Below are 144,179 nucleotides of genomic sequence, written 5' to 3'. Positions count from 1 at the left end.
AAGTCCCATGGTCTTAGCAAGAAACCAAGAAAGTCCCAAAAGTTGATTCTCTAGAGGCAAAGGTAGTGACTAGGGCCAGGCACATTCCTCATCCTGAGATTTTATCTTTTGAGTGTAGGTTTTTCCTGAATTCCTCATTATTTACTGTACTGACCTAAGGGTCCAAATATCCCTTTGAGATTGCCATGCTGCACAGAGAGTGTAAGACTCCTCATAAAATACTTCCAGTCAACAAGGACCTAGTATACCAGATACTAGATGGGTCACAATTCAGCAGGTCATTGCTGAACTTGCCAGATTTCGATTCCTCTATGGCTGGCTTCACTGAGGCTAAGAGGTATGTTGCTGTTTTTTATAATGGTGGATAATGTATTTCCTATTTGTAGATGGGAGGAGACTTCTCTCAATACTGTCCTGACAGGTTTCTAGTAAAGAAGTTACCAGGCACTTAACTGATTTTTCTTTTCCATATTGAAAATCTATCTTTGTATCATTTGCATCTCAAGTATGCTTATAGGCTTTATATCCCAAAAAGCTTAAGAACGCTGTGCTTATGCCTGCAAGATATTTGCTCTTGGAATGATTAATTTACAACAATGCTGGGAATATTTGCTTCTGGGTGAATCTCTCTCAGAAATGTAATGAACTATAGGAACAATATGGCGGAAGACCTTTTCACACAAGATTGATGTAGTTGTAAGCATCCAGAACAATCAGTGTTGTCACTCCAATCAGTCTTCCTAATGTTTAATAGGCTACCCTGTCATCCAAGTAAATACTGGTTTCTGGAAAGAGATAAAATATTAATTGTTGACCAACTGACGTGCTTCAGAAACAGAAAGAGATGACTTTTCTGGAAAGTATGATCAGTCTTTAGAAAACAATCAGAATGCTAGTCTCATTTCTGCAAAATAGTGAACTGGTAAAAAGCAGAGTTTAGATTCTTAAATAAATGCTAGACAACTATGCATGGACTTACAGCTGCAGATGTGTAAGAGCTAGGTACCAGTGCCTGAAGGCTAAGCACCTCGGAAAAATTGCTTTATGCATTGTATTACACTGTTATTTGTGGATCTTTTTCTATCTGCTTTGCTCACAGCCAGTAAAAAAGTAAAGTACATTTTTACACAGGTTTCGCAGCTGCTATCTAGGGATCGCTGGAGAGCTTGTCACATCCACAGAGAGCATGCAATATAGAACTTACAACAGCTGCTATGCATAGGCACTGTTAGATGGAGTAGCATCAAAAAAGACAGGGGTCACATTAATGTGCCTTCTTCTTTTTTTATTTTAATACATACCTGCATATTTTTTTTTTTAGGGTTGGTTCACACTAGGAATCATACAGGAATGCTCCGTGTATTCACATGCAGTTAAGTGTGGTGTGATTTAAGCCTATTTATTTTGAATGGGTTCAACCTGCACCGAACCGCACAAAAAATAGTGAACTCTCACAGCAACTGGATTGCATGGTATTTCTGTACCATGCAGTGCAGTGAAAGCACATGCATTGCAATTGCGAACTTCATTTGGTGTGTCATTAACATTGACGCCGGATGCAGATCACAACTGCATTGCATTTTGGACGTGGTGTGGGAAACATTCACGGTGTTCTGGTGTGAACTGGCCTTTTTTTTTTTTTTTTTTTTTAATCCTGTGGTGTGAACACACTCCAAAAACTCCACCGGTGCCAAAAAAAGTGCACACATAAATGTGAAACGCAAAACATGCAATGGGTGTACATATGATCCTCCAAAGAAGAATGACCTTAACCCTGATCCCCCGGGGGAATTAGGCTCCAGACGGGGACTGAGGTACTTCCAAAGAACAAATCCTGATCTTTGAAAGGTCTGCTGAAACAGACCCACCCAAGTACTAGGTATGGCTCCCCTAAAGGGAGACCCCATGAGAGAGGGCGAACTAAGCCAGAAGGCTATGTCCACCCCCTCCCAAGATGTTCAGGGCAGGCCCGAGGACCTACACCCTGCCAGTCAAATGTGAACAACATGTACAACAAAAAAAGACAAAAAGTGACAAACGGGCTATAACTAAATAAATATAGTGGGGGAAGGAAGTGGAGATAGGAAGTGAAAGATGCCATTGTGCAATCAAATGGCCGGCCCTTTGTATAGGAATAAAAAATTTCTCCTGGTCCTAGCCAAAAGGCTCTGCCCTAGAGGTAGGTGCAGGAAAAAAGCATGCAAAGTGCAATGACCTTGGTGCCATAACTCAATGTGACCACAGTAAGACTACAGCACCCCTGGACTGTCTTTTTTGATTGAAAATGTATACTTTATTTTGCATAAAAATATACAAAAAACAAATACTATGATGGGGTACATTCCACCCTGTACTGCAACACAGCGCATAAATACACTACATAACAATACAGTTCCAAGCATACAAAAAAAATTACATTCATCCTGCGGTATGATGCCTAACGTGTTGTGCAGGGTACTGATACTCTGAAACCTCACGTCATGCATGACGCCACATTACCCAAAAGCATTGATTAAAAAAGTATGTTACTAGATAGCAAGTCCTATAACATTTTAGTCAAATTGCATTTTAACAGGCAACGGGTGTGATAGGGGTAAGAAGGGGACCTAGAGGAGGGGGAAAAAGAGTTCACAGGTCCGAAGCTTAATTGAACTGCCAAGGATACACGGGGGGGGGGGGGGGGCGGCGAAGTCTTCAGACTTCCTCTTCCTGCTTAAAGTCCATCAAGTTATAGTCTCTGAGCAGACTAGTGTTGACCAGTCTGCGGCAGTCCTTAATAGACATCCTCTCCTGCTGGTGGATGAGGCGTTTTCTGGCACACCATAAAGCATCCTTAAAGCAACACAGCACCCGCCAGGTGCTGTCAATATCCTTCTGTGAATGAGTTCCACAAAAGACTCCATTCAGCACACCGAAGTGTGTGTTGGCAGTCTGTGGCACAAAGTCTTTAAGTTCGGGTTCCAAGGCCCTCAACAGGTCCTGTGCAAAGGGGACCACCCAGAAAACATCCAAAGCAGTTTCCTCCTGGGTGATACGAAAAGGGCAGTGCCTGTATCTGCACAGGTTTCTGGCATGCATGAATGTCCTGAGCGGAAACCACCCTTGGATTGCCATCCGTGCCAGATGTTTGTTATTGTTGGTGAGTCTCCGAAGGCACATTTCTCCAGATCACTTTGCAAGTGGCTGAAGGGAGGCCTGGAACAGTCTCCACAATGTCCGATGCTGAAGTAGCATAGGATTACTGCAGAGGAGCCCAGGGAGAAGCATGGCTGCAGGTGCTGGAGGTCCCCTGAAGGGTCTCTCATTAGCCTGCATAACACAGACCACTTACCTATCCAGAAGCTGTTGGCATCAAGGATTTGGACCAGGTCCTTTGTCACGATGCAGAACCTCTGGAGGTAGGTGTCCTTTCCTTGGGTATGGGGGTTCCTTATGGCCACCGTCACTCGCCTTTCATCCCGTTGTATGGGACAGTTCGCAACAAAGTGATAGAAAGGGGATTCTGGGCCTCAAGTCTTCACCATTTCCCTGTTTTGTCTGCAGACCTGAAAAGATACAGAAGTGATAAAGAATATACCTTTTGTGAAGGTCTGCACAGACCGTGTCTCCGCTTTGCTGAACCCCTGCTCCAAGATCATCTTCTTTCCAAAGATCTCCAGGGTCATGTCAGGTACTCTTCCATCCACCTCTTTAAGCTGCAGTATGACCGTCTGCTTCATCTAATGCTCCAGGATTGTCTCCAGGAGCCCGTCTGCAGGCAGGTACGGCTTGGCTGGTCTCCCGAAGGTTGACGCCAGCTGGGCAGAGGTGGTGGTTGAGGCAGCGACTTGATCGGGGGCTTCGGACGAAGTGGCTGGAGCAGGGTTCTTCTTCATCTTGATGCTCTTCCCCATCATTGAGGAGTTAGATTTTGTTTAAGGCTTTCTTCTAGTTCCTCAACGTCTTTACTCTTTCGCAGTCTTTACAAAGGCTGTCGTGCGTCTACTGCCCGAAAGTAGTAATGCAGAGTGGGGGGGGGGGGGATCGCAAACTCGTTCCCTGTGCGCGATAAGCCTCTGCCTAATAGCAGCAAGTAGGTGAAGCTGAATTGAATCAACGATTCCACAAGGACCAAATGGCTTGGATAGATACCAGTGGTTCTCAGCATCCTAGCTGTGAAGCAGAGACACCCCTAAAGGCTATAGTCAATACTACACTTGATCTTAGCCAAAAGGCCGAGAAACGGGGCACATACACCACAGGTTTCTTTCAACCTCAGCCAGACCAGTGCAGCCCCATCCCTACCAGGAAGGCATATAACTTAGAGAGCTTAGGGAGAGCCCAGGAGGAAAGACTCACCCACCACTCCCACCATTTCCACCTTATTACATTCAGGAAGTACTAACCCCCCCCCCCCCCCGGGGAAAGGGGGGCCAGTGTTCTTTCCTGAAAGACTGACAAGGACAGGAACCACACCAAATCTTGGAGAAAAGGCCAGGGACCTGACCCTTTGGCCAGACCTATCTGGCTTTTTTTTTTATCCCCCCCCCCCCCGCCTCCTCCTCTGTGGCGAGTGGCCTTCCATGAGGTACTTATGCAGGCTCATTTCCATTCTGCGCTGCCTTTGTCCATAGACAAAGACATCGTGGCGTGGGTCACTCCCTTCTCCCATGTCCCTTGTCAGATGATTTGATTGACAGCAGCAGGAGCCAATGGCACCCAACACTGCCTCTCTGTCCTGGGAGAGGAGAGATAAAGGAGACAGCCAGAGTTCTGGGCACAGTGCTGGCTCGAGGTCAGGCTCAGGTAAGTATAAGTGGGGGCTGGGAGGTTCCTAATAACGGAAGCAATTTTCTGCATTAAAGTAAAAAAACGTTTTACCTTTAGAAACACTTTAATCCTTTTCTCCATAGTTCATAAACCAGGACCTTTTTATCAGTCTTTCTTTACCAGTGTTTACTTGCATTTAGATAACGAAGAATCATTTTGCAACTAGAATAAATGCATAATCCCAAGGCTGTAGTGTGACACAGGTTTGCAATCCATGAAAAGATGGAGCCAAACAAGAATTTGCTCATGTTTTCTTGTTAAAGACAGGCTGAAAGAGTTTTTGTTCAGTGATCTCCAGGATGCTGCTGTTCTTGGGATGGAATGCAAAAGTTGAATTCAACACAATGGGAGTTTCAATCAGCTACCACAGTGATTCTGAGCAACAATTGCTGTGAAAAAGATAGTCTCCTCCTGTCTTGAAGTCAGGGAAAAGATCAAACAGTAAGAAACAGAATTAGAGAAGATGTGCTCCTCTGTTGCGCAACATGTACTAATATTGCATTTCCCTGGCTGACCATATAAGTGCATGGATGGTGGGGTATGATGGAATAATTACTGAATAATTCTGACCATTAAAACCTGACTTAGTTGTTGTGGAACTGCAAGTTCCACAACAACTAAGTCAGGTTTTAATGGTCAGAATTATTCAGTAATGCAGTAAATAGAGTGGGCAGCGGTGGGTTGATCTGCTACCAAGTGTCTTCTGTCAGTAGGAGCCTGCTGCTGAGTGAAAAAGCTGCCTGCTGACAGAAAACTAAAAACGTACACTTACTGCCTGTTTTTTTTTTTTTTTTTGGGGGGGGGGGGCCCATTAGTGTTGGATTGTTATTAAGTGTCCATGTTTTGTACATGTTTAGTAAGAGAGTCAGACTCGACTATTATTGGCTGTGGTAAAGAATGCACAAGACAGGGATACCCAGATTTGTTTTGCAGTTCTATCCAGCTATGCAGTAAACCGTTTTAGTGCATGAGGACTTTGTACAAGAAGGTCCATTGTATAACACAAACAAAACATCTGGTTGTCTGAGCTACTAACTTAAAGGGTAACTTCACTTTCGTGGGGAAAAAATAAATAAATAAATATATATATATATATATATATATATATATATATATATACCGTATTTATCGGCGTATAACATGCAATTTTTCCCCCTTAAAATCAGGGGAAAATTGGGGGTGCGTGTTATACGCCGATCCTCCGCAATTTCTGCGCGATTTTTTTCTGGCTCTGGGCGGCTTTAAGCCGCCTTCGGCCCTTCTCGCGTCTTTCGGACGCCTTCGGTCGAGAGCGACCGAAAGCCGGCGTGTACGGCCGAGGAGGCCAAAAGCCACCGAGTACCATTTTTAAAAACAAAAGCTGGCATCACTGAGGGGACAACGATGCACAAGGCTGCAATGACGGACAAGCTGCATGACGGACAGGCTGCAATGACAAGGCTGCACTGATGGAAATGCTGCATGACAAGGCTGCAATGATGGACAGGCTGCATGACAAGGTTGCAAATGACACTGATAAGGCTTCAGATGGACACTGATAAGGCTGCATTGATGGGCATTTAAATGTAAATTTGTTTTCGTTGATTTCCCTCCTAAAAGTTTTTTTCCTTAAAGCGGGATTCCACCCTAAAGTGGAACCTCCGCTGATCGGATCCCTCCCCCCCTCCGGTGTCACAATTGACACCTTTCAGGGGGGAGGGTGGTGGAGATACCTGTCAAAGACAGGTATTTTCACCCACTTCCGGGCATAGACTCCCGTGGGAGTCTACGCCATTTCCTGCCCTGCCGCGCTGTCTGCTGGGACACACACGGGTCCCAGTGACAGCGCGGAGATTTCCTATTGCGCGGCGCGGCTCGCACATGCGCAGTAGGGAACCGGGAAGTGAAGCCGATTCGCTTCACTTCCTGATTCCCTCACCTAGAATGGTGACTGCAGCAGCCGAGCGATCGATCTGCCTCGGCTGCCGGCATCGCTGGAACCCGGGACAGGTGAGTGTCCATTTATTAAAAGTCAGCAGCTGTAGTATTTATAGCTGCTGGCTTTTAATATTATTTTTTTTGGTGGAATCCCTCTTTAAAATTCCCTCCTAAACTTGGGGTGCGTGTTATACGCCGATAAATACGGTATGTGTATATATATATATATATATATATATATATATATATATATATATATATATAATTTTTTTTTTTTTTTTTTTTTTTTTTTTTTGGGGGGGGGGGGGGGGGGTTTTGTTTGTTTTAATTGAGAATTTATGAAAAAAAAAGTCCATCTCGTGCCAATCAGTTACATGTGGCCTAAGCTCTCTGTACACATATGCTGTCTTCTATAGTGATACTGTCTGTAGATCTTACTCTGTGTTACACCAGCTACATCTGAGGAGTGCATTCATGAAGTTCAATACACACTCATTGTTTTTGTCACTGCGGATATATGCAATATAACCTTTTTGTAGTGCGATGGGAATTTGGAAGATATTGAAGTATTCAATGCATTTGTGTATCCCATCTAACAAATGTAGGATAGTGGAAGTATCCATCCATAAATGAAGTGCATTTGTAATGACCGCCTTTTAGCCTTGAATACTGGAAGTGAAAAATTCTCATTTAAACAGTTATCACCAGGTGCCCCCATTGGAAGATTCCCCCTCCAGCTCTTCTTCTAGTGAGAACAGTACATTTTGTATTTTTCATCACTTTCTGACCCATAATTATGGTTTCCATGAGAAATATTTTTAATCTCACAAACCGCAAAATGATCTGAGAATCGAGCTGTCCCTTACTGCTCTATCCAAAACCTAAAAAAAAAAAAAATAATAAATGAGTTACAGATACACGTTAATATTACTTATATTAATAATATTTTTTAAAACCCTACAATAAAGCTTGCTTTATGAGTGAGAAAAAAAAAATCGGCACTTCCCAGCAGTGACCAACTTTTTTTTTCATGCGCTTTCCAGTTTCTTTTTACCTACTGTTGTAAAAAAGCCTGTTTGGAGCTCAGTATCTCAAATTGACTGGGACATCAGGGAGGCGTGTGATTGTAGCTAATGAACTGTCTTTGGCATAAAGAAGAACAAGGAGTCCTGTAAGTGATGGTTTGGCCACCACAGAGCCCTGATCTCAACATCTAGTCTGTCTAGGGTTACAGAAGAGAGAAGGATTTGAGCAAGTGCAGCCCTTCCATTAAGGGCACATGGGTGCCACCCCCCCCCAGTCCATGGCTGCCCCCCTATCCATGCGTCTAGCCCCTTTCAGGATGCCAGATGCATGGATTCCAATGTGGGATGGGTGTTTTTTTGAAGCACCTGATTACAGCCAGAGGCTCTAGTAGGCTTCAAAATAGGGTTGGCTTGGGGTGCAGAGAATGCGAAAGGAGCCCACTCAGGTGTGTTACGATAGCGAATGAATATTCGCTATTATAACACAGATCCTCCTCCAATCAGGAAGCGGATCTTGAGACCTATCACCCGATTGGCTGAAAGGACAGGCGATCCTAATGGACACCTAGGAGGAGGGGAGGAGGCGTATAGCCGCCGTGATGGGGAAAAGGACACACAAGCCACTGTCCGATGCTGATACCCGCTGCCAATGCCCACAACCTGACAGCTAGATGGGGTAAGTGCCAGATTGGCAGACGAGCAGGGGGGGGTTTTGCCACCCCCCCAAAAAAAAACACCAGCAGCCACTGGATTTGAGGCAGCCTACATCCACAGAAAATTTGTGGTTAGTTCTCCAAGATGTTTGGAACAACCTACCTGCCAAGTCCCTTCAACAACTGTGTGCGTAAGCACCGTGTGTACCTAGAAGATTTGATACTAAATATTGATTTGATTTTGATTTCTCGTCTGTTCACTCACTTTGCATTTTGTAAATTGGTAAAATGTAAACAATTAAAATATATATTTTTGAAAATATTCTTACTTTACAGCATTTCTTCACACCTGCCTAAAACTTTTGCACAGTATTGTGTGTTTGTATATGTATTTATACACACAGACTCAAAAGCATTATAGTTACCTTTAATGTTAATTAACACAAGTGTCATTTGGAGACGTGTTTCACTCTAAATAAAATTTGGTCTTAATTGGTAAAGAAAAAATGCTTTAGCTTATCTCCTATTTTTTCTCCTACTTGTGATATCTTCCAGGCGACAGTTCTGGTGTGGTATGCAAAATCTACATGCAGCAGTAGTTTCATATTCACATTTCTAGGCTGCCTGTGGTCATGGTTCATGGGTTTGTGGTTGTAGTTTCAGCTTTACTTCTTCTGGTTACATAAACAAAGGTGGAAACAGATTGTAAAGGTTTTATAAAATGTAACACATTCTCCTATGTTTGCATGACCAGCAACCAGCTGATTTGTTACCATAAACACATTGCTGGTTTGTACTTTGTTTGCACGTTTGTATTCTTAAAGTGTATTTTGAATACTTTTGCATGCTTTTTGTTGCCTTTTGATGCATTACTAATTGCTGAGAAAAAAAAAAAAAACACATGAAACAATGCAAAACCCATAATCTGATATAATGTGCCAAACACTTATGTTTTTGCAATACGAAAGTGAGAAACATGCTTCATGTTATACCCGTGAGCAACTGTCATGTCAAAGTTCCATTTCTTGGTCTACCTCATGTGAGCATAGAATGAGTTAGCTTTGTGCCCTGATGCCACAGGGCCACCCTAAGGCTGAACATATAATCTACAATGTGATTGCACAATCTCCTTTAGACCTACAATCAGCTATGTAGCCTAAGGACCTGTCTGATTTAATGCTAATAGAAAAGATTTTTTAGGTTTGTCCTCTTATTAAGTTTTAGTAAGTCTTAGCCCACGTACACACGGACGGAGATTTTGCCAACCAAATCCGTCGGATTTTGCCCGTCGGATTTAGTCCGACGGATTGTTTCCGAAACTGTTGCCTACACGCGGTTGGGCCAAGTTGGCGAAAAATCCGATCTTTCAGAACGTGATGACGTAATTTCGTTACGATGGGACTACATTCAGGCTAGTAGCCAATAGCTTTGATGTAGGAATTTGATCTGAGCATGCGTGGCACTTGGTCCGATCAAAATGCTCTACACATGATCGGATTAGGTCCGTCCGGCCCAGTTGGTCGGGAAATATTTCCAACATGTTGGAAAATTGGGTCGGACTGAGATTCGGACGGAATCAGTCCGATGCATACCACACACAGTCGGATTATCTGACGACACGGTCCGATAAGACTCATTCCGACAGATTCTCCGATCGTGTGTACAAGGGCTTAGCCTAGGTTCACACTTGTGCGATGCGGGAACCAGTGTGATTTCAGTGCCAGTTCCCACATCTCTCCCGCAGGCAGTGTGAGAGATGCGATTTCAGTGTGGGGGGGGGGGAAGCCCATGCACTTTTTTTGTTGCGAATCTAATGCAAGTTCAGCCATACAACTGTATGGCTGAACTCACATCGCACAGATATCGCATGTGATTGGCACCTGCGGTGCGAGTGCGAATCACATGCAATATCTGAGATCGCATATGTGTGAACCTACACTTAAAGTGTTACTAAACCCACAACAGTAAAATCAGTCTGTATATGCAGTAAAGTATGCTTGTTATACTCACTGTGGAACCTAATGGGTTAATCCTCTAAATTGTGTAAAAAGGCTGTTTGATCCTGTCTTCTCTGATTCTCCCCTTCTCCCAAAATCCCCAAACCATCTCTTGATAGAACAGAGACTTGGGGCACTCTGCACATGCTCAGTTTGGTGTGTATTACTAGAGAGTTTTTTTTTTCTTGGAAAGGTGCATGTGATCGGCACAGGGCCAATCAGCACTATCCAGACAAAGGGTCAGGGGTCCTGCAGCCTCATAGAGCAACCAGGGGAGAATGAAAACTCCTCCTACAAGCTTTAACCAGACACTGATATAAGTCACAATATTGCTGTATACGGCTGATGGGGAAAAGTATTTAGCGTTCTTTTTTTACTAAAACTATTGCATTTCCATGTTCTGTGTACTGTGGGAGACCAGATATAGTGAATGCAGGGTTCTGGGTTTAGCACTTTAAGAAAATTGTATTGAGATTGTAGCAGCATATTGAATATTGCATAGTCAATAAAAGTTGAATAATCAAGTCCATCAGTGCCCTTTTTTTGGCCATTGCTCCAGGACACCATATAGAAGATCCTCCTTATGTTAATGCCAATCTTTTGAGGTAAGGCCTATGGATGCGGTAAATCCTAGGTGTACTTGTAACGCTAGGCAAGACCTGCTACTGTGCAGGCTAAATGCTGATAGCGAACCCTAATGCTTTGTACCATAGGATGGACATTCCTGGACTGGTGTTCATACTATACTTATTGTGTTTTTTTACCTCCTTTCTGCTTCCCCTTCCATCTTCCCAGTGATGTGAGCTGGGTTGATACCACTCCCATATACGTGTGTCTCAGGTGGTTGCTGGACAACAGCATCTTTCCAGTGTGGACCCATCAATCCACATGAAGTCACGCATTTTGTCCCATGTGGCTGGTCTGTGATTGTCTGTGAGTTTGCTAGGTAGCAATATGCCAGTGGAGAGGTGGGGAGATTATACATCAGGAACCCTCAATCCTCATTAAATTAGTAGGTACGATGCCAGGTGGGTGTGGAGATGCGACTTGGTGTACATCTTGTGGCATGTATGCCTTCCTTGATCATCTGATCGAAGGCAAATATTGCTGTGCAAAATGTAAGCACATTGTTTCCCTGGAAGCCCAGGTTCTGAATCTGAGGAAGCAACTGTTAGCACTGAGAAGACCCTCCATACTAAAGGAGAGACGGGAACGTACCCAGCAGGTGCCGGCAGGGGCCAGCACAGAGGCAAGTAGAGACAAAGAAGTGCAGGCACTAGAAAAGAGTAGATGGGTGAGAGTCAGGAAGGGTAGAGGGGGAAGTGCCAGCGAGGCCGACCTGGGGCATCCCAATAAGTACGCTCCATTGAGTGACATTGGTAAAACCAGTCAGGGACCAGCACTGCTGGAGCTGAGGGACTCTCCTAGTTGGCGGAAGAACTCCTGCAGTGAGAGCAGGGGCGGATCCAGGGGGGGGGCAACGGGTCAATTGCCCCCTCCGAGAATACCGCCAGCTGATGACAGCACGGCTGGTTCCGCGGGTCCAATCGCGGCCGGTTCCGCGGGTACCCGCGGGCCGGTTCCGTGAGTCCAATCGCGGCTGGTTCCGCGGGTACCCGCGGCCGGTTCCGCGGGTCCAATCGCGGCCGGTTCCGCGGGTACCCGCGGGCCGGTTCCGCGGGTCCAATCGCGGCCGGTTCCGCGGGTACCCGCGGCCGGTTCCGCGGGTCCAATCGCGGTCGGTTTCGCGGGTACCCGCGCTGAGTGGACGGGTGAGGGGGGGGGGCAGCTGGTCGGCTTAGGAGGGTCTGCTGGCCAATCAGGAAGCCAGCAGGCAGGGGAGCAGGGAGATGACATCATCTCTCACTGCCCTGCATCCCTCCAGTTCCGCCTTCACTGTGTAGGAAGCTGTGTGCAGCAGAGAGATTGCATCATCTCTCTGCTGCCTATCTTCACTCTGGGACCCAACAAAAGACCACCAGTAGGTGACAATCCGCAATGTGTGGCAGGCTACGTGGCAAGTGGCAATCCGCAATGTGTGGCAGACTACGTGGCAAGTGGCAATCCACAATGTGTGGCAGGTGACGTGGCAAGTGACAATCCGCAATGTGTAGCAGGTGACGTGGCAAGTGACAATCTGCAATGTGTGGCAGGTGACGTGGCAAGTGACAATCCGCAATGTGTGGCAGGCTACGTGGCAAGTGGCAATCCGCAATGTGTGGCAGGTGACGTGGCAAGTGACAATCCGCAATGTGTGGCAGGTGACGTGGCAAGTAACAATCCACAATGTGTGGCAGACTACGTGGCAAGTGGCAATCCACAATGTGTGGCAGACTACGTGGCAAGTGGCAATCCACAATGTGTGGCAGGTGACGTGGCAAGTGACAATCCGCAATGTGTGGCAGGTGACGTGGCAAGTGACAATCCGCAATGTGTGGCAGGCTACGTGGCAAGTGACAATCCGCAATGTGTGGCAGGTGACGTGGCAAGTGGCAATCCGCAATGTGTGGCAGGCAACGTGGCAAGTGACAATCCGCAATATGTGGCAGGTGACGTGGCAAGTGACAATCCGCAATGTGTGGCAGGCTACGTGGCAAGTGACAATCCGCAATGTGTGGCAGGCAACGTGGCAAGTGACAATCCGCAATGTGTGGCAGGTGACGTGGCAAGTGGCAATCCGCAATGTGTGGCAGGCTACGTGGCAATCCGCATCTGGTGGCAGGCGACGTGGCAAGTGACAATCCGCAATGTGTGGCAGGTGACGTGGCAAGTCACAATCCGCAATGTGTGGCAGGTGACGTGGCAAGTGGCAATCTGCAATGTGTGGCAGGCTACGTGGCAAGTGACAATCCGCAATGTGTGGCAGGTGACGTGGCAAGTAACAATCCGCATTTGGTGACAAGTGACAATCCACATTTGGTGGCAGGCGACATGGCAAGTGACATCCTCAGGGCTCCCACTGATTCTGCAATATGGTGAGTTGAACCATTTAATTTTATATTACAATGTATTAATAGAAATAATGCGCTTCAATCATCCTGACACCATAACAACCATGGTGCCGTAATGATTGAAGCGCCAATACCAGCCATTTCCCATATAAATTGCCCCCCAAAAACATATTTTATAGCAGTGCCCCTCCCGAGATTAGACTCTGGATCCGCCCCTGAGTGAGAGTGGGGGGGGGGGGAGCAAAGGGAAAGGAAAGACAGATTCTGCCGGTAGGGGACTCAATTCTTAGAATGAAATAGAGGGCAATCTGTAACAAATGCCTGAAGCGCCAAATGTATGTTGTCTACCAGGCGCTTGGGTTCGGCACATCATGGATCTGGTGGACAGATTACTGGGAGGGGCTGGGGAAGACCCGGCTGTCATGGTGCACGTTGGCCACCAATGACAAAGTCAGAGGCAGATGGAGTGTCCTAAAGAACGATTTTAGAGCCTTGGCGCTAAATTCAGGAAAAGGACCTCCAAGGTAGTATTCTCAGGAATACTACCGGTGCCCCGAGCCACACCAGAAAGGAAGAGGGAGATTAGGGAAGTAAACAAGTGGCTGAGGAGCTGGTGTAGTAAGGAGGGGTTTGGGTTCCTGAAGGGACGGACTGTACCTAAATGAGGAAGGTGCAGATTGGCTGGGAGTGAAGCTGGCCAAAAAGTTAGAGGGGTTTTTAAACTAGGCAACGGGGGGGGGGGGGGGGGTCCAGAGGTAGAGATAGTCAGTGCGGAACATATTCCAGAGAGTAGTATTGGGGGCATTAGTGGTAGGTTGACTAAAGCACATAAACCCAAGGTAAGTATAATAACAAGTCTTAGTTGCAATCTCAGAACACCCAATAAGAGGATAGTATGCGACCAGTCTAAACTGCGTGGCATGTTCACCAATGCCAGGAGCCTGGTGGACAAGATAGGTGAACTAGAGATACTGTTGTACGAGGAGGATTTGGATTTTGTGGGAATTTCAGAGACCTGGTTCAACGGCTCTCATGATTGGCTGGCAATTGGGTTTTGACCTGGACAGTCAGGGTTCTGTGCCCGGGTTTCCACCTGCCAGAATTACATACCACCGTCCTGTGGCCAGTGGCAGCGGATCTCTGGCCGCAACAACTAGAGAGGCGCCGTGCATCCCGTGCCCACTATCACTGTCACACAGTGCTGAAACATCAGTGCGTCTGAGCCCAGTTGATGCCCTGTGATTGGCCGAACTGATCATGGGCGGGGCGGCAGACATGAGGGTCTGTGATTGACCCGGCGGAGCCGGTCACATGTGGAGGCAGTGCTGTATTGTGGATAATCGCGCCTGCTTGCTCCCGGAGTCCTGCTTCATGCTGTGTGTCACTCTCATCTGCTCTGTCAGCCCCCTTCCTGTCAATCACCCCCTTTGTCAGCCCCCCTCCTCTCTGTCAGCCCCCTCCTCTCTGTCAGCCACCCCTTCATCTGTCAGCCATCCCCTCCTCTGTCAGCCGCCCCCTCCTCTGTCAGACCCCTTCTTCCCTGTCAGCCACCCTCCCCTCATCTGTCAGCCATCCCCTCCTCTGTCAGCCACCCCCTCCTCTCATGGATTCATGAAGAATCATTCTTGCCAAACCAATCTATTAACCTTCTATGAGGAGGTGAGTTGCCATCTAGATAAAGGAAGGCCCGTAGACGTGGTGTATCTGGATTTTGCAAAAGCATTTGACACAATTCCCCATAAAACTTTACTGAACAAAATAAGGCCTGTTGGCATGAGCCATAGGTGAGTACATTAATTGAAACCTGGATACAAAGGTGAGTTCTGAGGGTGGTGATAAAGGGGAAGTACTAGGAATGGTCAGGGGTGGGTAGTGGGGTCCCCCAGGGTTCTGTGCTGGGACCAATCCTATTTCATTTATTCATAAACGACCTGGAGGATGGGGTAAACAGTTCAATCTCTGTATTTGGGGACAATACTAAGCTAAGCAGGGCAATAACTTATCCGCAGGATGTGGAAACCTTGCAAAAAGATCTGAACAAATGAATGGGGTGGGCAAAATGTAAAATAATGCATTTGGGTGGCATAAATATGAATGCAAACTATACACTAGTGATAATTCTCGCACTCTACAAGACTCTGGTCTGGCCGTCCAGTTCTGGGCACCGGTCCTCAGGAAGGATGTAGTGGAAATAGAGCGAGTACAAAGAAGGGCAACAAAGCTAATAAAGGGTCTGGAGGATATTAGTTATGAGGAAAGGTTGCGAGCACTGAACTTATTCTTTCTGGAGAAGAGACGCTTGAGAGCGGATATGATTTCAATATACAGATACCATACTGGTCACCCCACAATAGAGATAAAAAAAAATTGCATAAGGGAGTTTAACAAGTCAGGTGGCCACTCATTAAAATTAGAAGAAAAGAGGTTTAACCTTAAACTACATAGAGGATTTTTTACTGTTCGAGCGGCAAGGATGTGGAATTCCCTTCCACAGGTGGTGGTCTCAGCAGGGAGCATCGATAGTTTAAAAAAAAAACTATTAGATAAGCACCTGAGCGACCACAACATACAGGGATATACAGTGTAATACTGACATATAATCACACACATAGGTTGGACTTGATGGACTTCTAGCTTTTTTCAACCTCACCTACTATGTAACTATGTAACCCCTTGGTAGCTATTCCTACAGTGCCTTGAAAAAGTATTCATACCCCTTGCAATTTTCCACATTTTGTCATGTTACAACCAAAAATTTAAAAAAATAAAGTAGCACATAATTGTGAAGTGGAAGGAAAATGAAAAAATGGTTTTCAAAATATTTTTTGCTAAAAAAATATCTGAAAAGTGTGGCGTGCATTTGCATTCAGCCGCCCTGAGTCAAACTTTGTAGAACCACCTTTCTCTGCAATTACAGCTGCAAGACTTTTTGGGTATGTCTCTACCAGCTTTGCACATCTAGAGAGCCATTCTAATAGCTCAAGCTCTGTCAGATTGGATGGAGAGCGTCTGTAAACAGCAATTTTTAAGTCTTGCCACAGATTCTCAATTGGATTTAGGTTTAGACTTTAACTGGGCCATTCTAACACATGAATATGATTTGATCTAAGCATTTTATCTTTGGCTGTATGTTTAGGGTCGTTGTCCTGCTGGAAGGTGAACCTCCACCCAGTCTCACATCTTTTGCAGACTAACAGTTTTTCTTCTAAGATTTCCCTGTTTTTGGTTCCATTCGTCTTCCATCAACTCTGACCAGCCTCCCTGTCCCTGCTGAAGAAAAGCACACCATGATGCTGCCACCACCATGTTTCACGGTAGGGATGGTGTGTTCAGGGTGATGTGCAGTGTCAGTTTTCCACCACACATAGCGTTTTGCTTTTAGGCCAAAAAGTAAAATTTTGGTCTCATCTGACCAGAGCTCCATCTTCTACATTTTTGCTGTGTCCCCCACATGGCTTCTCGCAAACTGTTTTCTTTCAACAATGGCTTTCTTATTGCCACTCTTCCACTCTTCCATAAAGGCCAGATTTGTTGAGTGCACGACTAATAGTTGGACATATTCTCCCACCTGAAATGTGGACCTCTGCAGCCCCTCCAGAGTTACCATGAGCCTCTTGGCTGCTTCTCTGATGAATGCTCTCCTTGCCTGGCCTGTCAGTTTAGGTGGACGGCCATGTCTTGGTAGTTTTGCAGTTATGCCATACTCTTTTCATTTTCGGATGATGGATTGAACAGTGCTCCTTGAGATGCTCAAAGCTTGGGATTTTTTTTAAATAACCTAACCCTGCATAAACTTCTCCACAACTTTATCCCTGACCAGCCTTGGCCTTCATGATGCTGTTTGTTCACTAAGGTTCTCAATAACAAACCTCTGAGAGCTTAACAGAAAAGCTGTATTTATACTGAGATTAAATTAAACACAGATGGACTCTATTTACTAATTAGGTGACTTCTGAAGGAAATTGGTTCCACTAGATTTTAGTTAGGGGTATCGGGGTAAAGGGGGCTGAATACAAATGCACGCCCTAATTTTCAGATATTTGTAAAAAAAAATTGAAAAGCGTTTATCATTTTCCTTCGACTCCACAATTGTGTGCCAATTTGTGTGGTCTATCACATAAATTCCCCAAAATATTTTTTACGTTTTTTTGGTGGAACATGACAACATGGAGAAAATTTCAAGTAGTATCAATACTTTTCCAAGGCACTGTATATGTGCACCTTGCCAGGTAAGATCAATTATTCTATCCTCTGCTCTGTGATTTCGCTTTTAAAAGCTGCTCTGTGGGGTAATTCTACTTTTTTATGTTATCTGCTCTGTGGAGAACTATGCCCTGAACTTGCCCAATTCTTCTGTCCTTAACTCCGAGGTTCTCTGTGCTCACTGTCTTTTTTGTCTTATGTCCTGCCCTGTACTCTTGCAACCCTCCTGACTTATAAACATGTTTTTGCAGCAGCACCATGAGCTTTCAAATACAGACCCATACACCAAGGAAAGGTAGGGGGGCTGTTGTTCAGGTTCCTGAGGCTCGGTTCACACAGTGGGCGGCACGACTTGCAGCGCCGCGACCTGCACACGATCAGCGGCGACTTGCAAAACGACTTCTGTTAGAAGTCAATGCAAGTCGCCCGAAGTCGCCGCAAAAGTAGTACAGGAACCTTTTTTCTAAGTCGGAGCGACTTGAGTCGCTCCTATTAGAACGGTTCCATAGTACAGAACGGAGCGCGACTTGTCAGGCGGCGAAGTCGCCTGGACAAGTCGCCCCTGTGTGAACCGAGCCTAAGAAGGATTATTTTTAAAACTGTGAAACCTACTCTTTATTTTTGTTGAGGGAGGAGGTCAAAGGAAGCATTCTGCTCTACGGGCATCATTCACATCATTCTAAGCTAAGCAAGCTGAAGGACACTCATCATACTAGTCCTTAGAGGGAGAGTTATGCTTCAGAATGCCTGTCAGGCGGTTTTCATCTGGGAAATAGAATTTGTTGATCACGTGTAGTTGTGTTGTTACTATTGTCAAGTGAGATGAAATGCACTGATTGTTTAAAAGAAGTATCAAGGGATAAACAAAGAGACTTCAATGAAGATAAAGCATACATTTGGCAGAAAATCAATGAAGGTATGGCATGTTTTATCCAGTATTTCTTAGCAAAACACACTGTTTGATCCAGTCATTTGGGAAGATGCTAGGCCTTCCATTTCCATACAAGATCTGAGTCAGTCTTCTGAAGAGGAAGATCCTGAACCATGTATGTTCAGTTTTGTTATGGCTGCGACTTTTATCCCAGTGGTCAAGTTGGATGTAGTATGGGATGAGGATATGGCCTCTTCAAAGAAATCACAATTTATTACCCCAGCCTTGAAATACAAGGTCTATCATTACCCTTAATGGCTGAAATTAAAGCCATATACAGTAGATATATAATACATAATGTCATAAATGATAAATTGCATAATCCATTCTGTAGGTTCACTTTGATCTGGCTTCTACCAAGTCCATCCCATTGGGGTGGCAGATGCCACACTTTGAGGTTCTCCACCAGCAGTTAACACCTCACTGCAGCATTTGGCTCACTTTGTTACTTAGCATTTGGTTAATTCCATGATTTCCAAGGGTTCAATGAATAGAAAGATCCACGCTGATCTGAAGAAATATGGTACAATTGGGTTGGCTTGTCTTTCTGCGGTGATGCTAACATCAGTGGCAAGAGTCGCTATGGCCTCATCTAGACGAGTTAAAGCAGTCAGTAGGCTTAGTAGTGGAGTCACCTTCAGATTAATCCCACCTGTCCGTCAAATTGATGATTCCTTCTATCACAACAAAGTGAGTGTTTGTTTATGGTTTGAGACCCTAAGCAGATTTGGCCTCTAAACCTAGATTCTTCAACATTCCTTATTATCGAATTTTTTTTATTTGCCACCAGGATTTTATTTTGATCCTAACTGAATCTATTCAGAGAGTGGGGGGAAATCAGGAGAGATTTCACAAGAAAAGTCAACAGCTTTTTTATTGTTACAGGGATTCGAGAGTTTACAGGCCATGTTAACAATACCTCATGCACCAGTGGAGAATGTTCGTTCCTCAGAAATATCAGGGCTAAGGGTGCCCAAGCTTTAAAATGACAGAAAAATCTTTTTGAAGAATCTCCCTCCCAGGACCCTGTGGGTGCAAGACTGTCTCTATTCCACAAGGTTTGGGTGGAAAATATCCAAAAAGAATGGAATGCTGACTGTCCTAGGAAGAAAATATTGACTGGAATTTGCATCTCATCCTCTGGCAGATTGCTTTCTAAAGATGACTTTCCTGCCTCGTCTGAAAAGAGGATGAAGCTGCAGTCATATATTCAAGAATTCCTTAGTTCAGTCCTTCAGGATCAGTGAATTACAGGATTTTATTCTCTAATTTTCTTTGTAAGAAAATCAAATGCTGAATTTTATCCAGTCCTCGACCTAAAAGCACTGATTGTCTACAAACCACAATGTGTAAAATCTACATAAAACAGAATGCAATTATTTGCAAATCTCATAAACCCATATGTTATTCACAATGGAAAAAGAGAAAACATAGCAAATGTTTAAACTGAAAAAGTGTGCTATTTTAAGAAGAAAAAAAAAAGTAAATTTGAAATCAATGGCAGCAAAGCATTTCAAAAAAAGTTGGGACAGGGAAATAAAAAGCTGGCAAAGCGATATTAACAAGGAAGAACTGAAAGAACAGTTTACAACAAATTGAGTTAAATTGGCAACAGGTCAGCAACATGATTGGGTATAAAAAGGGCATCTTAAAGAGTCAGAGTGTCTCAGAAGTAAAGATAAGTAGACGTTCACCAATCTGTGAAAAGCTGAATTTAAAAATTGCTGAACAATTTCAGAATAATGTTCCTCAATGTGAACATGCAAAGACTATAAATATATCATCTACAGTACATAATATCAAAAGATTCAGAGAATCTGGAGAAATCAGTGTGTGCAAGAGACCAGGCTGAAAAACTATATTGAATGACCGTGATCTTTGGGGCCCTCAAACGCAGGGCCGGCTATACCATAGGACCCAGCGGGCCCATGGTCACAGGTAGCATTTTAAGAGGGGTGTGACAAATTGTACCCCGTACCCATGGGCATAGCATGAAGGGGTGCAGCCGCAGAGTCGCCATAGTGATCTGGCCCCTGCTCCAGGGGGGCCGGTGCGGCCTCCCTCTCACATTAGATCCAATGTCAATGTGTCTGTGTGGGCAGCGGGGATCACCAGGATACCAGTATGTGACAGGACAGACCACTCCCCTTTACACAAGGGAGACAGGGACGCTGAGTGGAGGAGGCGGGTCATGTACTGCATGAATGATAGGCAGTACTGCGGTAAACATTCTTCCTTTCTGGTGCACAGACCCGCTTTCTCCCCACTGCCTCCAAACTCCGTGTCCTCCCTGTTTCTGCTCCTCTGTCTCCTCCCCTCACCTCTCCCCTACTATGAACATCCTATATGTGGGTGGAGTGACATGCTGGGTCTTGTAGTGTACAGGCAGTAGGGGGACCCCTGTGTTCATTCAGAGAAGGGGGTTGAGGGCACAATCTCCTATTTCTGTCTCATAAGTGAGACATCCGGGGTCTGTTTAGACTTCAAACCAAAGACCCCCAACAGGGCTAATAAAAAAAAAAGATAAAAAAATAAATAAACTACTGACGCCGTCCCCTGCTCTACTGACGCCGTCCCCTGCTCTACTGACGCCGTCCCCTGCTCTACTGACGCCGTCCCCTGCTCTACTGACGCCGTCCCCTGCTCTACTGACGCCGTCCCCTGCTCTACTGACGCCGTCTTCTGCTCTACTGATGCCGTCTTCTGCTCTACTGATGCCGTCTTCTGCTCTACTGACGCCGTCCTCTGCCCTACTGATGCCGTCCTCTGCCATACTGGCGCTGTTCTCTGCTCTACTGACGTGGCCCTTTGCCCTACTGATACTGTCCTCTGCCCTGACTGACACTGTACACTGTTCAGATAGGCAAAGTTTATATTTTTGCAGTATCATTTGTTTTATTATATTTTTCCCAGGTTTTCCTTACTACTTAGTTAGCTTTGCTAGTTAATTTCTTTGAAAAAAGGTGCAGAACCTCGGTGATCTTTGATCTCTTTCATATTGTTCAGGTAGATTTCCACCTCTCAAAGGGTGCCTACCCCTGTTTCAGGGTATTCAAAAGAACTGGAGAGGTATGACAAAATGTGGACAATTTCCTTAAAATCTTTTGAATGCTTTCTCAGCATGTAAATAAAGATCTGAAAAAATTCTTTAGCCACTTAGAATATCTTGCCAAGTGTTGGGAGTTACTCAATGCGCAGTGGAAGCGGTGGGTGGTAGTAGAGGGGCTTAAGAGGAAATTTTACACCAGGGCCTACAAGCTTCAAGTTACACCTCTGCCCATACCTTAGTAGCCACCAGGCCGTACCCTACCTGTTAGGAGGGGGTCAGATCAGTCAGCAGGAGCAGGGCCGATCCTGGTCAGCTGTGCGCTGCACTGGTTGCTAGAATGGCCTGCCACACGGCGTCTAGCAACCAGCTCCGCCTCCACCCACCCACCTATTCCATCCTCTTCAGTGTGGCTCAGAGCCTGAGGGAAGGAAGCTGCTTGTGCCTGAGTGTGAGCTGAGCAGCAGTCCACCTGCACAGCACCTGCCGATGCCTGAGATGTTGCAGCCTGCCTGTTGCTGTGTCCATGTCCTGGAGGCTCCGCATTGACCCTCACCCTGTCCATTCTGCCACCAGTGAGTTCCCCATAGCAGCATTGACTTGACAATTTTTGTGCTATAAACAAAGAAAGAGGGACAATTTTGAAAAGAAAACAGTATTTTTTAATTTTGCTATAATAAATATCCCCCAAAAAAAGTCTTCAGCAGTTTAGGCCAATATGTATTCTGCTATATATTCTTGGTTAAAAAAATTGCAATAAGCGTATATTGATTGGTTTGCACAAAAGTTATAGCATATACAAAATAGGGAATAGATTTATGGCATTTTTAATCAGATTTTCTGATAAATGTAATTTTAGTTATCATGATATAAAATAATGAATGTGGGGGGCCTTTTAGTGGTCGTGATTTTTTTTTTTTGGGGGGGGGGGGGGGCATGAATTCTTGGGCCCAGGCAGCACAATTTCTTGGGCCAGCCCTGCTCAGATGGCACTGTATTAAAATCAGGCATGATGTGGCAGTGATGGACATCACTGCATGGGCTCAGAAATACTGTAAAAAAAAAAAAATGAAAATATTTGTAAAGCACACAATGTGAACTGAATTGCCTCATTTTGCTATGTCAAAAGTCACTGTCTGTGAACACAGTTCACTGTGCCATCCAAAAATGCAAGGTAAATATTTGTAATGCTAAGAAGCCACATCTGAACATCTTCTAGAAACACTGCTGCCTTCTCTGGGCCAAGCTCATTTAAAATGGTCTGTTGCAAAATGGAAAACTGTTCTGTGGTCAGATAAATCTAAATTTGACATTCTTTTTGGCAATCATGGGTGCTATGTCCTCCAGACAAAAGAGGAGAGGGATCTTGTGCCTTGTTATCAGTGCTCAGTTCAAAAGCCTGCATCTCTGTTGTTATGGGGATACATTAGTGTATATGGAATGGGCAGCTTGCAAATCTGGAAAGCCACCATCAATGCGGAAAGAAATATACAGGTTTTAGAGCAGAATATGCTCCCATTCAGGGAAGGCCTTGCATATTTCCTCAGGACAGTGCTAAACCACATACTGCATCTATGATAACAGCATGGCTTCATAATAAAGGAGTCTGGGTGCTTAAATGGCCTGCCTGCCATCCAGACCTTTCACAAATTAAAAATTTCTTAAAATGGTACATTTTCTTAGTTTAACCACATAAGGACCAGAAGGATTAGCCCTCTTAATGACCAGGCCATTTTTTGTTGTACAGCATCGCATCGCTTTAACTGCGGTGCTGTACCCAATCAAAATTTGTGTCCTTTTTTCCCCACAAATAGTTCTTTCTTTTGGTTGTATTTGATCACCTCTGTGGTTTTTATTTTTTGCGCTATAAACAATAAGTGACAATTTTGAAAAAAATCTAAATATTTTAACTTTTTGCTATAATACATATCCAAAAAATATATAAAAAAACACATTAAGGGCCGGTTCACACTGCAGGCGATGCGAGGCGACACCGACTTGCCTCGCCGCGACCTCAGCGGCAACTTGCAGATGACTTCTGTATAGAAGTCAATGCAAGTCGCCCTGGGGTCGCCCAGAAGTAGTACAGGAACCTTTTTTCTGAGTCGGAGCGACTCGAGTCGCTCCTCTCAGAACGGGGGCGACTTGTCACACTGCGGCGAGGCGAGTCGTGTCGCCTCGCATCGCCCGCAGTGTGAACCGGCCCTTATTCAATAATTTAGACCGACATATATTCCTCTACATATTTTTGGTACAAAAAAAAAACAGGCGTATATTGATCGGTTTGCGCAAAAGTTATTGTGTCTACAAACTATGGGATAGATTTATGGACTTTTATTTACTTTTTATTGTTTTTACTAGTAAATGCGGCAATCTGCGATTTTTATCAGGACTGCAACATTGCAAGGGGTTAAGTGTGTTCCCTAGGTGTGTTCTAACTGTAGAAGGGATGGGCTTACTGGGATATGACAGAGATCACTGGGAACAGAAGATCTCCGACATGTCCCCTGTCAGAACAGGGATCGGCTTGTTTACACTGGCAGATCCCTGTTCTGCCTCTGTGCTAGGCGATCGCGGGTCATCGGTGGGCATCGAGTCCGCCCCCATCCCGCGGGAACGCTCCCGCAGCGTGGAGTGAGAGCACAATGCCTGCAGCTGCACCTGCGTGGGCCACCGTACAGGTAGGGCGATTCACGCAGTGCTGCCAGCCTGCAGCAGTAAATGTACGTGAACTGGTCGGCAAGTGGTTAAACATTTGACATGTGAATAAAATATGAGATTTGCAAAGCATTGCATTCTGTATTTATGTAGATTTTAACAGTGTCCCAACTTTTTTGGGATTGGGGTTTGAAAGCAGTTTTTTCAACTGGAATCTCTGCAGACTATGTCAGTGGTCCCCTGGATCAATTGAATGCTTTCCATTAATCTTACAAATGCTTAGCTTTGTCTTACAAATGCTCCAGTACATCATAAGTTTCTTCGGTTTTCAGTGAAGGGGAGACACTTTTTCAGTTTTGTTTTCCCTATTTAGTACAGCCCCATTAATGTTTTCCAAAATCTTATTAGCCTTGGTAGTGTTCTACGTTTGCAAAACATGCTGTTGGGAGAACAATTTTAATCTCAATTTTACAATTTCAAAGTCCTTTGTATTTTGGCATGATTGAGTTACTTGGTGAACCTTGGTGAAAAGTCAACTGATTCTACTCCAGAGAATGGAATCTCTGGAGGTTTGTTTGATTCTGTGATAGAAAGAATGTTCCTCAGAAGTCATCTCTGGCATACAGAGCATCATTTAGATGCAGGCAATGAGTGTGAATCATTTTATAGTCTTTCTCAGTCTTCTAACATTTCAGTGCTGACCAAAATAGGCACTTATTTCAGTAGTTGAATGGACACTATGGCACATGCTCTTTTCCTGGTGTGCTTTCTTTAGCAATGGCAAGAAATCAATTTGAACCAGTCCATATTAATTTCAACAACAGCTGGTGAAGCTCTACAATGGTGTGTGCCATCTATCAGTCTGGCTACGGGTTGGTTTATCAGTGGTGGAGACTGGATAATAGTTCCAGTGCCAGTCTTCAGGGGGGCCCACTGTCAGAAGAGGCACATTCAGGGTTGGTGGCAATGTCCCATTCCTTACTTTTCCAGTTTCCTAGAACTGACAACAGCATTCAATGTCTTGAAAACCTACTGTGGTCAGCAATGGAATAAAAGACAGCTGTGCTGGGAGGTAAGAGAAGTTTGCCTTTGCTAGAGATTGTTTCCAAAATTTTCCAGTGGGCAGAGATATATGTTTGAGAACTTACCGTGGCATATCTTTCTGGGTTGGAGAATCTATTGGCAGATAACTTGAGCAACAGTTTCTCCTGATATTACGCAGGAGATCTTTAGATCATTGGTGACTCCAGTAATTGACCTGATGGCAACCCCAGCCATAACACTGTCTTCTCCTCTTTCCAAGGTTCAAATGTCCACAGGCCCTTGCTCAAGATTCTATATCTTCACCATGGAAGTTTCCAGTTTTTATGTATTTACTCCAATACCCTTAAATCTGAAGGTGCTTCTGTAAATCCAGTGACAATTGATAATGGCCATTGTGATTCATCCCCATTGGAAAAGAAGACTATTGTTCAACCTCCTGTTCCCTACAACCTCTCTGCTGTTGAATTAATCTTCTTATTCAAGATCAGCTGCTTCATCCTAAACCAGCTCATCTACATTTGATAGCCTGGCTATTGAGAGATGGAGGTTACAATCCATAGGACCATCGTTGGAAGGCATATTTCCAGGCAAGGAAATGTTATACTAACAGAACTTGCCACAGAATCTGTAAAAAAAAATCTGGCAATTTTCGAATGAAATAGAACAGTCTATTTCAAACCATACAGGGGTGAGATGGGCCAACATTCCTTTATAAAGAATTTCCTGCAGCTACTGTTAAAGCTGAAGCCTCCAAAAAATGACTCTGTTTACTGTCTGAAACCTATCTATAGTGATGTGTGCTCTTCTTTGTCCACTGTTTCATCCTCTGGATACATGCTTTCAGTGGCATCTCACTACCAAGACTCCAACCGTTGCAAGCCTTGTTTTTTAAAATGCCATGATGAACAGTCTTTTCAGACATATAATCCTTCACCCATCTTTGCATTTTCTTCTAAAAGTGACATCTTCTTTTCAGGTCAATTGGGAATCCTGATTTCCAGTGTTACTTTCATCCAATGTGAAGATTTCAGCTCTATGGACATGGTAAAGGTAATTTCAACTTGGCTATGTGGTACAACAAATTTCTTCTGTATCTAAGACGGTCTCTTTGTGCATCCATCAGGCCCTAGGAAGGGAAAGGCCACTATGCCATGGGTGATCGCTTCCTAGATACTGAAAGTGCCCCAGGCCACATATGTTTCCAGGGTCTTTCTCCTCCATCAGAGATCAAAGCTTATTCAGAGAGGTATCTTCGTCTTGGACTTCCTATGCCCAGGTGCCAGCAGAAGTGATCAATAATGCTGCCAGTTGACGTTCAGCAAACACCTTTATCTGAAATAATAGGTGTGATTTCCACACTCATCATTAAAAAAGTAGTGATGCAAAGTAGAAAATCACCAGACCAAGAATTTGATTTAGTGATTTATTATGAGCGCATAATGTCACATAGGTCAATCATTTTTATGGGGGTTGCAGGGTCCCTTTTTTCAGGGCCACTTGGTGGAAAACCACATGCAAACATACCCTCCAACTTTCTAGCAATGGGAAAGAGAGACACCTTTGGACTGAGATTTGCATAGTAGAGCATCCTGGTTTACAGGGCTTCTGGGGTGCTCTTAGTGATGCTCTAGGAGAAAGGCACATAAAAACAATATACACACCATACATAAAAAGGATCAGCACAGGAAAAAAACAGCAACTGGTTTGCAGAAGTATGGTCAGTAATTTTCAGATACAAAAGACACGTCTAATACAGGCTGATTGTACAGTGTTAGAACAGTGTGAATACTTTAATACTTAAAATAATATTAATGTAACATTTTTCAAACGCATACAAATAAGTAAATTCCTCTACTGAAAATGTCTCAACTTGCATGACCACATAAAGCAGAGCTGTGTCCTATACGTCTTTGAATCATACCAATCTAACTTCAGTTAGGAGGCTGATGATAATACTGCTGGAATAAATATCTCAACACAAAAGACGACCACCTACACTGTGCCAGTTCTATGTGACCAGCTGAAGGAAGGAGAGTAAAGGTTATAAAAACCATAAAAGGAGAGAATTAATGGAACCCATTGTTGCACAAAGACAAAGATATTAAAAGAATCATTGTTAGGAGCTGTAGACCAGCGTTGTGTAGTTAAAGCTCTGACGTAACTGTTTCCATTGCAAAGCACTGCTCACTGGATACAGTACAGCTGGCCCCATTTATGAATGCTATTTCAGATGAAAAAAGGTCAATGCCATGGCAGTTAGTATTATTTCAGCTATTATTTTTCAGTGTGGGACATATTTATGAAGCAGTGGATGTGACATTCACCAAACATTCACTGGTGGTGAATCAAACACTGTCAACAACTATCATTTAAACCACACGCACCTGCAGTAAATGTCTCAAGTATTCAGTTATTATGGACAACATCTATGTTTTTGTTTTGCTTACATTCTTACTGATAGGAGTTGGGCTATCACAATGTATACACTCATAGTGTATAGGAAAACTCAAGATATAGGGGGTTATTTACGAAAGGCAAATCAACTTTGCACTGCAAGTGCACTTGGAAGTGCAGTCGCTCTAAATCTAAGGGGTAGATCTGAAATGAGGGGAAGCTCTGCTGATTTTATCATCCAATCATGTGCAAGCTAAAATGCTGTTTTTTATTTTCCTTGCATGTCCCCCTCGAATCTACAGCGACTTTACTTCCAAGTGCACTTGCAGTGCAAAATGGCTTTTCCTTTAGTAAATAACCCCCATAGTTTTCTTTTCCAGGAGCACAGATATGCTTGGGCTGTGTACTCCAAGGCAGTCTTTTGCCTCCTGTATGGAGGCTGAAAAATGCTAGTATGCGCTTCAAGGTTGTAACCAACTTCAGCAAGAGGGGATGACATACCAGTTCCATGCTGGTAATATGGACAGTAATGCCACATACACACGAACTGACTTTCCGAACGAACGGACTTGGCCACACACAAGCACACCAAAGTCCGACGGATTTGAAAGTGATGACGTATGACCGGACTAGAATAAGGAAGTTCATAGCCAGTAGCCAATAGCTGCCCTAACGTCGGTTTTTGCCCGTCAGACTATCATACAGACGAACTGATTTTTCGACCAGACTCAAGTCTGTAGGAAAGATTTGAAACATGTTCTATATCTAAAGTCCGTCTGATTTTTAGACAGAAAAGGTCCAATGAAGCGATCAGACTTTTCGATCGTGTGTACACGGCATAAGTCTAAAACATTCATCATAGCCTGACTCTAAACTATCATATGTCCAACTTTTGTAGAAGTCAGCCTTGCTTTAAATCACTGGACAGGATGGAGCACTGTTAGCCCTTGTACACACGGTCAGACGTTCCGATGGAAAATGTCCGATCGGACCGTGTTGTTGGATAATCCGACCATGTGTGGGCTTCATCTGATTTTTTCCGCCGGAATGTCCGACCAACAAAGTTTGAGAGCTGGATATAAAAATTATCCGACAACATGATCCGATCGGACTTTGTCCGATCGCTTGTAGAGAATTCCGATCGGACAAAGTGCCACGCATGCTCAGATCAAATTCCTAGACCAAAGCTATTGGCTACTAGCCTAAACGTAATCCCGTCGTAACTAAATAACGTCATCACGTTACGAACGATCGGATTTTCCGACAACTTTGTCTGACCGTGTGTATGCAACACCAGTTTCGGACAAAATCCGTTGGAAAAAATCAGACGGATTTTGTTGTCGGAATGTGCGACCATGTGTACAAGGGCTAAGAGTACAGAATGCACTGGTTGTTTTGCACTTTTGCAATAAATGACTAGTTCTTTTTAGTAAAACATTGCAAAGACATAGCTCTACTGCAGTCACATAAAAAGTTATTTAAAACACTTTTGAAAGACCTATTCTTATTTTCAACCAAATTGCGACACTGGTGACTGTGACTGCGCTTTGGTCATTTGTGAGTTGGTGAATTTGCTAGGCATTAACATATGTTGTAAATCTGCAAATATAGTATGAGTTTCAACTGCAGTTTGCTAGATTTTATGGAAGCTGTGCAGGAGCAGGTCCTGCTGTGCTCCATTTTCAGGTCACGCGAATCTCAGTAACTCTGCAATGTGAGTGCCGTGATCATTAGAAGAATCTTCGTTCTTTCTGTCTGAAGGCTCTGGCAATGTTAGTGCCCCAAGACATTGCCCCTGTGACTTTAAGTACAGAACCAGAAAACACAGGGACATGTTTTCAATAAACGGAAAGGTAATTCTTAATACTTGAATCATTAAGCACAGAACAAACTGTTGATATTATATAAAACCTGTACAATAATAACTAATGAAAGAGGGTCTACATTTTAGAATTTGGGAAATGGTGACATAGGTTACCATTATACAAATTCTGAAAAACAAATTAAAAGCTGAGAGCATGTTAAATTGTTTCACTAAAGTTGGGCCCTTTTTCATTAACTGTTAGCGCTAGGAATTACCGGTCAGCTAAAGGATGCAGGTCTCTTTTTGGATTTGTGTGTTTTCTGTTTTTAAAAAACAGAAATCAGGTCCTTGTGTTCTCCGGTACAGTACTTTAAACCACAGTGCAATGCATTGGAGCAGGACTCTGTGCAGGACAGTCAAGTTCCTCCATCCTAAACTCGCTCATCCATGTCTTTATGGACCTTGCTTTGTGCACTGGTGTGCAGTCATGTTGGAACAGGAACATTCCCAAACTGTTCCCACAAAGTTGGGAGATTAAAATTGTCCAAAATATCTTGGTATGCTGACGCCTTAAGAGTTCCTTTCACTGGAATTAAGGGGTCAAGTCCAGCTACTAAAAAAACAACCCCACACCATAATACCCCCTCCACCAAATGATTTGGGCCAGTACACAAGCAAGGTCCATAAAGACATGGATGAGCGAGTTTTGGGTGGAGGAACTTGACTGGCCTTCACAGAGTCCAACTTCAACCCTGATAGAACACCTTTGGGATAAATTAGAGCGGAGACTGCAAGCCAGGCCTTCTCTTCCAACATCCATGCTTGACCTCACAAATGCGCTTTGGAAGAATGGTCAAACATTCCCATAGACACACTCCTAAACCTTGTGGACAGTCTTCCCAGAAGAGTTGAAGCCGTTATAGCTGCAAAAGGTGGACCGACTCAATATTAAACCCTACAGACTAAGACTGGGATGCCATTAAAGTTCATGTGCATGTAAAGGCAGGCGACACAATACTTTTGACAATATAGCATATATTAATGACTAGCAAATTAATCAGCTGCTATTTCGCATAAAGAAGCATTCATGTGCAGCACAAATATAGTAAACATTAACTCTGCACTACTGAGTTATAATTTATGTAAAGGACTTTTCCAGCTTAACTATGAGATTCTGTTATAATCCTGGGTATATCTACATGGCCCCAGATGTATGAAATGTGTCTACTGTAAAGCATTAATGAAAACTGCTTTCTCAAAAATGATGGCCCATATAACTAGAGGTATGGTAGGGACTAGGGATGAGCCGAACACCCCCCGGTTCGGTTCGCACCAGAACTTGCGAACGACCCCCGCGTTCGGTACGAACGTTAGAACCCCATTGAAGTCTATGGGACTCGAACGTTCATATTGGAAAGTGCTAATTTTAACGGCTAATATGCAAGATAGTGTCCTAAAAAGGGTTTGGCGACCTGCCTCCTGCCTCAGGGGACATGGGTCACTGCAAAAAAAAGTTTTAAAAACTACCGTTTTGGTGGGAGTACTGATTTTAATGACGATTAAAGTGAAAAAAAAAAAGTGAAATATTCCTTTAAATATGGTGCCTGGGGGGTGTCTGTAGTATGCCTGTGAAGTGCCACGCGTTTCCCGTGTTTAGAACAGTCCCTGCACAAAATGACATTAAGCGGAAATAACACCATTTAAAACTGCTTGCGGTTTTAATGTTATATCTGGTTCCTGCAATATGGTTGAAAATCATTCAGAAAAATGGCATGGGTAGCCCTCCCTGCCCATTACCAGCCTATTTGGGTCTTGTACGCATATTAAGGGGAACCCTGTACCCATATTAAAAAAAGGAAATGCGTGTGGCCCCCAGGCCCTATATACTCAGAACAGCAGTATACAGGCGGTGCAAACAAGACTGGGACTGTGTAGGTTTGTTGTGTTAAGTTGAATCTGTTTGTAATTTTCAACTGGTACATTTTTAAAGTGTAGCTCCAGTCAAAAAAAATATTTTTAAGCTTTTTGGAAAACATAGGGAAGGGTTATCACCCCTGTATAATTTGTTTTGTCGTCCATCTTTTTTCATCTCACTTGCTGTTGTCTCCTTCCGTTTGCAAGTAGGAGATGTTTGTAAGTTGGATGTTTGAAAGTAGGGGCCTGCCCTATATGCTCTGCAGAAATGGCGGAACAAGGTGTTGGTTTTGCAACAACATTGTAAGCCCTCAAAGTGACTCTTGGTGGGCGCTGGAGCGCCCTGCTGTGAACGATTATATCAAGAATTGTAATTACATGCCATTGTTGAACAGTGGTAGAAAAATTGACCTTTGGTGGTTGTGGTGCTGGTGCCACAACACTATAAGTCCTCACAGTTACTCTGGGTGGGCACAGGAAGGGGCCCTCCTGTGAAATATTATATCAAGAATTGTAATTACATGTCCCTGTTAAACAGGGGCAGAAAAATTGGGCCTTAGGCACTGGTGCCATCACACTGCAACCTCTGCCATACACTATAGTTTTATTGCAGGAATTAGCCCTGCTGCAAAGCATTGCATCAAAAATTGTACTTAAACGCCCCTGTTAAACAGGGGCAGAAAAATTGGGCCTTAGGCACTGGTGCCATCACACTGCAACCTCTGCCATACACTCTAGTTTTTTTGCAGGAATTAGCCCTGCTGCAAAGCATTGCATCAAAAATTGTACTTAAACGCCCCTGTTAAACAGGGGCAGAAAAATTGGGCTGCTGGCATCACCCAGAACCAAAAATGTTCTTCCAACATATCAGCGGAGGAGGAAGAGGATAGACAATCAACATAACAGGACAGTCACTCAGCATCAGCATAGGCAGTCTTGACGGGATGTGGTATTTCAAAAAAAATTATTCGGTTACATCAGCTTCAGGTGCTTGGTAGCTGTGGGTGATCCAAGACTGATTCATCTTGATGAAGGTCAGTCGATCAACTGATTCGGTGGACAGGCGCACCCTGTGATCGGTAACAAAGCCACCAGCAGCACTGAAGGTGCGTTCCGAAAGAACGCTGGATGCAGGACAGGCCAGTAGCTCAATTGCATACTGTGCAAGCTCTGGCCAGTGATCCATCCTCAAGACCCAGTAAGCCAGAGGATTTTCAGTGGGAAAGGTGTCCAAGTCTGACCTTGCCCCTAGGTATTCCTGCACCATGTAAATTAGACGCTGGCGATGGGTGCTGGAACCAATCATACCTTGGGGCTGCGGACTAAAAAATTGTCTGAAAGCATCAGTCAGACGGCCACCTTCTCCACCGCTCCTTCTGACTGATGCCTCAGCAACACGTTGTCCAGGACCAGGAGTTTGTGACCTCCCAGTCTCTGGGAACGCATTGCACAGAGCTTTCTGCAAGGCCTCCCGGAGATGTCTCATCCTCTGCTCCCTCTGCGATGGCAAGATAAGGTCGGCAACCTTACCCTTGTACCGTGGATCAAGGAGAGTGGCCAGCCAGTAATGGTCCCTCTCCTTGATCCGAAGAATACGAGGATCCTTCCGCAGGCTTTGCAGGATCAGGGAGGCCATGCAGCGTAGGTTAGCTGAGGCATTCGGTCCGGAGTCCTCTGGGTCACTAAGGACCACATGATCCGCAGCTACCTCCTCCCAGCCACGTACAAGTCCACGTGTTTCTTGGGACTGTAAATCATCCCTATAAGACTGCTGCTGCTGATGCTGAGTGCCAGCCTCCACCTCCATGCTGACACAATCATCCTCCTCCTCCTCTTCCTCCTCCTCACCCTCTTCCTGTGTGATGGGTGGCACAGCAGGAACACTGTCTGGATAAAGGGGGCCTTGAGAGGCAAGGAAGTCCTCCTCTTCCTGCCTCTGTTCTGCCTCAAGTGCCCTGTCCATTATTCCACGCAGCGTATGCTCCAAGAGGTGGACAAGAGGTATAGTGTCACTGATGCATGCACTGTCACTGCTCACCATCCTTGTGGCCTCCTCAAACGGTGACAGGACAGTGCATGCATCCCTGATCATGCCCCACTGGCGTGGTGAGAAAAAACCAAGCTCTCCTGACCCTGTCCTGGTGCCGTAGTCGCACAGGTACTCATTGATGGCCCTCTGCTGCGTGTGCAGCCGCTGCAGCATGGCCAATGTTGAGTTCCATCTGGTGGGCATGTCACATATAAGGCGGTTCTTGGGCAGGTTCAACTCCTTTTGGAGCTCAGCCAGCCGAGCACAGGCATTAAATGATCGGCGGAAATGCACACAGACTCTCCTGGCCTGTTTCAGGACATCCTGTAAGCCGGGGTACCTGCCCAAGAACCGCTGCACCACCAGGTTAAGGACGTGAGCTACACAGGGCACATGGGTCAGTTGTCCCTGTCGGAGGGCGGAGAGGAGGTTGGTGCCATTGTCGCAAACCACCATTCCTGGCTTAAGCTGGCGTGGCGTCAACCACCTCTCGGCCTGCCCCTGCAGAGCTGACAAAACATCCGCCCCAGTGTGGCTCCTGTCCCCCAAACAAACCAGCGCAAGCACGGCATGGCATCGTTTTGCCTGCGTACTTGCGTAGCCCCTGCAACGCCTACGGAGCACCGCTGGTTCTGAGGACAGAGCACTGGAAGAGGCCATGGAGGAAGAAGAAGAGGAGGGGGTGGAGGAGAGAGGTGTGTCACAACCAATAGTAGCATTTTGGAGGCGTGGTGGCGGAACAACCTCCAATACTACTGCACCTTGTCCTGCATCCTTCCCAGCAGCCAGAAGAGTGACCCAATGGGCCGTGAAAGACAGGTAACGTCCCTGTCCATGCCTGCTGGACCATGAGTCAGCGGTAATATGCACCTTACCGCTGACCGCCCTGTCCAGCGAGGCAAGGACATTGCCTTCCACATGCCGGTAGAGAGCCGGAATTGCCTTCCGTGAGAAAAAGTGGCGTTTGGGGACCTGCCACTGAGGAACCGCACATTGTACAAACTCACGGAAGGGGGCCGAGTCTACCAACTGAAAAGGCAGCAGTTGAAGTGCTAGCAATTTAGCCAAGCTAGCATTCAACCGCTGGGCATGTGGATGGCTGGGAGTAAATTTCTTCCGCCGGTCCAGCAGCTGGGGCAGGGACATTTGTCTGCTATAATCGGACGTGGATGTACCACTAGCAGAGTTCCCGGAAGCACTTGGCTGTGACACACCTAATTCTACACCTTCATTCCTCTCAGAGCAGGTTTCAGAGAGGACTGAAGGTCTAGTGGGGTTGGAGATGCCAGCTGATGAGGAGCAAGGAGAGGTCCGCTTTGTTCTTTGGTGTGGGTCTTTGAGGTATGCTTGCCAACGAGCTGCATGGCAGGTCAACATATGTCTGGTCAAGCATGTGGTGCCCAAGCGGCTGATGTTTTGGCCACGTGAGATACGCTTGAGACATATGTTGCAAATAGCAGCGGTGCGATCTGATGCACTCGTCTCAAAAAAGGCCCACACCAAAGAACTTTTAGAATAACGCGCAGAGGAAGCGCTCTGCGCAGAGGAAGCGCTCTGCGCAGGCGGAGCTCTGCGGTGTGATTCAGTCGGTGTGCTGCCCCTAAGCTGGCCCCCGGAGGGCATCCTGCCTCGTTGGACATGTGCCTCCTCCTCCTCCTCCTCCTCCTCCTCCTCCTCCTCCTCCTCCCTCCTTCCAGGCACCCACGTGGAGTCAGTGCCCTCATCATCCCCTCCCTCTTCATCGCTGTAGCAAACCTGGCAGTATGCTGCAGCTTGTGGAACATGACTGCCAGATTGCTGTCCTTCTTGAGCATCCCCTCTCTCTGTGCTCACGCTACTGCCTTCCTCTAGCTGAGTGTCATCATCAGAGCCCACCAAACACTGGGCATCCTCCTGGAGCATGTACCCAACACTGTGCTCAAAGAGTTCAGGAGACTCCTCAGGAGGACGTGGTGGGTCTAGGGAAGGAGTCACTGATGATGACATTGAGAGGAGGGACGACGATGTGTTGGCAGCTGCTTTTCTACTACCCTGAGACTGGGTGAGAGAGGATGAGGAGGATGAAGAGGGCTTGGTCATCCACTCTACCAAGTCGTTGGCATGTTGCGGTTCAACATGTCCAGCTGCAGAAAAGAAGGACAAGCATGTCCCATGGCCACGTGCTGATGACAATGCACCGCGTCCACGACCAGCACTGTTGTCTCTAGACACAGAGCCTGCTTGCCCTCTTTTATCGGCTCGCGCCTGTCTGCCTCTCCTTGCTGGCCTTCCAGACATGGTAATGGCCTGAAGGGAGTTGGGTAAAACAGTAGTTGGGTAGTTTATATTGTGCTGGAGGCACACAACACCCACTAACTCCTGCAGATGCCTTTTTTTATAGAACAGCAGAGTTAAAGGGGTATATACAGATGTATACTGTGCTGTGCTGGAAGCACACACAACTTCCAATAATTCCAGCAGATGCCAATCGGGCCCAAATAGAGAACAGCTATGTAGGTGGATAATAGCGGTATGTACTGGGTACAGAGCAGGCACACAGCACGCACTATCTCCTGAGTGACACTACTGACTGCAAGCTCTATTGTTAAAGATGGACCACTAGCTATATAGGTGAGGTGAATATCACGGTGTATACTGCGGTCAGGGCACGCAGACAATAACAAGAAAACAGCAGAGTTAAAGGGGTATATACAGATGTATACTGTGCTGTGCTGGAAGCACACACAACTTCCAATAACTCCAGCAGATGTCAATCGGGCCCAAATAGAGAACAGCTATGTAGGTGGATAATAGCGGTATGTACTGGGTACAGAGCAGGCACACAGCACGCACTATCTCCTGAGTGACACTGCTGACTGCAAGCTCTATTGTTAAAGATGGACCACTAGCTATATAGGTGAGGTGAATATCACGGTGTATACTGCGGTCAGGGCACGCAGACAATAACAAGAAAACAGCAGAGTTAAAGGGGTATATACAGATGTATACTGTGCTGTGCTGGAGGCACACACAACTTCCAATAACTCCAGCAAATGACAATCGGGCTCAAATAGAGAACAGCTTTGTAGGTGTATATAGTGGTATGTACTGGGTACAGAGCACGCAGACAGCACACACTAACACTACTGACTGCAAGCTCTATTATTAAAGCTAGATCACTAGCTATATAGGTGAGGTGAATATAGTGGTGTATACTGCGGTCAGGGCACAGACAGTAACCACTACACAAGAGCAAAATAGTAAATCAGCCAAAAACGATTGGTGTGTAACTGTGTTGAAGGTACACAGAACACCCACTGCTTCAGATGCTAACAAACACTACACGAGGCCGCCTGAAAGGCAGCTTTATATAGTGTGGGGCGTGCACTACACAGTCTGAGCTATGATTGGCCACAGGCAGGATGCCTGTGGCCAACCATTGCTCTCCTCGCTACTGGCGCTGCGATTGGCCAAGCATGCGGGGTCACAGTGCATGCTTGGCCAATCGTGAGACAGCAATGCATTGCGCCATCGCAGTGCATTGTGGGCCACACGAATTTTGCCGCGAACGGCCCAAACGTTCGGAATTCGGCGAACGCACGAACGACCGATGTTGGAGTCGAACATGCGTTCGACTCGAACACGAAGCTCATCCCTAGTAGGGACAGTTCTTTTGCCTAAATACACTGGTTCTTAACCTCCTTAGCGGTAATCCCGAGTCTGGCTCGGGTTGGGAATTTCATTACAATAGCGGTAACCCCGAGCCAGACTCGGGCTTGCACCGCTCGATGCAGGGGAGGACACAGGGATCGTTACTTACCTTGTCCCCTGGATCCAGCGATGTCCGCCGCGCTGTGTGATCGAGTTGTCCTCCGCTCGATTCACAGTGCCGAATGCCGCCGAGCTCCGTTCCCTGCGACGTTACGGCGTACGGGAGCGGAGAACGGCGGCAAATTCAAAAAAGTAAAAGTACACAAAACACACACAGCACTGTAATCTTACAGATTACAGTGCTGTAGTAAAAAATACACACCCCCTTTGTCCCTAGTGGTTTGTGCAATGCCCTGCATGCACTTTTATATTATAAATACAGTTTTTTACTGCTTGGAATTTGGAGATTGTCCATAGCAACCAAAACATGTCCCTTTTTCAGTTTTTTTTGGATTTGATTACATTATTGAATAATTTTTATTATTCTTTATTATATTATAAACTTTATCATACCCGGGATGTCCGCTAGACTCTGGTTTGAAGAGATTTCAGAGCGTTATTCCTAAGAATTACAGGACTACAAAATAAAAGCCAGATTTCCATGCAAAATAATTGTACCGCTTTCAGCACCTTATTCCAGACTGAATCATACCGCCAGGGAGGTTAATGATGTCCCTACATCCCACTTTAGAAAGGTGAGGGTATACAATGCATGAATCAATGTGTTTTTCTTTTCCTGTAAGGTCAAGCTGAAGAACAATTTATGTCAAAAGTGGCATTTGTTGGTTTCTGATAAAAAATGGTAGTAAAAAAAATTCTCCTGCAAGGCAATGTTATAATGTGCTAGTATGCATCGCATACTAGCACATTATGTGAAACTTACCTTAAAACGAAGCCCTTCAGTGGAGCGTTGTCACTACTGACAGGGCTTCCATCTTCATTGGGTCTTCCTTCCATGTTCGCGGGGGGTTTCGGTCCTTTGAATGGACAAGCCACAATGACGTCACTCCTGCACATGGAGTCACTGTTCACGGCACAGGGCTCTGAAGGACAGACATGGGTATACTGTTCCTTCAGAGCGCATGCGCAGGTGACATCACTGGCGGCTTCACAAGTAAATATCTGGTAATCAGTGCACACTTAGGAGATATTTACTGTACCCATAGGAAAGCCTTATTATAGGCTTACCTATAGGTAAAAATCAACCAAGGATGTTCACTTTAATGACAGATTTTCTTTGCAATGTAAATTTTTTCAGTGAAATATAGACCTGAGAACTACTCTTGCACAAGCAAGTATCCCCTGTGCAAGTCCTACATGACACTACTGCACGTACTTCATTTCTCCATTCCACCTTTTACTTTTTAACAAAAGTGTGATGAGACTGGACTGAAGATAGAGCATCTGTGTTCATAAGATGCCAGGCAGCATGTAAGGGTAGTGGTCAGTGGGGTGTGGTTATTTGTTATGTCCTCCATATATCCCACCCCGTTGTGCACCAAACAAAGGTCACAAGAGGCCCACTCTGCAATGGGTTCTTCTGAGCTACACTAGACAATTTGGTTAAAGTCACTGTCTTTCACAGGGGAGTACCTTTACTGGAACACGTGACTGATCTCTAATAAATGATCTCTATGTTACTGTACATCACCACAGTCACTTTAGCACTTTGAAAGGACACGCAGAGCCCTTGCCCTCTCCACTTGTCCAGCCTATCACTGCTACCTTACTCCCAGTAGTGGTATAGGGTCTCGCTGTGCACCTAGTGCAAACGCCATGCATGCACTTCACTTTACTCCTCCTCTTCTGTACCAGGGCTCGAGTCCTGCAGGAACACATGGGAACGGCGTTCCTGTACTTTTTCCGTAGCAGGAATGCCATTCCTATTAGCAGCCGCGTCCTGCGGGAGGATGCAATCAGTGGGGTGCCACAGATTGCAGGGTGTCAGGCCGGTGCCACTCAGAGGTACCTGCCAAGCTACACGTCCATATGGGGAAAGGAGCTTGGCTGCTCCTTCAGCCCCTGCTGCTCACCCCACCTATTCGGTTCAGCAGGCGGAATGGGGGACAGAAACTACCCAGCTACCCTTTGACCATGAAGATGGAAGGAGCTGCGATGGATCCCGATCCCTTCGCCTGATGCCGCCTGCCAGACCGGGAAAAAAGTGAGTGCTTGCCCATGCAGCCTCTCTGTGGGCCTGGATAGGAGGAGTGGCGGGAGCAGCGGCATATAGAGGAATTGGTCTTTCCATATTCCTCCTGCAACCGCTGAATGCCCATGTCTCCTACTCTCCCTCTTGCAGGCATTCAGCGATTGCAGGAGGAATATGGAAAGATCAATTCCACTTTATACTGCTGCCTCCTCCTATCCAATGGGAAAAATGAGACTCCCGATTCTTTTGCTTGGAATAAAGATCACGATTCTCAAACATTTATTTATTTATCTGTGAAGGTAGATGTCAAGTCAATGTGTTTTTTGTACATATTTTTTTTACCATATGTCACATTATAGGATGGTTTATGCCTTTTAAGCACTTTAGCCTAATCAGTGGAGTTTAGCATCTGTTGATTGTTGAACTTTACACCTATCCACCGTTATATACAAAGGGCCTGAGCAATCACCCCTTAGTCTAAGCTAGCGCCGCCACACCCCATATTCCTTAAAATATGTCATTGCTAAGTTCGTATTACCTAAAGCTTGCTTCTGTGAAGTGTCTCTATCACACGGTGTGCACACTGCGCAGTCACTGCAGTGTTTCCCGGCTCTCCCATTAAGTGACAGCGTGGTTCTGCCCACGCACAGGCATCCACCGCAGCGCATTGCTCTCTGCTCTGCTGACGACTGACATCAGTTCCTGTTGCTGACGTCAGTTCCAATATCGGCGCTCTCAGCAAAATGCATTCCACGCTGGTTTCCGATGGCTTCTCCTCCTGTCCAGGCTATATCCCAAAAAATCTAGGTAATCCAGGCTGGGGGGGGGGGGGGGGGGTGTGAATCAAGATCGCAATTCTATGTACAATTAATCATGCAGCTCTACTCTCCAGCCCCCCGGTGCTCTCCACCCCCCCATGCTCTCCAATCCCGGTGCCCTCCAGCCTCTGTAGTGCTCTTCAGACCCCCCCATGCTCTACAGCTTCCCCAGTGCCATTTGGCTCCTCCAGTGCTCTCCACCCCCCACGCTCTCCAATCCCCAGTGCTCTCCAGCCTCCGTGCTTCTCTCCAGACCCCCCAGTGCTCTCTGGCCCCCCTAGTGCTCTTCTATGTTCTATCATGTCTGCAGTCTCTGACCATCTCTTGTATCATGTCTGCAGTCTGTGACCATCTCCTGTAGTATGTCTGCAGTCCCTAACCATCTCCTGTAGTATGTCTGCAGTCCCTAACCATCTCCTGTAGTATGTCTGCAGTCTCTAATCACCTCATGTATCATGTCTGCAGTCTCTGACCATCTCCTGTAGTATGTCTGCAGTCTCTGACCATCTCCTGTAGTATGTCTGCAGTCTCGGACAACTCATGTATCATGTCTGCAGTCTCTGATCATCTCTGGTATCATGTCTGCAGTTTCTGATCATCTCTGGTATCATGTTTGCAGTCTCTGCCCATCTCCTGCATCATGTCCTCAGTCTCTGACCATCCCTTGTATAATTTCTGCATGGTGAAAATTGATGAGGATGACTCTGGGTGGTTGTGAGAGTTACATTGTGGAGAGCCTCTTCACTATGTAACTCTCATTCCCACCCAGAGTCATCCTCATCCATTTTCACAATGCACCTCCATCATCCTTATCCCCACCCAGAATCATCCATCCCTCTCCACAATTTATCCCCATCCCCTCCCAGCATAATACATCCCTCTCCAGGATTCTGGGCAGGGATGGGGATACATTGTAGAGAGCAATGAATGATGCTGGGCGGGGATGGGGATATAATGTGAAGCGGGATGGATGATGTGGGCGGGGATGGGGATACAATGTGGAGAGGGATGGAGATAATTATGGGCGGGGGTGTCGATGCATTGTGGAGAGGGATGGGTGATGCTGGTCGGAGATGGGGATGCATTGTGGAGAGGGATGGATGATGCTGGGCGGAGATGGGGATGCATTGTGGAGAGGGATGGATGATGCTGGGCAGGGGTGGGGATACATTGTGGAGAGGGCTGGATGATGCTGGGCAGGGGTGGGGATACATTGTGGAGAGGGATGGATGATGCTGGGCGGAGATGGGGATACATTGTGGAGAGGGATGGATGATGCTGGGCAGAGATGGGGATACACTGTGGAGAGGGATAAATGATGCTGGGTGGGGATGGAAAAACATTGTGGAGAGGGATGGATGATGCTGGGCAGGGATGGGGATACATTGTGGAGAGGGATGGATGATGCTGAGTGGGGATGGGGATACATTGTGGAGAGGGATGGATGATGCTGGGCAGGGATACATTTATTTTTGAGGTGGGAGGGGTCTTGGGTATATTCCTACACTATTTTTCCCAGGACTTGACCCCTGTCTGTACTTGTGCACCGTTTGAGGGTCCTGGTGGTGCAGATCTGCTCCCGTTGTTATGGAAGACAGATCGCTGCTGAAGGAATGCCGACAACATTTCCCTTGCTGCAAGAGGCTATCTCACCTGCCACATGTACACGCTTACGACAGGCTGCTAGAGAGACCTTAATTACTCTAGGTAACCACTTGTATCTTCACACTGTAATAACTCTTGTACTGATATCTTCATGCCTCAATGTGTTTAGTGACTGGAGATGCAACCATATGTGCTGGTTACTTGCATTACACCCCTTGAGTAACTTTAGACAAGGCAAAGTTTTAAAAGCTTTAATTGATTAAAATGACATAAACAGACAACAGTCTTGAAGAAGGTACAGACATTTCCCTAACATCCCTAGTCCCTAACTCAGGCTTGTGGCTGCCCCAGCATACCTGCAGAGAAAAAATGTTGATTCTTGGCAGAGTCCATGACAGTAGTATCCAGGATTGGCATCTTCAGGAAGGACTGCAAGTCCCAGCAGTCTTCCTAGACAATGAGATCTCCAACCTCTGCATATTCAATCCAAACTCTGGTAACGGCAGAGAACGGGTTTAACCAAAATCGGCCAGGACCGCACCCCCTAGCCCACCTTAGGGTCTGGACCTCCGTCCCTTTAATAGCACATAGGACTGGGGGTCGGACCCAGGAAAAATCTGCCAAGAAAAACCCAGGAAGCACAATTAACTCACCAATGTCCCGGCTGGGGCAGTGTTAATCACTACTTGCCTACAAGCATTAAGCTGCAGCCAATAGTTCCTGAGGAACTACATATCCCAGCTGTTCCCTAGCTTTGGAACTTTTCGCTTTTCTATGCTTGTATCCGAGAGCATTTGTAAAGGAGAAAAGATCTCTACCACCCTAGCTGAAGCTGGTCATACTTATGCCCCGTACACACGAGCGGACTTAAGTCCGACAGACTTCCAAAGGAGTTCCGTCGGAGTTCTGCTGGAATTCCGACGGAGTTCTGACAGACTTTTCGGCCGAACGGACTTGGCCACACACAATCACACTAAACTCCGACGGATTCGAACGTGATGACGTACGACTGGACTCGAATAAGGAAGTTCATAGCCAGTAGCCAATAGCTGCCCTAGCGTCGGTTTTAGTCCGTCGGAGTAGCATACACACGAGCGGAGTTTTCGAAGGGGACCGGGTCCGGCGGAGTTCCGTCGGGAAAATTTGAAGCATGCTTCATTTCTAAAGTCCGTCAGACTTTGGCGAATCAAAAGTCCGTTGCAGCCCACACACGATCGGATAGTCTGACGGACTCGGTCCTTCGGACTTTGGATGTTGAAAAGTCCGCTCGTGTGTACGGGGCATTAGAAGGATGAGCTCATTTGGATATCACGCTTCTTCGCCTAATGATCCTCACTTTAACCTTTCTCTTCATGACTTTGATATGAAAATTCAAGCACTAAAAATATTGAAATTATAACACATTTGCTCCTTAACTGTTTTTATCACATCGAAATCTTGTCTTTTGCATTGGCAGTTTACCATGTGGCTTCCATAGCATTTTAACGTGATTATTTTTAAGAATTTATGGATGTTTTACATGTTTTTTATTATTTTAACTTCTGCATTTTTTCAGGTTACACCTAATTTCCTCCTTCTTTTAAAACTGAGATTCCTAGGTTTCACATTTTCCATTCTGTATTATTTTAGGATCCTTTCCCTGCTCCGCCTATTGGGCTAACACTCTTCTGTCTGAGTTAACTTTTTACTGCAGCTCCTGGCTTCAGTGCAAAGTGCCTCTCTTTCAGGCTGACTTAATATTTAACTCTGAGGGGTTGTGACTAAGAAGCTTGGAAGCCTGGAGCAGCAAGAGAAAGAGGTGATGGTGGGACTGTACAAGCAAAGTGAGAAATTCTCATTTTAGGCATTTTATCTACAAAGATTCATTAAGAGATGATGAAGATGATGGAACTATTGAACTCTTCCTCTGGTTTTTACAGAGTTACAACAAATGGAAGGGAGATGACAGGCTGCAAGAAGTAAAGTCGCAGATCCCATCTTGTTAAAACAGGACAGCAACTTCCATTTGTTATTATGGGCAGCGGCAGCAGCAAGAGCAAAAGGAGAGCAATCAAGATCTGTAGCAATCAGTTGCTAGAACCGCCGGTTGCACCGTTAGGTAGAAAGAAAATGGTCACCTGTGAACAAAAGAAGGAGGACAATAACAAAGAAACTTCTGCGGAAGGGAACAGCACTACTTTAATTGAAAAAGACAGATTCATATCAATTGACCCAGATCTGAAGCTAATAGAAGATATCTTAGCAGAGTCTGAAGATTGTTTTTTTTGGCCAACTTCTTCCTTTGCAAGGCAGATGGTGACAAGTTCTCAAAATGCGAACACCGGCCACGGGTCACTGTTACAAGTCCAGCAGAATCAAAGTGCGGAAAATAAGAATTTACAGACAATAAAAAACAAAACAGTGTCCGCGTGTGAAGAGTCTCAGAACAAATATCAAACAGCGAGGGACAGCTGTAACACAACGGTAAGTAAAATGTGCAGTGGGCTCCCTTCTGTTAAGCTGCAACAGGGCAACCTGTTAAAGGGTCTTGCATGCAGTTCCTAAACCCCACCCAAAGGACGGCGCTTTAGATTATTACATTATTTAAGTGTATGCAAAAGCAAGGTTTTTTTAGTTTTGGATAAAGTGTGGAATGCTTAGAACCTCTATCATGTTTTTTTGCTGTCTGTGGCCTGGGATTCGCCCTTCTACTTGTCCTGGTGACTATAGGTGAGTTTGGATTTGGTCCGAATCAGGAAGTTACCTGTTATTGCTGGGCTAATAAGCCAATGTCCTGGAGATTACTCACCCTGCAGCGGCATATATACAGCAGGGTAGGAATGCTCATAACATTATTGATCTAATATAGCCAGGTGGCCCTATTGGGTCAATGACAGCTAACTTCCGGGTTCAGACAAACTTGGGTTTGGACTGAACCCAAGCCCAAGCTCATCACTCCTGGTGACCATTGTCACCAAGACAGAAAGTATGGCAATGTCAAATATATGAGTTTTCATCAGAGCAAAAGGGGAGAGAAAATCAAATGTTATGGTGCCAATTGTCTCAGAGGAGAATTCCCCTCAATTGGTAGAGATTTCTTCTCATTTCCATCTTTAAGACAGGGAGAGAAGGAAAATCTTCCAAGTGGGTCACAAAAAGCAAAAAATAATGTAATAGCGCTTTTAAACCCTTTTCCAAAACTTTAAAAAAATTATTAAAGTTTGGGCTGTACATACACTTTACATTTGTATTTAAAACATGAATGAAGACAAGCCTGTAGTTATAAAGTTTGTCTCCACTCAAAACTGTCATTTCAGTTTTGGTTTGTGAATCGCTGCTAACTTTTGCTTTTATTGGCTACATTTGTCCCACTTTCTCCCATAAAGCCTTATCAATTGTGTCACTTTTTGCAGCTCCCCATGTATTTCAGTATTCTGCATAATGATGATATTTATCATCATTTGGCTTTGTAATGACTGCAGCCATTGGATTATTATTATTCAGGAATTATATAGCGCCACGAGTTTGCACAGCATTTTACAAGGTCAGGGCAAACAGTATAGTTATAATACAATTCAATACAGGATGAATCAGAGGGCCCTGCTTGTTAAAGCTTACAATCTAAAAGGGGAAGGTCAAGTGAAATAAAAGTTAACTGTGGGGGGCAGGTTTGGCTTCTCTGAAGAGATGAGTTTTCAGGGATCACCTAAAAGGGATCACCTAAAAGTGGACAGAGTAGGAGATAGTTGGACAAATTGGGGGTAGGGGTTTACATAGGATGAGAGAGGCTTGGGAGAAGTACTGGAGGCAATCATGGGAGGAGATGACAAAAGAACTAGGGAGCAGGAGATTTTGGGAGGAATGTTGGCAATGATTTGGATGATATTTTGAGACTAGGTTAGTGATCTAGCTGGGGGCAGAGTTGTGGATGGCTTTGCAAGTTAATAAAGTAAAAATACCCAAGTGCTGCTATGTAAGAAGACCTAATTGTAATTATATGGAGCAGCTGTAACTATTCAATAGTGATATACAGGCCCAGATTGGCCATAGGGCAAACCAGGCACTTGCCCAGTGGGCCGCGGCCGCCGGGGCCACCAGGTTGCAAGTCCTTGCGGGGCTCAAGGCTTGAGCTTGCGCTGCTCATCCAGCCTCTCCTCGGCCTCTGCGCGGCTTCACGACCACCCGTATAGGTCAGCCGTCAGTGCCGGGAGGAGGAGCCAGAGCAGACACCTTCGGAAAAGAAAACGTGAGTTCAGCCCCCCTGTAAACTGCATAGGATGAGGGGTGGGGGCGGCTGTATATAGAAGAATAATTCTCTCCATCTTCCTCCTGCAGTAGCGGAATGCCTGCGAGAGGTAGAGGAGAAGCATTCAGAGACTGCAGGAGGAGGATGGAGAGAATTATTCTTCTATATGCAGCCGCTCCCACCCCTCCTCCTATCCTGCTTCTCTCTGCTGCTCCCCCCATGCTCTCTGCCACCCCCCATACTCTCCACCACCCCCTCATGCTCTCCACCACCCCCTCATGCTCTCTGCCACCCCCCCATGCTCTCTGCCACCCCCATACTCTCCACCACCCCCCCATGCTCTCTGCCACCCCCCCTATGCTCTCTGCCATCTCCCCATATGCTCCACCTCCCCCCATGTTCTCTGCCACCCCCCATACAATCCACCACCCCCCCATGCTCTCTGCCATCCCCCATATGCTCCACCTCCCCCCATGCTCTCTGCCACCCCTGAATGCTCTGCCACCCCCATGCTCTCTGCCACCCCCCCATACTCTCCACCCCCCCATGCTCTCTACCTCCCCCCATGCTCTCTGCCACCCCCCATACTCTCTGCCACCCCCCCATGCTCTCTGCCTCCCCCCCATGCTCTCTGCCTCCCCCCCATGCTCTCTGCATCCCCCCCATGCTCTCTGCCACCCCCATGCTCTCTGCCACCCCCATGCTCTCTGCCACCCCCCATGCTCTCTGCCATCCCCCCATGCTCTCTGCCATCCCCCCATGCTCTCTGCCATCCCCCCATGCTCTCTGCCACCCCCCATACTCTCTGCCATCCCCCCATGCTATCCACCTCCCCCCATGCTCTCTGCCACCCCCCCATGCTATTCACCTCCCCCCATGCTCTCTGCTGCCCCCATGCTCACCGCCGCCCTCCCCATGCTCTCCGCCAGCCCCCCTGTGCTCTCCGCCGCCCTCCCTGTGCTCTCCATCTCCCCACATGCTCTCCACTGCCCCCGTGCTCTCCACCTCCCCCTATGCTCTATGCTGCCCCCCTGTGCTCTCCTCTTCCTCCCTGTGTTCTCTGCCTCTCCCCTGTGCTCTCGCCCCACCCCATGTTCTCAAGGTTCTTCCCTGTGCTCTCCAACCCCCCATGCTCTTTCCTGGTCCCACCTTACCCCTCCTCCACACCTCTGGTGGGTTCCCCCTCCCCCTCTCAGGGGATCTGTCAGGGAGGAGAGTGGGGAAGGGGCCGGTTAACATGTCATGGGCTGCTCAATGCAAAATGCCCGGGCCTATTTTTTGTCCCAGTCTGGGCCTGGTGATATAACACCAATAGTAATCGTGTAGTAAAAATAATAGTGTGCTAATCCTTACAAATGGTGAATTAAAATACCCAAAAACAAATATGGTAATTGTGTGAATAGATGGTACCACATATAAAAAAAAGACACCCAATATGTGAAAAAATTATAGGAATAATGAAAAAAATTAGCAAATTATATATAAAGAGTCCACATGCATTCCAAAATTATTATGCACATTCTTCTGTGATAAAACGTAAATTAGTTCACTCCAGGATCCTTTCCACACATTAATATTATAAGTGTGTGATTTGAAAAGAAGGTTATCACCGCCACCTCTAAGTGCAATGCCTGCTCACCTCATCAATAAACCCCTTTTGGGTCAAATTACGCTTTAGTGATGTAAGTAAAAGATCAGCAACATTGGAATGTAATTTTGCAGAGGTTGAGGTAGCAAGCTTTGGAAAGTGATTGTATGTAAGGCCAAAAGGAGAGTTTAGAGTCCAGGATTACACCTAGTAAACTGCCATACGGGGACAGGTTGATGGTTGTGCCATTGATCTAGACAGAGAAGTCAAAGGAAGAGGCACGCAGGGGGAGGAGACATTAAGAGCTCTGTTTTGGATAGATTGAGTTTGAGGAAGTGGTGTGACATCAACACTGATATGTCGATCATTAAATTAGTGATGCATGAGGAGACTGATGGAGTGGGATGAGGGATAGAGAGATAGATTTGGATGTTGTCAGCATAGAAATTATGTTGAAAGTTATGGGAGACTATGGGCTGACACAGGGAGGAGGTGATGTTTGAGAATAGAAGAGGTCCAAGAACAAGACCTTGGGGACCCCAATAGAGAAAGGAAGAGGAGAACAGGAAGTAGAATTCTAAGTGACACTGAAGGTGCGTTGGATCAAACTGAATATTATGGTGGGGCACACTCACCACTCCAGTTTAATAATTTGAATATACCTTTAGCAATGGATGGCATCCTGGCTGAAAAATGGCTGCTTCTGACAGCTACTGTCACGTACCTTTCTGGCAGAACCTGACGAGCAGAGGAAGGCCTCTCGTACAGACCCGGTTCAGGGACCACTGAGTTTGCAACAGCGGCCGCAAGCGCGCGGTGGGGTAGGAGTACCTGTGGTGTTCTCCATAGCAGGGGGACACTAGTAGCCACCAGCAGTGGTAGTGGAGCTGCGGTTGGTGGCTGTGCATGCAGGCACTCGTGGAAGCAGGGATGCTGTGGATGAAGGTAGATTGCTGGAGCCAGGTACCGCGGATGCAGGTACGTGGAGGCTGTAGCAAAGGGAGGAGACTGGTGCAGAGTCAGACAAGCCAGGTCAGATACAGAGGAATCAGGTACATCAGAGATATCAATAAGAATGGTCAAGTTCATGCAGAGGTTTGGCAACAGGAAATCCAGAGTAAGACTGAAGAAAGGTCAAGCAAGCCAAGGTCAGGAATGGAGAAAATCAGAGGAGTCAGGAAAGCCGGGTACAATCAGATCAAGGGCAGGTATTGGAAACAAGATACAGGCAAAGGCCCTAGTGCATCTGCCCTCCTGATATACTGCCATTGGCGCCAGTGCTAATGGGCGTGCGCATAGGCGTTAGCCCGAACACACCGACATGCCTCTGCACATCTGCTCTGTTATGGGCAGCAAGTCCCTGACAGCTACTTTTCTATTATTTTGTGCATTTCCCTGTATTTTCCTGGCCTGTGTGATGCCCAGGGTCATTCTGCCACTTCTTTCCTGGCCTGGCTGTTATGGACACACCTCTGGAAGTGATGTTACACTCACCTGCTCTATTGCAGTGGATTTTCACAAAGCAGCCCGGATCCTCCACTTCTTGGGTCCCGCATTGATGCTCTTGGCCCCTCCGTCCTGTTGAGTGCCACCACAGCAAGCAGCTTGCTATGGGGGCAGCCGAGCTGGGCTGGAACTCTGTGTGTCCATTCAGACATGGAGCTGCCACTCAGCCTCTCTCCTGATTGGCTAACTGATTTCGACAGCCGTGGGAGCCAATGACATCATTGCTGTGTCTCAGCCAATCAAGAGGGAGAGTCTCGGACGGCCGACGGACTCGTGGAAGGCGCTAGACACATATAGGGTTCAGGTAAGTATTAGGGGGTGCTGGGGAGGCTGCTACACACAGAATGCTTTTATCTTAATGCATAGAATAACTTTACAACCCCTTTTATGACTTAATTTTGCCTTTCTTACATAGTAACTTTTAACAACCAAAACAAAACTCACAAGAGTGGCAGTGGACCACGAGGTGTCACCAGCAATTATTATATCTCCTTTTTATGGAGACATCTGGGGTCTATAAGATGTACAATGTTAGTTTACATCTTCATTTTTTGTGAAAAGGTGAACTTACACTTTAGGTTCCAAAGAATGCAATCTACATTCCGGAGTTTGTCTCTAGAGAAGGCAGCAGACTGCTGTTAAATGTATTTACGTGTTGACTTACAGCATCACCTTGTGGTGACAAAAGACACCAATGCTTTCCAGCAAATCTGTGTTGGGCAAAAAAATGTGGTGCCTGCTGTACATCTTTAATATACCGAGACTATTAGCTTATTTATCAGTAATCTTAGAACTATCAGGTCATATTATAGCAGCTGAAGAGAGGAAATAATGCAAAGTTGTGGCTTTATTTCTTTTCAGTTTGTATGTCATTCAATACAGGTGACGTGTCAGCTTGACACCACATTCAAAATGATAATATGCTGAAAAGTCTGCCTTAATGCTTGGAAAATAAAGACTCTCTAATGCTGCCCATGAATGTAACAACAGAATGATCACATTTTAGTCCAATTCAACTGGATATTCTGCTAGGGGCGGGTCGTCCATATTGGGCACAGGGGCGCCGCCCCCCTAATCAATGCACCTGGCCACAAATCTACATGCCAGCTGAGGACGCATGGATTCCAGCAGTTTTTTTTTATTTTTTTGGAAGCACATAATTAGAGCCCGAGGCTCTAATTGGCTTCAAAAAAGAGTGAGCCCTTTATATTCACCTGGAGATCCACCCAGTAAGTCTGTTATTTTTCAATTTCCTTTAACAGGCTAATCTGCCCAGACAAAGTAGCAGTTAGGGGGTTGAGATAAACTATTGAACATGGGGATAAAGGATGAATAAAAGCGGATCATTGTAAGCACTCCTGATAAAAAAATAAATAAATTTGCTGACTGCTTAAAGGGCGTTAGTTGGAGTTCTGCTTTTATTTGTTAGTCGACTCCATCTAAATCTGTTGATCTAGCACTCCCCTCTCCTTAGCTTGACAATGCCGCTATCCAAAGTGTCTCCTCTGTTTCTCTATCCAGAGTGAAGACACCCTAATATATAGGAAATGTATTCGTGGCCACATTGCCAGGTAAAAATAATTACTTAGGGTTCAAGTCTTCCTCCCATACCTTGCGTGACAGCGTTCGGCCTGGCATTTGCCTGTTTGATCCTGAATGGTGGTCACATGCTCCCCCATAGTACAAAGCACCAGGTATTTAAAGTGTTACTCATAGCTCCCAACTGTCCCTGATTTTGAGGGACTGTCCCTGATTTGGAGCAATGTCCCCTCTGTCCCTCTTTCCCCCTAATTTGTCCCTCATTTTGGTCTGATCCATATAGTTGTATATAAAATGCACTTTTTATCTTTTAAAAAGTGTTTTCCAGTGCTAAACCTTTCATCTAAATTCTAAATTGCTGCATTTGTAAATGTTAAAAGCCAATATAAAGGAATAGGAGTGAAAAAAAAAGTCCTTGTGGATTTAATTAACCTTTTTTTGGGTTAATTCTCCTTTAAGTGGGTGTGTCAAGGGGAGTGTCCTATGCCTACAAACGTTTGCAAGTAGGTGTCCCTCATTCCCCTCTCAAACTGTTGGGAGGTATGGTGTTACTAAACCTTAATGCATTGTTTTTATTAAGGTAAAAAATATTTTTAGTTTATCTGTGCCCCCCCTTTCCCTGTGTGAAGGGGAATAGAGGTGAGAAGAGATTAGCGCTGTGTATGACTGCATCTATTCTCCCCTCTTTTCCTATTTACACAGCATGTGAGCAGCAGCAGGAGGCATTGGCACTTGGTGCTGTCAATCAGATGCAGTGAAGGGGGGGGGGGGGGGGGCAGGCTTAAGTCCCACTGTGTAAGTCTATGGAGCGTGGCTCCATAGACACACAGATCGGGAGTGTGAATAATACACTCTCCCCGTAGCCAGCGGCTGACTATGGTAGTCCCAAGAAGAAGAGGAGGAGCCAAGATTGCCACTGGGGACCCCGGAAGAGGAAGATCTGGGTCACTCTGTGCAATACCACTGCACAAAACAGGTACGTATAACATGTTTGGTATTTTCATAAAAATAAAAATACTTTTTTAATTTTAGTAATACTTAAAGAAGGCTTAGAAAGAGCAGCACAGCGATTGTGAGTATCAATAGGTGAGGGGGTTATTCTTATCAGAGTGGGCAATGCTGGATTCTCTTAGGCTGGTCATACATGATACAATTTTTTTTTTTGTACAATTTTCCCTTAGAGTTAACAAAACCATATAATATGAGGTCAAACCTAAATACTTTCAATTTGTATGCAATTGGACAGCCGCTTGTACTACAGTTGAGAAAATGTATGGGAAGGCCTTTAGAATTACCTTCAAGTCCATCACTTTTTTGGGTCCTGCTCTTTCCCATCTTGGCCCTCACTTCGCTAGACACACGAGGTGCCCGTTTCGGAGTTCTTCCAGTAAATGCGTCTTCGCCACTGGATAACCGCCCTCAGACACATCTCCTCTTTCTCACTTTAGAAAACAGCCTTCGAGCATATCTGCTTACATTCCCCAGGAGCTTGTGGCCACATTTCTATGGTCTGTTCTTCCTTGAGCGCTGGCGGCTCATCCACTTCCATCCCATTTGTTACTAGATGGGAGTGCTATGTGGCAGCCATCATAGATCTTGAGGACTGGAGTAAGGCATGGTCAAGAGCAGCCACACTTATCCTGGAGACAGCCTACAAAGTCTTCCTCCTCTGGTACTGGGTTTCGACCTGTATTGCCCACTCAAACCCATCCTAAAGTAATAGATGTTTATGGGGATGTGGCTCCATTGTCCTTTTCTCTTCTTTTGTCCCCCCCTTTTATTCTCTACTCCGTCTCCCCCCAGCCACACTAGGACTACAGTCCCTCTATCATCAGCGGATAGGGTCTCCCATTCCCTTCCCACACACCCAGCCCTAGGGCCCCAAGCCCAGACTTTCATTGTTGCCTCCAACACAGTTTCCCAGAGATAGTTGGTTTATAGCCTTGTACACTTTAAAACTCATGTAACCACCTGGAGATCACTTTGACATATTCGTTACTTTTGCCCTCTGCATGTGACTTATTTGTTTTGAATGCACATTTTGGCATGTCCTCCTCCTCTTTTTCAATAAAAAAATATTGTACCAGAAGGTAAATGAACTAGAAAATTGTATAATGTATGGCCAGCTTTAGATTGAACATGAAACCTTCATGGTATTACAGCTCCAATATTGTCTGCAGAAAAACAGTAGTGGTTGGACAAAGTTTTCTAACCCGTCTGATCAATCATGTCATGTAACGTAAGACTGTTTTTGTCAGGATCAGGAGACGGTTATTTCAGGTCTGTGGATCCTCTAACAGTGAAGCATACAAAGTGACATTCGATTGGCTACATTTGTTTCACAATTCCTTAAAAAGCCGAGGGTTCATTTTATTTCATTTTTCCATAGAAACGACAAAACAAACAGTAAAGGATATTTTAATACTCATTAATCCTAGGTCTTGGCAGACAGAATTACTTTCACAAATCCTTCCAGAGCAAACAAGTTTTACTTTTGCTATTACTGTTGATCAGTGATGCAGCTGGACAAATTTCTCATAGACTTCAGAGACTTGGATCATACCATGGGGACAAAATGTTATGTTAGAATCAGCGCTGAACGAACATGTGAATGACTATACTTTTTTGCAAAAGGTGTACCCATGGTTGCTATAGATTTTATGTCACTATCGTTCTTTACATGTCGGAAATGGGGATCGAACTGCCTATCAAAGCAGATTTTCCATTAAAGCCTTCCATTCATCAAGAATGCCCCACTATGCCCACCTCCTCTTATACAAAGATGGTGCTACAGCTTCTATGAATTCAATGCGATCTATGATTGGAGGACAGGTGGGTGACTGAAAGGTCCATTCTCTCCATTCATAGATCCATGTTTCAGTCATAGAAGCTGTAGTACGAATACAGTATGAATACATTACCAATGGTAATGAAAGTTTCTCTAGCAGCCTGTAGTAAGTGTGTACATATGGCAGGTGGGATAGCCTCTTGCGGGTAGGATGACCACATTTCCAAACTGCCATTCAGGGACACCGCCCGACCCCCCCCCCCCCTCCCAGCGTGCACGCCCTCACGCCAGCCCCAGCCGGAAAAAAAGATAATTTTTGATAAAAAATTTTGCCAATTTTTGGAAGAAAAAAAAGCAAACAGTGGTCACCAGTTAAGACAGGTGGTATACATTCTCTACATATATATTTTTTATTGCCCCCACTCGTCAGCTTCATTTTTTATTGCCCCCACTAGTGATGGACGAACTTCCGACGGGACGTTTCGCGAACGCGAAACGCGAACGGACACAAACGTTCGCGAAAACGACCGTTCGCCGCGGGCTCCATTGACTTCAATGGGAGGCGAATTTCGCAAACCTTTAGGTCGAATTTGCGGCCACGGGGTAATTATTAGGGGGTAGCACGTAGTCCCACCACCTGGACAATAGCATAATACATGTATGAGGTGAATTTGGGATCGATAACTACAAGCATTTTTTTTTTATTTGGGAAATTGTTCTGACAATTCAGGACTATGGAGCTAATGAAGGCAATGGAGGAGAGGGAAGGTCAGGGACCAGGGTAGGCAAACAAGAGGGTGCAGGAGATACAGAGCACTGACAGCAGCACCGTAATACAGAGCACTGACATCAGCACCGTGACATACAGCGCTGACAGCAGCTCCGTGACATACAGCGCTGACAGCAGCTCCGTGACATACAGCGCTGACAGCAGCTCCGTGACATACAGCGCTGACAGCAGCTCCGTGACATACAGCGCTGACAGCAGCTCCGTGACATACAGCGCTGACAGCAGCACCGTGACATACAGCGCTGACAGCAGCTCCGTGACATACAGCGCTGACAGCAGCTCCGTGACATACAGCGCTGACAGCAGCTCCGTGACATACAGCACTGACAGCAGCTCCGTGACATACAGCGCTGACAGCAGCTCCGTGACATACAGCGCTGACAGCAGCACCGTGACATACAGCGCTGACAGCAGCTCCGTGACATACAGCGCTGACAGCAGCTCCGTGACATACAGCGCTGACAGCAGCTCCGTGACATACAGCGCTGACAGCAGCTCCGTGACATACAGCGCTGACAGCAGCTCCGTGACATACAGCGCTGACAGCAGCACCGTGACATACAGCGCTGACAGCAGCTCCGTGACATACAGCGCTGACAGCAGCTCCGTGACATACAGCGCTGACAGCAGCTCCGTGACATACAGCACTGACAGCAGCTCCGTGACATACAGCGCTGACAGCAGCTCCGTGACATACAGCGCTGACAGCAGCACCGTGACATACAGCGCTGACAGCAGCTCCGTGACATACAGCGCTGACAGCAGCTCCGTGACATACAGCGCTGACAGCAGCTCCGTGACATACAGCGCTGACAGCAGCTCCGTGACATACAGCGCTGACAGCAGCTCCGTGACATACAGCGCTGACAGCAGCTCCGTGACATACAGCGCTGACAGCAGCTCCGTGACATACAGCGCTGACAGCAGCTCCGTGACATACAGCGCTGACAGCAGCTCCGTGACATACAGCGCTGACAGCAGCTCCGTGACATACAGCGCTGACAGCAGCTCCGTGACATACAGCGCTGACAGCAGCTCCGTGACATACAGCGCTGACAGCAGCACCGTAAGCAGCCCCAGGAGGAAGTCAGCACAGCACAGGGATGGTGTGATCCCCTCATAATAAGAACCCCCAGGAGGAAGTCAGCACAGCACAGGGATGGTGGGAGCCCCTCATAATAAGAACACCCAGGAGGAAGTCAGCACAGCACAGGGATGGTGGGAACCCCTCATAATAAGCAGCCCCAGTAGAAATATGACACCGCTCAACCTCTTCAAAGAGGAGGGTAGGGGCATATAGTACGGTGTGCTTTTTTGGGTCAGGGAAGTGAGCCAAATGAATTAAGAAGGTCTGTGTGCTTGATTCCAAAAATTGTTTATAGACATATACATGGTCTACTGATCACATGTGTTGAATTCCTCCGAGATCCATGCCTCATTCATTTTTAGAAATGTGAGGTAGTTAACACTGTGGTGAGCTAGGCGAGTACGCTTATCGGTCACAATCCCCCCTGCTGCGCTGAACGTCCTTTCGGACAGGACACTGGATGAGGGGCAAGCCAACAGTTCGATTGCAAATTGGGCAAGCTCTGGCCAGAGGTCAAGCCTGCCCACCCAGTAGTCTAGGGGTTCATCACTCCTCAGAGCGTCCACATCGGCCGTTAACCCAATGTAGTCGGACACCTGACGGTCTAGGCGTTCCCTGATGCTGGATCCGGATGACACCTGTCGATGGGTCGGCTGAAAGAATGACCTCATATCCGAAGTCACCAACACATCTTCAAACCGGCCTCTTCTTGCAGGCGCTGTTGGATTGGTACCCGCAAATCCTTCTCTGGGAGTGGGAATTGCTCCTCTGCCAGCGCACGCAAAAGCAGAATGCAGCATTTCTCGAAGCAAGGCCTGGAAGTGCTGCATTCTGACAGCCCTCTGCGACGGCGGTAACATTTCCGCCATTTTGTGTTTGTACCGGGGGTCTAAGTACGTTGCCACCCAGTACTGGTCCTTGACCCTCATGCTTTTTATACGGGGGTCCCTATTAAAACACTGGAGCATGAAGGCCCCCATTTGCACTAAAGTGGAAGCGGTGTGGTGGCCTGGCTCCTGCTCATCATCCAGGATAATGTCGTCCTCTTCATTCTCCTCTCCCCATCCTCGCACAACAGGGATCCCAGAAAGGTTTAAAGCATGCTCTTCTTGCTCCTGCTCATCCGCCCCGGCACCATCCTCCTCTGACTCCTCATCAGACTCCTGTTGTTGACTTGTCTCAGATAGAGTAGCCCCCCCTGGGAATTCATCCAGCATTGCGACTTCCTCATCTTCCCGCTCCTGCTCCTCCACAGCCTGATCAATGACACGACGCAATGCACGCTCCAGAAAGAAGGCATAAGGTACCATGTCACTGATGGCGCCATGGCTGCGACTGACCAGTTTGGTGATCTCCTCAAATGGCCGCAGAAGTCTGCATGTGTCGCGCATGAGCAGCCACTGGCGCGGTGAAAAAAAACCCAGCTCCCCAGAACCGTTTCTTTCGCAGAGTTCATACAGGTAGACGTTAACTGCACGTTTCTGCTGGAGCAGCCTATCAAGCATATAGAAGGTTGAGTTCCATCGCGTCGGGCAATCGCAAATAAGACGTCTGACCGGCAGATGGTGTCGCCGCTGAATGTCAGCAAGGCGAGCCATGGCCGTGTAAGATCTTCTGAAATGGGCCGAGATTTTCCTTGCCTGCCGCAAGATGTCCTGGACCCCAGGGTATTTGACAAGGAATCGCTGCACGACCAAGTTTAAGACGTGTGCCATGCACGGCACGTGCGTGATTTTGCCCTGTTTCAATGCGCTAAGCAGATTGGCACCGTTGTCACACACCACTTTACCAACTGTCAAATTGAGCGGTGTTAGCCACTCATCTGCCTGTGAACGCAAAGCTGAAAGGAGTGCCGGGCCAGTGTGGCTCTTTGCTTCCAGGCACAACAGACGCAGCACGGCATGGCAACGTCTCACCTGGCATGTGGAATAGGTTCTGGGGAGCTTGGGCGGTGCAGTGGAAGAGACGCTAGCAGCGGAAAAGGAGGAGGCAGCTGAGGAGGAGAGGGAGGAGGATGGAGTAGGAGGAGGAGAAGAAGAGTCAGGCCTGCATGCAATCCGTGGCGGTAAAACCAAATCTACACGGGTGCCACGGGTTACATGCTTGACGGCCGTCAGAAGGTTCACCCAGTGGGCAGTAAAACTGATATACCTTCCCTGCCCGTGTTTGCTAGACCACGTGTCTGTGGTCAGATGTATCTTGGCACCGACACTGTGTGCCAGAGATACATTCACTTGCCGCTGAACATGGCCATATAGCTCTGGGATGCCCTTCTCTGAGAAATACTTCCTTCCTGGGACCTTCCATTGTGGTGTTCCAATGGCCACAAATTTGCGAAAGGCCTCCGAGTCCACCAGTTTATATGGCAGTAGTTGGCGGGCTATGAGTTCTGACAAGCCAGCCGCCAACCGTTGGGCAAGAGGGTTATCCGGCGTCATCATTTTTTTACGCTCAAACATTAGGCCCACGGAAGCCTGCCTTTTTGCAGAAAAATGTGAGCTTGGCGTGATGGAAGGTGGAGTGGAGGACAATTGTGAGGAGAGAGGAGAAGGAGAAGTAGAAGACGAGGCTGGACGGTGAGAGCCTGCAGTGTGGCTTTGTGTGTTCCGTTGCTCCCACTGGGCTCGGTGATGGCTGCTCATGTGCCTTCTTAAGGCGGTCGTCCCTAGGTGAGTATTGGGCTTACCGCGACTAACGCGTTGACTGCAAAGATTGCAGATGGCAACGCTATTGTCAGCAGCGGACACGTTAAAAAAAGCCCACACTGCGGAGCCATGTGCCGGTGTCCTGGGAGCGCCAGATGTGACCGTACATGGTCGATGACTCGCTCCTGATACATTTGCAGTCTGCTTTGTCCCTGCTGTGCAATGTAAGTCATTGCTGCTTCTCCTCCCTATCTGCTGGTCCATATCTCCCTCTGAACTCCCCTCCTCTTCCTCTCTTGTGGGCACCCACGTGACATCACTAGACACGTCATCATCAACGTCACCTTCCCCACCGCTATAAGTAGAGTAGGCAGCAACACCGGGGACCAACCTCCTCCTTGGGCTGATCTGGGTACTGGCGTCAGACTGCTGAGTAGCGCTTGTTGCTACCTCCTCTTCCTGATCCAATACCAAGAGTGGCTGCGCATCAGAAATGTCCTCTTGATATGGATCGGAAAATAATTCCAGTGACTCAAGCGGAAGGTATGTGGTGGTGGTGGTGGTGGTCGTGTTGTTGGTGGTAGTGTCTTTGGGGGTGCACATAGCAGAGAGTGAAGAAGAGGGTGCAGATCGAGAGGATGAGGAGGGTGCAGAAGAGTAAGGCTGAGCGAGCCACTCAACCAAGTCTGGTGCATCCTTTAAAGTAATTGAACGCACCTTCTGCAACTTCCCACTTTGGCTCAAGCCTGTTGCTCCTGCCCTACCCCTACCACCCCTGCGGAAGGGCCTGCCTCTTCCTCTGCATGTCATTTTTTAAATGACCCTGTGACAAAACTCTTAGTCCCTATACCGCTGAAGGACTGCTGCAGTATAGGTGAGCGGTCAGCAGTGGTGCACGTCAACCCTATCTATTGTGGACCTATAGCGGTCCTTACAGAACAGCAGACTGTACCGCACTCAAGCCTATGTACCGTAGCACCCTATACCAAGTTACCAGTCCTTATAAGAACTTTTGTGGAACAAGCAGGTTGTGTGTTAGTGATTAGCAGACTGTACGTCAGTCCCTATACCAATGAAGGACTGCTGCAGTATAGGGCAGCGGTCAGCAGTAGTGCACGGCAACCCTATGTATTGTGGACCGATAGCGGTCCTTACAGAACAGCAGACTGTACCGCACTCAAGCCTATGTACCGTAGCACCCTATACCAAGTTACCAGTCCTTATAAGAACTTTTGTGGACCAAGCAGGTTGTGTATTAGTGTTTAGCAGACTGTACGTCAGTCCCTATACCGCTGAAGGACTGCTGCAGTATAGGGCAGCGGTCAGCAGTGGTGCACGTCAACCCTATCTATTGTGGACCGATAGCGGTCCTTACAGAACAGCAGACTGTACCGCACTCAAGCCTATGTACCGTAGCACCCTATACCAAGTTACCAGTCCTTATAAGAACTTTTGTGGACCAAGCAGGTTGTGTATTAGTGTTTAGCAGACTGTACGTCAGTCCCTATACCGCTGAAGGACTGCTGCAGTATAGGGCAGCGGTCAGCAGTGGTGCACGTCAACCCTATCTATTGTGGACCGATAGCGGTCCTTACAGAACAGCAGACTGTACCGCACTCAAGCCTATGTACCGTAGCACCCTATACCAAGTTACCAGTCCTTATAAGAACTTTTGTGGAACAAGCAGGTTGTGTGTTAGTGATTAGCAGACTGTACGTCAGTCCCTATACCAATGAAGGACTGCTGCAGTATAGGGCAGCGGTCAGCAGTAGTGCACGGCAACCCTATGTATTGTGGACCGATAGCGGTCCTTACAGAACAGCAGACTGTACCGCACTCAAGCCTATGTACCGTAGCACCCTATACCAAGTTACCAGTCCTTATAAGAACTTTTGTGGACCAAGCAGGTTGTGTATTAGTGTTTAGCAGACTGTACGTCAGTCCCTATACCGCTGAAGGACTGCTGCAGTATAGGGCAGCGGTCAGCAGTGGTGCACGTCAACCCTATGTATTGTGGACCGATAGCGGTCCTTACAGAACAGCAGACTGTAACGCACTCAGGCCTATGTACCGTAGCACCCTATACCAAGTTACCAGTCCTTATAAGAACTTTTGTGGACCAAGCAGGTTGTGTGTTAGTGATTAGCAGACTGTACGTCAGTCCCTATACCAATGAAGGACTGCTGCAGTATAGGGCAGCGGTCAGCAGTAGTGCACGGCAACCCTATGTATTGTGGACCGATAGCGGTCCTTACAGAACAGCAGACTGTAACGCACTCAGGCCTATGTACCGTAGCACCCTATACCAAGTTACCAGTCCTTATAAGAACTTTTGTGGACCAAGCAGGTTGTGTGTTAGTGATTAGCAGACTGTACGTCAGTCCCTATACCAATGAAGGACTGCTGCAGTATAGGGCAGCGGTCAGCAGTAGTGCACGGCAACCCTATGTATTGTGGACCGATAGCGGTCCTTACAGAACAGCAGACTGTACCGCACCCAAGCCTATGTACCGTAGCACCCTAGACAGACCAAGTTACCAGTCCTGATAAAGAGCTTTGTGGAACAAGTGAGTTGTGAATGATTAGCAGACTGCAGCAGAAGGGCAGCAGTCAAGTATAATATTCTTTCTATATTTGGAAGAAAGAATATTATACGTGTACAAGCCTATTACCGTACCACTGATACCAGTCCTGAAAAGAACCTTTGTGGAACTAATAGTAACAGCAAGTCTTTAAAATTATCCTCACTGCCTGACACACTGCTTCCTGCCTGTCCCTATACAAATTGGCAAAAAAGAGTAGGCTGGAACGATTAGCTGGAACAGCTCTTTTGTGGACCTGATAGTAACAGCTAATGATGATGATGATGATGATGATGAAGAAAGACTAATCTGGCTGAGCTGTCCCTAAAATAGCAGCATACAGCGCTCTGTCCCTTTATCTAAACTGACAAAAGAAACTCAGGCTGCTGACCTAACACCTATACCAGTCCTGAAAAGAACTTTTGTGTACCAAATAGCTAGCGTTTTCTCTGTCCCTACTCCACACAGGATCCTTTCCCTACAGTGACAGAAGAAAGAATGTAAAATGGCCACCGGATCGGGTGTATTTATAGGTTAGGGGGAATGTCCAAGTGTCCATGAGCTGTCATGTCTCAATTGGTTGTCCTGTAACACATGATAAACGTGTCACGAAAGGTTAAAGTTCTTGTATACATTAAACACGTAAGTCCGCCGGGGCGAACGACGGAAAAAGGCGTTCGAACCCGCGGACGGCGAAAGTCGGAAATTCGCCGCGAAACGACCGCCGGGCGAACCGTTCGGCCATCACTAGCCCCCACTTGTCAGCCTCATTTTTTTTATTGCCCCCCCCCCCCCCAGGGCAGGGCTCCACTTTCTTAGCTTAATTTATTACTTATTACTGTACTATCCCCAGCCCCAGTCCCCCGACTTGTCATCTGACCTGCTCCAAGCAGGTTCTATTTGCTCACCTTTTAAGGGCAGCACTGGATAAAGGCCTTGCTCCCCTCGGCCTTGCTCTGAGACTCTGCGAATGTGACGTCACTGGTTGCTAGACACCAGGCGGGTGGCCCTAGCAATTAGTTTAGCAATCTTCTATTAGGGTGGCTATGTGTCCTCATTTCATTCCAGGACACTGTATTGTCCCAGAATGAAGGTGCCCGGGACACGGGACACAAATGCAGATTGCGGAACAATCCCAAGCAATCCGGGACACGTGGGCACCCTACTTGCGGGAGTAGTTGTCAGCACTCTCTCTGTGAGCAGGTCCATCTCCCATAGCAACAGGATCAGGACAGCACTGCAGAGATCCTCAGCCTGTGCCAAGGTGAGGAAGAGGAAGGGTTAAGCGAGTGCACACATGGAGTCTGCACTAGGTGCACAGTGGGACTCCATTTCGTTACCAGGAGTGAGGTAGCAGAGATATGCTAGGCCGATGGAGAGGGCACATGCTCTGTGTGCCCCTCCTAAATGCATCAGTGACTATAGTGGTGTATATTAACATCAAGAGAGAGTTCAGTCATCTACTCAAGTTTACATGGCACAAGTTACCCCATGTGTAAGGCCACGACCCTTTTCTTGGTGCCTAGCATAGCCCAGAAGAACCCACCACAGGGTAGGCCTCTTGCTGGGTGACCACACTTGGCACCCAACAAGGAGGAAAATGTGGAGGAGGTACCATCCACCTGCCCCCCCTAACCTCCATGCTGCAGCCACTGATCTGAGAGCGGGGAGTCAATGCTGTCGAAATGCAATGTTCTAGTGGGGAGGATATCTCTATCCACCTCAATTCTGTGGATGGAAGGATCCATTAGAAAAAAAGCAAATCATCTGTGGCCGGCTTCAGCTTTAAGTGGAAGGTCCCTTTACTTAGGCTGCTTTCACACTGGGGCGGGAGCGGCGTCGGTGGTAAAGTGCCGCTATTTTTAGCGGCGCTTTACCGTAGTTTTAGCGGCGGTCTGCGGGCGCTAGCGGGGTGGTTTTAACCCCCGCTAGCGGCCGAAAAAGGGTTAAACCCGCCCGCAAATAGCCGCTGCAGCGGCGCTTTGCCGGCGGTATTGCCGCGGTGTCCCATTGATTTCAATGGGTAGGAGCGGTGAATACACCGCTCCTTCACCGGTCCAAAGATGCGGCTAGCAGGACTTTTTTCACCGTCCTGCCAGCGTACCGCTCCAGTGTGAAAGCCCTCCGGCTTTCACACTGGAGTGAAAGGGGCCGGTTTTTTTCAGGCGCTACACAGGCACTATTTTTAGCGCTGTAACGCCTGAATACCGCCCCAGTGTGAAAGCAGCCTAACAGCCTCCACATTCAAATAGCTTTACAAAGCCTCTGACAAATATCACAAAAAAACGTTTTAAAAAAATGTACCTCAAATTTACCTCAACCTCACCTTTAGACACTTTAGGATGCATGGGTAATGTCACACTGTCTTACTATGATATTGTTGCTTGATCAGGCTGGAGGGCATTCTTGAAGGATTTCAAGTGCCCAACCTTCCAAGAAGGTAGTGGTGAGGCAAGGTGACAACAATGCCTGCCAAACGGGTCATAAGCCAGAGACTAGGTACATTTTTCAAAACATTTTTAAAGCAAGGTTCTCTTTAAGGGCTCTTCAGAAAGGCGTGGAATTCTAAAGCCGCCTTAAAGTGTATTATCATGCTTATAGCATTAATGAGCATTTTGGCTGTGTTGTAAAGGCAGTGCCGTGACAAGGTCATCTGGAGCCCCCCCCCCCGCAAAGATGTATAATTACGTGTCAGCAAAAATCCCCCCCCCCAAAAAATGGAGCACTAATCTGCATGCTCCCCCATAAGCATAAATTTCCCCTCCTCCCAGTAAAAATCCACCCCACTGCTGAAATCCCCCCCCCCGCACAAATCTTCGACCCCTCTCCTCCCATATACCCCAAGCACAAATCTCCCACCCTAAATAAAAACTTCCCCCCTCCTGGCACAAATCTTTGACCCATTTCTTCCCATATGCCCCAAGCACAAATCCCCCCCCCAAAAAAATGGAGCACTAATCTGCATGCTCCCCCAAAGCATAAATTCCCCTCCTCCTACAAATTCATCCCACTTCTGAATGCCCCCCCCCCCTCCTGGCACAAATTGTTGCCCCCTCTCTTCCCATATGTCCCAAGCACAAATCCCCCCTAAATAAAAACATCCCCAATATTTCCCATCTGAGCAGAAATGTGCCCCCCCCCACTTAAAATCCCCCTACCCTAGCACAACTACTCCCCAATTATCCCTACTGGCTTAAATCCCCCCCCCCCGAAAAGCAAATGAATTTCCGATCTCAGCACACATCCCCCCCCCCACCATATTACCTTTTCCAGCACAAACCACCCAAATCCCCCCTCCTAGCACAAATCCACTTCCCCATCTCTCCTTTCCTAACACAAATCCCCCCCCCCCAAATCACCACTCCTAGCACACCTCCAAAAATGTCCCCTCCTAGGGCAATTCTTACCCCCTGCCACCCCCCAACTTCCTCCTCTCAGCACAGTGCCCAGGGCAGCCTCCCCTCCTGCCCACCCCTGGTCCCGGCCCTGTGTAAAGCCATTTATGTTGTGTCAGGCAACACTCTTCAAGCGCCCTGTAAGATGTGTTTTTTTTATTGTATACAAGGCTAAAATAGGAAATGATCCCTTTTGATGCTTTAAAACCAAACCTTAACACGAAAGCAAGGTCTTTTTTTTTAAATATAAATCTGTTATACTAACCTGCTCTGTGCAGTGGTTTTGCACAGAGCAGCTTGGATCCTCCTCTTCTCGGGGTCCTACACCGGCACTACTGGCTCCTCCTTCCTGCCAGGTGCCCCCACAGCAAGTAGCTTGCTTTGCAGGCACCCAAGCAGGCGTGCTCCCGACTGGCAGCTGTGTGTGTCCATTCACGTACGGAGCTGTGGCTTGGCCGCACCCCTTCTGTTTCTCAAATGGCTCCAGCTTCTGCCAAAAGCCAATCCCTGGAGAGGCAAGGCTCTTGTGGACATTGTTGGGTAGAGAGGGGGCTCAGGTAAATAATGGGGGGGCTGTTGCACACAGAAGGTTTTTTACCTCAATCCACAGAATGCATGAAGGTAAAACACCTTGTGTTTTTTCAAACACGTTAAGCACACTGCAAACGCCATAGGCATGTTTACAGCATGTTTGTGGTGCATTTCACTAGAAATTAACAGAGGCAGTTGTAAATTGTCAACACATGCCAAACTCCGCAGACAACAGCGAGGCATTTCTAATGCCTTGTACACACGGGCGGACATTCCGACCACAAAATCCGTCTGATTAACAGATTTTGTCCGAAACTTGTGTTGCATACACATGGTCAGACAAAGTTGTCGGAAAATCCGATTGTTCGGAACGTGGTGATGTTCGTTGCGTACAACGGGACTACATAGAGGCTAGTAGCCAATAGCTTTGGTCTCGAAATTTGATCTGAGCATGCGTGGCACTTTGTCTTTCGGCATTCTCTACAAAACGATCGGAAAAAGTATGATCGGATTTTTTTGTCGGAAAATTTTAGATCCTGCTCTCAAATTTTTTCCGTCAGAATTTCCGATGGAAAAAGTCCGATAGAGCCCACACACGATCGGATTTTCTGACAATATAATCTGATCGGACCTTTTCCGTCGAAATTTCTGACCGTGTGTATGGGGCATAAAGCCCCATACACACTATCAGATTTTCTGTTGATTTTTGTCTTCAGATTTACCAAAACCATGTAGTACAAGGGCCTGCCTGATTGCATACAAATTAAAACTCCTAAGGTTTGACCTAGTGTTGCCACCTCATCCCTTTAAACCCCAAACACCTATGAATTACACAGGTTCTGTGGCTGATTAAGGTGGTAATTAAACTCACTTGGTGCTTTATCTGCACTAAATTAGTCTCAGAACCTGTGTAATTCATAGGTGTTCGGGTTTAAAGGAATGAGGTGGCAACTCTAGTTTGACCTCATATTATATGGTTTTGGTAAATCTGAAGACAAAAATCAGCAGAAAATCTGATAGTGTGTATGAGGCTTAACTCTGCAGTGTGAACACCTCCATCCACTCCCCAATTTAACAACTTTGACTGGCATGGATAAGGGTTCGGCAAGCAATACAAATTCGACCTCACCACCTATTTCCAATACCTGTGTGAAAGAGCCCTAACAGAAAGACACACAACATTTTATTTTAGTTTAATCATTGCAATGAGGCAAGGGAGCTGGTTAACATTAATCACATTTCTGAAAAAAAAAGGATCGTTATGGCAAATAACACAAATTAGAGACTGCATGTGAACCTTCAAAGAATCCTCTTGAGTTACTTTCACACTCAGACTGCCCGAGCGCTAGTGGTAAACTGACACTAGTTTTAGCAGCGCTTTAACGGTGCCATGCGGGCAGGAGTGGGGGGCATTTAACTCCAAAGAAGGGGTTAACAAAGGGTTAAAGGTGCCCACAAAGCATTGCTACAGAAGCGCTTTGCAGGCACTTTTGCAGGGCTGCCCATTGATTTAACTGGGCAGGGCGGTGTGGGAGAGGCATATACACCGCACCAACACCACCCCAAAGATGCTGCTTGCGGGACTTTGCAGACCACCCTGCAAGCGCATCGCCCCAGTGAGAAAGCACTCCGGCTTTCACACCGGGGCGGCACGAGAGACGCTTTACAAGTGCTATTTATAGCCTTAAAACGCCTGTAAAGCTCCTCAGTGCAAAAGGGGTCATAATGTCTATTTGCAATAAAAACATTTTGTTATTCTACAAATTAGTTCTGAGACCCTCATGACTGCTTTAGTCTGGACATATCATTTATTGGAATCTGCTGAATGTAGCTTTGTAACATGGTCTGACCACACGTTTATCATACGTTTTTAAATATATAGGATGAGTCACAGTGAGATCAGACAGAAATGGAGGAGTGGCTTACCCTTCACACAGACTACGTGCTGTGTGCTTTTTGCCTTGTTAGCGTATATAGCAATTTACAAACCTCAATATTGCTGGAACAGTGAGATCGTTGGCCACATGTGTATGAATCATACTTCCTTCAAGATGAATAACACGCACAAAAGAAATCTGATGTGCCAAAGTTTTCAACCTAAATTGTTAGGACAGCTTACAGCAAAACATAAAATTCAGTAGCACTCTAGTAATATGTGAATAGATATTTATTATTAGGTCTGCTTTTAACCACTTGCTTACTGGGCACTTAAACCCCCCTCAGTCCCAGACCAATTTTCAGCTTTCAGCGCTGATGCACTTTGAATGACAATTGCGCGGGCATACAACACTGTACCCAAATGAAATTTTTATCATTTTTTTCCCACAAATAGAGCTTTCTTTTGGTGGTATTTAGTTACAGCTCGGAGTTTTATTTTTTGCTAAACAAACAAAAAAAGATGCAAAAAAAAAATCATGTTTTAATAGTTTGTTATAAAATTTTGCAAACGGGTAATTTTTCTCCTTCATTGAAGTGCGCTGATTAGGCGGCACTGATGGCTGCATTGGTGGGCACTGATGGGCTGCATTGGTGGGCACTGATGGGCTGCATTGGTGGGCACTGATGGGCTGCACTGGTGGGCACTGATAGGCATAGTTAAGGCGGCACTAATAGGCACAGATAAGGCGGCACCGATGGGCACAGATAAGGCGGCACTGATGGGCAAAGATGGGCACAGATAAGATGGCATGGATGGGTGGCACGGATAAGTGGCACGGATGGGTGGCACTGATAGGTACCACTGATAGATGGGACTGATGGGCACTGATGATAGGTGGCACTGATAGGTGGCTCTGATAGGTGGCACTGCTGGGCACTGATGGGCGGCACTGCTGGGCACTGATGGGCGGCACTGCTGGGCACTGATGGGCGGCACTGGGTCGCAGCACCTTTGAGGCAGATTGTGGGCACTGTGGGTGGCACTGTTGGTGGCACAGCTGGATGGCACTGTGGGTGGCACTGTAGGTGGCACTGTGGGCACTATGGCCACTGTTGGGGGGCACTTACTTTTATTCAGGATGGCACGGCGGTGGGCACTGGCAGGGGGCAGGTGGTCAGCTGTATTGCTGGCCGTGATCGGGACTGATGTACCGATCACGGCCGCCGGTGATCGGCTTTTTTTTTCTCTCCTCGCGCTGTCAGCGCGAGGAGGAATAATAGCCGATTACCGGCTCCGTTCTATCACATGATCAGCTGTCATTGGCTGACAGCTGATCACGTGATAAGGGGTCGGGATCGACCCCTTGCACGGATCGGTGATCAGGCGAGTCTCACGGACTCGCCGATCACAGAGCGCACCGCGCGCGCCCCTCAGGGGGCGCGCAGGCCGCTCGTATCCGGGACGACGTCAATAGACGTAGTCCCGGAAATGTAGGTCCGCGCTGTTGCCGTCATTTGGCAATAGCGCGGATCTGTAGTGGTTAAAGATCAGTGTTTGAAAGAGGGGAAAAAAAATACTCAACAAAACTTGCGACCTGTAGCAGAAAAATGAAGCCCGATCAACAGCTTTCCTTGCTCTGGGTGGAAAAATAGACTATACGTGCTATATTGTCTCCTCCTACATCTATAGTCGGAAACCAGGACTTCCCTGTTATGCCCCATCAGGGCTTTCTTTCAGCAGGAACTAGGGGGAATTCAGTTCCACCACCTCTGGCTCAGGTCTTCTGCTCCCTGCTCACCACTATCACTTGGTAACACTGAAGTCCAGCTTCTGCATTTACAAGTGATGGCTTATCTCCCAGTAGCTCCCACAGGTCAGATCTCCTGCGCAGATCCCACTGATACAGATACAGGACAGGTGCCCAGGGTTCAGTGCAGTAATGGGCAGGAGAAGGTGTATGATAGGCTGCACCCTCTGTGGTCTCCATTTTTTCCCTGGTGACCAGTTGTTGATGTTCCTACTGCATGATCTCCCTTGCAAGTGACTGTAGTATAGTATAGTATGCTGGGAGGTACTACAGCTGGATAGGTGTTTCAGCTTAATATTGCAACAAAGGTAAGACGTGACAGATGGTGGAGCTTTTAAGGAGGGGGGAGAAGAGGAGGGCAGTGGAGGGAAGGGGTTGTATGCAAAGGAAAGAGGTACTATTTGATGCCATTTGGCAGGTATGTGTGTGTGGCGGGCATGATTGAGTTCCTGCACTTATTCTCTGAGAAAAAAAGCCCTGTGCCCCATACAGACAAGCGGATTTTACATTGGAAAAAACTTGGATGGTTTTTCAGATGGAATTCCACTCATGCTTCGCTTGCATACACACGGTCACACAAAAGTTCTCTGAACTTTCGACCGTCAAGAACGCGGTGACATACAACACTACGACAAGCCGAGAAAATTAAGTTCAATGCTTCATAGCATGCATTGAATTGTTTCCGAGTATGCGTAGGAATGTTGCGCGTCGGAATTGGTACAGACGATCGGAATTTCCGTTCTGAACTTTTTCCGACCGAAAAATTGAGAACCTGCTGGGAATTCTGCCAGCAAAAGTTCTATGGAGCATACACACGGTCGGACTTTCTGACCAAAAGCTCATATCTGACTTTTGCTGGCAGAAATTCTGATCGTGTGTACGAGACATAAGCAGTTGATTTACAACTGCTACCACAAGTATTTATGTAATTTATGTAATTTTTATGTGTAAATATCCTGATAATGAGTAAGATTACTGTAGCTTTTAATATTCAATGTATACAGCGGAGAAAGGACTCTTTACATATAGCAAAAAATATTGGTCAGGTCAGTGAGAGATTAGGCCAACATCCCATTATGTCCAAAAAACGAAAAAGCGAAACCCCACTAAAGGCCTTTGTAGGCCTATAAATATCTAAGTACTCAAAAATAGTGGTAAAATTTCAAATCTTGATACAAATTTTATTAAACAAATGTAAAAATAATTAATGGCTGATATAGTAGTAAACCAACAAAGAACTGTATTCATGAACAATGTTCTACAATATCTGTTGACATCAAGGCATGGTTCAACAATAGCCAGTCAGACAGAAGCACCCAATGTGTTTCAGAATCACATTCTTTCTTCAGGCGTAGTACTGAACACTATGAAAGCAAAGAATAATGATAAACACTGATGATGTCAATTACGCTAGATATGCATTTAATTGCCCACATATGTATGTTTGCCTCTAGGAGTGTCTTTGTTCTATGATTCTGAAATGCGTTAAGTGCTTCTGTCTGACTGGGCATTGTTGAACCATGCCTTGATGCCAACAGATATAGTAGAACATTGTTCATGTACACAGTATTACTATGATATCAGCCATAAATTATTTTTACAACATTTGTTTAATACAATTTGTATCAAGATTTTCAATTTTACCACTATTTATGAGTACTTGGATATTTATAGGTCTATAAAGTCCCTTAGTGTTTTTTTTTTCATTTCTCTTTACATATAGCAGGCCCTGATTCAGCTCATTCTTTAGTTGTCCTCTAAGAAGCTGGTTTATAAAGAAAGGTCTTATATCTATATATTCCTTCATACTAAGATGTGTTTCTCTCAGTTTCCTGGGAGTGTTGACATTCCATCCAAGATGGTGGCGCTCAACAGCAGTCTCAGGGCTTTGGGTTGCCTACACAAGGGTGGGGTTTATAGGTCATACACATGCAGGAACTACATTAATTGTCCATACAGTATAACCTTATGGGAAGATTGTTGTTGAAATAGATGGTCTGGAGACAGGGTCAGCTCAGAACATGATGTGAAGGTTTATCTTTATTATGCATTGCACATGGTTGTGGTGTATTTGCAGAGTTGCCCCATTCACTTGAATGGGTCACGTTTGGTTGGTAGTAGTGCCTGCCAAATGCAACAGGGGGTATAATTCCTGCCACAAAGCATCACAGCCTTGGCAAGTGTATATCCCCCATCACTGCCTTTGCAGCTTAAGGGGGGAGGTGGCTTAGCTGCATGTTTTTTACCACCCCCAAGCTGCAAGTGTAATGAGCTATAAGAGCCCTTTCACACTGGGGCTTTGGGGGCATCGACAGTAAAGTGCCAATAGTTTTAGCAGCGCTTTTCGGCCGCTAGTGGGGTGCTTTTAACCCCTGCTAACGGCCAAAAAAGGGTTGAAAGCACCCACAAAGCGCTACTGCAGCGGCAACGCTGCCCATTGATTTCAATGGGCAGGGGCACTTTAGGAGCGGTGTATACACCGCTCCTAAAGTGCCTCAAAGATGCTGCTTTTTTTGATGTCCTGCCAGCACAGCGCCCACATTGGAGTGAGAGGAGAGGTGCTATTTTTAGCGATATAGCGCCTCTAAAGCGCCTCAGTGTGAAAGGGGTCTAACAGCTACATATGCAGCAATCAAAACCTGAAAAAAGGGTTTAACCTTTTCCTACTCTATCCAAAGCTGCATAATAGTGTTGGATTTGATTATGCTTTCCTGCTTTTTCGTTTGAGAGCTCTCCTTTAACACAATCTCTGTATTGTAGGCTCCAGTGCAACAAGTCCTAGATATTGAAAACAACAACCTGCCAAAGTAAGTGTATACCTTCTTAATGATTAATCAAGACACAGCTGTTTAAAATGTGCCAGTGGTAAACCATTTGAAAAGTTTAGGGAGGTTTGATGCCGTTTATAGCTAGGGGGATTGAGGGTTGCTTTCTCGGGCCAGAGAACAAAAATATAGATGCATACAGTACACACATTCTCAAGACACTAACCTGTAAGTTTTTTTACTCTTCCTGGTAGTGTAGAACTTTGGGATACTCCAAAACAAGGAAGGGAGTGCCCCTCACCATGACTCCTTCTCAGTGACTAAGCTCCTGTGAGGTGTGAAACGTGTTGGTGCTTCTTTGGCACCAGATGGTTGGGTGTTGTTGTTTTGCATCTATTAAGGTTCATGTGGTTAACCCAAGGAAGCAATTTAAACCTCTGTAGTGTATTAATGTACTTTTACTAAGTTAAACTGCTGCACATACAGACTATTAAAATTATAGGAATATAGTACAAGACTGACAGATATTACAGAATATGCATACATTATACACAAGCTATCTATCCTTCTTAACAAATAAGCATGTACAATGTATGCAATAATTATATCAAACATCTACTTTACTTGGTTCTGCCTTGTGATGGAGTTTTCTCCCAGGATCCTCCAAAGTCCTGCAAACAACTGTTGCTTTGTTCTTTAGCACATGGATGTTCAAGTCCTTTCCCCCTTTCCCACCTCCGGTACATCTTTCCTGTCTGGAGCTTCACAAGCCAGTCCAACTGGTTCATTAGCATATCAATAGGGGAGGCCTAGCTTCTAAAAACAACACATGTAACTAAAATGTTACTCCATATTAATGCTATAAAAATCTCTAAAAATAGCCATAGCAACACACCCTCAGCTGTGGGTCTTGTGACACGGCGAAGGAAGCATAATGCTGTGGACTTAGCATACATGAGAAGTGGGCTCAACTTTGTAGTGGTCCCTATGAGAGGAATGGAGGTGTAAAGGGAAGATGTGCTTGCGTATTATGCAGATATGACAGCTTCAGAATGTCTAGTTCTGTATGCAGTGTTCCACACGGAATTATTCTGATGTCAAATACGATGTTAGATGTCACAGAAAACTCGGGAAGCTGTGAAGTTATAGTGAACTGCAGGAATTGCATTTTATGTGTAGCCATTCCTTTATTAAAAAATATTAAAGCCTACGGCCAGGTATGTTAAGAGTGGGCCAATGGCCAGGAGTATAACACAATAGGTACAATTCTCTAAGCAATAGGTTACTGCATCTGAGTATGCGGTAAAATAACGCACAACATTCCGAAAAATAAACTGTGTAATTCACAGAGAAACTCTCCCTAGAAACTTGAATGCGCTACCTTGCCAAAGTATGCCCTAAATGTCGCATGAAACTTTGCGGTAAGTTATCGCAAGCATGGAAATTCCCACTATCTCTCCAGCTACCATCTAGTATGATGCTTTTCTTTTCCAGCCTCCAGAAACACCTTCTCACTAACATCTAGTTGATACCTGCTCCAGCTTGCACTTTCCCGCCTATTTTTTTAAACCAATCACTGGGGGATCTGACCATTGCCATAGTTATTGCATAATTATCACAAGCTTTGACCAGTACTTAGTGTTACTAAACCCAGGAACTTGCATTCACTATATCTGGTCTCCCACAGTACACAGAACATGGAAATGCAATTATTTTAGTAAATATGAACTGATGAGGCGTGTCCAAGATGGCGAACTGAGAGGTTGTGGACGCTAGAGCTCTGCTGGCAAATTTTCCTGTATCGGCGCTCCTGCTGCGATTTCCGAGCAAATAAAGCTCACCTGAGCTCCGGATGTCCTCTAGAACAAGACAAAGGGGAAAAAGGCTTAATTTCCCGGACCCGACCCCGGTGGCGGCCCCGCGAGCGGTGATCCCCCCTGTGAGAGCGTGCAATATGGCCTCACAAACAGATATGGACGAACAGGCGGAGGACGCGGGAATTGGCTTTCGGGAAGTGATGGCAGCTATCGCAACGTGCCAGGCCACCCTGACTAACAAAATTGAAGCTGTGCAGCTGGACGTTGGCCTCGTTCGCCAGGACCTCGATAAGCTACGATCGCGAGTATCAGAAGCTGAGCAAAGAGTAGGGAGGACGGAAGACCTTACAGCCGAACACGCAGAATCCATCCGCACTCTACACACGCGGGTTCGGGCCCTGGAATACAAGGTCGACGACGCGGAGAATAGGAACAGGAGGAACAATCTCCGCGTTGTCGGCCTGCCCGAAGGAGTGGAGGGGAAGAACCCGACATCCTTCGTTGAGGAGCTGCTGCGGAATCTACTACCGGAGGCGCAGTTCTCCCCATATTTTACGGTGGAGCGAGCACACCGTGTCCCCCCTGCTCCCGGGCCTCCTGGTGCGAGACCGCGCACCCTGATATTTTGGCTTTTACACTTCAGGGACAGGGATGAGGCTCTGCGCGCTGCTCGCAAGGTGGGAGAAATGCGCTACCAGAATGCTACTGTGATGTTGTTCCCGGACTATTCCCTGGAAATGCAGAAAATGCGCAGATCCTTTGATCAGGTGAAAGTGGGATTGCGGGCGTGCAATATTAAATACAGTGTACTTTTCCCAGCCAGGCTGAGGGTGCAGGATGGAGAAGCCACCAGATTCTTTACCAACCCGTGGGAGGCTGCTGCCTGGCTGGAATCCCTGCCTTTACATCGATAGAACACCGGTGAAATGCTTGTTTTTCCTTGGCCTATGTTGGTGGATGCCATTATGCTCTGGATCTTCTACAGACCCACCCTTTCCCCCCCTTTTTTTTGGTACCTTCCTTTCTTTTTTTCACATGTGGGGGGGTATGGTGGCCTTGCTTCCCGCTGTGCTACTGCCCAGTATATCCAGGGTGCCCGGGATTATTTTTGTACCTTTTGGCCTTGGCGGTGAGGATTTACTGACTGCTTAGACTACCTGGGGGGGGTTCTGCTGGGGTTGCTTGGTTCTTTATGCTGAGGATGTGCCCCTGTGTTTGCTATTGGGCACCTGCTTTGACTTTACCCCTGTCTGCGGATTCCTGCTTGATTGGACAGGTTGCTGAATGACCGTGGCCCGGGGGCGGGGTATGTCCGATGTGGTTGGTGCTTTTGGGGACGGATGGGCACGGTTGCTGCTGCAACCCTTTACCGTTATGCTATTATCTGCCCCTGTGAGGGAGACTGTTTCTTCATCAAGGACCCCCCCGGGAAAAATATTGCATACTGAACGTTTTTTTCTCTCTCTCATTTTCTGTTGCTTTGTTTTTTGTTTGTTCTGAAACTAAGTTGGTGCCCCTAGCTGCAGCTAGGAGACATAATAAGACGCTTTTCCAGCATCTCTGTTGCCCTTCAGTGCCCACTGGGCGATACCTCTTGCTATGAGTGCACGCCCTCTACTGTAGTTACACATGTTGGTTTTCGGGGGTACGATGCATCCCCGGGTTTGGGGGGGTGTGGGGAGGGGGGAGAGTTTACTTCCGCCGTTGCGGATGGGGAGTTCTTACTGTTTATTTTTTGCTGTTGGAGTTGCTTTATGTCCGAGGGGATTCTACTAGATATTATGTATGGTATGGAGGTGTTCTCCCTTCTCAGGATGCCCTGGGCCGGAGAGCTGTTGACTTTTTTTTTTTTTTTTTTTAAATCATCTTTATTATTTTCTTATAAAAGATACAACAAACAATTACATTCAACCCTGAAGCATTGGGGTTTTCACATGTCCTCCAATGTCTTCACATTTACTTACATTCTTTCCATTACATATCTATAACATTATTAGGTGGTGGCCCAGGAGAAGGGGATACTTGGTGGAGAGTTAACCTGTGTGTATAGAAAAAAAAAAAAAAAAAAAAAAAAGGGGGTGTGGGAGATTTTAAATTTCTCCCATGTGTTGTTTCTCTTCTTTATGTGTTTTTGTTGTGCCCTTGTGCTTCCTTTTATTTATAAAGAGAAGAGAAAAAAAAAAAATATATATAATAGAAAAAACCCAGATAAAGAAGAAAAAATAAAAAAAACCCCGATACCCTTGCTCATTTTTTCATTATTACGTGCTTTTATTCCGTCTGTGATCCCTTATTGTATTATTTGTGTTTTGTGCTTAGGGAGGTCCTCAGTCCTCCTTTATATTTCCTAAAAATTGTGTTGTTAATTTTTTTGTCCACGATTGGTTATCTCTCCTCCTGTCCCCTTCCCTCGAGCCCCTCCTCCCATTACATTTCCATCCTTTATTCGCTTCCCATATACATTAAAACATACTACATACAACAACATTTGAAGGTTGTGATTCGGATTCATATTTCCCCTTTACCCCTTCTACGATGTACCTTTGGAGGACACGAGTCTGCGTAACAGTTTTTTAATTTTTCTCTCTCCCTTCCTTCCTCCCTCTCCTTATCAGGAGTCTCCGGGAGGCTCGGGAGGGATTTTCCACATTTTTTTAATCTGGTATAACCTACTCTTTCTCTATTTCTCTAGAGTAGTGCTTCCAGCCTGCCCACATGTCTTTATGTTTTCCTTGTTGTTCTTTTATATCATATATCCATTTTTCAGCTTCCATTATTTTATCCACCTCTCCTTTCCATTCCAGTAGGGTGGGGCATGCTTTCTGCCTCCAATACCTAGGTATTAATATTTTTGCTGCATTCAGCAAATGTGGTATAACTCCTTTTTTATAAGATTTAATAGATCCTTCTGTCCCATGGAACAGGTATTGTAGGGGTGTCATTTCTATTGGTTTTACTGTTATCCTCCCTATCCATTTAGCCACTCCTTTCCAAAAAATCCCTATTTTTGGGCAGTCCCACCATAGATGAAGGTATGTCCCCTTTTCCCTACATCCTCTCCAACAATGCCCATCCGCTGTTGGGTATATCTCTACTATTCTGGCTGGGGTTCGGTACCATCTGGCTATAAACTTATATGACATTTCTTGTATTGCTGCGCTTATTGATGTCGCGTGTGTCATTTCCATAAGTTTTTTTATTTGTGTTGGTCTAAATGTGCATTTTAGTTCTTTCTCCCACTCTCTTATAAAGTAGGGGGTTGTTCTATTTTTTTCACTAAGAATTAATTTATACATCTGGGATAATAAATTACTTGGTTTTTCTATTTTCATACACATCTTTTCATATGTCGTAAGGGAGCTCAGCGGTCTTACTTGGGGTTCTAATTTATTAAAAAAGTCTCTCATTTGGTAGTATCTCCATCCCGACATATGTATATCTCCTTGTGCTGATATTAATTCTGTTAACGGGAGTAAACTTCCCAATGGAGCATATCTTAAACACCTTGTATCCCCCCCTGAACCCCAGGAGCCTAACACTCCATTTTCTTCCCCCGGTGGGAACCATGGATATCCTCCTAATGGTGCCAATGGTGATGTACGTGGGGCATATTCTTCGTTTTTGTTCATTCTATCCCATATTGCTAACGTATTCCGTGTTAGTGGTGATGTCCACTTTGATAGAGCTCTGTTCGTGGCCTGTATCCATGGGGCCCCCGCTAAATTTCTGCCCGCCATGTTTTCTTCTATCGACACCCATGCCTTATTTAATGAGTCATGGCACCAATTTAATATTCGTACCATAGACATTGCTTTATAATACAAAAAAACATCTGGAAGCCCTATTCCACCTTCTTTCTTATTTCTGCGCAGGATGTCATATGCTATTCTAGGGTTTTTATCATTCCATATAAAAGATATGAACGTTTTACGTATTCTTTTAAAAAAGACCTGAGGCACTGCTATAGGTACAGTATTTAAGATGTATATTATTCTGGGTAGTATATTCATTTTCAGGGTGTTTATCCTTCCGAACCATGTCAATGAGTAACCCTTCCACTTTTTTAGATCTTTAATTATTTCTGTTATTAATATCTCATAATTAAGTTCATATAAAGATTTGGTCTCCGCCGTGATATGTACTCCTAGATAATATAATGATTTTTTTTCCCATTTAAAAGGAAGGTTATTCTTCATTGCCATTGATATCGATGGGGGTACGTGACAGGGTAGTATTATGGATTTTTCCATATTTATTTTAAAGTTGGACACTTTTCCATATCTCTGGACCTCCTCCATTAGTGCCATTATTGATCCCTGTGGTTCTGAAAGATAAAATAATAGGTCATCAGCATATGCTGACACCTTATGCTCCTCAGATCCTATTCTTATCCCTTTTATTCCCTTATTTTCTCTCACCCTGCACAGAAATGGTTCCAGAGTCAAGGCAAACAGTATTGGAGACAGGGGACAGCCCTGTCTTGTACCATTTCGTATTTCAAGACAGTCTGATAGAGTACCGTTTACCTTTACTCTCGCTCTAGGTTTTGCATATAGAGCTATTATCCATCCCATCATTCGCTCTCCCATACCTACTGCTTTCAGCACTTCCTTCATGAATTCCCAGTCCACTCTATCAAATGCCTTTTCGGCATCCATTGATAGCATTGTTCTGGGTAATTCTTCTGGGCCATTTTGCATCCAATAAAGTATGTTTAAGGCTCGTATGGTGTTATCTTTAGTTTCCCTGCCTTTCATAAAACCCGTTTGGTCGCGATGGATCAATTGTGTTACCTCTTCTTGTATTCTGGTAGCTATAATTTTGGCCATTAATTTGGTATCCGTATTAAGTAATGATATGGGTCTGTAGTTGGCACATTCCTGTGGGTCCTTCCCCGATTTTGGTAAGACTGTTATGTATGCTAATAGTGCTTCTGAGGACATGGGGTTGGCGGCAGTTATATTATTGAAGTATCTGCATAAGGGTGTTTCTAAAATTTGGGCAAACTTCTTATAGTATACATTAGTTAACCCATCGGGTCCTGGGCTTTTCCCCCTTGGTAGGTTCTCTATTGCCTTTCTTATTTCCTCTTTAGTTATTGGTTCTTCTAGTTTTTCTATTATCCTAGGGGGGAGCTTTGGTATTGTAGAACTACTAATATAATCTCTCATCTCCTCTATCCTCTCCCTATCTTCCCTCTGCCTCTGAATGGGTTGTATATCATATAGATTCTTGTAGAATTTTTGAAATTCCATGGCTATTGTTTTCGTATCCTTTACTTGTTTATTGTTCACTCTTATCTCATGTACATGGGATAGTTCTCTCTTTTTTTTTAATTGACTAGCCAATAAACGGCCACATTTATTCCCGTTCTCATAGAACCTGTGTGCTAAAAATCTGTATTTATCCCTGACCCTTCTATCCAGACATCTGGAAAGCTCCTCCCTCATTATCCCCAACCGCCTAGCATCTTCTGGTTCACACGTGCTCTTATGTTTTTTCTCCAGTTCCTTTATTTGTTCCATCTGATCTTCTATCTCTTTTCTTTTCTCCCTTTTAACTCGTGTTCCATGTGCTATTAATTCTCCTCTAACTACCGCTTTGTGAGCTTCCCATATCACTTGCTCCGAAGTTTCCTCTGATGTATTTAAGTCAAAATATTCCACCAGTTTATATTGGAGATCCTCTAATATTTTTTTATCATCTAATAGGGATTCATTTAGTCTCCACGTTCGTTCCCTCTGGCCCACGTGTGTAAGGGAGATCACCGCCACCACCGGGGCATGATCTGATATCGTTATTGGTTCGATATTTACTGTTTTTACCTTTTCTAGATAGTATTGATCTACCAGAATCCAATCCAGTCTAGAGTAGGTATTATGGCTCTTTGAGTAATAACTATAATTTTTCCTCTCTCCATTTAATGCCCTCCAGCTATCTACCAAATGTGATGCTTGAAATAATTTTTTTACATGTTTAAGTGCTCTAAATGATAGTGGTGTTTTCCCTGTTGTTGTATCTAGTTTAGTGTCCACAATAATATTGAAGTCCCCTCCCAGGATCAAAAACCCTTCCCTAAATTTTTCTAGTTCTTTTAGTGCTTTTCCCAAGAATTCAACCGTGTGTGTATTTGGGGCATATATTGATGCAAAAGTGTACCCTTGTCCCTGCAGTGTTCCTTTAATAAAAAGGAACCTCCCTTCTGGGTCTGTATTCACCTCTATGGATGTCAAGGGGCACGTATTCCCAAAGGCTATCGATACTCCTCTGGCTCTCGCAATAGGCGATACAGCATGGTACCACTTATTATATGGGAATAGCGGTAGCCTCGGTACAGATCCTGACATAAAATGAGTCTCTTGTAGAAAGACTATATCCACAGCATGATGGTTTAATTCCTGCCATAAACGGCCCCTTTTTTGGGGTGAGCATAATCCCCTTACATTATAGGTCATTATTTTTAATGTTTTAGCCATTTCTTTGTTCTAAATAGTTATATACCATTCTTGATCTGTTACCACATATCTCGTGTTCCCCGCCTCCATGTACACCTGCAGAAAAAAAAACCTCAAAAGCTATTCCATTCCAACCATAACCACAACCTAACACTTTACTTAGTAAAATGTACCAACTATCGGTAGGGTGAGCCCGCTTGGTTGCTCCTTGCTCCTCCCGAGCCCTCCCCCCCTTCTGCATATTGCAGTTTAACCAATCCCTTTCTTCGGGACCCGCCTACTTTAGAACAAACAAACAAAAAAACAAAAACAAAAAAAAACAACTCCACAAAATTAGATAGCGAGTTTGAGAACTGACCCTTCCTTCCCCCCCTCCCTCCTAGCTTTGCTTATTTCTTTTTCTTCCTGAGTCTCTCCCTTTTCTTTTCTTCTGATCTTTTCTGATCTCTTATACAGAATATGCTGGGATCTTTCCTTATACTTTTCCTCCCACTTGGGACCATGGCTCAGGTCGCTGGATTAGTATCTTAACATTAGCTATTCTCCAATCTTGGAAGTCTATAAATGGAAGTTCTAATATTCCCAAGAACTCTTTTAGATCGTCTCTAGTACGGAGTATTGCTGTTTTTCCATTCCTTGATGCTATTAGACGAAATGGGTACCCCCATCGGTACCTAATATCTGCTGCCTGCAAGGCTTCCAACAGTGGTTTGACCATTCTGCGCTGCATTAATGTTCGACGAGCTATATCAGGGAACAGAAGGATATGGGTTCCTTCATATTCAATTGTGGGGATATCCCGTGCAATCCTAATTATTGTTTCCTTTATTGTATATTTGTGTAGTTTGCATATCACATCCCTTGGCTTGTCTTTGTTTTGGGTTCCGAAAGAGGTGACACGATGAACTCTGTCCATTTCAATAAATTCAGGCGCTGCTGTTCCCATAATTTGGCAGAATAGCTTTTGCACCACCGTTGGCAGATCACTACTATGATATTTTTCAGGTAGGCCCCGTATTCGTATGTTCTGTCGCCGATCCCTGTTCTCATATTCATCCATTTGATCTTTATAATTATTTATTGCTTCCTCATGAAGTCTAATAGCATCCTGGACCTCCGCTACTGCTTGTACCATCTCTTCTTGGGCATTTTCCATTCCTTCCAATCGATTACCTACTACCTCCACCTCCTCCCTTAATTCCTCCACTGCTTGCTTACACGATTTCTCCACTGAGGCTATTAGCTGTTGGATATCCGCCTTCGTAGGTAAAGCTTTTATATGTTCTCTAAGGTCCCATTCTATGTTTATACTTTCTGTCTCTACCCCCTCAAAACCTTCTTTATTTTGTTCTATCCTGGTGGGGTTTTCCAGTTTCTCTTTTGCCATTTCTTTCCTAAGTATATCGGCGTGGGATCCTATGGGGTTCTGACCTTTCACCCTTCTTTCTGTTTGCTCTTCCTCAGGTGGGTTGCCCCCATTATCTACTATGTCTCTGGTTTCCTCATCTTCGCTGGCTGTTGCTGTTTCCTTAGCCTGAAATCCTTGTGACTCCTGATCCTGTTCTTTTGGGGTGTCTTCCAGTATTGAGAGTCTCTTTTTGTCCCCCCTCCCTCCACCATTTCTCCGATCCTCTTTCATGCCTCCTGGGGTTTGTATTCCTTCTCTCTGCCTTCCCTCCTGATAATTTCCACTTATTCTCGGTTCTTCCCGGCCTGCGGTTTGTAATCCACGGCCGTACCCCATGGGTTCACTATAGTTCAATGTTGAAGCGCCTCTTCCCGCCTTTGTATGCCCACCTACCAACTCCAGGCTCTCCCGTCTCCCTTCTTGGTTCCGGGTTGCCAATCGATCTCCCTTTTGCGGTGTTAGATAAGCACGCAGTGCGTTTGCCGAGTTTCTACTCCCTCCTGCTGCTGGTTGTAATGCTGCCCGTCTGCGCGTTGTCATCCCTGCTACTTATTCTCCACCGCTTTCTTTAAAAAAAAAATTTATATTCTTAAATTATCTCTTTTATTCTTTGTATTAAGGCTCTTCCTTTTTACAACGCCCGGCTGTATATTCGTGCTTCTATCTGGTCCTAAGGGTCCCAGGCATACGGGGGGGGGGTGGGGGGGGGGGTAGCTCCCCAGCTTACTTCTATCCGTCAGCTTATTTATCAGCTTATTCCTGACCAGTCTGCCTCTGTAGCAAAAACAGATTCCAGCTTATGGGTGCATCTAGTGATATATACCTATATCTCTTTAGGTCTCTCCTGTTACTGGTATTCATGTGCCTACATATATATGTTTTTACTGTCCCTTGTGCACATTCATATGGATCCAGTTATTCCTCAAGTTTACAGTCTCAAATAAAAGATTATGTAATAAAATCTTCTCACCCCTTTTCTGAATTTCTCCTCGTTGTTCTCTGGGGGGTTCGCCTCCTCCCCTGTCACTCCTTGCAAGCTGGGGGCACACAGTCTCGTTCCCCCCGCAGGGCTGGTTTTATCTCTGGAGTCCGGACTTCTCAGCTCCTCCGTCTGCTTGTGTCTCCCCACCAGGGGACACCCGGGAGCCTCCCGAGATCTCGCGAGATTTTCACTTCCTCCTTCGGCTCCTTCGGCTCCTTCGGCTCCGGTGCCTTGTCACCCGTCCAGCAGCACTCGCCAGTCCTCTCCGACCCCGGCACCCGACCCCCCACGCCAAACGACTCAGCAGCTGAAAGGAAATCAGCAGGGGCAGCCGCCGTCTAATTGAGAAACGAGGGTAAGATGGTCACAGCCACCACGGCAGATATCTCCTAGCGTGAGACATAACCAGCTATTTCAGCATGCTTCTCAGAAGGACTCCTTCACATTATAGGTGAAGGAGGAGGGGAGACGGCGCCAGTCTCACTCACTCATTCACACTCTCCTCTCCACCGAGAGAGCTGTTGACTTACCCGCTCTGTGGCCATCCTGCTGGGGGCCTGATGGGGGTGGGGAACCTGTGGATCGAGCTGTGTTCCATATGTGTATTCTATGATGGCTAATATATCCATTATCTCCTGGAATGTCCGGGGTCTCAATTCAGCTACTAAGAGGTCCTTGGTCTTTAAATTTTTGCAAAACCCCCATATATGTATTATTCAAGAGACACATTTGATTAGCTCGCGAGTACTCGGAATTCGGAGAGCATGGGTGGGTGCCCACTACCACGCTACCTATTCTACTTATGCGAGGGGAGTTAGCATTCTAATCCACAGGTCTCTCCCGGTACAAATTTTGACTGTTCGGACGGACCCTGGCGGAAGATATGTGATTCTGCATGTCTCTATGTACGAAAGGGAAGTAGTGTTGGTGGGGCTATACCTCCCACCTCCGGCTGATGTTAGACATGTGCAGAGTAAAATATTTCGTTTCGGAATTTCGTTTTCGTCCGAAAACTTAATTTATTTAGTTACTCCCGAAATTCATTTTTATTTATTTCGTTTTTCGTTCAAAAATTGCATTCGTCCGAAAATCCACATGAATTACAGTCGAATCTGTCTTTGAAGGCTTATGGTGTCTGTCGAATGTATAAAGAAGATTCGACGGAGCTAGTATATAGCATACTTTAGAACCCCTGTTAAAGTCTATGGTACTCCAACATTCAAAATCTAAAGTGCTCATTTTAAAGACTAATTTGCAAGTTACTGTCCTAAAAAGTGTTTGGGGACCCGGGTCCTGCCCCAGGGAACATGTATCAATGCAAAAAAAAGTTTTAAAAACGGCCGTTTTTTCAGGAGCAGTGATTTTAATAATGATTAAAGTGAAACAATAAAAGTGTAATATTCCTTTACATTTCGTGGGGGGGGGGGGGGGGTGTATAGTATGCCTGTGAAGGGGCTCATGTTTCTGGTGCTTAGAACTGTCCCTGCACAAAGTGTCATTTATGCAGGAAAAAAAGTCCTTTAAAATCACTCGCAGCTATTATGAATTGTCGGCTCCGTAATACAGAGAACACTCATTGAAAGTCATTGATGAAAAAAAATAAAAAAAAAAGCGTGGGGGTCCCCCAAATTCAATTACCAGGCCCTTCAGGTCTGGTATGGATATTAAGGGGAACCCTGCCTCAAATTTAAGAAAAAATTTGACGTGGGGTTCCCCCTAAATATCCATAACCAGACCCTTCAGGTCTGGTATGGATATTAAGGGGAACCCCGCGTCAAATTTAAAAAAAAATTGACGTGGGGGTCCCCCTAAAAATCCATACCAGACCCTTTATCCGAGCACGCAACCTGGCCGGTGGTTGTGGAGGTCTGCGGGCGGGGGGCTTATCAGAATCTGGAAGCCCCCTTTAACAAGGGGACCCCCAGATTCCGGCCCCCCCTGTTTGAAATGGTAAGGGAGTAAAAAAGTACCCCTACCATTTCACAAAGAAAGTGTAAAAAATAGTTAAATAAGACAAACACACTTTTGCAGACCTCCACAACCACCGGCCACGGTTGTGGGGATGAGGCCCTTGTCCTCATCAACATGGGGACAAGGTGCTTTGAGGGGTCACAGACCCCCAAAGCATCCTCCCAATGTTGAGGGCATGTGGCCTGGTACGGTTCAGGAGGGAGGGGGGCCGCTCTCTCGTCCCCCCCTCTTTTCCTGCAGCCTGCCAGGTTGCGCGCTCGGATAAAGGGTCTGTTATGGATTTTTAGGGGGACCCCCACGTCAATTTTTTTTTTTATTTGACGCGGGGTTCCCCTTAATATCCATACCAGACCTGAAGGGTCTGGTTATGGATATTTAGGGGGAACCCCACGTCAAATTTTTTCTTAAATTTGAGGCAGGGTTCCCCTTAATATCCATACCAGACCTGAAGGGCCTGGTAATTGAATTTGGGGGACCCCAACGCTTTTTTATTTATTTATTTATTTATTTTTTTTATCAATAACTTTCAATGAGTGTTCTCTGTATTACGGAGCCGACAATTCATAATAGCTGCGAGTGATTTTAAAGGACTTTTTTTCCTGCATAAATGACACTTTGTGCAGGGACAGTTCTTAGCACCAGAAACATGAGCCCCTTCACAGGCATACTATAGACAACCCCCCCCCCCCCTACGAAATTTAAAGGAATATTACACTTTTATTGTTTCACTTTAATCATTATTAAAATCACTGCTCCCGAAAAAACGGCCGTTTTTAAAACTTTTTTTTGCATTGATCCATGTCCCCTGGGGCAGGACCCGGGTCCCCAAACACTTTTTAGGACAGTAACAATGAAAACGAAAATAAAGCATTTATTTATGTTGGATCTTTCGTTTTTCGGATTTTGTGCTTTCGTTATCGTTTGTCAAAACGAAAATTAATACGTATGCTACTCTCCCTGGGCCGACGAGGGCGACAATTAAAATTTGGAGTGTGACCGAGCGCAGGTTTAAGCGGTCGGGGTGCTGGTCTCCGGCCCAGCCCTTATGGGGTAATCCTAATCTGCCGCATTTCAGAACGATCCCGGACCCACAGGTGTGGGCGCGTTTCGGTATTAAAACCTTGGGAGATATCATGTTATTGGGTAACTTGTTATCACTCCATCAGCTGACCCTCTCCCATGCGCTCCCTGGCTGGATGTATTTCAGGTATGCCCAATTACGCCATGCGGCCAGAGCTCAATTTCCTGACCCCCGGTTTTGCAACTTAGTCTGTTGGAGGAGCTCTTTACAGGGGATGGCCCACGTAAACCTTTGTCCGAGTTGTACCGCACCATTCTCCCAATAGACTCTTCTAAACTGAACTCGCTTTGGGACAAATGGAAGGCCGATATCCCCACACTGGAGAGGGAGGATTGGGAGGACTGCTTGGAGCGGGGCCCCAAGTTGGTTATCTCGGCGGGGAACAAACCTATTTAAAGTAAATTTCTACACAGAGTATATCATACCCCCGTGCGCTTGGCCAGGATCTACCCTGCAAGGGATCCTCACTGCCCCCGTTGCAAGTCGGAACTAGGGACGTACCTCCATATGTTCTGGGAATGCCGTAAGCTATCTAGATTTTGGTTGGAGATTTTTGACCAATTAAATACCCGGCTCAACCTGAATGTCCCCAGGACTCCTGAATTAGCATTGCTGGGCGTTCATGATAATGAACAAAGGCCACACCACACTAAGCTGCTGATTTCATATCTCCTTTTTTACGCTAAAAAAGAGATCTTATGTAGATGGATCTCCTCTACTCCGCCTAGTGTAGTTTCATGGGAAAAGAGCGTGAATAATGTTTTGCCGCTATATAAGTTAACATACCTTAATTGAGGATGTCCGTGGAAATTTGACAAGGTCTGGCTCCCATGGACGTCTAGTTAGACAGATTGTTCTGGTTGAAGGGGTGCCCCGCCCCCCCCTCTCTTTCCCCTCTCCCTCTCTCTTTCCCCCCCCTCTTCTCTCTCCCCCCTCTTTCCTCACTTCCTCTCCTTCCCCCCTCCTTCTCCCTCCCCCCCTTTTTGGGGCTTGCACAATCGCCTGTTATCTGTTGGCGGGGGCTATACAGAGGTGGCGAGTTCCTTGAATCTTTTGACGACCGGGGTTACTTCTCTACTACTATGTCTTGCTGCCTGACTCTTAATAACTCGACTGTATGAATACTTGTAAATGTGTTCTGTACCATACTATGTTCCGGTCTTGATGTATGTAGAACAACTGTATTCTGAGCTACTGTACAGTCTATAATTGTTTGACAATAAAGCACTCCTGTTGTTTAAAAAAAATATATAAACTGATATAAAAAACATTTCTCATCAGCTTTATATAGCAGCCTTGAGACTTCTATCAGTTCCTAGTAAAGCTTGTCGGAGAAGTTTTCATTCTCCCCTGATTCTCTGTCTGAAGATGTCTGGACAGTCCTGATTGGCTCTGTGCTGATCACATGCACTCTCCCAAGAAAAAAAAATAATGCTCTAGCAATACACACCAAACTGAGCATGTGCAGCCTGTCCCCCTGGCTCTGTAAATATCAGATTGTATTTTGGAGACAGTGGAAAAAGAGGAGGATCAGAGGATACAGGATCAAACAGCCTTTATTCATAATGCAGAGGATTAACCCCACAGTGAGTGTAACAAGCATACAGAATATACAGACTGATTTTTCTGTTGTGGGTTTAGTAACACTTTAATAACCACGTGTATTTATTAATTTATTTCCTTGTGTGAATTGACTTTAATGTCTTTTTTATGCGGTATTTAATAAGAGTTTTTGGTGTTTGCATTAAATACCGCATATGAGCAATAGTGAACGTACGTTTTGATTATAGCATGCGTTAAGTTGTCATGTGACCGTCATAACACATGTGATAACCTTTAGTGAATTGTGCCCACTATAGCCAAGAGTTTAACTTCAGGCGCGTGGTTGTCCTATCTAGGAGAAACAGGGCAGGGACCAATTGTAGCCCCCCCTTACAAACTACCGTATTTATTGGCATATAACACACACATTCATTTTAAGAGGGAAGTTTCAGGAAAAAAAATTAATTTTAAATATGGAACTTTAAAAACCAAATAATGGTCAGTGCCCATCTGCAGCCTCACCATTGCCATCAATGCAGCCTGATCAATGCCCATCTTCAGCCTCACAAGTGCCATCATTGCAGCCTCTTCAGTCCACGTCAATGGAGCCTCGCCATTGCCATCAATGCAGCAGCCTCAATGCCCATCTGCACCCTAAAGGGGACAGGGAGGGGGGCGGGATGAGCGCCAACAGATTAAATACAGTGAGAATCTCCTATGATAGACAGAACTATAGTCCAATGATGGCCCAGGAGACGAGACTTCCTATTACAGAGACCGCCAAATAAACAGGAGATTCTCACTGTATGTAATCTGACGGCGCTCTTCCCACCCCCCTCCCTGTCCCCCCTGAGACAGCTAAAATTGAAGTATTGGTGTATAACACGCTATTTGCACCCGATTTTCATGGTGAAAAAGTGAGTGTTATACGCCAATAAATACAGTAACAAAGGATGTACACCCTTGAGCTAGACAAGATGGCAATACAAGTCACCCTTTGATCGTAAAATATCCTTTAGATTTACCAGCAACTGTTTAGTATGAGAACCTGATTAGCTATAAGGAATACACTATTTAATGTAGTGCTGAATTTGAATACATTTGTAAATTCAAGCATTTGCTTGTGCGGACAGATTTACACTGCCAATCTTTTTCATAAAATGCCATTTGACTTATGTATTGCATAAACCTAAAGCTTGTAAGATTAAAGACATATTTCAAAATACTTAATACTGTAAATGTCATTGTATATTTTTATTTCTCTCATTTTTATCTGTGTATTCTATACATTTTCTAGGTTTGCAAACACATTTCTGACTCCAGCAGAGACAACAACCCCCATCACATATAACGATGTGGAGGAAGCACTGATGGACAGCATCGAGAAAGACTATTCATCCATCCATCCTACATCACCACTTCAATGTGGAGAAACATAGACAGGAAAATAAGCAACACAACAGATATAATGAAGTTGGTTCTACAGTTTCATGGGCTTATTTTTTAGCGCAAATTACACTAATCCATGTACAGTCTACACCAGCCTTTCTCAAACTTTTCAACACAGAGGAACCCTTGAAAAAGTTCTCCGGTCTCGGGGAACCCCTGCCAAAAATGAGAAATCTACAGCTCACGATACAATAGTGTGATGGTCAGTTGGAAGAATGGTCCTTATACTTGTGGTCATTGGAAAGAATTACCTCCTTACAGATAGCTAAAAAGATCAATGGTGTCAGTGGGAACTTATCTCAGAGGCAGAAATTGCCCAATGCTGAAGGAAGCCCTAGAAATCTCTGGAGGAACCCTCAGGTTCCAAGGAACCCTGGTTGAGAATCACTGCTCTACACCTATATTGCAAGTATTAACAGCTAAAAAGCTGCTAAAAGCAACATAAAAGAAAACTGAGAGCCCCATGACACTAACTGGACATAGCTGCCCAATCCCCGCTTCTGAGACATGGGTGATACTGAGTGATGACACATCTACTATAAATTGTTTAGGTCCCATGTCATGTATAAAGTGTGGAGCTCCTGAATATTTGAAGGTATATTTTAGGACGTCTACCTGGGCATTGTTTTCCTGCATTTGAAATGTCTTTGAACTACTCATGAACCCTAGGTCAGCAGATTCCCTGTGTATTTATTTGGTGGAATAGTGTAGAAGACAGTTTTAGAGGCTGCAATTCTCCTGCTTGACCTGGTGTGTTCAAAGAAACACAATACATGCCTTTTCTTAACAAATTCTGCATTTTGCTCTCAAATACAGGCAAATTGTTTTGAGGAAAAAAGGGAAATCTTGAGAAAGGATGAAGAGGGGACATGACTGGGTACGCCCCCATCAAATCATTCTCTGCAGCTATTACCTTTTGTACCACCACCCCCTCTCTTTAGAATGTAAGCTCTATGAGCAGGGCCCTCCTGTACCTTTTGTATTGTACTGTAAGCCCTTGTACACCCGGTTGGAGATGTCCTATCGGACCGTTTTGTCGGATAATCCGACTGTGTGTGGTCTCCATCGGACTGTTTCCGTCGGAGTATCCGAAGTACCAAGTTTTCCAACTTGTCCGTAAAATTTTCCGACAAAATGCTCCAATCGGACATACTCCGATCATGTGTAGCCTACTCCGACGGACAAAGTGCCACGCATGCTCAGATCAAATTCCTAGACCCAAGCTATTGGCTACTAGCCGGAACGTAGTCCCGTCGTAACGAGATAACGTCATCACGTTATGTACAATCAAATTTTCCGACAACTTTGTCCAACCGTGTGTATGCAACAGTTTCGGACAAAATCCGTCAGACAAAATCCAACGGATTTGGTTGTCAGAATGTCCGACCGTGTGTACAAGGGCTAATTGTGTTGTCTCCCCTATACATTGTAAAGCGCTGCGTAAACTGTTGGCGCTATATAAATCGTTATTAATAATAATAATGACTGAAACTTTCAAATACATAAGGGGTACGATACTTTAAATATGAAGCTAAGATCAAGAACAGGAGAACATGGCCTCAAACTAGGAAGAGAATGGTTCAACGTTAACTTGGAATAGACTTCCAACAGAGGTAGTGAGCCAGTCAACAGGTAATGAATTTAAACATGCTTGGGACCAACATAGATCTACACAAACAGGTTTCAAAAAGTGCCAGACTCAATAAACCAATTGGTCTTTTTCTGACATCATTCGTCTATGTTTCTGTACTGTAGGAACCTAAAACTCATTCCTTCCAAATAATTGTGACCCCTCACCCCCTGCTGCAGCAACCCAGTTTTGAAGAAACAATGATTCGCAATTTTAGATGTCCACCTGCTGCGCAGGCTAATGGTAATATTTATTTTGACACCTTGACCATACACAATGGTGCCATAGGATTACTGCCCAATCACATTAGTCCACAGGCTCATGAAGCCAATTGCACAATAGGAAACCTGCTATTGTTTCATTGGGGTGAGGAGGTGGGAACAATCTACTGGGGTGGGAATTATCCTGAAATATTGAAGAGGCCATTTTTATGTAAATCTCTTCTACTGTTGACACTTAATTGCTCTTGACAATCACTATAACACATAGTGATACTTTTACTGACAAAGATAACAAAGCTCTGCTTTGCGTTCTGCGTGACCAGTTGTATATTATGTTTGCACATCTTACTATGTCTGTAAGTCTTCATTGAAGGAAAAAAAAACATTTAATAAAACTGCTTAAAAAGCATGTTATGTACACAAATGCTTACATACCTCCTCATAATTTATTTTCAAAAGGACCCCAACATACTGTAATCACACTATGTTTTTTTTTTTTTGGCATACTACATAATAAAACCCCTTTTTTTAAACAGTTAAGCCTCATACACAGAAAACATAAAAAAACACAGCTTTTACATGCATTTGATGTCTTTTTTTTCCCCAGTCTATGAATGCACCTACATGTTAGTCTATGTAGCCATGCACACATAGGCATAAAAATAAAATCACTTGTGTGTTCAGGAGGGAAGCATTTGGGCGGAAAAAAAACAAACTCCTTAACGCTAGGCGTGTTTTTAAGTTGCTTTTTTTTCCCTTGGAGAAAAGGTGTCCCAGGGAAGAAAAAAAGGTTCTGTGCGCATGAAGCACTCTATTTTGGCAGCACTGGGAACTCATGTTTAAAGAGAACCAGACATAACTCTTCCACTGTGCACTTTCACTCCCTTCCTGCCCAGGCCAATTATCAGCTTTCAGTGCTGTCGCGTACAGCACCTGTACGCTCTCAGCCCTCCCTCACACCTGTACGCTCTCAGCCCTCCCTCACAGCGGTGCGTTCTCAGCCCTCCCTCACACCTGTACGCTCTCAGCCCTCCCTCACAGCGGTACGTTCTCAGCCCTCCCTCACACCTGTACGCTCTCAGCCCTCCCTCACACCTGTACGCTCCCAGCCCTCCCTCACACCTGTACGCTCTCAGCCCTCCCTCACACCTGTACGTTCTCAGCCCTCCCTCACACCTGTACGTTCTCAGCCCTCCCTCACACCTGTACGCTCTCAGCCCTCCCTCACAGCGGTGCGTTCTCAGCCCTCCCTCACACCTGTACGCTCTCAGCCCTCCCTCACAGCGGTGCGTTCTCAGCCCTCCCTCACACCTGTACGCTCTCAGCCCTCCCTCACAGCGGTACGTTCTCAGCCCTCCCTCACACCTGTACGCTCTCAGCCCTCCCTCACACCTGTACGCTCCCAGCCCTCCCTCACACCTGTACGCTCTCAGCCCTCCCTCACACCTGTACGTTCTCAGCCCTCCCTCACACCTGTACGTTCTCAGCCCTCCCTCACACCTGTACGCTCTCAGCCCTCCCTCACACCTGTACGCTCTCAGCCCTCCCTCACACCTGTACGTTCTCAGCCCTCCCTCACACCTGTACGTTCTCAGCCCTCCCTCACACCTGTACGTACTCAGCCCTCCCTCACCCCTGTACGCTCTCAGCCTACCTCACCCCTGTACGTTCTCAGCCCCCCTCACACCTGTACGTTCCCAGCCCTCCCTCACACCTGTACGCTCTCAGCCCCCTCACACCTGTATGTTCTCAGCCCTCCCTCATACTTGTACACTCTCAGCCTCCCTAACACCTGTACGTTCTCAGCCCCCCTCACACCTGTACGTTCTCAGCCCTCCCTCACACCTGTACGTTCTCAGCCCTCCCTCACACCTGTACGTTCTCAGCCCCCCCTCACACCTGTACGCTCTCAGCCCCCCTCACACCTGTACGCTCTCAGCCCTCCCTCACACCTGTACGCTCTCAGCCCTCCTCACACCTATAAGTTCTCAGCCCCCCTCACACCTGTACGTTCTCAGCCCTCCCTCACACCTGTACGTTCTCGGCCCTCCCTCACACCTGTACGTTCTCGGCCCTCCCTCACACCTGTACGTTCTCAGCCCTCCCTCACACCTGTACGTTCTCAGCCCTCCCTCACACCTGTACATTCTCAGCCCTCCCTCACACCTGTACGTTTTCAGCCCTCCCTCACACCTGTACGCTCTCAGCCCCCCCTCAAACCTGTACACTCTCAGCCCCCCTCACACCTGTACGTTTTCAGCCCTCCCTCACACCTGTACGCTCTTAGCCCCCCCTCACACCTGTACGCTCTCAGCCCCCCTCACACCTGTACGCTCTCAGCCCTCCCTCACACCTGTACGCTCTCAGCCCCCCTCACACCTGTACGTTCTCAGCCCTCCCTCACACCTGTACGTTCTCAGCCCTCCCTCACACCTGTACGTTCTCAACCCCCGCTCACACCTGTACGCTCTCAGCCCTCCCTCACACCTGTACGCTCTCAGCCCTCCCTCACACCTGTACGTTCTCGGCTCGCCCTCACACCTGTACGTTCTCGGCTCGCCCTCACACCTGTACGTTCTCGGCTCGCCCTCACACCTGTACGTTCTCGGCTCGCCCTCACACCTGTACGTTCTCGGCTCGCCCTCACACCTGTACGTTCTCGGCTCGCCCTCACACCTGTACGTTCTCGGCTCGCCCTCACACCTGTACGTTCTCGGCTCGCCCTCACACCTGTAAGTTCTCGGCTCGCCCTCACACCTGTACGTTCTCGGCTCGCCCTCACACCTGTACGTTCTCGGCTCGCCCTCACACCTGTACGTTCTCGGCTCGCCCTCACACCTGTACGTTCTCGGCTCGCCCTCACACCTGTACGTTCTCGGCTCTCCCTCACACCTGTACGCCCCCAGGACCACTCACACGTGTGTGTGTGTATATATATATATATATATATATATATATATATATATATATATAAATGACATGCATGTGTACACATACAGAGACATGTACACACATAGGATGTACACAAACACGCATGTATACATACAGAGACACACTCACAGGAACATGCACACACAGAGAACTGTACACACATGGGCATGTACACAGTGACACACACAACCCCCCCCCCGCACAACAGCCCTTACTTGTAAGGTGGTCCTAGTCCCAGCTCTTGTTTCCACATGCAGAGGAGTGCACATGCAGGAAATGGCCAGAGGTGGCAGCAAAGAGCCCGATGTCAGCTCATGACAGAGCAGCAGCCTGCCAAGTCACACATACAGGAGCATCTACGGAGCTCCTTTGCACCCGCCCCTGTCTTCTCACATCCCTGCCAGTGGACTGGGCTCGTCCAGATGCTGGGGCCCCTTACAAGTGTATGGGCTGTACCCAGGGCCGCTGATAGGCCAGTACAACTGGCCCTGTTGTACCGGGCCCGGCTGGCAGGGAGGCCCAGGCAAGCTGAGCAGATAATTAATATAGAAAAAAAATCCTCCAGCCATGGCCAATCAGAGTCCGTCTGAATCAACTGCCAACCAAATAGCCACCACCACCCCCCGGTTATTTTTCCTTTTTTTTTTTGTTGGTGCAGATAGCTATCCGCATACTAGGTGGCGGCAGGGGAGGGACTATTTCCTCTATTTCGGGTGCGAAAGAACGCCTCTTCATGGGTGGCACTGTCTGCAGCAGAATATGGCATTGGTGGCACTGTCTGCAGGTAGCACATGCGTTATGCCCCATAAGACATGTGCTGCCTGCAGACAGTGCCACCAATGCCATATTGTGCTGCAGACAGTGCCACCCATGACGCTAATGTCATAACGCATGTGATGCCTGCAGAGACAGTGCCACCCATGCTGCCAATGGCATTATGCCATTGGCGGCATGGGTGGCACTGTCTGCAGCATAATATGGCATTGGTGGAATGGGTGGCGCTGTCAGCAAGTAGCACATGCATTATGCCATTAGTGTCACGGCTGGCACTGTTTGCAGCACGTTACAGCATTGGCGGCACTGTCTGCTGGTAGCACATGCATTATGGCCCATAACGCATGTGCTGCCTGCAGAGACAGTGCCACCCGTGCCGCCAATGCCGTAATGTGCTACAGACAGTGTCACCCATGCCGCCAATGCCATAATGTGCTGCAGACAGTGCCGCCAATGCCTATCACTTGTAGACAAACCTGCACTTTGTTTCAAGGTGGGGTCTGGGGAGGGGCCAGGGGCAGGGTGGGGCTGAAGGCGGGGCCAGGGTGGAGCTGAAGGGGGCCCCGTCAGGTAAGCTGTACGGGGCCCCATGATTTCTATCAGTGGCCCTGGCTGTACCCCCCTGATAGCAGCCCTGTGTGCAGTGAAGAGGCAGCACTGATGGGCACCGATAGTCTGCACTGATATGTGGCACTGATAGGTGGTACTGATGGGCACTGGTATGTGACACTGATGTGCACTGGTGATGGCACTGATGGGCACTAGTAGGTGGCACTGATAGGTGAAATTGATAAGGAGGCACTGATTGGCAGCAGTAGTGGGCACTGATTGGCAGCAGTGGTGGACACACTTTTGCAGAAGCCAATTATCAGCTCTTTTCTTCCTCTCCTCCATACACTGACAACGTGAGAAGGAGCGGTGAAGAGAGCCGGCAGCCGGCTTCTGTTGATATCGCGATCAGCTGTGATTGGACACAGCTGATCGTGTGGTAAAGAGCCAATGATTGACTCTTTACCTTAATCTGTGTTCGGCAGTGTCCAGAGGACACTGTGAACACAGATCGCGTTGCCCGCACCCAGAAGTGGGCGCATGGCGGGCGTGATAACAGAAGGCCATTATAGGAAGGCCTCCCAGAACTGGACTACTGCGCTGTAGCCATCATTTGGCTATAGCGTGGTCGGCAACTGGTTAAACCAGAATTATTCAATTTCAAAGTGGTTCTAAAGGTTGAAGGTTTTTTATCTTTAATGTATTCTCTGCATTAAGGTAAAAAAATAAAAAATTAAAACCCTTATACTTACCTGAGCCTGATCTTCATCCATCGATGTGCATGAGAGCAGTATTGCGCTCCCTCCTCATAGGCTCAGAGAAAGCAGAAGGAGCCATTGACTCCCAGTGCTGTCAATCACAGGCAGTAAGGAGGAGGCAGGGCCGAGCCATGTTTTGTGTCTATGAACACACAAAACCAGCTCAGGAGTGAGCCCGGACAAGTACCCCCATACCAAAGGGGCTTACTATGGTGGGCACTCAGCAGAGGGAGGAGCCAGGAGGGCTGGCAGGGGAACCCAACAAAAGAAGGACCGGGGCTGTTCTGTGCAAAACCATTGAATGGAGCAGGTAAGTATGACATGTTTGTTATAAAAAATAAAATAAAAAAAATTGAGAGTATTGTAATTTAATTATAATATGACTATGTTAAAAATCCATACAGTCTTGTAGCTCCTAAATATAAATACCCTTATCAAAGAACAGAGCCCCATAGTTGTTTTCTATCTTTCTAATTATAGGGCTTTGTTTTCTGATATCTGCCCCTGATAGTGCTTAAGGCAAGTTTCTGATCCACTCCTCGCTGCAAAAACAGCAGGATTCTGGAAACTGAGTATGTGCACGGACGCCTCCCCACCTCCTCACACATGGAGATGTAAGCCTTCCAGGTACGATGGTAAATCTTTCGAGAAGATGACTTCTGTGCCCTCAGCATAGTGGAAATTGCAGAGTCAGACAGACCTCGGCCTCTTAGTACCTGGCTTTCAACAGCCATTCTGTTAAAGTCAGTGACGGTAAAGGATGAAGTATCGGACCTTGCAATAGAAGATCTTCTCGCATTGGCAGCCGCCAAGGAACATCCGTCACCAGTCGTACTAGGTTGGCGTACCAAGGACGTCAAGGCCAATCTGGGGCAATCAGAATCACCGGAATCCCCTCGGCCTCCACTCTGCGCAGCAGACGTGGTAGACGTTTGAGTGGGGGGAAGGCATAAATCAGCCAATAATGCTCCCATGGAGCAACTAACGCGTCTGACGTGTCCGCCCAGGGGTCTCTTGTCATGGACACAAACCTCTGCACCTTCCGATTGAGCCGGGAGGCCAAAAGATTCACATCTGGTGTGTCCCACTTTAGGCAAAGGAGCCGGAATACATCCAGATGCAATGATCATTCCCCTGGGTCCAGCATCGGACGACTTAGGTAGTCCACCTGCCAGTTTTCTACACCCAGAATGTATATGGCCTACAGGGCCGGCACGTATCGCTCTGCCCACTGGAGGATGTGAGCAACCTCCCGTGCTGCAGCCGAGCTCCTTGTTCCTCCTTGATGGTTGACGTGCGCCACCACTGTGGCGTTGTCCGACTGGATCCTGACTGGACGGCCCTGTAGCCTCCTTGACCATGTGGAGAGGCACCGCCTGATCGCCTGAAGCTCGAGCACTTTGATCGGCAGTTGGGATTCTTCCTGCGACCAAAGGCCCTGGGCCAACTGTACGCCCAAAACTCCCCCCCAACCAGTCAGGCTGGGGTCTGTTGTGATCACTGTCCAATGGAGAGGAAGGAACAAACTCCTGATCTCAGCCACCAGAGAAGGGAATCCCTGACTAGTTGGCTCACTCGAATTTGACAATCCAGGGATAACGGGGATTTCTCCCATTTGGACAAAATCTCCTTTTGCAGGACTCCAGTATGAAATTGAGCGTACAGTACCGCTTCAAAAGTGGCTACCATGAGGCCCAGAACTCGCATGCAGAAGCGCAGCGATGACCACCTGTGGTTCATCAACAACTTCACTGCAGCTTGAAGAGTCTGCAGTTTGTCTGAAGGAAGAAAAACTCTCGCTTATGAGAAGTCCAGCAGTAAGCCCAGGTACTCCAGGCATTGAGTCGGCACTAACACGGACTTCTTTAAGTTCAGCACCCAACCAAACTCCCGGAGAGTCTGTATGGTGATCGCTATATCCTCCCTTAATTCTTAGGCAGAAGCTGCTCTCAGAAGGAGGAAGTCTAGGCACCCACGATTGCGATCCCACGTTGCCTTAACAACGCCAGAATTGGAGCTAACACCTTGGTAAAGACTCGGGGTGCTGACGGCAGGCCAAAAGGGAGAGCCACAAACTGGTAGTGCTCTTCCCCGACTGCAAATCGCAGAAACCTCTGATGCCTAAGGCATATGGGTACATGTAAGTATGCGTCCTTGATATCCAAGGATGCCAGGAATTCCCCCTGATGGAGTGCAGTGACCACGGAGCGGAATGATTTCATCATGAACCTTTGCACTTTCACAAAGCTGTTGAGGGCCTTCAAGTCCAGGATTGGACGTACCCCTTCCTTTTTGGGGACTACAAACAGATTGGAGTAGAATCCCTGAAACCTTTCCAGCATCGGTACAAGTATTATCACCCCGCGCAGCAGCAGGTCCTGTATTGCTACGAACAGGGCTTTCCAACGAGCCGGAAGCAGATGTAGGTTGGAGGGAAAAAAATCTGTTTGGTGGAAAAGAAAGAGAAACTCTATCTTGTATCCCGATGAAACCAGTTTGGTCGGGCAATAGGGAGGTCCACCGAGCTGCAAACTCCCGAAGACGACCCCTCTACCTGAGAGTCGGGCAGGGGCAAACCTTCACGCGGTAAAAATTTTGCTTGCGGGCTTGTTTAGCTTGCGAAACCAGGGACGCTTTTGTCCTTCAGCAGCCGCCTTGTTGGACTGGAAACGCTTACCTGCCGACCTGGGTGGGCGAAAAGCCCCTTCTGAGCGGAAAAGGAGGGCCCTTGCCTACGGCGTGGCTCCTTACCCTTCCTGGACTGTGGGAGCAATGTGCTCTTCCCACCGGTAACATTTTTAATAATGTCATTCAGCGAAGCTCCAAATAGCCTCTCAACTTGGAAGGGCAAATCGGCCAGTGCTTTTTTAGATGCCTGGTCCACAAACCAGCATTTCAGCCAAATCAAGCGCCATAGCACCACTGCTGATACTGATGCTCTAGAGAGCAGGGGGACCGTATCCAGGGCCACATCACAGACATACTTAAGGCCATGCACCAACTGATCTGCCAGTTCTACGCAGACCGGGGAAGTCTGTTGCTTCTCCAATTCACGCTGCAACAACTTTGCCCATTCAGTAAGCGTCTGCGACAGCAAGGCCGTGGCCAGCACAGGTCGTAACGCTGACCCCACCACCGTAAACATGGACCGGGTCACTGCCTCGGCCCTCCTGTTGGCAGGGTACTTGAAGGCAAAAGTCCCTTCTACCAGAATCGCGGTTACTTTATTTAACCTGGATACCGGGGGGGTTAACGACCGGAGGAGACACACGGTTTTTCAGGAGGCTTTTCTCAAAGGGGTAATGCACTGCCATTCTTCTTGTGACTGCATCCTGTATCATCAGGGTATGCTGCACCGCTGTGATAAGTGCTCCTACTAGCACTTTTTCCTGCGCTAACCCGGACACAGAGTCATTCTCACTGTCCGAACGGTCCTGGTCCGCATCCTCTGACATGTCAGAACAGGGGCTACCAGTCACCGCGGGGGCCCGAGTCTGAATCTGAGCTCTCCCCAGAAGACGGGGGGCAGGGGGTGTTCTTTACCCCTCTTGCACCCACACGCTGCTTCCACCCTGGCAACAAAGGACTCCAGGACTGCCGACATAAGCATCCATAGGCACCGCATTTTGAGCAGGTGAGCCGGTTGCAATAGCAGGGATGTCTGGGGAAGAAGCGCCAGCTTCTGATGCCATGCTGACCCTCACTCGCCTGCCACAACTTAGGGACTTAAGGCAAGGTACACAAAATCCCACCCTCCTTGCTGCTCGGAGACTGAGGGGCCCCCCCCGCAGGACTCACCACCCTGACTGAGTACTGCGCTGTGCTGCCGTCGTCCGCTCTGCCCTGTGTCAGTCACAAAGTGCTCAAAGTAAAAGCCACGCTTTTCTGAAATATACAGACACCAGCACTAGAGGTAAACCGCACTGAGGCTACAAGAAAATGGCTGCTGGCTGTCCCAGTCACCAAGAAAATTGCCGCCGAACCTTCTAGAAAATGGCTGACAGCATATACACTGCATAAGGCTACAGAAAAATTGGACGCGGCCCCTGCGGTGGCCTCTCATGGTGAACAGCCTGAGTACCTCACAGTGAAGGAAAAAAGCAGGGAAAGAGAGTGGACCCTGACAGCCAGTGCGGCCCCCCCACCAAGGCCTGGAGCCCCCCCGGCCAGGTACATACATCGCAACTCATGCCCAGTCACACAGCGGCCCCAGCTGGGGGAGGAGGTAATGAGGGATAGGGAGAGGGATAGAGAGAGAGAGACCCCCTAGTTGACCTCCCAGGGAATGCCCAGCTGCTCCATCCTGCCGAGGCAGGGGGAGCCGTACTTACCCCTCCTGTCGGGATTGCTGGACGCATTCCATCACAGACCCATCACCCGAGCAGTACGAGATGGCTGTTGGCCATGGCACACTGTGACAGACAGCAGTAGCCCGGTCATATGTGTGAGCATATAGCTCACCGGCTGCCCCTGGACCAGAAGGTTCCTGTCGTGGCCGACACAGCACATAGCTAGGGTCTGCTCACGCTCGATGGCCAGGCTGGGGAGACTACAAGGATCTATATTATCCAGCCTGTCACCCAGCCCTGTTGATTGTAGATCAAAATTGCAGGAGAAAAATTCCCAGGACCAATGGTCCCCTCAGGGAGCCAGGTCCTTCTACAATAGGCAGAAAAAAAACTGAGCTGCAGGAAGCAGGGTGAGGGGTTATAGCCAGAGGGGCCGCCCCCTGGGCGGTGCTGTGCAGTCTTGCTGTTTTACATTTTCTGCCTATTCCTCTCCTGAAGGTGGCGTGATAACCCTCAGGTCAAGAATTAAAGGAGCTGTGTCAGTCAATGAATGAAAGAGAAATATTGTTTTTGTTTCAAAATTCTGTCTTTTTTTTTTAATTTATTTCGTAAAAAATTAAAAACCAAGTAGTGATGAAATACCATTGAAAGAAAGCTCCATTTGTGTGAAAAGAATTATTTCAATTTCATCTGTGTTGCATGCCCACGCAATTGCCAGTTAAATAGTAAGTTGCTATGAGGAGGGGGGGGGTGAAACTTTCTGGAGGTCAGGTGGTTAAAGCGGTTATAACCCTAAAAAAAAAAAAGATCCTGTTCCTATAAAGCATGTTAAGCAGCATATTGCTTGTGCAGTGTTATTTGTCCCTTTCTAGGCTCTAAAATACCTAGTTGATCCTGCCTGTTCCTGTGTCACTCTATGTGAACTGACCACAGTAATCATGGCTGCTGATTCATGATACCATGGTCAGTTTACGTGCCCCTGTCATCCCCCAGTGTTCAGAGTCTCCCCCCCCCCCCCGCCTGACAGCTTCTAATTTGTGAGCCATCTCCTCCCTGCCCCTCCTGCCGCTATTCCATGTGTTTGTAAAGTTAGTGATGATCATTACTGGCAGCCCCTCTGTAATAACAAGATATACTGGGCAGTGTCTTTTTTTTTTTAAATCATGCAGCTAAATACCTTATTTTACATTGCCGCTGTGTGGTCAGGTAACCTCCCGGTTGATCTCAGAGGGGAATCTCAGTCCCTCCCCCTGTGGTCTGCAGATCGAGGAAGGGGAGTGGCGAGATGTCACGTGACTGCACAACGGTGGGGTGAAATAAAGTATTTAGCTGCATGATTTAAAAAGAAAAGAATGACACTGCCCAGTATACAGGCATACCCCACTTTTAAGTACACAATAAGGTTTATTTGCTAAAGCTGGAAAGTGCAAAATCAGGCTCACTTCTGCATAGAAACCAATGAGCTTCTAACCCCAGCTTGCTCAGTTAAGCTTTGGTAATAAAACCTGGAAGCTGATTGGTTTCTATACAGAAGTGACCCTGATTTTGCACTTTCCAGCTTTAGTAAATAAAACCCATTGTGTACTTAATAGTGGGGTATGCCTGTAGTTAGTTATTACAGAGGGGCTGCCAGTATTGGTGATCACTAACTGAACAACCACTTTAATAAAGACCTGTTGGTTCCCCTCTCTGCACAGTATTGGACTGTGCTGGCATTTTACATTTATTTATAAAAAGCAGAAGGCATATCTGGTGGTGTCCTGTGGTTTTTTCCCGGCATGATAATACCGAGAACATTTGTGGATAGGAGGAGATCCCTGCCATACGGTCTACTGCAGGTTTCCTCCTTCTTCCAGCACACTTTACCTCTTTTATAAAAAATGAATTGAGATTTGCTTGTTTTAGTGTACCTAAGCAAGCAAACTACATTTATTATGCACACAGCAACACTTTATAACTGTGCCAGAGTAGGTTTCAGTATGGCCGCAGCAGCAATGATCAGAAAATGAACCAACAAAGGTTTTATGCAAACAGTTTCAGTTTTATATGGTTATCCAAAAAGGGACAATATTACAGTTCAAAATCAGAAGTTAAGAAATATTTAACAACAGAAAGTAAATACTTTATACAAAAAACAGGAATGAAAAAAAGCTTGCAAACACTTTTTTTGAGCATGCTACAAATGAGTAGTCACGAGAATTTAGACTTCCATATAAAGTAATAGATTTACTTAAAAAAGAGGTTTTTAAAGATCAGGCATATAAGAAGAAAGATAAATGGAAGGAGAGCTTCCCGAGTTAGGAGCAAAATCCAGTGCATCATCTCACCATGATGGATACCATTCGTCCTTTTGAACAAAAAGAAGTGTAAAAAAAAAAAAAAACTCCTACAATATGCCTCCTACCTAATGCAACCAATCAGAAATAATATCCATTTCCAGCCAATCCGATCCATCAGTCGGATGGGAAACGGGTCCCTATCCATCTATTTTTAGCAGACTGGATCGGATGCCGGCAGGTGTCAACCGACACATGTTCGCTGACATCTGCTGCTCCATAAAGAACAATGGGTGGTCCGATCGTGTCCACCTGAAAAATGGACAGGCGGACCCAATCAGTCCGCTGGTGTGAAAGGGGCCTAATACATACAGTAATGAGAATACAGCAAGGGTGTAAAATTAGTAAAGTCACATCATACACTGGTCTGTGGTAAACATTAAAATCGCTAATGTTACTAAAAATGTGACCACTAATGTCACTTAAGGGCTTGTTTCACCGGGAATCGCACAGGAACACACTGTGCATTTCAATGCGATTCACATGCAGTTCTGTGCAGGGCAACTTTACCCCAATTATATTTAATGAGCTAAAATTCCACCGCACGAAAATTAGCGCATGCACTCCTTTTGGAAACTCACTGCAACCACATTGCATGTACTTGCAATCCAGTGTAAGCAAACACACTGCAACGTCATTAACTTAACATTAAGACTCGCTGCAGATTGCAATTGCCATGCGTTTTGAACACGATGTGGGAAACACACACAGAATGTGGGTTTCCCACACTGCATTCTGGTGTAAACCAGCCAAAAAAAAAAAAAACTGTAAAAGTTATATTTAACTCTGGAGTCACACAGGTTATTATATGGAATCTCAGTTTAGAATAATATATATATATATATATATATATATATATATCTCTGCTTGGATCTCTTCTGTCCCCTAGTGAATTATAATGTAAGGCTCATCTCCTTAGTTTGCAATGAACAAAGATGATGTTTTATTCAGGAACACCAGTTGCCACAGTGAACCACTATATAGTAGTTATATGGTCACACTTCAATACCAGATCCCACCAGAAGGTGTTGCTTGTAATGGCAGCTAGATAGTATGGTACAGTCCAGGATCTGTAAAACCTTACAACATAGAGAGGTCACAAATAAATATGGGAAAATGATTATACCTAGCTATCCCTTTTACTACCTGGAATTCATATATTAGTTCAGCCCATACCCCTATAATTCCCTATAGGTAAAAGGCCTGGTAGGGTTGCAGAGAATAGTGGTAATGACTGCACGGCTTCCTTCTACCACTCAGCAGCAAATTAATCCCCTGGCTTTTGAAAAACAAAATGAAATTTTCTTTTTCCATTGATGTAGCCTTGGCAAAGTAAATGCTCTTCAGCCCTTTACTAGTGGCTTGTTCCATAAAACGGAGTAGGGATAAATCAAAGTTAGATGGTTATTAAAAATACCACTTACTAAATGGAAAATCTTACAAATAAGGACAGCGATTGTAAAAAAAAAAAAAAAAAAAGGAAAGTTCTATTCCATGGGATTTTTAAATGCAACAGAGTGGGGAACATATCCCCGTTAAGCCTTTGTACATGGCCACAACCTTGTTTCATCAGTGCTGACAAAGTGCACAGTCTGCCATTGTGCACTTAGATACACAGGGCGGCCAAACTTTGGAACACCATTGAAAGGCCATGGGTTTTTGAGGTTGTTTCCAAGCAAACAGTTCTAAGGAGTAATATGGGAAAGCTGCCTGGTATCAAAACAGCTGATGCGTATATGTTCTAAGCAGGGGAAACCCTGCCATCAGTATCAGACATGTGGATAGGTTTTACACCTTCTACATTAAAGTGTACCTTTTTTTATTACATCATTAGAAATTTGCAGGCAGAGCTCCTCCAGTGTTTGCTAGGGATTCTTTGAGCTGCGACCGATTGACCTCCCACTGGATGGTGCATGCATAGTTTAAGGGCCAATATCACTTGGCAGAGCCAGCAACAAGGCACAGATGATCTTTTTAAGCCATCTGCAAGTGTGGCATTCCTCTCACTTATCACCAATGTAAGGAGCATTCATACCACTGGTTCCCAATTAATTTAATTAGCAGGGCCTCCCAAAGGTTAAGAAATACTGCATTAGATGTTGTCTGTAGTCCGGTAGCTAGATGACTTTCCCTCTGGCTTCTTATGTTAGAAACAACAGAGACAAGTATGAAAGGGTAGGGGGGCATTATTGCAACAGTGTAAAACACCAATACGCTAATGGAGCAAGATAGTCTTCAGCATATCCACAAGAATCAATGAACTAATACTTAAATATTGCAGTCTTCAGGTAGTGTGCAACAGCCTCACTAATGTATTAGCCTGTTAAATCCAGTGGCAGCCCATCCATTAGGGGCGCCACCCTCTATTCTACATATGGGGTGCCAGAAGAATGGATTCCAATGGAGCACTGGGCACCGAGCCAACCCAGTTGTGTGACAATAGCAAGGGAGAGGGGGTTGGCTGTGGGTGCATTGTTTGCCACTGACATTTGGTAACTCAATCCTTCAGCTTGCACCATATATTTTATATGGGATTAGGTCTGGAGACTGGCTAGGCCACTCCTGGACCCTAACGTGCTTCTTGAGCCACTCCTTTGTTGCCTTGGCCATGTGTTTTGGTTCTTTGTCATGCTGGAATACCCATCCGTGACCCATTTTCAATGGCCTCGCTGAGGGAAGGAGGTTCTCACCCATGATTTGTTGGTAGATGTCCCTGTCCATTCTCCTTTTGATGCAGTGAAGTTGTCCTGTACCCTGTCCTGTCCTGTAGAAAAACACCCGAAAGCATAAGGTTTCCACCTCCATGTTTGACGGTGGGGATGGTGTTTTTGGGGTCATAGGCAGCATTCCTCCTCCAAACACAAGTTGAGTTGATGCCAAAATGCTTGATTTTGGTTTCATCTGCCCACAACGTTTTCACCCAGTTTACCTCTGAATCATTCAGATGTTCATTAGCAAACTTAAGAAAGGCCTGTACATGTGCTTTCTTCAGCAGGGGGACCTTGCGGGCGCTGCAGTATTTCAGTCCTTTGTGGCGTAGTGCATTACCAATTGTTTTCTTGGTGACCAGGGTCCCAGCTACCTTGAGATCATTGACAATATTCTCCCATGTAGTTCTGGACTGATTCCTCACTGTTATGAGGATTGAAACTCCACGAGTTGAGATCTTGCATGGAGCCCCAGACCGAGGGAGATTGACAGTTATTTTGTGTTTCTTGAGTCTTGTAGCCCATTCCAGCCTTATCTAGGTCTACAATCTTGTCTCTGACATCCTTGGACAACTCTTTGGTCTTGGCCATGGTGGAGAAATTGGAATCTGATTGATTGCTTCTATGGACTGGTGTCTTTTATACAGGTAACAAACTGAGATTAGGAGCACTCCCTTTAAGAGCATGCTCCTAATCTCAGCTTGTTACCTGTATAGAAGACACCTGGAAACCAGAAATCTTGCTGATTGATCCACTATCAAATACTTATTTCACACATTAAAATGCAAATCGATGCTTGAAATGCATTTTTCTGGATATTGTTGTTATTCTGCCACTCACTGTTAAAATAAACCTACCATTAAAATTAGACTGATCGTTTGTCAGTGGGCAAATGCACAAAATCAGCAGGGGATCAAATCCATTTCTCCCCCCCTCACTGTACCTGCTGCCTGGGAACTGGCACTTTGAAGATGCAAGTCGTTCAAGCTATAACTCAGTGTGAAGTGCAGTTAATTTATCACTTTGCCCTACTCCACCTAATCCTGGCATATACTTGTATGCCTCACGTGGTACCTTATGTTCTTTGACTCCTGGACTAGTTCCAAACCTTTCTAATGAAACCTGTTGAAGTTTCAATAGCACTGGAGTTGATTTACTAAGGCTACTTTCACACTGGGTAAAGCGGCACTATTTTTAACACCGATTTACCATTGCTATTCCGCTGCTAGCGGGCAGTTTTATCCCCCACTAGCGGCCGATAAAGGGTTAAAACCGCTTGCGTGGCGCTTTCCCATTGTTTTCAATGGGCAGGGGCGCTTTAGGAGCAGTGTATACACTGGAGGGGCTCTTTACATGCGTTCATTTTAGCGCTATAGCATCTATAAAGCACCTCAGTGTGAAAGTAGCCTAAAGGCAAATATACTCTGTCCTTTGCAAAGTGCAGTTGCCCCAGAGCTTGGTAAATGAGCAGAAGCTCTGCTGACTTCCATCATCCAATCACGTGCAAGCAAAAATGATTGTTTTTTTTTTTATTCTCCTTGTATGCTATTTGATATTCTTTGCAAAGTGAAGCCTTACCGCATATGCGAAGCTCTGGAGCAACTGCAAAGTGCATAGTGCATTTGCCTTTAGTAAATCAACCCCACTAATCTGGAAGCCCAAAAGTCACAGAATGGTAGCTTGCAGCTGAAGCTTCACTAGTGTTCCACTTTACAGGACATTCCCCTTAAAAGGATAAGTTCACCTTTTGTAACATGTTACAACCATATTCAGGGTGTAATGTTACTGATGCAGTAGCATCCCACCCAGCTGCATCATTCGAACACAGACTTTTTGTTCTCAATGAACTACCAATGCACTGTTGAGCGCTGTAGGTAGTTTATTGATGTTTCCTGTCAGTGTGTAACTGCTTGCCCGTACAAGGTACAACCAGACAGCTTACAATAACAGTGTGCAAGTAGTGTGCATTGCACCTGCAATCGGCTGATTGTGGGTGCAATGCTTTACATGCGCCTAGTAAAAAAAATAAAAGCACTTTTTTTTTTACCTGCAAAAAAGATGTGCATCTATTTTTTTTTTTTTTCTACAAAGGTGAACTTATCCTTTAAGACTTAACACATGCAAGAACTAGGTCATACTGGAGTAAATCAATGAAAGAGAAAAGATTGTAACTGCCGTCAATGTTTCACAGGCAGGGAGTAGGGAGCAAGCACAAGAAAAAGTGGGTGAAAACGGTTTTAAAATCTTCAGACAGGTGAATTTATGTTTTAGTTATTTACTAAAATGTTTGCATTGTCACGTTTACAGCTTATACAGAAACACATTTTTCCAATATATGTCTATCTGGATGAATACATAATCGTCAGGCAAACAATATGCCTTCACGTAAAGGCAATGATGACCAAGCTTCGTCTAGGTCAAGGATCTTGCATCTCTTTAAATCCAATTAATACAACATTTAATCTTTCACTCCAGCTTTGTGGGCAAATGTTTACTGTAAAAGTTACTGGAATTTCACAAATACATATACAATAAGATAAATGACGACATATAAAGTATAGTGCAATAGAAATAATGGACACACTAGATCGTATTCCTTTTGATAATGAAGTCAGAAGGTGCTTACTGGCAATGCTTTGATCCAGATCGTAAATTCAGGCTAAAGCTGGCCAATACAAGGGTTTAGATTTATCAAATGGAATGAAGGCTTTAGTCCAATTGAGGTTGACCGTTTCATAATAGCGATTTTGGGGCAGGAATCTCAACACAAGATACTGAAAAGTCAATCATCCAATAAACAGAAGACTGTACATGACTGCTTATAGAACCCTGCTACAATCAGTCCTCTGTTTGCTGCTCCAGTTTCTTTTACCTATTGGTATTAGAAGATTTCCCAGTAAAGTCAATGAGCTCAAGTTTTTGGGTCACTGAAGGAAGGCATCATTAAAGTGATACTAAAGCTAAAAATGCTTTTTTACCTTAAAGCATTGCTTACATTTAAAAAGGTAAAAAAAATATTCTATTTCCCCCGTGTGAAGGCTGCATCTTTTCTCCTCTCTCTTCCTCTTTACACAGCACCCAAGGAGCAGAAGCTACTGGCTCCTGCTGTCAATCAAATGCAGTAAGGAAGAAGAGGGGGGGGCAGAGCTAGGTCCCACTGTGCAAGGCTATGGAGCGTGGGAGCATGCAGACACTGTGTGCCTCCCTAGCAAACAGCTTGCTATGAGGACACAAGAAAAAGAGCAGGAGCTAGGAACGCCACCGGGGGACTCAAGAAGAGAGGGATCAGGGCTGTTCTATGCAATACCACTGCACAGAGCAGACGAGAACAACATCTATGGGTCAGGGCTGCTCTGTGCAATACCACTGCACAGAGCAGGTGAGTATAACATGTATGTTATTTTAATACCCGTTTATTTATTTTTTTACTTTAGTAAAATTTTAAAGCACATCATCTAATTGCTTTCCACAGAAAAAACAAACTTTGGGTGGTGCATTCTGATGGAGAAGATAGCAAGTTGCATCACTAGGGTGCTTAATAATTTAAGCACCCTAGTGATAAGATTTCTGCACCTAGGATCCAACTTTGTCCACATGCAGAAACGATTTAGTGTTTTACTCCCTCCTCATTTTAGATATAATCCACTTCTAAATATAGAGAATGTGGACAGAGAAGGGAGATTCCAAGGCATTGAGGAAAAGAGCCTAGAACTCCGCATGGGTCATCTTGCTGCCAAAGTCCCTGAAAGGGTATTAAAAAAAAATACAAATAAAAATGATGGGGTCTAATATGCTGGTCTCTACCAAAATGCTAGAATACCAGTTTTGGGCGGTATAAAACCTGCAATTATAAAACAAAATATTAAACAAGCTATAATGGTATAAAACTGTAAACACAGACTAATTCAATATAAAAAAAAGATTGTCAAACATGATGTACAACCTTTTATTTTGAGAACCACCACTTTCAAATGCATGGCTGGCCAACTTTTGATGACCTCTTTGCTACGTAGACCTTGTTTAAAGGGAGAGCTGAACGCAACCATTGAGTGCTCCAAACGTATTAAACTAGACAACTAAAGAAATACCAGCAGCTTTGCTACATTTCATTTTATGGAATCCCAAATGCTACCTGCATTGTCTAGCTCACAGGTGTCAAACTGGCAGCCCTTCAGCTGTTGCAGAACTACAACTCTTAGCGGATATAAAATCTTGCAGGCACTTTGATTTTGGGTTCTACCCCTAGACCTTACCCCTTACTGCATTCTCATGGGATTACAGGTACTCTGCCTTCCCAGGAGGCTCGACACCTTCATGAAAAGGGCAGAACCTGTTGTCCAAGGTAAGTTTGTTTCTATTTTCTTCAAAAAAAAAGTATGTATAGATATTTTTTACTGGGAAGGTCCAAAATAATCAAAAACTTGCATGTTCATGCAAGGTCCGCAATAACAGACCGGGTTGGTAAGACTTTGCCCTACAGTCAGGAAAAGCATCTGTAACAAAGTGAAAGTAGATGGGGAAAGGTGCACAGCAGGGGATCTTTTAACTGCAAATGTTCAAAAAGCTCAACAGGTTCATTTTAAAGCAAAACCAGTGTTAAATAATAGAATATAGATATATAAATGCTAGTTGCTTTCCTGTCGTGTTGACCAATTGTCTTTGGGGCTTTCTGAGACATTGACTTGGAACAAGCATTCAGATCAGGAATTCTGACTTTTGGTGCAGCATGACAAATCACAAAATCAGTGGTTCAAAGGACCCAATTCAGAGACAGCCAAGCATTTTAATAAGGAGGTCAGTGATGGCAACCTCCATATTTCTCATGTACCAGTTTGCTTTAAAGTGACCCTGTCCCTACAAGGTCTCATTAAGCCAATCCTAGGATGTAAAAGAGGATGCTCCATTACTTGCCTTGCCTTGCTACTGATCCCGGCAGCGTATACAAAACCTGAGTTTGTTCAATACCTGGTGCCCAATCCCACCATAAAAACCGGTGGAAGGGACAGAATATCTTCTGTGGCCAGGGAAGAGCAAAGCAGATGGGTTCCAAGACACAAACCACTGAAAAGGTAGGTACACAGCATCTTTTACAGCTCAGCTTTAGTTTAATAAGCGTAGCGACAGTGTCACTTTGAGCTTGGCTGTACTCTACGGTGATAAACCTCCTCAACAAAAAGGAACTTAACAAATACTATTTCTTGTATAAAAAAAAAAAAAAAAAAAAAAAAAAAAAAAAAAAAAAAAAAGGGGGGGGGGGGAATGTTATGATCTGCTTTACAGAACACAAATTTCACATAAAAAAAAGCTTATTGCCAATACAATAGTTTTTTTATTTTCTTGTGTAAAAATGCTGGTAGGTAAGATTTATATATATTTATATAATATATTTATATCACTCATAAAGGGTACAAATCAATGTCATAAAACTGGACACAGCCCAAGACGATGTAACAAAGATAAGCACTGAGTTTGTGGTTTAAGTCTCTGGGTGATTCAGTGCGTGAATCAAAAGGCTTTATTTGATTTCAACGTATTTGATCAGTCACTCTTATACTGGGGGGGACATGGACACCAGCATACTTAAAGACGGTCCCGGATTTCTTGTCTGCTCGGACGTCGTTATTCTGTTTAGCTTTCCAACCTCTGCCTGCCAGGAGGGAACTTTTTTTGTGGTCATGTGTCGTCGGGCGTGCTTGGTCAGGTGATCGCTGCGCATGAATCGTCGGTCGCACAAAGGACAGGCAAATTTCTTCTCGCCTGTGTGGGTTCTGCGATGTCGAGACAGTTCGTCTGATCTAGCAAACTTTTTATCACATCCCTCCCAGTTACAGCTGAAAGGTTTTTCTCCTGCAACAGAAAAACAATAAAAAAAATTAAAAAAAATTACAATCCAACTGTGGAGTATTTCAGAAATGAGTTACTATCAAGCTCAAATACTAAGGGTCCTTTCACATAGGTGGTCCCGCCCAGTGGACTACACTTTGTTCAGCGGGGGAATCTATCTACTGATCCCCGCCGATATGCAGATGACAGGTCCACCTCCGCACACTGTACTGAGGTGGACCTTTCAGAGACCTGCTCTCTTCTATGGGAAGAGCGGATGAAAACAGACCGCCTCATTTTCATCCGCTCCCATCCACCAGACGGATGGAAAACAGGGTCTCCATCCGTCTGGATTTCAGACAGGTCACCACTGACATCTGCCGCACTATAGGAGTGAATGGATCATCTGATCAGGTCCACCTGAAAAAAAAAAATACAGATGGACATGATAGGAAAGCCGTGCGAAAGGGGCCTAGAGTCTACATATGCTTACCTCTCTCATTCACAGCATTTTCTATTACTAAAATATCAGTGCCCCACAAAGTGCTGAAACAGCCACCTGTGTTGCCCAAAGCAATCATTCCATCCCCCCTTTTCATTTGCTAACCTCAAATAAAAAAAAAGTAGAGAATCTGATTTGCTGCTATGGCAACACAGGTCTTAAAGGCACTCTGATAAATGAAGCTCAATGTTATGTGAGGGCTGTGTGACCCAAGACATTTATAAACTGTCTGAAAGAATGCTCTGTGCCGTCAACAGCAAATGATCAGATTATCCCTTTTCAGTCTATTGGTAGCTGTGGGCAACACAAAAAACAGTTCTACTTTCAGGCACTGACAAATGAAGCTGCGCAAGTCTAAAGCCCCCATACACACTATCAGATTTTTGTCTTCAGATTTACCAAAACCATCTAGTGCAAGGGCCTGCCTGATTGCATACGAATTGAAACTCCTAAGGTTTGACCTCATATTATATTATATGGTTATGGTAAATCTGAAGACTCAAACTAGCAGAAAATCTGATAGTGTGTATGGGGCTTAACAGTTACCAGTAAATATATTTTTTAATCCTATTTATTCCAAGCAGTTGGTTTTTGTAAAATGGAAACCAGCAACTTCACTAGCAAGCTGACTTTTTCCAAATATGTTAAAATGGAAATAAACCTACCAAAAAAAAAAAAATTCCAAATAGGCAAAACATTTACTGTAAAAGTTAGACTATCTATGGGGTTGATTTAATAAGAGGCAAAAAGACAGGGCTCTGCGAAGTGTCTTTGCCCCCTGCGAGTGCAGTTGCTCCAGAGCTTAGTAAATGAGGTAAAGCTTTACTTTGCAAACAATACCCAATCGCGTGCAAGACAAAAAAAACAAAACAAAAAAAAACAGCATTTTTGCTTAGACATGATTGAAAGATGGAACTCGGCAGAGCTTCTACTCACTCATTCACTAAGCTCTAGGAGGAACTGCACAGTCGATTTGCCTTTAGTAAATCATTCTATGCATAGCAATGAGCTGCACATATACAATGCAATACATTTTCAGCATGGCAGGATCAAGGCGGCGGAACACCCAGCGCACAGAAGATGCCGGTACCAGGAAGGGACCTCACAGACATTGGATGGGAGGCAGGTATTGCAGTTTGTTCAAATCACTTCAAATCCACTACAAAATGCAAAAGTAAAAAGAAAAACCAAATGCTCCTTTTTACCTCTGCTTGTAAATTAAATCTCATTACAAAATTTAGGTCCTCTAAAAACGATGGGGAAATCACTAGACATAAACTTAGCTGATGATCGGATAAATCCTTGAGGTCCATGCTGCTCCAGTTCTGGGTACAAAACGAATTATCACTACAGCCATTTATAGGGATACTAATCTCCATATAGTCTGAAGAGCAAATGACCGAAAAATTTAATTTAGGGCACCATTTACTGTCTTAAAGAGGAAGTAAACCCTGGTGAGTTTACTTCCTCTTTGATTCCCTGCAAAGGTAAAGCATAATGGACGAACTATGGCCTGGATGTCTTCAGGTAAATATCTCCTAAACCGTGTAGGTTTAGGAGATATTTCTTGGACCTACAGGTAAGCCTTAATCTAGGCTTACCTGTAGGTCAAAGTGGTTTGTAAGGGTTTACAACCACTTTAAAAGGAGAAGTATAGCCAAAGCCATTTTGTCTATACTTCTGTAGGTCACAGGAGTGAAATTTGTTGTCCACTCCTGTGACTTGGTTCCAGCAGACAGTGGGCTATAGTCCACTGTCATCTGAGGTCACAGAGCTGGCCCAGGCTCTAAAAAGATCCCAACCATAGGTTAGGATCCACACAGATTCCTGGACCAGTCTAGAGTCTTAGAAGTGGTGGCAGGCAGACCGATGCATCATCAGTCCGATGTTGCATCCACCTAGGGGAATATCTTTTTTTTTTTTTTTTTTCCTGAAACCCATACTTCTCTTAATTTCCAAATGACCGAACAGTGAATTTAGGGCACCATTTACAATCTCAAAAAGGGAAAAAAAAAAAAAAAAAAAAAAAAAAAAAGGGGAAGAGGTAGAAATGGGGCCAAAGCTGCAATTTGTTCTTGTTTTCAGCCAACAGCAAGCTAAACCTCGCTGTTGGCTGATGTCACAGAGCCGGTCCAGGCTCTGAAAAGATCCACCCAGATGCCTGGACCGGCAGCTGACTCCACTTAGGCCCCATTCACACCTGAGCATAGCGTTTTCAGGCATAGTGTCCCGCGATTTTGTACAGAACAAAAAGGTCACCAATGTAAAAAGCAGAAAAACACCCAAATCTGCCTTAAAAAAAAGTTCCAGAACTTGTTTGAGATTCAAGCGTTTTGGAGTGGGGGATGTGAACCATCGCCATAGAGAATGATTTTTTTTTCCCCTCTCCAATGCTCAGGTGTGAATGGGGCTTTAGAGCCCGAGTTAGCCGCTCCGGCCCCCTCCACAGCTTACAGCTCCAGTGAGTACTGAAGGGGCAGAGCAGAGAGCTGGTGACTGAGTCACAGTCTTTCTGCTCACTGCAGGCTGAGAACTCAGTGATCAGCAGTCTTTGATCTCTCAGTGCTCAGTCTTAGAAGTGGTGGAGGAGAGATACAGTATCAGATCAAGGCTGCATCCACCTAGGTGAGTATAAATTTTTTCCTGAAACTCATCATACCTAATAATTTTGCAAAAAAATTGCGTTCACAAGTACTGAAATTACTTCAAACCTTTTATTATATAAAACATTACAGTAAAAAGTTTTTTTTTTTTTTTTCACAAAAAAAGGCCTCACCTGTGTGGGTTCGAAGGTGTGCTTTGAGGTGTGAACTTTTGAAGTAGGTCTTCCTGCACCCAGTGAAATTGCAGACGTAGTTGCGCCTTCGGGAAAAGTCCATTTGTGGGGGGCTAGTCTGCCCAGAAGTAATAAATACAGGAGCTGGGGCAAGAGGCAATAGCTTTGTGTTTCCGACTGTCATTAGAGTCTGTGGACACTGCTGAGATGGCTGGGTGACAGATGCTTGAGGAAGGACAAACATAACAGTCCCTGGAGACATCGGTGTGCCCATAAGGACTTGTTGTGAAAGGGAGGTGGTTTGGGGCAAAATGGGTTTAATGGTATTGCACATTGGTTGAGAAGGTGGTTTAATAAAAGCGGAGATAACACCAGGTTGCCCGTTTACTGGAATCATCTGGCAGAGAACAGGGGAACTAGAAGCAGGAACAGAAACCAACGGATTTGTCTCGTTTGAGTGTTCATTTTCACATTTCACTGGCTCCTGTGTCTGTACACTGGCCGTTTGTTGTCTCCCAGTGTTTGCATTTGCACAGGGAATTTCAGTCTGTGGAAGGTACATAGGGGAGCTGCTTCTAGACAAGTCCTCTTGGACAGGAGTCTCTTTGGTGAGCTTGGAATGTTTGACATCGCAGTTTCGGGAGGATACGGCTGTTGGTGCTTTAGGTGGAGATTGGGGGAGGTGGTGGAAGGCAGATGTGTCAGCTGTGTGACGTATGACACTGGTGACCATTGCCTTGCAAGGCTGTGACCTTTCTGACATCTCACAGCTCTGCGAGGACAAGCTGTGGACTGCTGGAGTAAAAGGCTTGGATGCATTAGAAGACGACACAGAACAATGAGAACTGCTGGACATGACAGTCACTGGCTTGGAATATGTCACTTGGCAGGCAGGAGGGAGTGTTGTACAAGGCTCAGTAAATTCTGGACTGTGTGGAGGAGTCATGCACTGGAAAGCAAAAAAACACAAGCATAAGATAAATGGTGTCATGAGATTAAAGCGGAGGTCCGCCCACCACTGCAAAAATTTAAAGCCAGCAGCTGCGCATACTGCAGCTGCTGACTTAATAAATCAGACACTTACCTGTCCTGGAGTCCAGCGATGTCGGCACCGCAGCTGATGTTTCCATTAGCTGTCGGGTGCATGCCGCCTCTATTGTGAGTAAGGGAATCCGGCAGTAAAGCCTTATGGCTTCACACCGGGAAACCCTACTGCGCACGTGTGAGGCGAGGCTCCTCTCCTACTGGCCCGGTGTCCGGGGAAGGAGGGAGGGAGCCCGGGCACAGTGACATCCATACCCGCAGCTGAGGCTCCCAGAAGTGGGAATAGGATACCTGTGAAAGATAGGTATCCAGCCCCCTCCCAAAAGGTGCGGGGTGGGGGTACAACGAGCGGATGTTGCACTTTTGGGTGGAACTCCGCTTTAAGTGTAATGATGTGATGACCATGCAAGGATTTCTCTGCACTGAATTAACTTGAATTTACTCATTCTGCATTTTAAATGTCTAAAAAAATCATTTTCAGTTTTGCTAAAGTTAATGAACCATGGCACATGTAAAAGTCTTATTTTAATTCCTTGTGAGAAAAAAAAAAAAACACAACACACACACTAAATATTTAGGCTGACTGATCCACTAGGGTGTATATGCCCTGAAAAAATAAAGTTTGAAAAAGATGCTTCAAAAAGACGACTCCTAATGTGAGTCCCATGTCCAGGACTATGCACATTTGAAGTGCTTTTACTGCCTGTTCATTATATGAACACTTTAAACAAACCCCCATTCTCACCTCTGCAGCTAGAGGCATTGTGGAGAAATTCATTTTCACAACAACAATCTTTGCTTTTTTTTTGTAGGAAAAAAATTGGATTTAGCAGCATGCCAGCCCTCCAATATAAACACACAGTTGGCGTTTGTTAGCTGTTAGAAGCCAACATCAGATTATTTTCTGTTATGTTTGGGGACATAGTCCTTTACAAGCACCTAAAGGTGAGGGTGTGTTTTCAAACTCTTTACTACTTACCTCTCTGGCAGGCAGCAAGTCCCTACTTTAGCCAATCCAAGAACTATGGCCTCTGGTAGGATCTTCAACAGCTGACCCTAACTGGTGGTGTTAGAAGCCTGGTGTCTTCAAGTTAACCTCCTGTAGTAATGTAGTGGCGAATGAGAGAAGCATCAGCTGTTGAAGATTCTGCCAGGGGCCGCAGTGTTTGAATAGAGAAGTGATGACTCTGCCCACTGGACAAGTATCAGGTCTTCTTTAGGCAACCTGTTTTAGATTCTCTCTCCTCCCAAGTGTCATAGGTAGAGTTGTCCCGATACCAGTATCAGTGGCAATACTAAGCATTTGCACATGTATCGGTACTCGTGCAAATGCTACGATGCTTTCAGCGGGATTCCACCACTGACAGCTGAAATGTACAAAAAATAAAAAATAAATGGCGGCCCCCCAATTATCTGTTAACCACTTCAGCCCTGGAAGGATTTGCCCCCTTCCAGACCAGGCCATTTTTTGCCATATGGCACTGAATTGTTTTAACTGACAATTGCGCTGTCATGCGACGATGTACCCAAACAAAATTTATGTCTTTTTGACACAAATAGCGCTTTCTTTTGGTGGCATTTGATCACCTCTGCAGTTTTTATTTTTTGCACTATAAAATATAGCAACAATTTTGAAAAAATAAAATAATATTTTGTAGTTTTTGCGATAATAAATATCCCAATTTAAACAAATATTTTCCTCAGTTTAGACAGATTTATTTTTTTATTTATTTATTTATTTTTATTCAAAAATGTAGAAGAATACATATCGCAATAGGCGATATTGATTGGTTTGCACAAAAGTTATAACGTCTACAAAATAGGGGATAGATTTATGCAATTTTTTTTTTTTTTACTAGCAATGGCGGTAAACTGCGACATTGCGGTGGACAGATCGGACACTTCTGACACTATTTTGGGACCACTGACATTTATAAAGTGATCAGAGCTAAATATAGCCATTGATTTTTGTATAAACGTCACTGGCAGGGAAGGGGTTAACACTAGGGGCGATCAAGGGGTTAACCGTATTCCTTAGGTGTGTTCTAACTGTAGGGGGAATGGAACTGACTAGGGGAGGAGAGAAATCTGTGTTCATACTTAGTACGAACATACAATCTGTCTCTTCTCCCCTAAGAGAACTGGAATTTGTGTGTTTACAAACACGCAGAGCCCGGTTCTCGATCAAGCGATCACGGGTGCCCGGTGGTCATCGCACATGCATCAGCTGTGACATCTTAAAGAAGCGACGTACAGCTAAGGCGATTTGCACAGCCATGCCAAGCCTCCGCAGTATAACTGAGCAGGGCCGCAACGTCCTTAACAACTGATGACTCATCCAGCTGTCAGTGGGGTTCCCCTGTTGACAGCTGAAGAGTAAACAAAGTCCAAAGTTCCTCTGTCTAACCCCTTATTAACCCTTAATTTACATCTTATTCTCCTTTTCCATATAATTATTTTCCTGCTGACGCAAAATGAAAAAAAAAAAATCCCTAGTCATATACATCAGGTCATTTACCACAATGGAAGGCAATTTCAGTTCCAGATTGCTAAGAAATGCCCAGTAATTAGCAAAACAACTTAGGAAGCTAAATGTAGCGAATTGACCAAATCTCTCGATGTGTGGCATGCCAACCTACTTCCTCCACATTCAACTAAAAATATAGTCTAGTCAAATCAGTAACAGCCCTGCTCCAATCAAAAAATATATTTCTTAAACTGCATTCACACTGGGATGGGCACGGACCGTAAAACTATGCTAGTTTTAGTGGCACCATTCAGCCACTAGCGGAATGATTTTAACCCCGCTAGCAGCTGAATAAAGGGTTACCTACACAGGTATAGCGCCGCTGCTGAAGCATTTTGCAGGTGCTTTGGCAGCAGTGCCCATTCATTTCAATGGGCAGGAGCAATGTATACACCGCTCATGCTCTACCACCCAAAAGATGCTGCTTGCAGGACTTGCAAGCGCACCGCCCCAGTGTGAAAGCACTCAGGCTTTCACACCGGGGATGCATTTTTCCCCCCTAGTGTGAAAGGGGTCTTATGCCGCGTACACACGACCGGACTTTTCAACATCAAAAGTCTGACGGAATGATTCCGGCAGACTATTCGAACGTGTGTGGGCTGCAGCAGACTTTTGATTTGCAAAAGTCTGACAGACTTTAGAAATGGAACATGTTTCAAATTTTTCTGCCAGAACTCCACCGGACCCAGTTCCTACCGAGAAATCCGCTCGTGTGTATGCTAGTCCGACGGACAAAAACCGACGCTAGGGCAGCTATTGGCTACTGGCTATGAACTTCCTTATTCTAGTCCAGTCATACGTCATCACATTCGAATCCGTCGGACTTTGGTGTGATTGTGTGTGGCCAAATGCGTTCATTCGGAAAGTCCGTCAGAACTCCGTCGAAAGTCTGTCGGACCTAGTCCCTCGAAAAGTCCGGTCGTGTGTACGTGGCATTACCGTCTTCACAGTGAAGAATTTTTCAGTAACTTGTGAAAGCAGGGGGAAATTTCCCCAATCGGCATGCAGAGAGAGAGAGCTGCAGAGAGATATATATATATATATATATATATTTCTCTCTATCTAAAAAAAATAAAAAAATAAATAAAATAAAAAATTGACAAGAGTTGGGCATTTTGATTTTGCCGTCCAATACTTGAGCTTAGCTATGGCCAGCTGTAGACAATGCATAAAACAGAATACTTGGGCCCCTCAAGTCGCCACAATTTAAGTCCATTGCTCCTGAACAGGCTGCCATGCATTAGAAGGTCAACAAACACTGAGCTACATAACAGTGTTCACTCCTAACTTTCATCCCAGCTGAGACCCAGGACTCTCGGGCCTTTTTCCATAAGGGAGGTAGCCATAGAGAAGGGAAGACATCTAAACAAAACAATCATGTGCCAGCTTTAATGACATACAGTTTCAGGTCCCTCATCTCTGTCCTGTGTTTTCATGCCTGATTAATTAACTACAAAACATAAGAGCGGATTGCAGCATATTAGAAGGAATTACAGAAACAGAAGGCAAGAACACGCCGTACAGCCAGTTACATCAGCCCGGCAAAACTGGCCTGTGCTTACTGCCAGAAAAACAACAGAAATCAATACAAATAGTCCGATTATGTAGTAACAGTGCACAGCTCGGGGGGGGTTGGGGACAGGGGGTTCACGCTGGATCACTTCCATACACCCCCAGTACATTTTGCTCCTCCCTAACCCCCCCCCCCCCTTTATTCTTAGTTAACTCACAATTGATGACATGTGGGGGCTTTTGAAACTGTCGCCTAGGTAAAGTTTTGAGTACCAAAACTTGTCACCATTTCCAAAAGGCACTCACAAATTTTAGGCTTGATGCTTTTGGGTAACTTTTATATTTTAAAGTGGTTCTAAAACCTAAACATTTTAGCCTTAATGCATTCCAGCACCCCCCCCCTCTCCTATTTACTTACATGAGCCCTCATTCAATCCAGCACCGTACACGCTTGCACCTCTTCTCTCCTCTCACTTCTGGGTCTCACTGGGGCTCTCAGTGCTGTCAATCAAAGCCAGTGACGAGGGAGCAGGGCAGAATCCCACTGTGTCAATGGGCACAGCAGGAGGGCTCGGGAGCGAGTACACATGAGTGCCCCCCATGGGGGGGTGGTTTTCCATGGGAGCACTGGACAGAGAGGGAGGGGCCAGGAGCAACAGCAGGGGACCTGAAAAGAGGATGTTCATACAGATATGCATGTATGTACACACTCACTTTTTTAAATTTACATTTCGCTTTAACCTAAAATTGGGTAATATATTGCATTTGTGTGCCCTCAAAATTGAGTGCATTTTTTTACTGACAATTTCCACTCAAATGCTGTGTGATTGCAAATTAGAACTACGGCCATTTAATTCTCCAGGGTCTTTCAGAAACTGACACCGAGGGACAATCCACTGCTAGAGCAATTTGCTAGGGGAGTGGAGGATGGGGTAGCGTTTTTCTTCTCCCCCGGACAAAATGAGCAATTGACCCTTGCAGGGAAGTTGCGCTTTAACTGTTGGCTGTGAAAGTTTGGGATGAGGACTTGTGAAAGTTTGGGACTGAGTAGCTTTAGGTTGACACCTCTATTAGCTAAAGAATGAATGCAAACTAACTTTGGGGCCGATTTACTTACTAGAGTGCAAAACCTGGTGTAGCTGTGCATGGTAGACAATCCGCTTCTAACTTCAGCTTTTTCAATTAAACTTTGACAATAAATCCTGAAAGCTGATTGGCTTCTGTGCAGAGCTGCACCCTCCACTTTTAGTAAACCAACCCCTTTAAGTCTATGGCATTGAATGTCAGACGTAGCTGTGTTTATGACTGGTGTCATTAATGCTTATAATGAATATTACATTCTTGAACACTGGTGGTAATTATGTGTTCATTCTTACCAGGGTGGCTAGAGAGTGGAAATCTTTCGATATGGATGAGGAGGACTCGTATTGTAGTAGGCAATCGGAGGAGTCAGAAGCTGGAGTCAGCGGCCTCATCTTCAGCACTTCTCCTTTGTGAGATCTCTGACCCCAGGAGCTCATACACACCAGAGCTTCCACCGCCTCAAAGTCATTCTGCTCCAGTGTGCTGCAGGAGGAACGTTCGCTGTCATGTCTCTTCCTTTCCAGGATCGACTCACAGATGTCCATGAAGTCAACCTATGGAGACAAAGTAAAAGGGTAACTTGATCAACAAGAATGTCACACTATATAAGACACCGCCTGTGGATTTGGTCACACTAAAATATCACAACATAGTGCTCCCTGTACATCAGTGTCTTCCACCTACTCTTCCCATCATAGTGCCCCCTGTACATCAGTGTCTTCCGCCTACTCTTCCCATCATAGTGCCCCCTGTACATCAGTGTCTTCCACCTACTCTTCCCATCATAGTGCCCCCTGTACATCAGTGTCTTCCACCTACTCTTCCCATCATAGTGCCCCCTGTACATCAGTGTCTTCCACCTACTCTTCCCATCATAGTGCCCCCTGTACATCAGTGTCTTCCGCCTACTCTTCCCATCATAGTGCCCCCTGTACATCAGTGTCTTCCACCTACTCTTCCCATCATAGTGCCCCCTGTACATCAGTGTCTTCCGCCTACTCTTCCCATCATAGTGCCCCCTGTACATCAGTGTCTTCCACCTACTCTTCCCATCATAGATTTCCCTTTTCTTCCTACTGACTGTGTCCCCATTCAAGAAATGTTCCTTCCCTTCCTGCCCTGGTGACCACACAGCAGAAATAGAACCCTTTGTCATACTAGCGATGCCCATTTCCCTGTTATGGAGTTATCCTTCTGACTTTCTGATCTTATGAACACATGGCGTTTTTTTTCCTATGGGAACACAGACAAAAAAAAATCTGAAAGCACTTCAGGGGAGGAAGCACTCTGGATGACAAAATAACCTAGAACCTTATGCCTGTGGTTCATCAGCAACTGTAGCTTACATGCATTACATCTTGAATCGAGTTTAGAGGTCAAATCGATTTAAAATTGAAGCAAATCGTTTTTTTTTTTTCACCAGGACCAGCGCTGACACTGCGCCGGTCCTGAGGTGCTGCGGGCAGGAGTTTTTAGGCAAGGCTGTGGCTTCGGCCTAGTCCACGGCGTCCAGCCTCGTGGACTAAGCTGAAGCCACGGCCTCGCCTAAAAAAACTCCTGCCCGCAGCTCCTCAGGACTGGTGTCCATCAAAAATTTTTTTATATATATATATATATATATATATATATATATATATATATATATATATATATATATATATATATATATATATATATATATATATATATATATATATATATATATATATATATATATATAAAATTTGAATAGTTTCGCAGATTTTTTTTTTTTTTTATTTTTTTTTTAGAAAAATCACACACAGCTCTAGTATTCACCTTAAAATACATTGTTCACTTGTACAAAATAACTGCCTATGCAGAGAAGGGGTGTCTGTAGACAAACTCCGCAGCTCTGACCAAAGTTGCATAATGCCCTTACTATAGGTGTAGGCCATTTATGTACCTCTTGAATCCTGGCTGAAAATTTCCCAGATTGCAGCACCTCATTGCTAGCAAGTTGCTCAGACACTCCCAGCTGTTACTGTTCACCATCATAGGGGTGACCTCTCAGATGCTGAGGTCAGAGCTACTGTATGAGGGGAGAGAATACGTATGTGAGGGGTTTGTATCAGAGAGCAGCTCGCTCCTATGATGGAGGGGAACAATAACAGCTGGGAGTGTTTTAGGCCAGTCATACACGAGTCCAATTCCAAAATAATTCATTTTCTTTAAAAGATCTTATCAAAGAATTTGCAATCGAATTAGAGTGATCAGACATTTTGGAAATTTTTTGAAAAACTACCGATTTTCGAATGAATGATGGGAGAATTGTGTGAGAAATATATAAATCGAAAAAGAAAATTCCCAGAAAGTAAAGAAGATACCTGGCCACAAAAATTATTTTCTGTAGCAACATGTGGTGAAATTGGAGGCTTGATTGATTTTGAAATAAATGGTGGCACCATTGGATCACAAAACACACCAAAAAAAATTTAAATAAATTCAGATTTTCGAAAGAAAACTGTCAGTCCTCCAGCTGTTGCGAAACTACAAGTCCCATAATGCCTCTGCAAGTCAGCCTGTCAGCCTTGCAATACCTCATGGGACTTATTTCGCAACAGCTGGAGGGCCATCAGTTTGAGACCCTTGCATGGGCAAGTTTACCTTTACAGAAAACCTGTAAGGTGACCTTACACTGGACCCCCTCCCCCATCGCACTCGGTCCTGCAGTATCTGAAGCCGGCGATCTCCCGCACCGGCACATCTGGGGATCAGAAATCCCCCGCGGCTTCATCTCCTAAAAACGTACCTCCGAAAGGTTTGTATAGGAGGCATTCTAATTGGTTGGCACCAACCAATCAGAATCCGCATAGTCCGTCCTGTCAGTGTTGTAGAACAGGAGAGAAAGCCGTGGGATATCAAATCCCCAGACTGGTAAAGCAGCTATACGATGTGTCAGTGCAGGAGATCGCCGGCCTCAGGTATTGGCGAGACCAGGTCCGATGGGGAGAGGGTCCAGTGTAAGTTCACCAGATTTTGTTGACAGATTTTCTGTAAAGGTGATCTTACATTTTAAGGGTCCATTTACATCTCTGTTACAGCAACCCATGTTACGTGAGCCGATGAGCTGCAGGGCAATTCCTCTTGAATAGCACCCAAAAGGCAACACACATACAGTGCCTTGCGAAAGTATTCGGCCCCCTTGAACTTTTCAACCTTTTGCCACATTTCAGGCTTCAAACATAAAGATATAAAATTTACATTTTTTGTGAAGAATCACCAACAAGTGGGGCACAATTGTGAAGTGGAACGAAATCTATTGGATAATTTAAACTTTTTTAGCAAATAAACTGAAAAGTGGTGCGTGCAAAATTATTCGGCCCCTTTACTTTCAGTGCAGCAAACTCACTCCAGAAGTTCAGCGAGGATCTCTGAATGATCCAATGTTGTCCTAAATGACTGATGGTGATAAATAGAATCCACCTGTGTGTAATCAAGTCTCTGTATAAATGCACCTGCTCTGTGATAGTCTCAGGGTTCTGTTGAAAGCGCAGAGAGCATCATGAAGACCAAGGAACACACCAGGCAGGTCCGTAATACTGTTGTGGAGAAGTTTAAAGCCGGATTTGGATACAAAAAGATTTCCCAAGCTTTAAACATCCCAAGGAGCACTGTGCAAGCGATCATTTTGAAATGGAAGGAGTATCAGACCACTGCAAATCTACCAAGACCTGGCCATCCCTCTAAACTTTCAGCTCAGACAAGGAGAAGACTGATCAGAGATGCAGCCAAGAGGCCCATGATCACTCTGGAGGAACTGCAGAGAACTACAGCTGAGGTGGGAGAGTCTGTCCATAGGAAAACAATCAGTCGTACACTGCACAAATCTGGCCTTTATGGAAGAGTGGCAAGAAGAAAGCCATTTCTCAAAGATATGCATAAAAAGTCTTGTCTAAAGTTTGCCACAAGCCACCTGGGAGACACACCAAACATGTGGAAGAAGGTGTTCTGGTCAGATGAAACCAAAATCAAACTTTTTGCCCACAATGCAAAATTATATGTTTGGCGTAAAAGCAACACAGCTCATCACCCTCAACACACCATCCCCACTGTCAAACATGGTGGTGGCAGCATCATGGTTTGGGCCTGCTTTTCTTCAGCAGGGACAGGGAAGATGGTTAAAATTGAGGGGAAGATGGATGCAGCCAAATACAGGACCATTCTGGATGAAAACCTGTTGGAGTCTGCAAAAAACCTGAAACTGGGACTGAGATTTATCTTCCAACAAGACAATGATCCCAAACATACAGCAAAATCTACAAAGGAATGGTTCACAAATAAACGTATCCAGGTGTTAGAATGGCCAAGTCAAAGTCCAGACCTGAATCCAATCGCGAATCTGTGGAAAGAGCTGAAAACTGCTGTTCACAAATGCTCTCCATCCAACCTCACTGAGCTCAATTTCAGTCTCTCGATGTGCAAAACTGATAGAGACATACCCCAAGCGACTTGCAGCTGTAATCGCAGCAAAAGGTGGCTCTACAAAGTATTAACGCAAGGGGGCCGAATAATTTTGCACGCCCCACTTTTCATTTTTTTATTAGTTAAAAAAAGTTTCAAAAATCCAATAGATTTCGTTCGACTTCCCAATTGTGTCCCACTTGTTGGTGATTCTTCACAAAAAATAAAATTTTTATATCTTTATGTTTGAAGCCTGAAATGTGGCAAAAGGTTGAAAAGTTCAAGGGGGCCGAATACTTTCACAAGGCACTGTACATTTCAGTGCACTACACCATATGCCAATGCACCATGCTGCGTTGCATTATGTTCATTTTATGGCATTTGATGGAACATTTTGGTGCATATGCATTATTTTTATGGGCTGCAACATACACTGAAGTGAAGTGTGACATAACAACCATTAGGCCCCTTTCACACTGGGGCGTCAGCGGTCAATCCCTGCTATTTTTCAGCCGCTAGTGGGGTGCTTTTAACTTCTGCAAGCAGCTGAATAAGGGTTAAAATGTTCCATAATGCACCGCTGCAGCCGCGCTTTGCTGGCGTTGCCCATTCATTTCAATGGGCGGTGTATACATCGCTCCTAAGATGCTGCTTGCTGGAGTTTTTTTTTTTTTTTTTTTTTTTTTTTAAACATCCTGCCAGCACAATCGCCTCAGTGTGAAAGCCCGAGTGCTTTCAGACTGAGACTGCAGGGGAGGTGTTTTTCAGATGCTTTTTAAACCCAAAAGTGCCTGAAAAACTCCTTAGTGTGAAAGGGGTCTTACAGCATGACACAAATATAAAAGGGGCCCTAAGACCCCCTTCATACTGAAAGCACCCAGGCAACAGCAGTAAAGCGGTAATATTTTTTTTAGCACCGCTTTAGTGGTGCTATTCAGTCGCTAGCAGGCAGTTTAAACCCCCGCTAGCAGCCGAAAAAGGGTTAAATCCGCCCGCAAAAAACGCAGCTGCGGTTTGCCGGCACTGCCCATTGATTTCAATGGGCAGGGGCGCTATAGGAGCGGTGTGTTTGCCGCTCCTATAGTGCTGCAAAGAAGCTGCTCGCAGGAATTTTTGTGATGCCCTGCCAGTGCAGCACCCTAGTGAAGGCACTCGGGGCTTTCGCACTGGGTTTGCAGCTGAGGCTTTTCTTCGGGCGCTATTTTTAGCACTAAAGTGCCTAAAAAATGCCTCCAGGGTGAAAGGGGTCTAAATGTGTCTGTTCATTCTTCCTAAACCCTGCTTACATAACATTACCCCCATGTGGATGCTACAAGCCAACTGTGGAGACCTCAAATCGATCAGTCAAGGAATTTATCTCAATGCAGATGCAATCAATATGTTAGGGCCCCCGGGGGCCCCCCCAGCACTCGTTTCTTCAAATCTCCCACATCAACTTCTCATTCAGCATTCATAAAAGTGCTTGTAGGAGGGGGGAGGGGGAGCCAATCAATGCCGTGTTGTTCCTAATGCTTTGCTGCAGGATCACAACAGACGGAATACCTCTGTCCTGGCATCGGGCACACCAGCACACATGGGGTAGCCCCCTTTCACGCCCCTTAATATGGGGTCATTTGGTGAAATGTCTGAAACGTGACGGCAACAATTTCCAGAAAGGAAAAGGAAAATCCTCCCTCAGCGCTGCCTGTGCGGTGTGTGTGTGTGTGCGTGTGTGTCGCGCCGTTCTCCGTGTCCTCAGATAACCTGAGCCAACATGGAGATGAAATGTCACAGTACTCTCCTCACAGGCTAAATTGGACCCGACGTCTGCTTATCACTCACAATCATTTACCAGAGTAAAACACACAGTCAGCCAAACACAATACTCAATGGGCAACATTTATCATAAGTGGAGCAGCTGTGCACAGCAACCAATCAGCTTCTAGCTTCAGCTTGTTCTCTAAAGCTACAGAGGGGAAAAAAAATAAAAAATGAAAGACACAAAATGATTGGTTGCCGTGCACAACTGCCTTGGGTTCTGGCTGCTCTAGTTTTGATCACTTCCCCTCAATTTCTATTTGCCAGAGCAATGATGAACAGTATCCCATGGCAACCACATCCGCTGCAGTCAGATCAATGAAAGAGGACTTCTGATTGGCTGCCACAGATGATGGCCCTTTCCAATTGTCCCCATATAAAAAAAAATAAGGAGGAATTGTGAAATGTACTGCTCACAGCAACCACATTCCTGGTGGTCATGTACCAAAGAATGAAGGAAATAGTACGGGTTACCGTTTCTTTTTTTAATTTTGCATTATAAATCAGCCCCTAGCACAGAACAATGGTGGGCAGTTCAGCCGGTCATATACAGATCCACACCATGGATGGCTGATTATGCATGGCTGGCTACTGTATTGTGACTGGCAGCTGTCAGAACACCCAAACAGTGGCTGGATCTGCTTGGATGCTACAACTGTTGCGTTGACCATTTCCCCCCCAAAAAAAAAAAAAACTGACAAGCTTTCAAGCTAGGGAAAAAGGTTAAACCAGAACTGAAGGCATTTTCATCACCCTGGCAGGCAATTTATTGCAGAAGACATGTGCAGTGTCACGTCTTCAATATAATGCACCTACCTGCTCACAGTGTTCTGCAGCATGTACACCGAGCTGCGCATGCACAGCTCAGCTTACATCTCCGGAACAGTTTGTGTGTGCTGGACTGACTGACTGTATGCACAAGAGTTAAGTCATCCTGTGCCAGCCAATAAAGAGGCCCAAAGATTTGCACTGTGGGAGAAGATGCCAGAGCCAATGAGAGACACCTTGAGAACTGTAGATGTTTGGCTCCTTTCACACTTGTGCGACTTGAAGCAATGCCTGTGCAATCTTGATTTCTATGGTTTTCAAGTTGCATCAAAGTCGGACCAAAGTAGTGCAGGGACTACTATGAGGTCGCTGCGACTTTAAGGCGCACAGATATGAAACTCATTGGAAATCATGGGGTACGACTTGTCATGCGACTATGCAGTCCCAATTCGCAGGGCGAGTCGCATAAACGTGAAAGGGGCCTAAGTGAGAAGATAAGTGACTGACTTTAGTTCCACTTTAACAGGTGATTGATGTCACCAGCCACACAAGGGTGCTTAAAAAGAGAAACAGAAAATGAACCCTCTGCAAGGCGTTCCCGGTGTCTCTGCACACCGAGCTCCAGGTTTACTTTCTTTCACTTTCACTTTTTTGGGACTAAGCAATAACAAAACTGCTGCAGTAGCCACCAGCGCTTTATAAACTGGCGCTGTGTGTAGCTGATGACACATACATGTTCCTGCAGTGGTACAGGGACTTTCCGTCTAAGGCTGGAACAAAAGCAAACTTGGCTCAGCACTAACCCATCATTCACAGGAAGCACTGTGTTTACCAGCGAATACAAAGCTTCCTCCGACTGGCTGATGTGAGCGGATGGCATCACCATCTCCACCAATCAGAGGAAGCCTTGTATTCATTAACCACTTTGCGCCGGTAGGACGTCCAGGGACGGCCTCGGCTTTCGGTGGTTATATATCTGAATGATGCCTGAGGCCACAGACATCATTCAGATGTCGGTGTTTTCAGCCAGCGATTCCCTGCACCATAAGAAAGATCATAGCAGCTGTTCTGCCACTTGATCGTTCTTACGGGAGGCGGAAGGGCACGCCCCTTCCCTCCCGCCGCCCTCTGGTGCTTCTACCGGACTCACCGCTTCCATCGGTGAGTTGGTCACAGGATCCGCCGGCCCCCAGATAATACGATAGAGATTTCCGGTGGCCCAGATCGTCCCCGGAGTCTCTATGATCGTTCGGAGGCCGGGCGCGATGTTATGACGTCACGCCCGGCCTCTGCATTCAAAATAACGGCGCCGATTTGGCTAGGAAGCCAGGATCGTTTTTTTTTTTGTTTTTTTGATTTTTTAAGGCTTCCCAGCCTAGGAGGTGAGATGTGGTGTCTTATTGACCCATATCTCACTGTAAATAGGTCCAATCGTGCCACATTTCTATTACAAGGGATGTTTACATTCCTTGTAATAAAAAATTTATTACTTTTATTTCTTTTTTATTTTTTTAAGTGTCAAACTAATAAAAGTAAAACAATAATAAAAAAAAAAAAAAAAAAATTAAAGCGCCCCTGTCCGGGAGAGCTCGTACGCAGAAGCGAACGCATACGCAAGTCCCGCCCACATATGAAAACAGTGTGCAAACCACCCGTGAGGTATCGCCGCAAACGTTAGAGCGAGAGCAATAATTCTAGCACTAGACCTCTTCTAACGCTAAACATGTAACCAGTAAAAAAATGTAAAGCGTCGCCTATGGGGATTTTTAAATACCAAAGTTTGGCGCCATTCCACAAGCGCGTGCAATTTTGAAGCGTGACATGTTGGGTATCTATTTACTCGGCGTATCTTCATCTATCACACTATGCAAAAAAATTGGGCTAATTTTACTGTTTTGTTGTTTTTTTTTTAAGCATGAAACTTTTTTTTCTGAAAAAAACGATTTCGAAAAATTGCTGCGCAAATACCGTACGAGATAAAAAGTTGCAACAACTGCCATTGTATTCTCTAGGGTCTTTGCTAAAAACAAAAAAAAAAAACATATATAATGTTTGGGGGTTCTATGTAATTTTCTAGCAAAACAAAATAATGAATTTTACATGTAGGAGAGAAATGTCAGAATTGGCCTGGATGGGAAGTGGTTAATAAAAATTAAAGGCTTTGTATGAATGGCTGAGCAGCCATTTAAAAAAAGGGAGAGTAACTTTTTGTTGGTACTTGCACCCACGTCCTCGTTTTTTCACCTAGGTGAGGATGACGTCACCCTACCCACCTGAGATGGGATGACCATATGCGCATTTCCTGCACAGAATACAGTCGCTTGCTAGCAGAGCTAACCAAAGACCGTAAATAAAATTACGCACTTAAAGTGGTCACGTTTGGATGTGTACAGTGCTTAGACACTTGTGCGACTTGGGACTGCAAAGTCGCATAACAAGTCATACCCCGTGATTTCCAATTAGTACCATTCATATCTATGCGACTTCAAGACACAGAAACTTCAAAGCAGAGCGTCTGCGATCACCATGCATGATCTGAGACGTCGCCCCAGAACGAGATTCACACCGCCGGCGGGGCTGGTGGCAACTAGTTAAGTGGTTAATGAGGTAATAAAAAACTAAACAGTAAAGTTAGCTCATTTTTATTTTTTGTACAATGTGAAAAAAAAAAAAAAACACACATGGAGATTCTCATTTTGATCAGATTTGTGCAACTCTAGTGTGCATGCTATGGACACAGCAGTCTCCCTACCTCTATTGTACACCACTATATGGGGCCCACATTTTCCTTTGTAGACACAGCTGTGTATAAGGCCCAATTAATTCCTTTAGCTTTACATTGCCTACAAAACTATACGCTGTAGGCATCTAAACGCAGCATTTAAGATCCCTGTATGAATGAGCCCCTAATCCCAGGAGGCTGCAGGACCCGTCCGTCGCTTCATCGTGTGCAGTGGTGAGCTGTCTGATTGGTTAGGAAGTCACAGCCATCTCCCTATTCCTAGTTGGCGGCTCCGGGGATGGCAGTGTTGAGAAGGTTCAGTTGCAGGGAAGACAGCGCTGGACTGCATAGGTTGGCCATATCAGCAGTCTACACAATTTAAATCTGCTGACAAGCCGGGTGAAGTTCCCCTTTAATGAGAACTCCTCATTCATCAAACTGCTGAGCTCATTTCCTGTGTTGTCTCCACAGCGGATGGCTGACCTACAGCAGCCAGGCCACTTCTCACCATCAGCCTGAAGAATGATGAGTAATAGAAGCTGAACTTCAATCGGGGCATGTCCCAACCTGCTCCCTGTGTACAGCTGTTTGTTATTAGGCCTCAGACACATAGCTGCAGGCTAGAGGAATCTCCTGTACTGTGTACAAATACCCATCTGACTGGATGGGATCACTGCAGGCTCAGAGGAATGTCCTGTACTGTGTACAAACACCCATCTGATTGGATGGGATCACTGCAGTCTCAGAGGATTCTCCTGTAATGTATACGACACCCATCTGATTGGATGGGATCACGGCAAACTCAACCAGAGGAATCTCCTGTACTGTACACAACACCCATCATGATTACATATGCAACTTGAATCGCACAGAATTGTATGACAATGGAAATCACATTGTTTTCAATAGTGTCTGTTTACATCCATGTGACTCAGCAAGGAGTGATTTTGTGCTACTTTGGTAGGATTCCAGTGCGATTTTGGCCCCACAGAATATGCAAACCTTATCAAAGTTGCATCACATAATTACACTGAAAATCGGATCAGTCAGTTTGCAGCGATGTGCACCTAGCCCAAGGGAGACTGAGCAGATTGTATAGTCAGTCTAAGCCCTCGGCTCTTCTGAATGCCTTTCTCCTGACTGGAAAAAGGCAGTGTTAAAAATCTGTTTAGATGCATTCAAGCCTTTGGCCAAACATTTCAATTGGGCAGAACATTAAAGTAGAGCTCCGCTTGTCTGCCTCCCTCCCCCCCGCCCCATTTTGGGGAGGGGATCCCTGGTTTGGACCACTTCAAAAGGTCCCAGAAGAGTGCGGCCCATTCACAGCGTGCGTCATACATGCGCAGTAGGAATCCCCACTGTGCTTCACTGTGGTTCCTTTAGTCAGGATATAATATAGAAGAGTCTGTCTGATTGGATTGTTTAGGTGGTTTATTACAGTGATGGGAAATCTAAAGTGGATTATAAAACACTTGTGTGATCAGATTGTATAACGTGGGATCACCATGCACCTTACAATTTTATTGTACAATATCCTTTAGATCCCTTTCAGGGACTTATCGGATTTGGTAAAAATGAAACTGATTGTTCGGATGTGTCCCATTAGTTTCGGTAAATCTTACATAGACTGTACAGTGTATGGCCAACTCAAAGGTGTAACAATTCCTGAAAGCACATAATCAGTCACCCTCTCCTTTTATTCTAATGTACAGGAAGCAAGAATGCTGGGGAAAGGAATTTAATAAAACTGGCAACCAATCAGCTTCCAGTGCTCGGTACAGCTTTGGAAATGGAAAGTGGAAGCCGATTGGTTGCCATTCTCAAGTCTTAGTAGACCACCCCCCCCCCCCCCCCCAAGGATCTGGTGGAAATTCCCTGGCTGTGATTGGTCGCTGGTCACAGGAGATTCTCAGAGGCTCTACAAAGGGTTAACCATCTCATCTGCGACACTGTATTCTATATAGAACGATGACATATTCAATGCTGTACAGCACACACACTCAGATCATAAACGCGTCCTTGTCTGCAGAGCTCGCAATCAACGGATCGATAAAAGCCCCACCCAGGCAGTGCCGATCAGCTGTCATCCCCCGTGGACGGAGTTGTTTTGCAGATTGTGGGCGGAGCCTATCGCGGACAATAAGTAGTGAGCACAGCGTTGTCCCACCCAGAGACAAGCGGGCAACAACTGAGAGCCCCGCCCCTCTCGGCCAACCCAGAGGGCGGGGCCGCGCGATCCAAATATAGCCTTCCAATACGTCATCCATTAAAATAGCCATGTGAGGGAGGCTGGGCGTGGTGGGAAACGAGGTGGGCGCGACAGTGGAGCCGGTGGGCGGGGCCTGCGTTCAAAAACCATCCAAAAAGAAAACAGGCAGGGCGGTTGTCATTTAACCCCCTTTATATAGAGAGCATCCTCCGGCATCTAAGGGGTTACAGGATACCCGCACCCAACACAACTCCATTTCCTGGGGCGACACTCGGCACCACCGACATCTCCTACACTATACAATACAAAGCTCCACTGACATCTCCTATACAATACACAGCACCACACTATACAACACAAAGCACCACTGACATCGCCTATACAATACACAGCACCACACTGACATCTCCTATACAATACACCACAAAGCTCCACTGACATCTCCTATACAACACAAAGCACCACTGACATCTCCCACACTATACAATACATAGCACTAGATGATTAGCACAGGACTCATACCACTACATTCTGCACATAAGAGCACTAAACCCATACTATACTGTATAGGGGCACCGATCCTCTACTGATCCCGTACAAAATACAGTATAGAAGAGCACTGAGCCCATCAATTACCATATATAGAGGCACCGATCCCATTTTATACTGTATATAGGGACATTGAACCCATACTTTACTATGTATAAGAGCAATGAGCCCTGTATACAGGGAGACTGATACTATACTGTATATAGGTGCACTGGACCCATACTATACTGATTCCATACAGAATACAGTATAGAAGAGCACTGAGCCCATTACTATATATAGGGGCACTACCCCATACAATGCTATGTATAAAAACACTGAACCCTTACCAAATGCTGAATATAAGAGCACACATCCCATAGATTAATATACAGTCACTGAACCCATTCTATACGTTTTTGTTTTTATAGGATCACAACACTGAGCCCATATTACACTGTGTATAGGACTGACTGAACACAGCAATAAGCCCATACTATATATGTCTGATCACAATACTGAGACCATATAATACTGTATATAAGAGTACCAAACCCATATATTATGATCACAGCCCACACTTTTTTTTTTTTTTTAATAAGAGTGATAGATATATATGAGCTCAGTGTTGTGACCATAAATATTATATAAGGTACAGTTATCTTATATAAAGTATTATATGGTCACAGTACAGTGTTTGAAGCACTGTGCACATACAATTCATTACATCTGCCCATAGAGCAGAGTTATCATTATGACATGATCAAATCCCCCCAGGAGGACATTCTACACCCACCCCTGCCATTGACAGCACCATAGAGCACACAATATACAGAGTGATGACACTATGGTGTATATACAGATGATATATACAGAGGGATGACAAATTAGTATTGCATACAGTGGGGATGTCTATACAAAGTGATGAGACACAATGACAGATGCTCCTCCAGTGATGGTCCATGCACCTGTATGACCAATCACAGACCCCCTGTATAGAGTAATGATAATCTAGGTGCTAGACTGGGTGTATATATAGAGGATAATGTGCATACCATAGGAGGGGGTCCCTGGTGTAACATTCCTATGCCATCCTCTCTTTGTGTGCCCACCTATCCCCCCAATCCCAGCACACAATGGTCAGTGGGTGACTTACAGCCCTGTCGGTGGTGGTGACGTTGATCATGGTGTCAGGCCGGTCCAGGGTAACAAAGGATGGAGCGGTGTCGGTAGCAGGACGTGGTGCCGCCTGCTAGAGCCGGGGCTGCTCATCAGCAATAACAAGCTCGCCTTCTTTGCATTGGGGATGTTACCTCCTCGTCGTCATGTTGCATGGGAGGGCCCGGCTCCGGCGTGCACACCAACACACAACGGGGAGGGGAGGCGGGGAAGGCAAGGTGAGGACATCGCACTCATTGCACAACCAAGGGAAGGAGGGGGGGAAAGCCGCGGGCCAATCGGCGCTCGCTTAAGCCTCCGCTCAGCCAATGGCGGCCAAGCCGGGAGCGTGATCAGCTCGTGTTGAAGGCATGCCGCTTAGGGCTGAGTGTGCGAGAGCTTGGAAAGTAGGGGAAAGGTCGCGCGGCGGAGGGGGCGTGTCTAGAGAAGAGAGACGCGGTCTGTCACCGGGGAAGCCCCGCCCTGCCGGCTCAGACAAATACACGGAGGGAGCCGCCTGTGTACTCGGCTTGGCTCCCCTGGGGTGTGAGAGATGCCGGGCCAAGCCTGCAATACAATACAATGTTGTGCAGTACTGGGGGGGGAGAGGAATGCTGAGCTGGGCTCACATAGGCGCCTTGTCCCCGCCCACTGACACGCCCACCGGGGGCACTATAGATGTTTACAAAGTGCACAGTTCAGGCGGAGTGCACACTGACAGCGGACTGTTCATAAAGAGGACCTGTCATTCCTGTACTGTGTACACCCATTATACTATATACTGAGACAACAGGCATCTGGATCGGCTGTGGTAACCAATCAGCTTCTAGCTTCAGTGCGTGCCATGAAAGCAGACCAAAGCCCTGCTTCACACTAATGCCCTGTACACACGGTCCGACATTCCGACCACAAAACCCGACGGATTGTTTCCAACAGATTTTGGCCCAAACTTGTGTTGCACACACACGGTCGCACAAAGTTGTCGGAAAATCCGATCGTTCAGAACGAGGTGGCGTAAACCACCTACGACGGGACTATAAAGAGGGCCAGTAGCCAATAGCTTTGGCCTCTTACTTTATTCAGAGCATGCGTGGCACTTTGTGCGTCAGAATTGTCTACATACGATCGGAATTTAAACAATCAGATTTTGTTGTCAGAAAATTTTAGATCCGGCGCTCAAACTTTGTCCGAAATTCTGACGGAAAAAGTCAGATGGAGCCCACACACGATCGGATTTCCCGACATCCAATTGCACATTTTCCGGGCATAAGGCTCCATTAAAACCTGAGCGCTCTGGATCGCAGGCAGAATTACCGCCATTCCAGAATCGCAGCGGAACACATTTGCAATGCCATTATTTCTTAATGGCACCACAAATGTGGTGCAATTTTGCTGCGATTGTTGAGCATCAAAATGCTCCATAATTGCAGCAAAAATTGCGACCGTATACCAAGATTTGGTAGATGAGCTTCTTTTGGAGTGGAGGGAGGCCCATTCAAATTAATGGAGCCGCTCTAAAAACGCTCAACAAGAAAAACAAGCTAAAAAAAAGCTCACAAAACAAGCTGCAGCAGCTGTCACTGCAGATCGGTCAGGTGTGAAAGGGGCCCAATGCAGTACGGCAAACGCAGGTGTTTCCCGCACCGCATTGCAATCAAACAGCGTCCATGCAGTCTGCAACAGGCGTCAATGTTGTGTTAACGACACTCAGAAACAGCTCATAAAACTCAGTGCAATTGCCAGAATCGCATGGATGCGATTCAGGTGCAGAAAAAAGGGCCCTGCACCATTTAGGTGCAGATGCGATTTGAGCCATACAAAATGTATGGCTCAAATCGCATCGCACCGCACAGACAACACATGCGATGTGCACAGAAATGCGGTGAAATTTCTGTGCAAGTAACATGCAGCATACAATTGTTAACCTAGGCAAAAGTCACCCTACTTACCTCCTCTCTGTTAGGTGTCCCTAGCCAGCATCTTCTCCTGGATGCCAGCCTACATGTACACATATAGGCCGATGTGTGATGATGTAAGTCCTGCACAGGCACAGAATTCAGTGACCCAGACATGCAGGGACTGTGCCGGGGATATAAGCTGCCCGCACATACACATCTCAGTTTACATGCCACAACAGGCAGCGACCAGGCAGGTTGGTAGGCAGATGTATTTTATCGCAGAGGAGACATAGCATGTCTCTTCTGTGATGAATACCTGGCCTGCTCCCAAGTGTTTGTGCCCCCAGTTCCTTTTTTCTGGCGGTGGTAACCCACCAGAAAAATAAAAAACAATGCCCCCCGCCCCCACAGGTTTAAGTCATAATGTGCTGGTAAGTACCGCATATCAGTACATTATGACAGACTTATCTGAACATGGAGCCCTCCAGCACAGCACGGTCACAGCTTCACAGCATTGCCACCCTCACCTGGTCTTCCTTCTGGGTTCGCAGGCTCCGGCTGTATGAATGGCTGGGGCTGCGATGATGTCACTTCCACGCATGGAGCTCTAAAGGTCCAGCATTGTTTGAGATATTTTCATGGAATTTTTATTTATTTATTTATTTATTTTACTGGTAATGGTGGTGACCAGCGACTTATAGCGGGTCTGTGACATTGCGGCAGATAAATCAGACACTAAGTGACATTGTTGTCATTTTTGTGGGGACCAGTGACACTAATACAGTGATCAGTGCTTAAAATATGCACTGTCACTGTACTAATGACACTGGCTGGAGAGGGGTTAACATCAGGGGCGATCAAAGGGTTAGGTGTGTTCCTAGGCAGTGCTTACTAACTGTGCGGGGTGGGTGCATTTACTGTGGGAAGGCAGAGATCCGTGTTCCTGCTTAGCAGAAACACAAGATCTCTACCTTCCCTTCTCACAGAACGGCAGTCTGCCTTGTTTACATTGGTAGACCGCCATTCTGCTAATCTCCAGAACGATCAACTGGTCCCGACTGACATCGGGTCTGCCGGATCCGCAGATTGGCTCCCGCTGTGTCCAATCACAGTGGTCTTGGGTCGCCGGCGGGCCCCAGACCGGCAAGTGTCAGATCACATCCTAGGTATGTTATGTGGCACAGAGCGGCTGCCCTTCCACAGTACATGTGTGTGGGGCGGTCGCTAACATAACGTTGAAGAATGAGTGAAGCTCTGCTTTAACTACTTGCCGCCCACGCTATAGCCAAAAGACGGCTACAGCGCAGGCCTTAATTGCCGGGAGGGAGTCCATGGACGTCCCCCCAAGCAAGTGTTCTCTGCGCTTTCCTGCGGGTCACGCGCAGCGCGCTCTGTGATCACCGAGTCTATGAGACTCAACTGATCGCAGATCAGAGTAAGGGGTCGATCCCGGCCCCTTACCATGTGATCAGCTGTCAGCTGATCACATGATGTAAACAGAAGCTTGGTAATTGCTATTATTTTTTCCCCCTCACACTGTCAGCCACCCACCAGTGCCACCTACCAGTGCCCACAGTGCCACCCATCAAGGTCTCATAATCAGTGCCACAGATCACTGCCTATGAGTGTCGCCTACCAGTGACACTCATCAGTGATCATCAGTGCCCACCAGTGCTGCTTATCAGTGCCACCCATCAGTGCCACTTCTCAGTGCCCATCAGTGCCACCTATCAGTGCCAACTATCAGTGCCCATCAGTGCAGCCCATCAGTGCAGCCTCATCAGCGCACATCAACGAAGGAGAAAAATTACCGGTTTTCAAAATTTTATAACAAACTATGAAACCGTTTTGTTGTTTTTTTTCAAAATATTTGGTCTTTTTTTGTTTTATTTAGCAAAAAAGAAAAATAAACCCTAACAACAATTAAACACCACTAAAAGAAAGCTCTATCTGTATGAAGAAAATGATAACATTTGAATTTGGGTACACTGTAGCATGACCGTGCAATTGTCATTCAAAGAGTGACAGTGCTGAAAGCTGAAAATTGGCCTGGGCAGGAAGGGGGTTTAAGTGTCCAGTAAGCAAGTGGTTCATTTAAAAAATAGATGTGGGATTGTATACAACTCTTACATGGGTCATATAATAAATTAAAACTGAACTCTGGGCAGATAGAGGGTCCTATTCACACTCGGGCTGAGCATCATTGGTCATTTTTTGTTATTATTTTAAGTCAATAGAAAGTTCCCAAAAATGTGCGTTTTGTGTGTTTTTCAGGCGCTCCCACTGAAGTTTACTGGGGCCAAAATATACAACTAGCCCCCAAAAGTACTTCATGTACTTTTTTAGGTGACAGGCTTCAAGCTACTCTATGCTCAGGTACCAATTCATATACTTAAAATCATTGGGGTTGATTTAGTAAAGGCAAATAGACTGTGCACTTTGCAAGTGCGGTTTCCCTAAAAGTTAGTAAATGAGGGGAAGCTCTGCTAACTTCCATCATCCAATCATGTGCATGCAAAAATGCTGTCTTTTTTTCCGCTTGCATGTGATTAGGTATTCTTTGCAAGAAGAAGCTTCGCTCCATTTTGGCTCCATTCACACTTGTGCAACTTGTCATGCAACTTTGGACACCAAAGTCGCATGACAAGTCGTTCTCTATTTTTTGTTAATGATAACCATTCATATACAGTATGTGCAACCTATAGTTGCAGCGACTTCAAAGTAGTTCATGCACTACTTTGGTACGACTTTCATGCAACTTGATGGCCATAGACTTCAATGTTAACCTTCAGAAGTTTCATGAAAGTCGTACCTGAATGTTATACAATGTAACAGTTGTTCATTATCACTGATCAAAGCCAACGTTGTATCTAAGATGTGTCAAAGCCAAGATTGCACCAAAGTTGGCCCAACTTTGGAGTCGTTCAAGTGTGAAAGACGCCTTAATACGTTCGGGAGCAACTTCACATGCAGAGTGCACAATCTATTTTCCTTTAGTAAATCAACTCCATTGTGTGCTTAAGCACTTTTGGAGAAGCTTCAAATCGCTCAGGTGTGAACAACGCCTAAAAAGACATACATTTATGCAGCTCAGTATGTATAAACCACTTCAGCTCCTGAAGGTTTACCCCCCCCCCCCCCCTTCCTAACCAGGCCATTTTGTACAATACAGCACTGTGTTACTTCAACTGAAAATTGTGCAGTTGTCTGACACTGTATCCAAATAAAATGTGTGTCCTTTTTTCCCACAAATAGAGTTTTCTGTTGGTTGTAAACCTCAGCGGTTTTCATTTTTTGCGCTATAAATAAAAAAAGACCGACAATCAATTTTTTTTGATAAATTTAGGCCAATATGTATTCTGCTACATATTTTTGGTAAAAAAAAAAAATTCCAATAAGCATAAATTGAATCGTTTGCGCAAAAGATATAGCGTCTACAAAATAGGGGATAGATTTATGGCATTTTTATGTTTTTTTTTTTTTTTTACTAGTAGTGGCGGCGATCTGAGATTTTTAGAGGGACTGCAACATTGTGGCGGACAGATCAGACACTTTTGACACATTTTTGGGACTATTGACCTTTACCAAGGTTTTCCAAGCTAAAAATAGCCACTGATTACTGTATAAATGTCATGTACACGTTTACATCTATGCATTTTTCAGCTGGTGCATTATGGGTCATAATATACTTCAATAGAGATGCAACAGAAATGCAAGTGTTGCATTTTTGATGCATCCCCCCCCCCCCCCTTTAAAAATACTCTACAGTATCTCATACAAGTGAGTACACCTCTCACATTTTTGTAAATATTTTATTATATCTTTTCATGTGACAACACTAAAGTAATTACACTTTGCTACAATGTAAAGTAGTGAGTGTACAGCTTGTATAACAGTGTAAATTTGCTGTCTCCTTAAAATAACTCAACACACAGCCATTAATGTCTAAACCACTGGCAACAAACGTGAGTACACCCCTAAGTGAAAATGTCCAAATTGGGCCCAAAGTGTCAATATTTTGTGTGGCTACCATTACTTTCCATGACTGCCTTATCCCTCTTGGGCATGGAGTTCACCAGAGCTTCACAAGTTGTCACTGAAGTCCTCTTCCACTTTTCCATGATGACATCACTGAGCTGGTGGATGTTAGAGACCTTGCGCTCCTCCACCTTCCGTTTGAGGATGCCCCACAGATGATCAATAGGGTTTAGATCTGGAGACATGCTTGGCCAGTCCATCACCTTTACCCTCAGCAAGGCAGTGGGCGTCTTGGAGGTGTGTTTGGGGTCGCTATGTTGGAATACTGCCCTGCGGCCCAGTCCCCGAAAGGAGGGGATCGTGCTCTGCTTCAGTATGTCACAGTAAATGTTGGCATTCATGGTTCCCTCAATGAACTGTAGCTCCCCAGTGCCAGCAGCACTCATGCAGCCCCAGACCATGACACTCCCACCACCATGCTTGACTGTAGGCAAGACACACTTATCTTTGTACTCCTCATCTGATTGCCGCCACACATGCTTGACACCATCTGAGCCAAATAAGTTTATCTTGGTCTCATCAGACCACAGGATAAGGGTCCAGTAATCCATGTCCTTAGTCTGCTTGTCTTCAGCAAACTGTTTGCAGGCTTTCTTGTGCATCATCTTTAGAAGAGGCTTCCTTCTGGGACAACAGTCATGCAGACTAATTTAATGCAGTGTGCGGCGTATGGTCTGAGCACTGACAGGCTGACCCCCCACCCCTTCAACTTCTGCAGCAATGCTGACAGCACTCATACGTCTATTTCCCCAAAGACAACTTCTGGATATGATGCTGAGCACGCGCACTTAACCTTTTTGGTCGACTATGGTAAGGCCTGTTCTGAGTGGAACTGTCCTGTTAAACCGCTGTATGGTCTTGGCCACCGTGCTGCAGCTCAGTTTCAGGGTCTTGGCAATCTTCTTATAGCCTAGGTCATCTTTATGTAGAGCAACAATTCTTTTTTTCAGATCCTCAGAATTATTTTCCATGAGGTACCATGTTGAACTTCCAGTGACCAGTATGAGAGAGTGAGAGCGACACCACCAAATTTAACACACCTGCTCCCCAGTCACACCTGAGACCTTGTAACACTAACGAGTCACATGACATCGAGGAGGGAAAATGGCTAATTGGGCCCAATTTGGACATTTTCAGTCAGGGGTGTACTCACTTTTGCTGCCAGCAAATTTACATGGTTATATAAGCTCTGCACTCACTACTTTACATTGTAGCAAAGTGTAATTTCTTCAGTGTTGTCACATGAAAAAATATAATAAAATATTTACAAAAATGTGAGGGGTGTACTCACTTTTGTGAGATACTGTATATAGCTAGTTGCTAAGGAGGGGGCCACCGCGTCCTTAACAACTGATGAGTCATAAGCTGTCAGCAGGGTTCCCCGCTGACAGCTGAATGTAAAAAACAAATTGCTGGCTAAACAATTTGAGAAAAAAGTGGCATGGGCCGCCCCACCCAAATCCATACCAGGCCCTTGGGGTTTGGTATAGATTTGGAGGGGACCCACACGTCAAAAAAAATAAAAAATTCATGGCCCCCCTCAATCTATACCAGACCCTTATCCAAGCATGCAGCCCGGCAAGTCAGGAAAAGGAGAGGACGAGCAAGCTGTGGGTTGGTCTTATCACAAGAGGGTGGGGCCACCAGGTGATGTCACCAGGTGGCCCTGTTTAAGAACAGATGAGTGGGCAGTTGGCAGTTAGCCTTCAATGAGTGCGACGTTCCTTTTTTTTTTTTTTGGGTGCGGCAGGCGGTGTGACTGACATTGGATCTACATCGGTGGACATTATTTTTTTTATTTTTAATTAAGGAATTGTCAAAAACTGTCTTTGTGTTTTTTTTTCTCTGTGACTTTTTTTGGTGAATGAACATGGGTACAATGTGCCCCTACTCATTCACATAGAGGGGACAGGATCTGGGAACCCCCTTGTTAAAGGGGGCTTCCAGATTCTGATAAGCCCCCCAACTGCAGATACCCACAACCCAGCCCAGGGCAGAGCCACCCCTCTCCAAAGCATCCCCCCCCCATGTTGAGGGCTTGCGGCCTGGTTGCTCGCTTGTCCCCTGTCTTTCCTCACCTGCCGGGCTGCATGCTCAGATAAGGGTCTTGTATGGACTGAGGGGGCGGGGGGGGGCCCAAAAACATTTTTTTTATCTTGGTTTGGAAGTCCCCTCCAAATCCATACCAGACCCAAATCTTTTAGCCAGCAATTCTTTTTCTACATTGAGCTGACAGCCGATGACTCATCGGTTGTTAGGAACGCCGCGGCCAGCTTTCTGGCCTGCTCTTTAGCAACCAGCTGTATATAGTGTTTTTAAAGGGAAAAAAAAACACAAAAACGCAAAATGCATGCAAAAATGCATCAAAAACCCAGGTCTAAAAATGCAAAATGCACCGCAAAATATGCCTGTAAAAATGCATCGACCGCAACCAAATGGATGTGAACCTAGACTTAAAATCATCCAATTATTTTTCAGCCCATTAGAATGGGCTTTGAGGGCAGGTGTTCACTAACTGCTGTGATTGTTTGATTGTACATAATAAATCAGATCAGTGACTGCTTTGTAACTATTTGGGTCATGCGCCAGTTTGTGCTTGTGCATAGGTTGCTTTTCACAATAGAAGAATGTGACTGGTTTCTGGGAGCAGAACTTTTTACACTGCTTCAGATGTTGTAACTTCTCAACTTGTGTACTTTGGTCTCTACACCTTCTCTGCACAAAGAGCACAGTCCTCAATACAAAAAAACGTAATTTACTATCACAAGGACTGTACGTGCGAATCCGTCACAGGGTTTATACAACATGTTGCTATCCTGATAAAGTGTTCTCGATGATGGGAAAAGTTAATATTAATTGCGCTTCACAGTTGCAGATCTGATCTTCTTTTATGGCTTGCCTCTGTTTGACTTCTAGATATGAGGACCATACCCATTTTCCAGGAAAAAGCAACTCCTGCTTTCCTAGTATTATAAAACCTAGACAAGAGAGATTAGAGAACATTGGCGTTCTCAAAGGTTATCAGTCTGAGCTATTGAGAGGAAATATGTCAAATAATTAATTCTATAAAACAGGTATAGCATCATTTAAAGGAAGCCTGTGTTGGCCATATGTAGGCTGACATTGTGTACCTTCTTCTGAAAATGTAGGTGCCTGGCTCTCATGCTGTTCCTCTAGCTTTAATTTTATCTTGGTCACCTATACATAACAAGCATGACAATTCATGTGTGTCCTGCCTGGATCAGGGATAGTATTGATGTCAGGCAGGCAGTTAGTATTTTCTAAACAATGTAATGAATGCCAGCCTACATGTAGGCAGGTGTCTACAAATGTTGAGTTTGTTTTAGTCTGCCCAGGTAGGGGAAGGATTAATTTGGGATATGCATTTTCCCCGGGCATTTTGAGTTCTGCACTCCACCCCGGTCAGTATAACAGATGGTGAAGTCCGGGCTTGGAGGCTCCAGCGGGACCGAATGGGAAGCAAGAAGGTCCAGTTTGCGGGGAAGATTTAGCCTGGAGCAACGCTTGACTACCACCCTAATGGGACTGACCTGCAAGTACTTTGCCTAATTTGGATCTCTATCTGCAAAGGGCAGCCCAAGGTAGTTAGTTGGGAGAAATACCTGAATGTTATTTATGTGACTGTGATTTTTGCTTCAGTAAAGCATTTTAACTGTACTCTAAGCCTGGTCTGAAGTTATTTAACGGGATACGCGGTGGTACATGGAATATCAGAAGAATCAGTGTCTGTAAAGCACACACACAGGGTGGAAGAGGAAGGCCAACACAAAAGAATCAACTGAGCAGAAAAGTCGGAGGAAGAGAGTAGCTGTCAGGGGTAACCATAAACTGGTGGGGATATATAGCAGCCAGTCAACAAAGTGTGGTACCTGGCGTAGATGACAAGTCCTCCAGTAGCGAGAGGGTTGATGTACTGATTGGTTCCCCAGAAGCAACCGGGACCGAACCCGCAGTATGGAGACCCCATGTACCTAGTGGCATGGTATGGAAGTGTGGAAAGAGATAATCAAATGCATGCATTAGGTCTGTGCAAGTGCACAGCGGAACCCCGCTGGGAAAGGTACACTGGACCGGTGGAGAGGGCCTGGGCTCAAAAAAATCCCTCCCAAATACTACATACATTGAGCAAGGGAGTGAAGAGAGAGAATCTGTACATTACACTGCTGCACATGGTTTACAGCTCATCTCTAAGCCAGGATTCAGCTTGAACGTTAACTTTCACATGAACGGGGCCCCCACCTGGTCCCGAGTATCGATAAGCGCATACTTGAGAAGAGATACCCCCATGTGCAAGGGCACGGTAGGTCCTGCCCACATACATATTGCTTCTTAAAAATATGACCTGCCTCTCAGAATTATTTGAGAAATCCAGCAAAAATGTTTTATAGCTATAAAGGCCACAAACCACCTTTAAAATGTATTTATTTCTGCAGTCATTGGAACTTTCATACTGCATGCTTAATTTATAACAGTATGACACCATTTTCCCTTTTGTTCATTGGGGGACACAGATTCTTTAGATCATACTGAGTATAGTGCCATCTGCCACCTAGGACACTAAAAACAAAAAAACAAAACAACATCAGACTGGGGGGTAAAACCCTTGCCACCCACCCTCCACACTATGGAGAAACTCAGTTGTTAGTCTAGTTCCTTTGGTTTTACTTCAAGAAAGCTGCAAATTCGTATGAACGTTAGAACCCCATTGAAGTCTATGGGACTTGAACGTTCACAATAAAGAGTGCTAATTTTAATGGCTCATATGCAAGATACTGTCCTAAAAAGGGTTTGGGGACCTGGCTCCTGCCCCAGGGGACATGGGTCAGTGCCTAAAATGTTTTTAAAAATGGCCGTTTTGGTGGGAGCACTGATTTTAATGACGATTAAAGTGAAAAAAAAAGTGAAATATTCATTTAAATATCGTGCCTGGGGGTGTCTATAGTATGCCTGTGAAGTGCCACGTGTTTCCCATGTTTAGAACAGTCCCTGTACAAAATGACATTTAACTGAAAAAAAGTCATTTCAAACTGCTTTCGTTTTTAATGTAATAATGGTTCCGGCAATATGGATGAAAATCATTGAGAAAAATGGCATGGGTAGCCCCCCCCTGCCCATTACCAGCCCCTTAGCCCCTTTCGGTCTTGTACGGATATTAAGGGGAACCCCGTACCCATATTAAAAAAAGGAAAGACGTGGGGCCCCTAGGCCCTATATACTGAGAACTGCAGTATACAGGCAGTGCAAACAAGACAGGGACTGTGTAGATTTGTTATGTCAAGTAGAATCTGTGTGTAATTTTGAACTGGTTGTTTTTAAAGTGTAGCTCCAGTCAAAAAATCTATTTTTAAGCTTTTTGGAAAACATAGGGAAGGGTTATCACCCCTGTATAATTTGTTTTGCCGTTCGTCTTTATTCATCTGACTTCCTGTTGTCTCCTTCCGTTTGCAAGTAGGAGACGTTTGTAAGTTGGATGTTTGAAAGTAGGGGCCTGCCCTATATGCTCTGCAGAAATGGCAGAACAAGGTGTTGGTGTTGCCACAACATTGTAAGCCCTCAAAGTGACTCTTGGTGGGCGCTGGAGCGCCCTGCTGTGAACGATTATATCAAGAATTGTAATTACATGCCATTGTTGAACAGTGGTAGAAAAATGTACCTTTGGTGGTTGTGGTGCTGGTGCCACAAC

General features: G+C 45.6%; 2 protein-coding genes across 2 annotated transcripts; one reads left to right on the top strand and one right to left on the bottom strand.

Moving 5' to 3' along the window:
- Positions 1-43,298: 43,298 nt before the first annotated feature.
- On the top strand, positions 43,299-89,747 carry LOC143988868 (uncharacterized). Its single transcript, XM_077488770.1, has 4 exons — positions 43,299-43,463; positions 43,560-44,103; positions 70,763-70,809; positions 87,321-89,747. Exons 2-4 carry the CDS (start codon positions 43,654-43,656, stop codon positions 87,460-87,462), a joined length of 639 nt encoding a protein of 212 aa, XP_077344896.1. The 5' UTR covers positions 43,299-43,463; positions 43,560-43,653; the 3' UTR covers positions 87,463-89,747.
- Positions 89,748-105,927: 16,180 nt separating this feature from the next.
- Positions 105,928-132,810, bottom strand: KLF11 (KLF transcription factor 11). Its single transcript, XM_077488769.1, has 4 exons — positions 132,538-132,810; positions 119,229-119,489; positions 112,770-113,718; positions 105,928-109,515 (listed from the first exon to the last, which is right to left on the bottom strand). The coding sequence occupies exons 1-4, from the start codon at positions 132,565-132,567 to the stop codon at positions 109,217-109,219; spliced, it is 1,539 nt and encodes a 512-aa protein (XP_077344895.1). The 5' UTR covers positions 132,568-132,810; the 3' UTR covers positions 105,928-109,216.
- Positions 132,811-144,179: the final 11,369 nt, after the last annotated feature.

Source organism: Lithobates pipiens, unplaced genomic scaffold (assembly GCF_037356315.1).
Source record: "Lithobates pipiens isolate NorthernLeopardFrog02 unplaced genomic scaffold, aLitPip1_a1.2 Scaffold_18, whole genome shotgun sequence".
Taxonomy (NCBI): Eukaryota; Metazoa; Chordata; class Amphibia; order Anura; family Ranidae; genus Lithobates; species Lithobates pipiens.
The sequence above is the reverse complement of the archived record's forward strand: the minus strand, read 5'-3'. Positions and strand labels throughout refer to the sequence as shown.

Coding starts and splice junctions, on each gene's coding strand:
- KLF11 (XM_077488769.1), bottom strand. CDS start 132,567: ATGATCAACGTCACCACCACCGACAGGGCT. Junction 119,490..132,537: donor TCACCACCACCGACAGGGCT/GTAAGTCACCCA, acceptor TTGTCTCCATAG/GTTGACTTCATGGACATCTG. Junction 113,719..119,228: donor TCCACTCTCTAGCCACCCTG/GTAAGAATGAAC, acceptor TTTGCTTTCCAG/TGCATGACTCCTCCACACAG.
- LOC143988868 (XM_077488770.1), top strand. CDS start 43,654: ATGGGCAGCGGCAGCAGCAAGAGCAAAAGGAGAGCAATCAAGATCTGT. Junction 44,104..70,762: donor GGGACAGCTGTAACACAACG/GTAAGTAAAATG, acceptor TCTGTATTGTAG/GCTCCAGTGCAACAAGTCCT. Junction 70,810..87,320: donor GAAAACAACAACCTGCCAAA/GTAAGTGTATAC, acceptor TACATTTTCTAG/GTTTGCAAACACATTTCTGA.